Source organism: Sinohyriopsis cumingii, chromosome 8, assembly GCF_028554795.1.
Source record: "Sinohyriopsis cumingii isolate HCF-2022 chromosome 8, ASM2855479v2, whole genome shotgun sequence".
NCBI classification, from domain to species: domain Eukaryota; kingdom Metazoa; phylum Mollusca; class Bivalvia; order Unionida; family Unionidae; genus Sinohyriopsis; species Sinohyriopsis cumingii.
In genome coordinates this window covers 22183739-22327917 of record NC_142968.1, presented here as the reverse complement: position 1 = coordinate 22327917, position 144179 = coordinate 22183739, and the positions used below count along the sequence as shown (strand labels likewise).

At 36.4% G+C, this 144179-nt stretch overlaps 4 protein-coding genes and 1 long non-coding RNA gene across 9 annotated transcripts in view; 1 reads left to right on the top strand and 4 right to left on the bottom strand.

Moving 5' to 3' along the window:
- Positions 1-2495, bottom strand: part of LOC149793129 (uncharacterized) — a 3939-nt gene extending 1444 nt beyond the window's left edge. Inside the window, exons 1-2 of the long non-coding RNA XR_016422536.1 lie at positions 2141-2495; positions 1-244 (exon numbers count right to left, since the gene is read on the bottom strand). The exon at positions 1-244 is cut by the window's left edge and continues 1444 nt beyond it. This is a non-coding gene — a long non-coding RNA (uncharacterized LOC149793129). The remainder of the gene's footprint in view (positions 245-2140) is intronic.
- A 42-nt stretch (positions 2496-2537) lies between these two features.
- LOC149793128 (uncharacterized) lies at positions 2538-7823 on the bottom strand. The gene is made up of 3 exons (XM_089968954.1): positions 7690-7823; positions 3606-3743; positions 2538-2713 (listed from the first exon to the last, which is right to left on the bottom strand). The coding sequence occupies exons 1-3, from the start codon at positions 7814-7816 to the stop codon at positions 2538-2540; spliced, it is 441 nt and encodes a 146-aa protein (XP_089825080.1). The 5' UTR covers positions 7817-7823.
- Positions 7824-33009: 25186 nt separating this feature from the next.
- On the bottom strand, positions 33010-48832 carry LOC149793127 (protein mono-ADP-ribosyltransferase PARP6-like). The gene is made up of 2 exons (XM_089967046.1): positions 48283-48832; positions 33010-39810 (listed from the first exon to the last, which is right to left on the bottom strand). The coding sequence occupies exons 1-2, from the start codon at positions 48375-48377 to the stop codon at positions 37830-37832; spliced, it is 2076 nt and encodes a 691-aa protein (XP_089823172.1). The 5' UTR covers positions 48378-48832; the 3' UTR covers positions 33010-37829.
- Positions 48833-50861: 2029 nt separating this feature from the next.
- On the top strand, positions 50862-94598 carry LOC149793126 (general transcription factor IIE subunit 2-like). 3 transcript variants are annotated; one of them, XM_089967044.1, is made up of 9 exons: positions 50886-50990; positions 52489-52629; positions 57078-57249; positions 60935-61056; positions 67724-67831; positions 77482-77676; positions 80178-80274; positions 89162-89277; positions 93573-94598. In XM_089967044.1, the coding sequence occupies exons 3-9, from the start codon at positions 57108-57110 to the stop codon at positions 93684-93686; spliced, it is 894 nt and encodes a 297-aa protein (XP_089823170.1). In that variant the 5' UTR covers positions 50886-50990; positions 52489-52629; positions 57078-57107; the 3' UTR covers positions 93687-94598. The 3 variants fall into 3 exon arrangements, with proteins under 3 accessions (XP_089823168.1, XP_089823170.1, XP_089823169.1); XM_089967043.1 differs by lacking the exon at positions 52489-52629 and adding an exon at positions 54145-54212 and having other exon boundaries at positions 50889-50990; XM_089967042.1 differs by lacking the exon at positions 52489-52629 and having other exon boundaries at positions 50862-50990.
- An 11432-nt stretch (positions 94599-106030) lies between these two features.
- Positions 106031-139673, bottom strand: LOC149793125 (protein mono-ADP-ribosyltransferase PARP6-like). Of its 3 annotated transcripts, none has more exons than XM_089967040.1 (2): positions 139284-139673; positions 106031-108253 (listed from the first exon to the last, which is right to left on the bottom strand). In XM_089967040.1, exon 2 carries the CDS (start codon positions 108241-108243, stop codon positions 106294-106296), a length of 1950 nt encoding a protein of 649 aa, XP_089823166.1. In that variant the 5' UTR covers positions 108244-108253; positions 139284-139673; the 3' UTR covers positions 106031-106293. The 3 variants fall into 3 exon arrangements, with proteins under 3 accessions (XP_089823166.1, XP_089823167.1, XP_089823165.1); XM_089967041.1 differs by lacking the exon at positions 139284-139673 and adding an exon at positions 110300-110437; XM_089967039.1 differs by lacking the exon at positions 139284-139673 and adding an exon at positions 109894-110416.
- Between the last annotated feature and the right edge of the window lie 4506 nt (positions 139674-144179).

Here is a 144179-nt window from a genome sequence, read left to right as displayed (position 1 = left end):
ATTCAGGATCCTATGGATGACGTGGAAGTCTGGAAATCGCAAATCATTCAGGATCTTATAGATGACGTGGAACTCTGGTAATCCCAAATCATTCAGGATCCTATGGATGACGTGGAACTCTGGAAATCGCAAATCATTCAGAATCTTATGGATGACGTGGAACTCTGGAAATCGCAAATTATTCAGGATCCTATGGATGACGCGGAACTCTGGAAATCCCAAATCATTCAGGATCTTATGGAAGCTGCATGAAAAATATGTTTAAAATCAGTTTGTTATAAAGTTATGGTGTAAAAACCAAAGACGGACGTTCAACTAAAGGCTATAACTCTTCTAAAGAACAATTTAGAATACGGGAAATTTGTCTCTTTCAAGGCCTCATCAATATAAAGATGCGTACGAAATTTTTGTAAAGTTATGGAATGACAACTGAAGTCAGCATTTCAAAATGGCAGGGGATAGAAGTCAAATAAATGATGTCGTGGAGTACTGGAAATCGAATTCTTAACGGCCTCATCAACATAAATTCATATACCCAATTTGGTTGAAATCAAGCAAACGTTGGTAAAGTTCTGCTGCAGAAACCAGAAGTCAGCAGGACAGAAAATCAAGGGGTATAGTTTCTATAAATGATGTCATGCTCTAAATCAAAGCAATTCGTTGTGTCGTCGATATAAGGTCCCTAATTAAGTCTGGCTGAAATTCAGAAAACCTTTGTAAATATTATGGCACAAAAAACAAAAGTCAAGAAGGATAGTCAGGGGGCATATAGTAAATCATGCATAGAATTCATTTTGGGTGTCATCAAGATAAAGCTTCATACCTAAATTTGGTTAAGTCAACAGTCCTTAGGTAGCAGAGGATAGTATCGTAAATTGGCCCCGGTCAAATTTCTTGACTTAAGGATATGGTGTGACTTTTCAGCTATTATTGTTTACTAATTAAAGATATTGATATATTTGTGAACTAGGGGCTTGTGTTGTTCTTGAAATTGATATCAGGCATGTACGCCTTCCATAGTTACTCTGCAGTATGTAGATTGTGAAATGCCAATAATCGGCTAGGAAGAAGAGCTAGCCTCCTATAGCAGTAAGCACGTGGGTTCTGGGCAAGTTAAATATCTTAAAAACGCAGGTATAAACTTGGGGTTGGGGTGTATACTGCCATTGACTTCTCTAATCAAGTGGGTAATATTCTTATCCTTTGTTTGAATATAGCTATCCAAAATTATGGACCTTTCTGACATCACCTGTGTATTTTATTTTTTTTGTAATTTTTTTAAATACTAAGCCGATGAATGCGGCATTAAATTTGTGCATACATACTGTCCCCTGCCTCCTTAGGAAAGTTAAGCTGCGGAAACGGCTATACGCAATCAGGGGGACAAAATGCTGATAGAGAAGACTGGAGATCGAGCCTTTTCGGGGCCTCAACAATTACATAATATATCAATTGTGGTCAATATCAACAATTCTTGCGATGGGAAGGACAACCGGCCGGCTGTTAGATATACATGATTACTCCAAGGCCTTCGCCGGACTTAGTGGAACGGGTCTCTAATTTTGGAAATAGTTTCTACGACATTCTTTGGAAAGAATATGATCGTTCTTATCACCAAGTTAAAAGGGTGAAATGTTGCAAGATAATTTATTTTCGCAAGGCATTATGTAGCATGAGATTTTTTCTTTTCGTTATGAACACTATTTCGAGGATTGCGGAGTAAAATAATACCAAATGTGTTGTACATCTAACGGACATTCACATACATAATATCTCTGTTACGATGTGTTGCCAGACCTCGTTTATTTTTTTAAGTTCTGATGTTTATAATTTTTCATTTTATTGCAATTTATATTCAGAATCATGTTTAGATTTATTGTGAAATTGTTACAAAATGATTCAAATAATTGCATAAATATGCACATGCATTTTTTATTTGGGTAAATGAATAATGATTACTTCTTTACATTAAACAGTTACAAGTGATTCAGGTTTGTTAGTATATTTTTCGTATTTAATTTGAACCCATCCTATCATTTATCTTGCATCTAATCGAGGATTACATGGAAAACTGACTTATTGCTGTATGTATAGTCTCTTCAAATATGGCGCTAAATGAATGCATAGGCAAATAAATAACCTGTGATGTTGATGACGAGAAATCTCCGTCCCACTTTGGTGTAGCGGTCATCAACAGCTACGTCCAGGTAATACTTCTGGGACCCTTTGTCCACGAGACTATCGACCAGAATCACGCTGCTTCCTAAAGAATTTACGTTAATACGCCCTTGAGGCATAGCAGTGCGAATATTACCTCACAGAACACCAATATCAAAAGAACATCTTACCACAAAAAGACACATCCGGGAATAACCAGTTAAAATCATCATAGATTCATTCTATACATACATGAAACTGTAACGTAGTAGCGTGATCACGAGACACTTAGTTTTGTTCCAAATTTTAGTTTCACTGTATATAACGGATATCGTACACTGTCAAGAAATAATAGATGTAAGTTGTCTCATAAAACAGAGCTATTGCATTCGCGATTTTATTTGCTCTGGGACTGAAAATAGAATAAATCTGTTAAAGATCTTGATGCCTGTGATTAGAATAAATCTATTAAAGATCTTGATGCCTGTGATTAGAATAAATCTATTAAAGCTCTTGATGCCTGTGATTAGAATAAATCTATTAAAGATCTTGATACCTGTGATTAGAATAAATCTATTAAAGATCTTGATGCCTGTGATTAGAATAAATATATTAAAGCTCTTGATGCCTGTGATTAGAATAAAATCTATTAAAGATTTTGATACCTGTGATTAGAATAAATCTATTAAAGATCTTGATACCTGTGATTATAATAAATCTATTAAAGATCTTGATACCTGTGATTATTGCTATTCAATACAATTTACTACAATAAAAATGATTTTACATGATATTCATAAAGACATTCCTGCATAAAGTGTATTGATTTACAAGCTTCGTGAATTCTTTAACGTATGACGTTCAATTCAAATAATTACAAAATGTTACAAAACAGTAACGAAATTAAAGAAGTAAATTAAAAAAAAAACTACATTTTAACCAATTACAAATATTAGAAAAGCACACCGAGGGGAACATGGGTACACAAGTAAATACGTCACCAGTGGACTCGAGAAACCAATAAGGTGTACATATTTAGATGCGTAGACTAATACCTCAGTCTGGAGATCTTGAAACCAACAGTCTCACCTAAACTTCACGCGAATCTCTCTACACGTGAGAGACTCGCAAACTTTTAATCTTTATATAGCTAAATATAGAAAATTATGTTTAAGAACGTTATGGGATTCATATTTATTCATTCCATTTGACATATGAGGGTTTAAGGTTAATGTTGTTGGACGGACGAACACATTTTATCAAATAATTTTATTAAAAATGATGTATACTATCTAAAATATACAATCTGTTCGTTGATATTTGTTGCTGTATTGAACGATATTTTGATTAAATTTCATCTTGAGTTCAGTACCAACATACCCTATTTTGTTTAGATGAATTTTTCTGTGTTTATAAACATTGACCTATGTCACGGTGTGGACATGTACCTTTGGTGATATTGAATGGACATGGGTCGGAGTCATATGACATGTCAAAGATAATCGGGTCGTTCTCGTCATCTTCAGTATCGACGTGGTAGACGACTTCCGCAACAACACCCACTTTAGCAGATACTTCTGCAGTGGCTGAAATAAAGAAATGAGGATGTCGTCTTTAGGAAAAAAAATAAATGCAAGTTATTTATTTGTTCTGGATCCCACAAAGAGAATTAGGCTTTTCTGTTTTAACACTGAACAAGAAGTATGTATCTTGGAACATTTAGTACAAATCACTCTATCTTCGTTAACCGAATGATCTGTAATGACAAGGTCGGACTTAGGCCGATTTGACTGATCGGGCCCCGCGCTCACGTGGGCCTCTCGCGTTAGTAATTTTTAAAAATATTTTATAGAGTGAAGTAATTTTAAAGCGATAGAAAAAAAATTAAGTTTATTATCATATAAAGCCGTTACTGTGTGATACTATTGGGTCAGGGAATTTCCTGTGAGTTAGGATATGTTAAAGTGTTGTGGTATTGAGTTCAGGAAATAGAATGTAGGTTGCATATTACATTCTCACGCAAACTGTGTGTGCTGTTTGTGTTTTCCCAGATTGGGAGAATCAGTCCGTCACAGCCATCTAAAAATACTAAAAGAACGAGGTTAAACTTTTCATTTTCGTGTCGCAGTTCAGGTCGTTGCCAAAAAGTAAAGATAAAAGTTTTGAATTTGAATGATAAATTTATTTAGGTTTTGATAAAAATGTGGAAAAACCGATGTATAGTTTTCATGTACCCGTACTTTTCCGTACCGCACAACCCGCATCTGATCTTTCCCATTGGTGCCAGTTCACATCATGGCGGGGGCAGAGCAGCAGGTGATCAAAATGAAACACAGGCTGAGTTTAAGGTACTTTTGCGTTCCTTAAGGAAATACATGTATGTATTCCAGTATATGTATAGAAACCAACAAGACAAAGCATGGCATGCAGAGAAACAACATTTCATTTCACGCGAAGAGCGGTCTGTCACATGTATTTGCCGCAGGGACTCGTATCGTTGCTTAAAATTGACCTGTCGTACATGTACTATATAATAACTACTTATTATTTAGTACATGTATGACAGATCAATTTTATGCAACTATACGAGCTCCTGTATTATTTGCGTGTTCATCACGGCGGACTAAAAATAGCCAACAGGCCCGTCATTGATAAAACAATAAAGCAGAAAGAAGAAAATATACACATTTTTCAGGTAGGGAGAAAAAAATTTTTTTTTAATTGTTGTTTTGATCGGGATGGAAGTGAAGAGGGAACGAAATAAACCAATACACACAGTTTTGGTTTGTTTTCTTTTGTGTGTGTGTGGTTTTTTTTTTCATTGTGAGGGGAGGGAAGTGGGAAAAAAACTGTCCTTTTTTTTTCTTTTATCCTTGACCGAGCATATGGATATAGGGCGATCGATCTGGATGCCAGTCTTTCTCTTGATGGATTTTTTAAACTTTTAAGCATCTGCTAGGGAATTCAATGAAACTTCGACTTTTGTACCTTAATAAGACGATGTGTCGCCTTCTAGAAACAGGCCCATACCTAAAATGTCAAGGTCATAACTTAAGCTCAAAGGTTGCATAGGTAATATTCGTGTCCGCTCTGCAGCTTTCGAACCGATGAAGGGAAATCAACGAAACTTGTTCAAAGCATACACGTCAACAAGACGACGCGTCGCAGGCTTGAATCGGGCCGGTGTCTCAGAAGGTCAGGGTCAACTATTACATAACGGCCTATAGGCAATATTCCTGTCTACCCTAACTTTTGAACAAATGAACGGATTTCAGTGAGACTTAATACAAACATGTATGGCAACCAGACAATGTGTCGTGTACTTGACACGGTCCAGTACCGCAAACCTCAGAATCGAAGATCAAAGGTTTAAAAAAAAAAACTTTCGTATCCACTCTGTAACTTTTGATCCTGTTCATGAATAACATGGTTCCGTTAACTGGATGCATATAACAAATTAATTAATCTTAAGCGCTTTGCTTTCTTAAAAGATAAGACATTGGTTATATTTGACTGATTCCTGAAAAAAGCAAATTGGTTACCCTTATGATGAAAACCTGCGACCGTCAGGTTATATGACTACTAACATATAGACGTAACTTATTATATGTGCATAATTTATTCATAGACTTTATGAAATCCTATCCCAGTTCGTACAGCAAAGCTTCGTTAGTCACGTATTTTAATATGCAATATCCCGCTGAAAGCAGGATCGGAATAAGGCATAGGGGTTGGGAGAAGAACGCTTAAATGCAGGAGCAGTAACATTCGGCTTCAAGTCCCCCACCCCCACTATTTTTTTCGTAAAATAAACAAAACTGCCTACTTTCTTTTGTATCATAACCATTACCAGTTAAATGGACTAAAGAATGAAAATGTGTTCACTTTGTATTCTTTATTTTACTGTTCCTTTATAACTAATATTCAGACATTGAGAAACTGCAGTCCGCTTCGTTCGAAGATATTTTCTATCTCTTTATTCCTTTGACGTTGATGGAAAATACAATCATCCTAAGCTGCCATTCTTGTTTTATAACTTTCCATTTAATTTGTGAACATTTATTCCCAGTATTTACCAGACTATTTTTACTAATCTGTTATAATTTTATTGGAGAATTTTCGGCAAAACTATAGAGACCAGAATAAACCAAATGTTTGCAACAAACAGGAATGGGGCTCCATCATATTCTAGCTCGTATGTTAAAAGTATGGATTATTTGGCGAAATACCTACTCAGCAATTTCATTGATTGATTTAAAATTTCATACTGATTGTTGCCAGGGTGTCCCAAATACTGTCCACCTTTGGAGTTTCAAAGCAAACGGAAGTCCCAAATGTAAAAAAAAGCAGACAAACTGTGGGGACCATGTTGCTAAAGAAACTCTCGTTTGATTCGAAATTCCAACAAGTTGACAGTATTTGGGACCCCCTGGCGACAATCAGGTTAGAGCGTATAAATCACTGAATGAATAAGTTTTGTACACTTTTATATCCTTGATACTTGTGGTTTTAAAAGAAGCAGGGGGATGGTGCGAGAATACTACAGCCGGAACAGATCAAACTGCTCCTCAGATGTCTGCACAAGCCATTGACCAAACGGTCAGCCACGTTTTGAACGTCATAGCTGTTATTTTTGTGATTAATTTTCCACGGAAAACTCTATATATTCTCCTCGATAGATCTGCTAGCTTAAGCGTTAAATATGGATTTAACCTTTTGCACATTCTCTTGAAAGCAGAGCTTCATCAAGGAAAATTCCTTTCTGCAAGTTTCTAGCAGATTTCAACATGTGTTGGCAGTGGCTGTCTGCGAAGCGTGATGGAAGTAATCTACTGTGAGGAGAATGCAATCATATAAGAATATTACGTCGACCCATTACGAGTTCAGATTGGTAACATTAAAGGATCACACCATCAATAGACATGGCAAGATAGCTATCAACATTAAACAACAGAGACTATACAAAAAGATCGAGGAGGGGATGGTGATGGAGGAGGAGTATGTGCATGTGTGTACCCGTATATGTGCGCACGACGGCTTTATAATCCATTGAAGACTTTTTTCCCGTTGTAGTAAGAATCATCGTGATTTCTCAGTGATCGAGATTATCATTCGACATATCACAATTTTATTTTCTTCTGATAAAGTATGTTTGAACAGGACAAAATAAATGTACTAGTAAAAACTACTTTGCGGTCTGAAGAAAATAGTATCACTGTGAATATATAGTTACGTCGTGAATTTTTCTAGAAAATACGAATAGGAAATGACCACATGTCTCCTTCATTTTCAGCAAAAACTTTGGGGGCCTATGTAGTTGACAAACGGAAATAAATGATTCCAATTAGTTGGCAGTCTGCTTGATTCTTGGTAAATAAGTCATTCTAAGTTTTAAAAAATGGTATCATCTTACGATTCCATTCAAACCCTTTGTGTATAAACATTAAGTTAAAAATAGAAGTATCAGCTTAACATGTCTTACAATATCCATACTAAAAGCTAAAAGGGTGGTGTAATTAGTGTATGATGTACCTGGCAGGTTAAGAAATCTAGGTGGCGAGTTTGGTATTATACTGACAACCAGGTCTTTAGAATCCACGCTTTTCCCCTCTCCGCACTCAACAGTAACGACGTAATTTCCTTCGTCTTTGTATTTCATTGGCGCATTTGCCTTCAAGGATATTCCCCATGCTTAAAAAAATAAATGAATGCTATTTCAATATCTCTGACGAAAGCAAATTATAAAACTACATATAAATTCTCTTTCCGACAAGATTGTTCTTGTCAGTTTATCCGTGGGCAGATCGGCAAACATTAAACTCGGTTACTGACTTCGCTTTCTTTACAAGCGTTTACTAATGAACACACATTGCATAGAACATGTATAAATTGAATGCATCTATCCAATGTAATTTTTTTTTCTCCATAAAAATACAATTTACATTGTTATTAATGGAGTATTTTTGTCACTCACGTTTCCTCAAAGTTGCTGTAGTATAAAATGTATACTAACGGTTATTAATTTTTATTTCATATTTTATTTTATTTTTTGAACTATGAAAAAAAAACTACTTACGATTTGTGGCATTAATGTGCCGGGCAAGAAATGGCGTACGTTTAGGGGTTTCGGTTCCATATGTTTTACGTTGAATGCGTCTGGTCATTTTGCCAGCACTTCCAGCATGTGACTTCGTTAGTCATCCTCATGAACATTAACATCCCGTGGCAGGTTCTATATAAAGGAAACCTATCCGCATATTACTGTTTTAGAAAATGTTCAGAAATTACAGTTCAAACGTTAACTCATTCTGATTATAAAAATCTGGAAGAAGAAAGAAGAATTTAAGAAGAAGAGGATGAAAGAGGAGGAGGAGAAGAATAAAGATAAGGAAATGTACGAACTGAATTTGTGAATAAAAAGAATGCAGGAACAAACCTATGAATGTATGATTTAGTCAGTCAAGGAGCATTTCGGAAACAACACATCTCCCCCAAATCAACAATCAGACAAAGCAACAACAATAATAACAAGAACACATTAGTTCAAAAAGAAATCTCTAATAGTATCTTGTGTCCATGAAGATACCAATCAATCGAACTCACATTTGTTTTGACCGTTATTTTAAGGTTTTCGGTAGCAGAGTCACTGCAGTGGGCCTTTGCAGGAAAGGAAAGTGTGTAGTGACCTTCAAATGGGGTTTTCTTGACATGGACAGAACCTGAAACATTTAACGCATTGGTAAAGCTGGAGGAAAATAAAAAAAAATTGTTTTTTCTTCTCCGTTTTACAGACAGAGTATAAAAAAACAACCAAAAATCCCCTCCCGCAAATACAATTACATCCCTACAGCATTACACCAATGAATTTTTTATTTACGTTCTACAAGAAAGAACTTAAGTTTGCAAGTAGAACGTGTCACATCAGTATTTCACATTTTCATCTTCAAACGGTTCTGTATTGTGAAATGACCAACCCTATCTCGTAATTTTTAATTTCGCATCTACAGACTGTCATTACTTGCATTTATAAGCTACCCATTTGAGCTCATTCCAGAGGAAAACACAAAAACTTTGAGATGCTTCAAAGAATTGCCTACAAATTAGTTTCTGGTGTTGATGCGTTTATTTAAGTACCAATTCTAATGTAGTCGTTATCATATTGAAATGAAACTGAATCTAAATCAAACTGTATTTTTTGCAATTATCATCTCTTGATCAAAATGTACAAATTTGCCTTCAGGTGAATCGATCCTAAGTCTGAAGTACTCTACCTTTAGAGTTTGGATGGAAGCGACATCGATATTCGAGGATCGATTACGTGAACTCTAGGGTGTCAGAAAATGCTTATCAAAGATCTCAGTAACTCTCGTTATCTAGCCCTATCTTTTATTTACACGAGTTCTCCAGTTGGTGAAATCGACACTCACACTTCGTTTATTTGGACTTCTCCGGCACGTTAACACAGAATCATAGCGTTAAAAATTATATAATCTCGTGGCACGAATGCGCGTATTCTAGACGTGTATACGCAAACTTGAGAAAGCAAGCCGGAAGTTTCCTTAAATCACACGATTATGTACTAAAGACGAACACGCGTTCTTGAGCTCAAATATGCGATGTTGAGCCAGTAAGTTGGATAGCTGGCTTTGCTCACACTATCTCTCTATCTCGATCTAGTGTTTGAGACCTGAGCTCGCTTATTTGAGTCTCGAAAGAGTAATTCGTTTTTCTAATATGCGATCAGAAGATAAATCATGTGATAAAATTATTTTCTGAATGACTTTCTCGAGACTAGGTATTCGTGTTTCATTTATGTTTTCTCGAATAGATATGTGTTTGATTTCCATTTTGTTTTCTCCAAATAGTTTATTCATGCTTGGAATACTTGCACTTGAGTTTCGAATACTCACAATTTAGTTTTGAGAACGCGAAATGTTTTTGCGTTATGGTCCTGTTGACATGCCAGTGTGTTATATTATGCAAAATTTAAAGTTCGATTCTGGTAATGGAGATCTCAATTGTACGTAATGGAGAGCTCGATTTCACGTATTACATCGATAATATGATCGAAAAGTAGCCTCTGATTGGCACTCTCGGTTCGAGTAATCGAGCCTCGAAATCGCGAAGAATTTCCACTTCACTGAAGCGATGGCTCGTGGTAAGTGAAATAATGCAGAATGCAAGGTTATGTTACGCGCGCGTGCCAAATAGAGTACCCTGAACGGGTGGATATTTAAGACTTCGGTGATCTTTTTCGTATGTCATCTGTAAGAGAAGACTCATATTCTAGGGTGCGTTGTTTAGGTTGTGCTTTTTGAAGATTACTCATTAGAATTATTGACAATATATGAATCAGAATCATACAAGTTTTGTTGCGGCCAGCATTGATTGATTAATTTACTTTACAGGGATCATAAAGGATTTTGTGGCCATTGTCGGTTGGTTTTATCTGACTTTGGTGGAATCATAATCAATTTGCAGTGGCCAGTGTCGGTTCAGTTAAGTCCCGAGATTTAAGAAGGGAGACGGAAGTGAGAATAGCATATCAGTCGGAGTCGACAAGTCTAGTCGGTGGAGAGAGTCGAGGAGGTGGAGGAAAAGGAGTCGAGGAGAAGAAAGTGGAGAAGGAGGAGGAGTATAGAGAAGTTGAGGAGGAGAAGGATTTTGGAGAAAGTCGGGAGGAAGAGGAGCAGGAATTGGAAGAAGAGGAGAGAAGAGTACACAGATGAGTAGAATACGAGGAAGGTGAAAAGCTATCGCACACTACTAATCAGATGATGCAATAGATTATCACAGGGTCGAGCGGAAGGAGAGTACTTGGGAAATTTTAATCATTTGACTATTTAATTGTCATTAAATTGTTATTCGTTGAATTTCACCTATTTTGTATATTCAGTCATTTAACAGTCGGCATTGCTGACTGGGGGCTCGGTGCTTTACAGCTGTCTTTCACTAATTGAACTTCCAACCAAAATTGAGCCTGGGTGGGACTTCTATAACAATTTAAATAACATATTGGAAGCACCCCATCCCACACCTGCCACAGTGGCGGCATAACAAACCCCGTCACGCCACAAAGTTATCAAACGAATATAAAATAAAATATATTGGTATGTTTAAACCAACCGCACCTTGTCCACCATGACAGATAACACGAGATTCTTGCGCTGACTAATTTTCCGAAATAAGGCTTACTATAAGGATAAGTGGATATTCTACGATAGTTTCTTCAGTGTATGCCCTTGACTACGATCTGTATACGTTTCCAAGAAACGATGCCATGTCCACATATCAAGTAGGTAAACGCTATTTTCACTTATATCTACAATGATATTCAGCAATTAAGGTGTGAAATAAAATGGCTGTTTAATTTCTTTCAGTAAATGTATGGAACATATTCAAACGTTTTGGCAATCTGCTGAAAAAGCGCCTGGTATAAATTATACTCGTCTGCTCCATTGATAGACATAGCCTCGTTTTAGTGTCCCTTCCACGAAGCAGGGGTACTAATATTAGTACATGTGCTATTGTTCCCTTGTTCTTCGGCAAACGTTTGCACACACGATCCATACAAAGTCAGATAAGCGACCGTTTGTATCCCCTATGATTATGCTAAACTCCTAACCACACGAGATTCATGTCGAGGGACACCAATGTAGGGGTGAGACAGGAAAACAGTATACGGGGATATGTGTCGTATTTCATGGCACTCTGATATTTGCGAAATAAATGAAGAACGAATGAACAAGTGGTAACTTTCGACATCAAAGGGACCCTGAAATCCGTATCGTTGCATCTGTAGGCAACTTTTATTTCATAATTCGCGAGCTTCGTTATCCGCGTTGCCTTCAAACTACTTTTTTGCTTTGTATGCGTTAGCAGATAAGAAACACAGTATTACCTCTCCTCCTTCAGTGGCGGAAGTAACGTTTTCTTGAAGAAATTTTGAGATTTTTGGTGAAAGGTTTTGGTACTGATATGAAAAACATAACTGTTATTCGCAGGCGAGAAATGGTGTTCTGTTGAGCCCTTGTTGATCTCTCTCCTCGCTGAGAGAAAAGTGACTTTCGATGTTTATATTTTACCTTGATGATTCTTAGCCCAATTTTTCCCCACGATCTCATACTCTCCCGTCCCAAGGGACCGCCAGACCTGCATATACAAGTGTCATGGGTTCTTGATGTAAAACGTCCAACCAGAGATGGTCCCACAACATCTGATAAGGTAGTCCCCCTCTTGTATAGGGACAGCTTGACAGGCCCATCAAAATATATCAGAATTTCAGAAATGGAATAAGAGAACGACGAGGAGAGGATGAACATGACCATAAAAATATCATGCAGAAAGTTTGTATGCAATTGCAATAATCTGGCATTAAAAATCTTATGGATCAGCAAGCTAGACTGTAAGATGAGTAATCGTTATTTGTTCTTAGAAAGGGTTATTCCGTTGAGCTTCTTTATCAGATTGGCGATTCTACTCAAATCGCATTTGCCTAACTTCTATAAACGGGGCCGGGTGATTGGTAAAAGCGGCCCAAGGCTAATAGGAGGGAAGGTCGCTCAGCTGTTACTTCAATATGGAATAGAAGGTCTAAAGAGAGGAGGGGGAGGGCTACAAAATATGAGAACCAAATATTATAGCCTTAATAACATATGTTTAATGCTGCCCTGTATATACACCGTAACCTAGTGAACCGTTTTGCATCACTCTTGACTAAACTTAGCTATGAGAAATACTGATAATAATACAATTTTTAAAACAAAATAATTTGCATATCAAATTTTAGAATAATTTGGGCAATGCTAAAATAAATGATGCTTTTTCATTTTTGTTTTTCACGGCATCAGCAAGTTATTGTAGACAGACAACGTTTTTTTACTCTTACCATCGTTCAATCGTTCATCTTTTTTTCTTGGAGACAAAATTTTTAGTTCAGTACACCGTTCTTTCCAATATTATTGAATTGAATCTTCATCAATTATTTAATTTATTTATTTATCTGAACGACGCGTTTCACGGATAAAGTGAAATCTGTTTGCTTTTGCAATCTAAAGATTGCAACTTTCCGGTTATCCACATTATCTGGGTATTCTTCTGAAGCCTTCGTCCCTGCTTCGCCATGTTTGCTGCAATGATCTGCCCCTGAGAGAAGAATACGATGATATAAAAATTTTTTCCCTAATAATTAAAGAAAAATTCTAAGAATACAAATTTGAAAGACGTTATGTCCAGTCTAGGCTATCGTCAACAAAACGAGCGTGATTTTCTCATTATTAGGGGTTATCGCAGTCCTTTCCTTCCAATTTTTCCCAAAAATTACACTTGACCTTTAACACCAGGTTGACCAAGTTAAATCATGAAAAGAATATCAAAAGTCGAAGTGTTTGAGCAAGTAGCTGTCTCAACAGTACGTGGCATACACTTCTGCATGATTTCCATTCAATCTATTTACAATAGATTCTTTCCATTCATTATTTTACAAAGAATATTTTTGCCATTAGATAGACCAAACAGTCATATATCCACAAGATTTCAAATTGGTTTTGCCCATATTTCCTAAGAAATCATGCCTATTGCTTTGCACCATAAAAATTCCTCTTTCTTCCAAAACAAAATCTCAGATGACTGCCTGCAGAACAAAATCTCATAATACATCCGTTAGAAAAAAATCTCATATTGCTGCCTGCAGAACATAAGCTCCGGTGAAAATAATATTTCACAGCAATATAAAAAGCACAGAAATATATTTTTTGTATAGATAAAATGACATTTAAAAAAGTTAAGCATTCCTAAAGGTTTTCTTATTCTTATCACATCTTCATTTTGGAACATATTTTGTCACAAAAGCTGAAATAATTAAATTGTGGAAAATCAGGTTCGTATCAAGATAAAAATGTTTATTTGCGGTTAGAACTAGCAGATTTTGTTTATGATTGTTTTCCAATACTTAATTTGCATTGTTAATGTACAGAACCTCAACCTTTGAATGTATTTAAAAAAAATTAAACAAATAACAAACAAAAAACAAGAAACAAAGAAAAACTCTAAAACTGGTTTGCATCCTTTAAAACTTTTGTCCTTAAAAGTAGAAATATTCAGAGACAAAAGATATTATTAACAGGAGATTTTATTTTTATTTATTGTAATTTTTACCATTATTAAACCAATGAAAATTAATAATTTGGTTCAAGAGTTTTAAAAGTATAAATATAGTACCCTCAGGTTCTAATTATTCATTGCTCTTTGTCACATAAAAGATTGCAAAATATTGTTAAAGAATTTTTGAAATATGAATGTAGTGACGCGTGCTTCCGACTTATTAAGTGTGCTGCTCTTTGCAACATGAAAGTAGTTGAGTGAATTATCTATGATCAAAGAGAGAGAGAGAGAATGCACCAAAACTGCATATTTCATTAAGTTATTGTAACTGTATACATGTATCCTTGGTCAATGAGCGTGTTTTGGGATAGTCTTATTGTCTTTCCTCCAGCAAGTATCAATAAGATAAATATTTATACTGCTCTTACTCGATAATTATACAGGGTAGAAGTTTGTTGATCACTGTATTTTTATTTGGCTTGATTTTATTTAATGGTCTACACGTATCCAAGGAGTTTTGAGGCAGTCTTTTGCCGTTTTAGGGTAGTCATAGGGTCTTTCATATTGTGATGATTACCAACATGGGAAAAAAACTCTCCTGATCTTACTTGATAATTATACAATGCGGGATTTTACTGATCACTGTCTTTTTTAAGGTTTGATTGAAAATAATTTTATACATGTATTCTGGGTAAACTGTTGGATGTCTAATTCACGCATAAGCTGTAGGAAATAATCAAACATAAAATTGCTAGACAGATTTGGGGAGGCAAATAAGTGTTAAAAACATTGCCTAAACTTTTAGAACAGCTTTAGCTTCAATATTCTTCAAACGAATAGCCTATGGAAATTTTGAGAACACCCACATTATGGTCAACAAGTATTGGTTACTTGACTTGGGATTAGGTAAGGAACCGACAGTTTACCATTTTGCTGCTAAATGGTCGAATGCAGGAATAGGTAGCATATATGCCTTAGATATCTTCTGATTCGGATTTACAAGTGTGACAAGAGCTATGGTACTTATAAACATCACTTCAACTTTTGGCAAATAAAAATGATTCAGGATCTTGTGATAAGTCTTACTGACAACAAATGACCAGCTTAAGGAGTTTTATGGGCTAGACTATGAATTTCCTGTCTATATGACTTAGGAACAACAATTTGATTGCTCACTGACCACTCATCACCAGCATTTACATCAGGTGGTCTCCATCTTCTCATAATGACCCCATTTTTCACAAAGTAACAAATTGGTACTTGTGTGGATTCAATTTGTAAAACCCAATCTTGTGTCTTCTCTGACATATAGTACTTGGAGGCCTATAACTCACATTAAAATGCCTTGAATGTTTATAAAGTAACTGTTACTCTCTGCTCAGATATCTAACAACTACAGTCAGAAATTGGCCAGTGGTTTCTATTATTCTGTGAAGAAACTAACTTACTTATGAATCTCTCTCTCTCTCCTTCCATCCCTCTCTCCCCCTCCCTTCCAACCCTCCCCCCCCCCTCTCTCTCTCTCTCTGTGCTTAGTGATTAAGTCATTTAAATTATGGAATTTACCTTAAACATGGATCCAAGGCACATATATTAGGGATAACAGCCCAAATTTAAAATTTCATCTCTGGTTCATAAATATAATAGGTTTGTGAAGGTCAAAACATCAGAAGAAAAAAAGTTAGCAAACAAAATATAATCCTTTTCATGGTTTTATTTTTTTTGCTCGTAGCAAGTGCAAGCAACTTTTTGTATTGCCCGCAGGAAAATAAATCTCCGAAAAGTGAGTACATTTGTACAGTGTACATACAGATCCTGTAATGGAATGTATTTTAGGATTAATTCTTGAAACAGTCACATATATAACCTGACTGCTCTTAAGACATAATTTACAAAAAGAAATGTGTCTCGGCCAATCCAGAATTTACAGTTTTAATACCTCACAATTTGCAATTATGGGCGTATGTCCAATCCAAAAGCCAAATTGTGTGAAAAGCTTGCCTTTATTCATGTAAAAGTGAAAAACAAAAGGAATTGGCAAATTAATCTATAAGAACAATGTAACAAGACATTCAAGGTCCTTGTTTCAAGTCATTTGTCTCTTGCTTTTGTATTGGAATTGTAGATTTAAAATGAAATTGGAGATCTGAGATACTTGTCACAGACAACTAGTGACAATACTTGCTGGGTATTGCATAATCATGCATGACATAATACCATACATATATAAGAACTCTGCATAATTTGAATATGTACCTTACTTCTTGTTATATATATATATATATATATATATATATATATATATATATATATATATATATATATATAATTAAACTGTCACTGTAAACTGCAGATTAACTGTAAAAAAAAAATAATTTCATAGGGATGAGAGAATAGACTGAACCCTCTTCTCTGTAATGTACTCTCTCTCTCTCTCTCTCGTGAATAAACAAGAGAAAGTATGGCATTGAGGTGCAATTATCTGCAATTTGCTCAAACCTTACGAGGTCTTTACTGATCCAAAAAGCAGGATTTGCACTGCATTATAAAATAATAAACATACTCTAAACTGATAACATTGCGAATGAGAATACATAAACAAATTAGGACCTGAAATATTGCTTGTAAGCGGCTACCTTAACCTGCCAACATGCGACAGCGGTAAATTACACCCACAAAATGTCCAAATAAAAATGGGGTGGGAAGGGTTAGCAGAAATATAACATTGTGTTAGTACATCTAATTGTATACAATTTGATATATTTAATTTGTTTTGTGCTTCTTTCAGGCCGCCTCTCTTCCAAATGTTTATACTCTGATAAATCAGCTGACTGTAATGCGGTAATATAATTCGAATGGTTTTTTGGGTTTTTTTTAAAATAAGACGTCCCAAATATACCGTAAAGTGGTATAACCTCTTGTTGCTTGGGTCAGGGGAGTAGTCGTATTGTAAGAAATTGACGCGTCAGAGCGCCATCTGTTGTCATAAAGAGTCATTTTTTATGCTAACTTCCTTGATGCTAAATTGCAGCGTGCTTGATGCAACATTATAATCATGATTTTAGAGGTGCAATCTGTGTAACTTGTAATATAGCAAAATTATAAATATAATATTAAAACTTATAATAACTGACATAGCATTTGCCAATCGACAAACTACAGAATCAGTTCAGTAGTTGGCAAATTGCAAGATGCAATAACGCAGAAGGAAAGTAGAACTAAGCACTTGCAAGCAGCCATTTACAGCTTGCTTCAATGAAAAACATAATTCACATCAATATACATGGATATGATTATAAAAGTTGCACTTGTAAGCAACCATTTAGAATAATGCATCAAGGAAGATTAGAAAATACTAAGAATAGAAAATTAATTACTAGAATTATGAATGTAGCACTTGCAAGCAGCCATTGGCAATAATGCAGAAGGAAATTAGCACTTGCAAACTGCCACGTACAATTCGCACCAGTGAAGAATACAATTTACATGGATAGAATTATGAAAATAGCACGTGCAAGCAGCCATTTACAATAATACATCAAGGAAGAACAGTAACTGCATGCACATAATTATAGCGGTAATCCCCTCCATACAGGAAAGGCCGACAATGTTCCTCTTGTGACTTTATCTTCTTCCGCTGCCATATTGTGCTATGTAAACCAAAGTCGTTAGGGCTGTGAATAGTTTCAAATTTCCTAACATCATGGTGTGACATTTTCAGGTGCTATTGTTTACTAATTAAAGATAATGATATATTTCTGAACTAGGTGTTTCGGGCTCGTGTTGTTCCATAGCCTTTTACAGTCTCTAGACAGTGAATTACAAATAGTCTAGAAAGAAGAGATAGCCACCAATACATGTAAACATTTGGGTTCAGGGAGAGTAAAATATCTCATAAATGGCTTGGATGGCAACTATTTTGAATTGCACCAGCTTGTTTATTACGCAATGTTTTGCAAAATTATTACTTAGGAAAAGGGCACTGTGAGGGGCATTGTGTCAAAAATGACCTTCGAACATGAAAAATGCAGGTATAAATTTGGAGTTGGGGTGCATAGTCTTCTTTCACTATGAACTGCCATCGACTTCTCTGGTCAAGTGAATAAAAAAAAAGTCTGCATTGTTTTAATATAGCTATCCAAATATATGGACCTATTTAACTTCACTTGTGTATATTATTTTTATGATTTATTTTTACAAGGCCGGTGAATGCAGCATTAAATCTGTACATAAAAACTGTCCCTTGCACCTTATATAATTCTTATCGGAAGTTTGCATCGGAGGCTTCTTTATCAACTTTTAAATTGGAAAGGCAGAGGATATTCCGGTTAATTTTTACCAACTATATCCTTTTCACTTTCTCGGCATGCGTAGTTGAGAGGGAGGGGATGATAAATTGAATAGTGCAAAATAAAAGTTTTACAACACAAACACGATCTGTAAGGAAATGGACAATGACTTCCTTAAAATAATTGATCTTATCTGCTTCTTTTCATGGAATTGAATTGTATCCCAATGTACGTGCGCTATTCCAAGAGACCGCCGATCAATTCTACCGAGTTATTGCTAAACATAATCTTTGAGGGAACTACTAACTATCGGAAAAACTAGGTCATATTGATCATATACACTTTTTGTGTACACAGTCATGAAACGTGATTGGTATGCGTACATTTTAAATCATAACATGCAGAATGCACGCGTACGTAGAAGTGGCATACGTGTAGTTTTATTGTCTGAGTTTCCTTGGACCTTTCCCTTTCCGTTTTATTGATACGGACACCATGATTGTAATCAGACTGTGAGCGTGAGTTGTCTTTTTAAAGAGACGAAATAATTTTTAATACTTATGAATGAGAAGATATAAATATTCTACTTATCGATATTAGGCAGGATTCAATACAATGCCGCTTAATTTTGCTGGTCTCTGTTTGAAGAGACTACTTTATGCGGCAATAGCGTGGTTTCGGCGGATTCCATGCTTTCCGTATCGAATGCGATTTGACCTTCCACCACAACATAACGACCCATATATCTATATAAAAAAAGGCGGGAAAGGGCATATAAAACTGGGACTGCTATATTTCATGCTTCTGTGATTTGTAAAAAACAAATAATCGTTTTTCATTTGCATTTGCAAAGTTTCCTAGACACTGTTACAGTTATGGTCATGAAACTTCATGTGAGCATTCATCTTGTCACCAAGAAAATGCAAATTATGGTTGCAATGATCAACTTTTCTCGCTAATATATATATGCTAAATTATTAGACCGTGTACCAGCGAAGCAGGCGAGACGAAGAATAAAAAATCCAGTTGGTTCATTCATAGCATAAATTTTCAAATTTATATGCAGAAAAGCATTTTACGAAATAGGATAGTCGTTCGGCTGATTATTTTGTTATTAATCCAATCACCGGCAGCGTTTCCAAGAGAGATGAATGCTTGATATTATTCCATTTTGTTATGTTTTCGAACTCCACTGCGATGTTGCAAGTGCGATGCAAGTACTATCAGTCTTACAGTAAACGCAACGTCAATAGTGTTAAGTTTGGACATTGGAAACAATGCTGTTTTTGTAAAAGTGATTTGCATATACATGTCTTGTTTGTCATCCATTTTTTAATTTAATTTTTTTATATAGATCTAACATTTTTAATGCAAGTGCATCCACAATTAATGGCATATTTGGTATACAAAAGACAATAATATATATGTATTCTTTTGAACCCCATTGACTGTATTATAAACACAATGGTAAACGTCGTTTGATGTTGGTTTTCATACGGATTTCCGCTCTTCCGTCCTGTAAAGCTAATTTTAGAAATCATTCACACGATGGGAAGAACATAAAATTTACTAATCATTCTGTGAGGAAAATCCAGTCTTGGATTTCTTTATGTAGAATTTATTATTTGTCCAACTAATTTGCATGATTACCTGATAACCACTTGACATAGACACTAACTGAAATCTTCTTCGTCCCTAATTGGCGATGAACTTAATATGGGCAAATTATGAAACTAAGAACCTTTCTTCGGTATCATAGTGTGTTTCCATTGACTGGTGTGTGTAATTCTTTTCAATATTAACAGGATCCATAATTCTGAAATATGAAGATAGAAAGTAATTGTAATGATACTTCCGTTAGAAATTGTCTCCCTTTATCTTGCAAATGATGTCTACAGTAGATATAGAAGCAGGGATTCCTTCGTCCCAAAAGGTAAATAATAGAAATATTTGTTTTTAAAAAAGAGAAACCCTTAAAGTAAACATTTATCGAAAATGGGGAGGACATAGTAATGACCTGAATGACTAATGCGATAGTCCTTTAGGAATAAAATTATCGCTGTTTTACCATCCATATCACAAAATATTGAACGCACATTTAATATTTTTGTTGCCCAAATCTTACCAATGATATCGTAATAAGCTTAATGGCTATTGACAATTTTGGAATAAAAACGACGCAGAAATTTTAAAAAAAAGAACAAACATTGAAAACATTCAAGTCCTTAGAAGTAGTACCTGCTTCGTCATTAGAACGTAACCATAATGTCTTTGTACAAAAATTTATGAGAATTATTAAACATAAGAGCGAGACTTGTCTGTCTTGCAACAGCTCTTTCACTGTATAGTTAGTTAACCGTCACTTTCCTATTTTACGACAGAGCGTCGTGCAGAAAATTCGTGTGTGAAAAGAACTGATTTTTTTTGGTCCAAAAATTTTAAACCTTTAACTCCATTTCAGATACAAAATCATAGCCATTACACATTGTTAGTCTACACACACAGGGTACACTGTTTGTCAGCTGTCATTTTAATGGTTACATGCTTTTTTGTTAATTTTACTTAAAAGTACCAACCATATCATAATCGAACCCTCACCCCCAATTAAAACAAAGCAATCAGGTCCAGCTTTCATAAAACGTCACAGCTTGTTGTTAAATCTCTATTAAAATTTTGCGTGCTGATTATTTCATAAAACGTTACAGCTTGTTGTAAAATCTCTATTAAAATTTTGCGTGCTGATTATTTCAAAACAATGACAAAATTATTGTAGAAAATATATAGGTTTTAATGATATTGAGATACTGACCTTAAATGTTACTTTCTACAATTTTTACAGAGGGACATACTTTAGAGTTGAGTACGTGTAAATTTCCATGAAAGCTGGGCCTGTTCAATATGGACGATTGCTAAACTAACTCGTACATAATGTCATATATGGACTGAGTTTAGCGAAGCTGCGATATGTTAAAATGCAAGTACATAATGGAACAAAAAATAGGAAATAACGACAGAAACTCACATTGGATTAGAACAGTACTTTTTGCGTAACGTTTGTAAATGCCATAAACGCCAGTAAAAGTTAAATTTAATGTTGACATGTCCTAAGTCGCTGGTAAACGGGGCAGTATGACATTTGCTAGTGATTGTGAAGGCAACAATGCCAGGAAAGAAAAACAAATGTGACCTTTGCTGTAGTCGTGACATTTACTTTTGATCATGCAACTGTAAATGTCAAAAATGGTGACAATAACGTTTAAGCAAGTGCCACTTCAACAGTTAATGCCATATTGTTTAAGATAAACACCGTGTTACTTTGCTTTTCTTCATGCACGGAGTTTTGTCGCCATATTAATTCCTTACGGAGATAATATAATCGTTTTTTTCATGGACTATCCATCTGTCTTTGGATTTATATTTTGGAGCACTTGTCTGTGGATCCGTCAGTCTATTTTTGTTGTTGTTGTCAACCAACCTACTTATCCACCAATCCACACGTCTATCTTTCTGTATGCTTGTTTGTCTAATTATTTATCTGTCTGCAAATGAATAGCAGACGTTTTCCAGAATTTGATTAAGTATAATTATAAGCATGCAAGTAATATGATACAACCCGAAAGTCTTGTTTGAGATTAAATTCACGAAACTACTGTTTGTTTACAGAAATGGGTATACAGTTATAATAAAATTTAAATTGATGTTGATCAAGTGTCATGTTAGTCTAATATCTTAACGAATATAAGCCTAAACAATGCTGAACTGAAGGTCATCAAGTGCAATAACGCCTGATAATAAGGACAAACTCGGATGTGCTCATCATTAAGACCATTCGAGGACTCCTGAAAATGAAGGTCTTTCAAGAATTTATTCATGAAGTGTTAAAAGGTATTCAATGCAGAGGGATAATGACTACTTCGTTTTAGTTGTGATGGATTACAATTTGTTTTAAACATTTGTTCTGGGGTTACAGACTCATCTTTCAGTTTCGACTCTGACATGTATAGACGTTCGTTACATTTACTAGATATACCGCGCACACTTCACGAACTGAACGTGCCATACTGCCAACAAATGTAAATTTCTAGGAATGCCATGTCACTGGTAAATGTCCCATTGGGATCTTTACTGGTAACGTTGCATGCAATGCCACTGGTAAATGTGACTTGTGACATTGATGGGTTTTTGTGACATTTACCGGCGTTCATATCACGTAAATGTCCCATTGTGATCTTTACTTGCGACTTTGTATGCAATGCCACCGGTAAACGTCAGTTGTGACATTGACGGGTGTTTGTGACATTTACTAACTCTACATATCACTATAGATATCAGCATGATCGAATCTTGTCAGAACGGTCCGCGGGCATTAATTAAAGAAAAACAAATCAAGAGTATATTTTAAATACACAATCGAATATGAGGATCAATTAGGATTCTACGACATAGACAGTAAGCCTTTCTAGAAAGGACACAAACTACTTGCCCTCAGCTATCCCTTGTATAGATATTTCACTGCTATTTGCACCGTCCCTTATAGAGAGATTTCACAGTTTACAGAACTATTTGCACTGTCTGTTGCAGAGAGATTTTACCAATTTGCACTGTTCCTTATAAAGAGATTTCACCGTTTCCATTACAATTTGGACTGTCTGTTATGAATGGATAGTTTCCATAACTATTTGCACCTTCCCTTATAGAAGGAGCTCACTGTTTATCTATTTGCACTTACACTTCTATTTCTTTAGCCATTGATATATAAATTTAATAGTTCACTCAATAAGTACAGGAAACAAATCATAATACAAGCCAGGCAAAGACTGGTCGTAGGGACCTATGATCTCTTTATATTGTACCATTGAAACAGAAGTTGTATGTTTTGTCTGAAGTTTGTTTCTCTAAAACGATCAGAGAAACTAGCTACATATAAAACAGGCAACTTCTATTTTCTGGATCGGATGACAGTGAATTCGTTAGGGACTTGCTAATGTTTTAATGTAGAGAGAAAGAATGAAGAAAAGAAAAGCTCACTCAGTTTGTCTAGGTTTTCTATATGCAAGAACCATCTTAGGATAATCGGTAAAATAGTTCCAGCATTTTACTTTTCTTTGTTTGTAAATTGATCCAAATTTGAAGCTTCTTAGGAAACTGAATCCAGAATTACCCATCAAACATTAAAAAAATAAGAAAAATCCTCATACGCATGTATATTCCCCCATGCAGAAACATCCCCTCATTTACCACACGCCTCATTTTCGTCCAAGGTGTTACATTTTCTAATTTATATTTGTTTCTATATTTGCAGAAGTGTTTCCTCTCTCCTCCTCCCTCACCCCATTTAACAAGCAAAGCTGAATGCATTTTGTTTACGATTGACCAATTCTTAGTATCATTTTGGATGAATATAGTGAGTCAGCTTAATATTTTGTGTCGTTCTCCAGAACAAACAGGGAACTACATTCTCCAATTTTTGTTTATAAAAAATAATTACAAACTGGCACATAAGAGAACGTACGTACCGAAGCAATGCTTTTTTTTTTCCCCTTTTTGTATGACCGGACATGACCCCTTACATCTTTTATCCGACAACAATACGTTATGCTGAGGAGATTACGTTCAGCGTATAAGGAATTATTCTCCTACTTGACGAAACAAAAACAATCTTTAAATACCCGTGTTTAACAAATCAAACATATCAGATACTCATGCTACTCATCGATATCTTCGTATTAATTAATATGGTCATCTGAATTACTTAAGAAGGTCTGTAAAAATGGATATATAATTGTGTAAAACTGATACTGACAGAGCTATCATCCCATTAGCGAATATAGTTTGCTCTTACCCTGTTGTGGAAGCACTATATATTTCATTCCATTTTAATTGTTGTAGAAAAAAGCATTACCTTAGCGTAAGACTAGGAATATTCAATAGCAAACAGAATAGAGGGGTAAGTCAAGGTTTTATCCGAACTAATGTCAAGGTCATTTTTCATGCATTTAATGTGTTGACAAGATTATTGCTAATTATTTAATATATATAACTTTAATGTACATTATATATCATGTGATTCGATTTTAGCCGTGTACTTACTAAAAATTGAAGTGTTTTAACAAAATGGGGCCAGATGAGCAGAGCATAATCTATACAAACATACACATTAAATGTGTTGCCTATAGTATTTTCACGCCTTCCCGTTTGTTTGTTTGCCCCTACCGATTTTAAAAACAGAAGGCATCAACGACATCAAAATGCACAAAGCTTAGTCATTTCATTTTTTGATTTATAATTTAAAACTTGATTGTCGCCAGGGGGTCTCAAACACTGTCATCTTATTGGCATTTCGAATCAGGGCTCCCAAACACTGTCATCTTATTGTCATTTCGAATCAGGGTTCCCAAACAAGGTCATCTTATTGGCATTTCGAATCAGGGCTCCCAAACACTGTCATCTTATTGGCATTTCAAATCAGGGCTCCCAAACACTGTCATCGTATTGGCATTTCGATTCAAGGCTCCCAAACACTGTCATCGTATTGGCATTTCGAATCAAACTGGAGTTTCGTTGGCATCACAGTCGCAATATTTTCTAGGGTAAATTTCATGCAACAGATGAGATGGAGTTCACCGTCTTTGAAAATATCAGTAATTACGTAAAGTTTGGATTTGCATTTCTTTGAACACACATATGCAAGAGTTTCTGGTATTTATTTGTTTATTAGAAATATTATAACTAGACATTGTATATATTGGATGCAGACGGCACAGCTTTTACTGAAATAGACAAATCAAGGAACTTGAAATAGACAGCGAGCAGTCTGCTTGTTTATATCGGGAGCTTCCGTTTGCGTTGAAACGAAAGTAATTCGAAGTGTTATGGATCACACAAAGGCAATCAGATTAGAAATTATAAATCAGTGAATGAAATAACTCAGTTTCGTACATTCTTTTTTTTTCAAAAAAATATCCGTGATGCTTTTCGTTTTCAAAATAAGTAAATCCGGAGAAACAATCGGTAGGGTATGAGAGTACTATGGTTCACTTAATATATTGGATCTTTCCAGGTCCACATTAGCGACAACCAATTTATAAGCCAAACTAAATAAAACAATCCCGCCCCAAAAAACAACCATAAAATATGTTATCTTTGACTTTAAGCTGGAACGCTTGTTTACGATCGCGTGCCAAATTCGAGTAAATAAAACTCTAGAACAACCGGTGCGTCCTCGGCTTTTTGCTTCAAATGTATGTTGACATAGTAATTTAAAGAAAAATCAGATTGCTCCGCAAAAATAGAAATCGGAATCTCTTCGGGCTCCATCGGCTATTTCTACGATTGGATTGATTGTAATATTGATTGAGAAGATAGAATAAACATTTGTTCCACGCAGTTGCAACTATTCGGTCAATCTTTGTTTCGTAAATAGCCGAAGTGGTCTGAACACCACTTGCTGAGGTATGGAAACAACTGTGACAATATACCTGCATCCCACATATGTGATTCACAATATTGGTGAAATATGCGAGAGTTTATGGTCGCACATCCATAGCCAGTGCGTTGTTTTCTATTTCTCCCGGGTTCTCCCGTTTCCCAAGTTTTCAGTCCGCCTGAATCTACACTAGAGTCTTTGAGAGTACAAAGTGAGCAGTTGCAATTAGCGCTACGTCATAGAAAGCGTGGCCAGGGGAAGATCAGTGATCTGCATCTGGACTTCTGTCTAACTTTGTCATCCAATCATATCTGTGACAACAGATCATTTTGTGTAGCTTGTTAGTTTCTACGTCATACTGAAGGCCACAGATATTACATATGATGAGTTAAATTACATTCTTTGTTTTGCATGTACTGTTTGGTCCATGTAAGTTCAATTTTTCGCTCGTCGCAATGCTAGAGAACGTTCTAGTCTCTATCATATGCCGATAGGTTTTGCACATTTTGTGATCACGTTGGCCAGTGTTGCTAGGGTGGTCATGGCTTGTTATTTGTCTTTAGCTTCGCTCTGACTAGAATGTCTATGAGGTTTTTTGTTCTGCGGTAAGCTACTACTTGTTAGGGAGGATTAAGTTTAGCGTGTCGCAAAATTCCTCGATGTGCCCGTATTTCTGGATGATTTTACATACTTTGGGGTTGTCTGGATGGTAAGTCAGAATAAATGGTATCCCATCAATGTTTTCCTTTCCTCTATATTTTAGTAGGTCATTGCGGTTTGTGTGTTTAGCACTTTATGTTGCCCCCGTTATCAGGTCTTTGTAGTAGATTCAGTTCATATAGACCTCTTCATATCTTTTTGGGAATGTTTCATGGTCTGATCAAATTCTGCGTATCCCCAGTGCCTGGTTATATGGGATGTTCCAAATGCAGTGTTTTGGATGCAACTGGGTGGGAGAAGATATTGGTGTTTATCAGTTGGTTTTGAGTCGATGTCTTTATGGAGTTTTCAACCAGTCTGGTTGCTGTATCCAGAAGAATATGGTTTTAGTTGGAGACATCTGCTGTGAATTTTACTGAAGGATGAAACTTGTGTGCCACTGATATGAAATCATCCACAGTTTCTCGTCCATGTTGCAATTTCATTGCTAAATCATCGATGAAGCGTACCCAATGGTATGGTGTAAGCTTCACCGATGCTAAACGCTGACCCTTCAGTCTTTCCATTAACATATTAGTATACGAAATGTTACCATTTCTGGTTCCGTTGATTTGGAATTAGCTTTCCTCGCTGAATACGATGTTATCGAGTTTTAGGTCGAGCTTCAAAAGGTTTAACTAGAAAGTTAGTGGCTAGACTGTCTATAGTTCGTGTTTCCCATGCTTCATTATATGTTTGTATCCCTTCACTTGCAACAGATTAGTATATAGTTATGTGACGTCTAAGGAAACATGCTTAGTGTTGGGCTGTAATGGTTCGCATGCTTAGCTTTTTATGAGGTAACATGTCATGTCCTAAAGATAGGATGGTAATTTGTGGACATATGGTCTTACGAAATGATCCAAATATTCCGATATCATTTATGTGGAATGTCCGTTACCGGAGGTTATAGGTCTGCCTGGCTTTCGAGGAATAATCTGTAGCATTGACATGAAGCTAGAAAAACGAGCCACTGGTTCAATCCTGTAGCCAATCACTCATTGGCGGCCTGATTAAGTATTTTAATATTTGTTAAATTTACCGTCAGGACGATACCAAAGAATGGAACATCTATTATTGTAATAATCTGTTCCAACTAAAATCGTCCTTAATTTGAAAGGGGCATGAACTTTTTTTAAAATTTTATGTTTTGGCGACAGATTGTCAGTATCATTAAATCGTTGGTCTGGAGTTTTACAAGCAGAAGAGGTCAGACAATACAGTTTATCCCTATGATTGCTAAACTCTATAGTTCCATCCAATGGCTTTTATCAATAATTAACATGCAATGAAAATGTTGAAATTGAAAGGATAACATGTAAAGGACAGGCAACAAACAGCAAATTTAGACTTTATTTATGAACATGACACTAGGTCCTCCTTTCCGTAGTTGCTGGTGTTGGCTACACGAATATCGATTTACACGGGCATTAACCGCTTCTCAAATTCTAAAACAAGTTTCCACAGACAAGAAAACTCTGCTCTTAAAACGTGTACTGTACTTCAAACAAATGAACTAGAAATTTACGTTTTAGTTGCAAATATCGTGCAAAAGGTTAAATCAAATTGCAAATATCAGTCTTTTAGTGTAAATGTTGTTTTTAAAATGTTTGGTCATTAACAGATACAAGCTATGAACAAAATGTCCACATTCAGGAAAATTCTGGATACCATCGGCATGTAATAATTTTACTACTAAGCACGACAGTTAAGAGCTTTGTTGGAAATATATATTATGACTGCCAATATATTTTCACTTCTTCAATTCAGCTGGGAGTAAAGCCATTTATGATCCCTTTATGTGTGTATTCTATTCTAACCGTTGCTCTTTTAACATCCCAAGTTTCATTAGGTTTGCTTCGTGAGGCTATTACCAGTTTTAATTTGTAGCATACAATGTAGACTCTTGGTTGAAAATCTAATGGTATTTATGCAATTTCCCAAACTTTTCACACCTCGATGGTCCCCACTTCGATCGCCAGTGGTGGCATGTACGAGAGTTTATGGCAGCACGTCCTCTGCCGGTGTCCCCCTCCCCCAGTTCGTCTGTGTACCATGTTTTCAGTCCGCCTAAAACTCAATACGAGTCGTCGAGAGCATTACATACAAGCTGTGCTATCTTGATATACGATCCATGTAAAATAAATAATATTCAAAATTTAATTTAATTTAGAGGTAAGTGATCTGTTTTTAGCAAAAATGTGAGCAAATCTACCTACTGTCAACATTTTCTTGTTCTCTATTCCTTCGTCTCCTTCGATTATATTTAGTCTTGAAATTATGTTTAAAGCAATTAGGCAACGGATTTGAACATTTCACTCTTGTTGGACACATGGAAATATGCATCCGATTTCGATCATGGGTATTAGGTGGGCAGTAACTTTTTGTACGGTATATGTGATGGTGCGACGAGATCTAATTTTAGTACCAAGGGTAGCACGGCAGTCACATTGGCCTGTGATAGAACCAAACAGAGAGTAACAAGTCTTGTTACATTTACCTTTGATGCATGTGTCTGATGTTCATTCGATGCTATAATTCTTCAACTCATTAAAATATTTTCAGTTTAACATAATGTTTTTTACCATTTTATTTTCAATGATTACGGTTATTGAGGACAAACCATTTTAGCTCATGCTTAACTCAGGACTATCGTAAATGAGTGACAGGGTTTTCCTCTATCAGGATTTGTACGTGATCTCATTAACATTATACATGTAAATAATCCAAGAATATATTAATTTTTTTTATATTAATTTTTTAAAGAAATAAGAATGTATCCAACGTTTCGAGAAGCGAAGGTACATATAAATGATCGGAAGCGATGCTCCCTGTTAGCAATAGCGATTAAGTTTACCACAAACTTACGATGAAGTAAAAAAGGAAATAAAGATTCTTCATATGTCGCAGTTTCCTTATAAATCGAGAATTAATTTGGTTAAATTATTTAAATACATGTCTCTGGATAATGTTCGCTCGCTATAGGTTTAATTTGCCAAATATGTTAAACTGGCTTTTAAATAGACCAGTTTTCTGGGCGAAGTTAATTGTCATACAGACATAGTGATGGTGTTCTGTAATACCAACGTTTATATAAGTAAGCTAAATAGATTCAAAGTAGTGGATGCATAGATGTCACTAGAACATGCATATTTTTGTGCTTATACATCATGGAAACGTATACACATTTTAAATCAAAATTGAAAACTGAACTGGCCAGCAACACTTTTTCTGTATAACAGTCTCTTTAAAGGGTTTACGAGAACACACTAATAATAATAATAATAATAATAATAAAATCAGGCAATTTTGAAAAGAGTAATAAAATACCGTCTGTGGGGATTTTACAGGTAAATAAATGTTCCATAGCATATACGAGGAATAAAAAATGTGTAATCAAGAATAATTTAAAGATCGAATTCAATAAAGATTTGGCTATTAAATCACAGTAAAGATGATCTATATAAGAATTTACTCAGGTCATACAATCACAAAGATATATAGAATAAATCCGCAAATTATCTATGTAAATAGACGGCTCAACATAAACACATTACTTGTGGAACACGTTGCACGACTCTATGGTTATCCGCCGTGTGTGCAAGTCCTTGAGTAGTCACTTTCTCTTTTACGTCTTATTGGTCAGAAAAGCTGGACAGATGACAATGATGCAATCGAAAAAGTGTATGTATCAGTCTTATCAGTACAATGGAAACAGTCCCTTTCCCACAATTAGCAACTCCACAGATGATCATATATATACTTTCAAGGTGCAGAAAGGGTATAGCTGAAAAGCGTGACACTGCCTGTGGCAGATTTGGTAGATAAAAACCTGTTTATACGTATGCGTAGTACAGCTACACTATTGATACATACTTTAAACATACTAGTAATTCAAATGATTGTTTTGAATGTTTACCGGACCATATGAAAGAATAAATATACATTATGTGAGCATCATTATATTATGTTGATTAGAAAGTGAACACCTTGTTGAACGGTAGCTATTTTAAGGCCATTAATACGCAATTTATTTTTATATGTACTTCTCAAACCAAGCCAGATAAAATGGTTTTCTGATAGGCATACAAAATATTCACCTTTGTATTACAGTGCTCGTTTTGCTTTGGTTGCTCTTCAATAAAATACTTAAATGGGTTCTTCAAACAGTTTAAACAGCTGGAAAACCTCAAGAATACAACATTTGTAAAGACATTCGCTAGTCACAAAGATTTTTTGTTTATATTGCTTAGTTGTATAACTTTTTGGCTGCCTTTCTCAGCTTTATTGCAAAATACTTAACAATGAAACTCGTTTTAGGAGACTCAAGAGTGAGATTCGTTAAAACTCATTGATATGTAACATATTATCTCCCCATAAATGTACCTACTGGAGAAATAAATTCAAATCAATCAATTCCATTTCTTTATTTGTTATTTATCAATTGTGCAATTGAATTTGTGTTATCGTAATGTATGGTTAAGAAAAGTTTTCCAGTTTGTTTGCTTGGTTACTAAACTTTATCGCATCAGAGGCTTTTGGAAATGTTTAAAGCCCATACTAGTAACTTTCCCAATTTATGGTTCACAATACCTTGTTCGCATTTTATCCTAATCGAAACAGGGCAACAAATAAATGCATGGCACGAAAATGATTTAGTTATGCACCTTAAAAGATCATCATTTCCGATAATGTCTTTACACTAGCATTCTACACAAATAGCTCACCACAGCGTTATGAGGGTCTCAGCTCACCTTATAACGAAAGAACACAAAGGAATTACCGCTAATTCCGTGTTATATGGACTTAGCTTTGGTTTATAAACAAGTAACATCTGTTCTGGTTTAATGCTGCTCTATGTGTGAAGGTGATACAAGGGTGAGTTGCACTGAAATGCCTGAATGCTTGAAGCACCTTCTACTGATAGCAATAAAATATTTTTACACGCATTGCCATTCATAGTATTTTTCTGATAGAAAAATGGCTAAGACTTTCTTTTTAAAGAAACCTTAAGTATGCAACACACCCGTCACAAGAACAATTTATATATAATCGTATTGTATTCCTTTATCAAACGGATGATAGAAATCGTTATGTTTTGGTTGCCTTGTTTTTTTCCCCCAAGTTTTAGATTATATTATGTTTGAGTAAAGGGCCAAGTGGAAGCATACGGAGGAGTTTATGTATATAAAACAATATCATCATCTGTTTAAACATTTTCTTCAGGTTCTACCTAATTTTTGAACAGATAGTTGCCTTTTGCAAAAGCTAGATCAATAACTATTGTTCTTCAATTATTATTCCTGTTCTAGCCATATCTACTTTATGACGATGCAAACGGTATGAACTGCGTTATTAAGAATAACAAATTTTGATAACGCTGACAGATTTCATTCTAAACCACGATATTTTATGTGGACCCTTTTTTGTACTCAGCTTCAATTATTAAAGCATTGTTCTTTAAAGTCCAAATGTATAAGCAACATTTTGGTTGTTTATCTATAATCTAATGTAAAACTGAATAACTTAACCAAAGCCCGCAAAAGGTTAAATATAGGTTATGACGAGCCTCCTTTGTTGGAAAGACATTCTGGATTGTATCACTGTGGTGCATCAGACATTCAAGACTACTGGAATTTATCATTTTAACCATATGGAAAGATATAGGGCAAATTTGGGGACATTCAGCTTAAATGCATAAACTTTGGTATCAAGTCAAAGCCTATAACTATTTTAAACCAAAATCAGTAGAACTATTTACTGACTTTTAACAATGTCAACAACTTTCTTTGCCTTGCAAAATTAATTAACTGAGTTTTGTTTGTTTCCATGACGCTTTTAGCACATTATGAACTGTTCAGGAAATGGGAGTTAAGTGCCTTGCTTAAGGATACACTGAGGCTGTAGACCCAGACTGGCCTGGATGGGTTTTAACCTATGACCCTTATATTACAAGCAGGGTTAGTAGCACATTTCATTCAACATTTTCAAGGTTTTTTTAAAGGTTCAAAATCATGTTTTTCAAGGTGCATTATTACATTAATTTTAAAGGATACAGAAATGAAATTATGTAAACACAAGTTAATACTTACTATTACTCCATACGAGGAACATTTTTTGCAAATTTATTTACAAAGAAACCCAACAAAACAAAACATGAAGTATTAGTCGATCTAAGCATGTTACAATGCTTTTCCAGGTATTGGTTGATTTATGCATGGTTTTCTGTGTATTGGTTTATTGATGAATGTTGCAATGCTTTTCAGTGTAAGTACTGGTTCATAAGCTGAATTTCTTCCAAAAGAACTCAGCTAAATTTAGAGAATAAAACAGACATCTGCTTGGTTTTATTTAATAGTAAAAATAAAATTAAAAGATGTAAAGATACATGATTGGGAATGTTATGTCTTGTAAATGTCTAAAATCAACAAATTGTGATCTGTATCTGGCATAAGAAAACGTCTACAGAGAAACAAAAAAAATAAAATCATGCTAATATACATAAAGAAAAACTTGTAACAAACCTGTACAACATGGTAACATATACAATATGTGAAACAGTACATATATTCATAACAAGATGTTACATGAAACAGACCAGTCCATAATCTTATAGAAAATTTTACTTGAGAGTACTGGCTTTAAAACTTGTGGATTAAAACCTTACTACTAGCATATCATCATAAGTCAGTGCAGTCACTCAATCAGTCATGGAATTATCCAAGGCTGTGTACAGTGAATTTAATTTACTGCAAACAAACAATGTCAGACAAATATAATATCACAACACTGCCAGGTGACTGTCCAACAATAATTCCTTAGTTATAGTCTGTTTTTTTCCCAACTGTACCGGACTGACTCAGTTTGAAATGCATAATGACAGTGCTAAATGCAAAATCCTCTCCTCATTTGTTTTACATTAATAAGCACAATTAGCAAGCCATTTTAAAGACAAGTCATTAGCTATAGTTTGATAATTTGACTGGACAGACTGCCAGAATCTTGATACTTTGACTGGGCAGACAGCATCTTAAGACTTTGATTGGACAAACATCTCAATACTTTGACTGGACAGACAGCATTTTGATATTTTAATTGGACAGCCAACATCCTGATACTTTGACTTGACAGCCAACATTTTGATACTTTGATTTTGCAGCCAACATATTGATACTTTGATTGGATAGACAGCATCTGGATACAGTGATTGGACACACAGACATCTCAATATTCTGACTGGGCAGACAGCATCCTAAAACTTTGATTGGACAGAAAGCATCTCTTGAGACTTTGATTGGACAGACAGCATATTGATACTTTGAATGGACAGAATTTATCTTGATACATTGATTGGACAGACTGCCAGAATCTTGAAACTCTGACTGGACAGACAGCATCTTGATACTCTGACTGGACAGACAGACAGCATCATTATACTTTGATTGGACAGACAGTATACTGATACTCTGATTGGACAGACTGCCAGAATCTTGAAACTTTGACTGGACAGACAGTATCTTGATACTGTGATTGGACAACCAACATCTTGATACTCTGACTGGACAGCCAGCCAGCATCTTGAGACTCTGATTGGACAGTCAGCCAGTACTGCGATACTTTGAAGGTATTAATATATTGATAGTTTCCAATAAATCACCATTTACTGCATACTGACAGATTTCCTAAAAGCGCTTATAATTACATATCAACTGTATAAATATGCTAATAATTATTTTAAAAATATGTTACAAGTAGTAAAAGGCAAATGTACAATGACCAAGGAGTCCAAATGTATTTCAAACAACTGTCGCAATACTATTCTGTGGTTTTATCAAATTAAATCAGTATTTTCTACCATGTGAAAAACAGAATCTTATATTTGTGCCGACTCCAAAATGACATTTATGAAATTCATCAAAAATTTCAATCACTAACTTGCCAAGAGCAGAAAAAGATACTGAACATACAACATAACCATGTTGCATCATACATTCAGATCGTTACATTTATATTAATATTCACGATATTTGTGTGAAAATGTAATGCATTATGTTGAGGAAAGAAAGATCGTTATCACCACACAAAAATGGAATCTCAAAATGCCTTTTAAGCTTTTACTTTTATCACAGATTATATATATATATATATATATATATATATATATATATATATATATATATATATACATAAAATTTGCTTTCATGACTATGCAGTTCATGCTACATTTGGGAATCCATTATTTGCCTATTCTATAATTATTAATTTTTACAGATATTTTGCCAATGAACAGTTTGTAAAATGTGAAAACTATTTGTACTCTTGTCCCTCTTGAGTAAACAATGTTTGTGTGAAGAGAGTGGTCCCTTCTAATGGATGGTCCTTTCTATAAATATATAACAGACAAGGTTGGAATACAAAACTGAGAAATTGCAGTCTCTCACCAAACCCTTGATCTCCTAATGGTATTTGCATCGGAAGTGAAACTTTCAGTAATCTACACCATTTATCATTTAGATGTGGAGGGATTTTTCTTTTTTAAGCAGTTATCACATCTTTACGAGTCAGCTCCATGAGGAGTTAGGAGCCAAATAAGGTCAACATCTTTTATTTTCCACCTGCTCTGGTAGTCTTATGCTCATGAAGTCACCAGTAATTTTAGCACTGTGTAACTTTTATTGACATCTTAGCACACCAAAGCAAACTGGCCATTAGACATTTATCTAAGTATGTAATTAAATTTCAAATGAAAAAAATGTCAGTAGCTTGCATCTGAAAGAACAATTTAAGTGTCTTTGTCAATTCCACTTTCACACAAAGCAAGCAACTGAAATCTGTTTATTATGTACATAATGCTTTGACATGTGATTCATGATAATTTCTTTGGGGGGGTCATAACATGATAACCTTCATTGCCCCCCTGATAGGTTCCCTTGTGCATAGCTGTACTGAAATGGATTACTAAGGACAAAAGTTGGTTAAATTCTGGAGATGCTTGGAATTCTTTTATCAAATAAAAAAATTTGCAAAATAAAACCTTTGCTAAAAATTACATATTTATAGAAATATCTGCTGGCATCTTCGCCTTGGCAAGTATTAAGAAAGATGCCGTTTTCAAAATAGTGGTGAGCAGGGGCAAGCTTAAAAGTGACCCAATGAAAAATTACACACATCTGAACTTTTCTGACTCTTAAATTCCCACACGTCTAACTTATAGATATGTGAAAGTTCCTTGAAAAGCGGGCCATCTCCACATTCAACTGTCACTGTACATGTGATAGTCATAAAGATATTGTGGGCTAGGAGTGAAACTGCATTATCTCCAGTTACAAACATTGACTTTTATTATAAATTATCTAAGGTGCTATGTATTTGAATGGTTTTAAACGTGTTGTCTTCACTTCAAACATAACATTTTCATGTCATGGACCCACTGTAGCATCAAGCATGATGCCAATATTTTTTTGTGGTAAGAGGGTAAGGGTAAGTAATGTAGAGAACAAGTCTGAGTAATGTGATGACAAGGAAGAGTATCTAATACAACTCACTTGTCCCTGGGACAAGTGCATGAAAAGTTTTTTTTTCTGAGCCCTGATGATTGTATATTTAAAAGCTGCAAGTTAATATTTAGCCTTTGTACCCCACCATCAAAATTTCAATATATACATAAATATTTGAACACCGAATAATTAAAAGTGTACCAGTAATTGCAAATAATACAGTATGATAAAATTTGTACACCTATTATTCTCCACCCCACCAATTCCCATGTATAAATAATGAATTATGGAAAAAATAATTTCTTGTTTCTCTTGGGTACCTATAATTTACACAATTTTAGTTGGAAACAGTTCTGTGTACAAAGTTTTACAGGAGAAAAAATAACTATAATTTTCATGGATTCATGGTGTACTAATAGTTACACCATAATTTGTTTTACACATAAATCTGGCTAGCCATCTCCTCTGCAACTGAATTGTGCTTAAACTAAATGGTTTGTAATCTACCACCAATTATGCCTGACGTTACAGAATTGTAATTTAAAAGAGTTTTCAGTTGGAAACTTTTTCATTTTATTCTAACTGATATGTCTGTTTTAACTGCCTGCCCAATACCAACTACTGTATAGAAAGATAAAAGGACATACTTTAACATTAATATATTAGTAGTTACTTCATAAAATACTATTTAATTCAAGCATGAGCACAGTGATTTATGCACACATCAAGCTTCACAGTGATCAAAAATGGTCCACCAGGCATCTTTTGCCATAGATCTGTTAACATGTTTAACATTTCTTTAACAACATATATTCATAAATAAATATATTTTCATAAAATACAATCACTGACAAACTTGTCCAAAATTATTCTCAGTCAGTCCATTATTTATCTTTCATCGAGATTTGGCATGTTTTTTTTAATGTTATGATTATGCCAAGCTATAATACATGGTTTGAAAACAAAAAACAAAACAGTGAAAAAGAAATAAATTAATTAATTAACAATTCTTAAGAATAACTTTTAGTCTGTGAACATAAACACAGAATTGTCTAAGTAAGATGTGTTGTTTCAATGTTATACACACTTCTAAAAAACCAAAATTGAGCAAAAAGAAATGAAGTAAAAATTGTTGAGATGAAATATATTTGTGGAAATGAACATTAAATTTAAATTGGAAAAATCAGAACTATAAGACAAGATTAAAACAAATAAAAGTAGTTCTGGTTACTTTTTGGAAATGAACAATAAATCAGAAAAATCAAAACTATAAGACAAGATTAGGCCAAATAAAAGTGGTTCTGGTGATTTTGATATAATAAAAAATGATAGTAGTTCTGTAAAAACTCTTTTTATTCTTATTTTTGTGTTCTGGATTGATTTAAATGAAGTATAATGAAGACATAAGCCTCATTTGCATCCTGGATTTAACATAAATCATAGTTACATCCCTTGTTCATTTACTTCCTCCTGAATGTTTTTATCTTATAAATCCCCCACCAAAAATGTAGGGTCACCAGAAGAAAAAAAAGGTCAGCCAGGTAACCAGAATCGCACATTTTCATTTGTCCATATATTTTTCTGTGATGTTACGTGGGAATCATAAGAAAATGAAAAATGAAACAAAATAATACATGATCAGTTTCTGTCATGTTCACATCATGCCTTCAATGACAAAGCTCTACGTATTTCATCCAGATACTTTTTCTGCTGTGTATCAATGCCTGAATCACCAATCTGTCCATCTTCATAGACAAAAAAAAAACGTGTGCAGACATGGTCGCTCTCAGGGCAGACCCAAATACCACTATTTTTTTTCAGTTTTGGGGACAGTATCACTTCGCACAATGCTATACATGTGATATTACTGCTGGTTAGAAACCTGCTGTTCTTTGGGACTGCTTGTTGTTTGTTTATTTTATGTGAACCATAACCCATGCGGGAGTACCCAAATGAAGTTGAGGCATGTGGACTGAGGTAAATACCATTGCCATATGCAGCTCCATTGACCATGTGTTTTGTTCCTGATGCTACGATCAATCCTTTTCGTATGATGGAATGCCAGTTCTCGATACTTGATCCATGAAAGGCAAATGTGCTGCCATACTTTTCTCTTGCAGCTCTGAAAGCAACCTCTTTGGCAGGTGGGCTGTTTAACAAAAGGAACTGATGTGTTGTATGCATGAAAGAGAGTTGCCTATCGACTGGAATTTTCACTATATGTGACCGATTACTAGAAATAATCCATTGCAGCAATGGGTAAATGAGACAATCTATCTCATCTAAGGTTGTCTTCAGCACTGATGGAGCAATGGAACACATTTTCTCCATTTCTAAAAACTTGTCAAGAACTTGTCCCACTTTGTCATAATTTTTACTGTTAGGATGGAAAGACAGCTCAAATTTGTTGCATGGGTCAACTACTGTTGGGAAGGGATCAAATATAATCTCCTTACGAGCAGATTTACATGCAGCTTTTGTCATGGCAACAAGGAGATCCACCACTTCTGCACCAGTGGCAATGTCATCAGCAGCCTCGCTCATTACACCAAGTGTTTGGAAGGCAAACACACATAGTTCTCTTGAGCAGACTGCTGGTTTCAGCATTGCTCCATTTTGAAAGACATGTGGTTCATCACAAACCACACAGTACTCATTCAGTGTCAAAATTCTCTGCCTCACATAACGGAATAACTGAACTAGAAAACCATCTGTTAGTGGAGGAATTTTCTTGGCATTTCTTCCATCAAACGTGGATAGTGGCATAAGATTGAGGTCCTCTGTATATTGTGCAGCAATAGTTGGCTCTGTTGCTGAAGAAACCATACTTGTGCTACGTTTGCTGAACAGACGTTTTCTTAGCTGTTTCAAAAGTGGTGGATGGGATGACTGTCTTTTGGGCTCTGGTGGCTTTTGGGGTACAGTATCATATCCCAGCTCAGTGCAAGTCTCTGGGTTGTTTAGCAACAGGTTAGTTGCATCTGTCAAGTTTCCTCTTGTAATAATGAGAGCATTTCTGGCTATCTCCATGGAAAAGCCAATGTCCATCAATGCAGCCAGATCTTTGTCTTGAACCAACAAGTTTGTAATTTCTAATGAAGAGGCCAAATTGATGGGCACACTCTGTGACTTGCTTGTGGCAGACCATTTTATTTTCTTTAATTCCTCTCCAATTATTTTCCAGTTCTCTGACAAGAAAGACTCTAGAATTTTTCTCATCTGACTTCCTACACCAAATCTACGTTTCTTTGATGCCTGGAAAACTTCTACCTTTGGAGGTCCTGAAGCTTCAATATATCGTGACAGTGACAGATGCAGTCGAATTACAAGTGGTTCGTCTCTTTTTATTGTCCAGGCATCTGCTGTGATCTCATCCAAAAATGACACTGGAAGATACAATTCTACATCAATTTCATCGATTGCTGCAAGAAGTCTATATTGGAGCGCTGACTGCCCATAAATTAACAGCAGTTTTTCCATGTCTTCATATAGCTGTGGGTGCATAGTGCCATCTGAAATACCATGATCACAATCACTGTCGTCATCACAATAATTCATTTCCTCACCCTCTTCATCATCAGAATCAAAGTCTGATTTAGCATCTGCATAATCGGAGCTTGTGGATTCCATGCTGATTGACCTGATAAAAAAGGCAAAGAAAAATACATATAATATTTGCAAACACTGCATGAAATTACAAAGACAAAACTTAATAATCTGTGCAATATTAAACTAATTATTGACAAGTCACATTAATGACCTGGAAATGTATTGCTTCCCTTTTGAGCTGGAATCATGTATAGTTATATACTGATTCAATTTATTACATACTGTTTCCAATAATGTCAGAATGTCACATAAAAATAGGCGGTACAGTGAGATATCTGTCACCTAACAGTGGCATAATACAGTCTCAACCTATTTAATATATTTTACATCTAAAGAACTCGGGAATGGCTCAACTGTTCAAAGTCTGAAGGCTTTCCAACACAAGTTTCTAGTTTAACATCAGTTTCAATATGCCTGCAAAGTATACCATATTTATCCAATAAGCACACCCTTATTTTGTTTACCAAATGTTGGCTAATATTCAGTAATGATACCTGTATCTGATCTGAAAGCTTTTAGACAAATGTATTGGGTTGTCCTCCAGATCTTAGCACAGGCAAAATACTGCACACCAAGTGCCCTGAAGATCCTTCATACTGTTTGGAAGATATTAACTCTCAAGTGTATGACATATCTCTCATACTGTTTGGAAGATATTAACTCTCAAGTGTATGACATATCTCTCATACTGTTTGGAAGATATTAACTCTCCAAAGTATGACATATCTCTCATACTGTTTGCAAGATATTAACTTTCAAATGTATGACATATCTCTCATACTGTTTGCAAGATATTAACTCTCCAAAGTATGATAGCTCTCATACTGTTTGCAAGATACTGACTCTCAAGAGTATAACAAAGATGAATGGAATGAGCATTTGCTTTTATTTAGCTCTGCTTGTCATAGATTAGAAGAGACTACAGGATGGTGCAGCTGTTGTCCATCATCCATCCATCCATTAGCACAAGTTTATTACTTCTACTCTTCTTGGAGGATTGCCATGGAACTTCATGCACATTAATACTGTGGACTAGTTGATCCTAAAATAAAACAGTGCTGCTTGTACATCCAGTGTGGTCACCACAGTGGCCATTTGAAAATCTTGTTATCACTACTTATATGGTCTAGCACAGTGGAACCAACCTTTTTCTCTGAGCCTCATGACCCTTTTTCCACATTTTAATAAATTTTGCTACCCTCAAAAGAAGATTTCTGGCAACTCACCCCCCCCAATGTCCTTTTGACTCTGATGTTAGTTGCCAAATGGGGGTTGAGAACCACTGATCTAGCTGTTCCTAAAGAAAATAGTACCACCTGACCATCTAACATGGCTGCCACTCTGTACATCTTGGAAATATTGATATAGCTGCTCCTGAGTAGATGGTGATGATAACTTGTTTTTGCTATAATGTCTACTTGGTGTATATGAAAACAGTGCCATCTGATATCCAATATGAGCCATATTGTAAGTCTTCTTATTGAAACTTCGCTGGAACAGAAGGTTATAAGAACCAAAAGACTTCCAATGATGTCTAGCTGGTCCTAAATGAAAACAGATCACATGGGCATCCAATATGGCTGTCACGGTGGCCATCTAAAATCTTGTTACTAATCCTAAATCGATGGTCATATCAACACTAGGTTTTCACTAAAAGACGTCTTACAATATTAAGTTTGTCTTAAACAAAACTGGTTCCTGACTGATATCCAATATGGTCACCATAGTCTTATGTGTTTAGGATCAAACAAACAGTAACACAAGAAAGACTGAAAACAACAAAAGAATTAAATCCAAAAATAATCCAAGAATAAAAGTTTAGAAGTCCTAATAATAACATTTTCTAATGATTTCAAATTCGAGTTCCAAAAAAGAATCCAGGATGGAAGACGATGTCATATGCTGTAACCTGTAGTGTATTGAAGTCTATAGTTCCTTGTAGCAACCAGAAACATCACTCTGGTTTTGGAAATCCGAATAAATTTGTATAAGAGCTGTATGAGCAAAAAAAGAATTAATCCTTCTGAATCCAAATGATTTGAAATAACTCCAAAAAGACACAAAAGACACTTTCCAGTGAAACAGCCCAACTAACTGAGAATATTTCTCTAAAAGAAAGGTTATATCATATTCTAAAACGCAGTTTCGAAAATCCCCAAGTTGAGAAATCGAAAGGGGAGGGATACGTGATCATATTTATATCAAGTACACACAACATGACCATGACAAAAACCATTCATTTTACTCTAAGAAATAAAAAAAAAAATTGTTTACATCTTAAACTACGTAGTCTCATCATGACCTTGACAACAACCAATCATTTTAAAATAAAAATAGAACTTGCGTGGCTACTACTAACTTTGAATCAAGGTCAGGATCAAGGTCAACACCTTTTGTTTACTAAAACAGTCAAGGTAAAACTATTTTCTAAAAAAGTATAAGCTCCTAGCAAACAGAACTACATTATTTTGACATATAATGAAATTTTTTTAAAAAAAGATTTTAAAACTTACAAACAATTAAATCAGATTTAATTAAATTAAATAAACATAACAATAATGTCCATCTTGAAAATCTAGTTATTGTCACTCATCATAAATAAAAATAATATTACCATGGGGTTTTCCCCAGAAGACTTATGATGTTAGGCTGCTCCCAAACAAAAAAGGTGCTGCTTATATGTTCAATATTGATGGCATAGTAGCCATCATGGGAAGTCTTGTTACTGCTCCTCCACATGAATGGTTGGTTGTATCAACATATAGTTTTTATTAAATGGCTTGTAATAATTCTACTTGGTCCTGAATGAAAATGATGGTTTCAGAAATCCAATAAGACCACTGCAGTTATCTTGCTATCACTGCTTGTAAATGAATGGTCAGATCAGCATTATGTTTTCATTGAAAGACTTCTCGTTTATTTGGTCATAAAAGAAAATGATGCCTATTCTCCTAGATGGCTGGTCATATTGATAGCATGCTTTTACCAAAAGACTTCTTATGACATGTAGCTAAATGGAGATGGTGCCAATCTGATATGCCAAAACTGTCATTTAATATGTCCATGTTGACAATCTTGTTATATCAGAGAAAAGTAATGATCAAAGTTGGTTTCAGTGCTTAGAAATTAAAAGAAAGAAAAGGTTTTATCTTGAAATCCTGGAAATTCTTTCTGACCAGTAGAGCACCAGTCACTCTGAAGGACTCTTGTTTAAATGGGGATAACTCCTAAATTCTTGCACAGACAGAACCCATTCTTTTACAAAACACATTGATCATGTTACACAAGTGTGCCAAGTTTCATCAAAATACCTCAAACACTTAAAGTCGCATTGGATAGTTTCGTAAATTGGCCCGTCAAATTTCTTCACTTAAGGCTATGGTATGACTTTGAAACTTTCTCAGCTACTATTGTTTACTAATTAAAGATATGGATATATTTGTGAACTAAGTATTTCGGGCTTGTGTTATTTTTTAAAATGATGCTAGGCGTGTACACCTTCCTTAGTTATTCTGTAGTATGTAGATAGTGACATATCAATAGTCAGTTAGGAATAAGAGCTAGCCTCCCTTAGAAGTAGACATGTGAATTCAGGGCAAGTATATCTCAAAAACGGCTTGGATGACAACTATTTTCAGCTGCATCAGCCTGTTTAGTACACACTGTTTTGCAGAATTATCGTTTAGGAAAAGGACTTGTGTCTGCACTGTGAGCATTACATGGTGTCAGAAAGACCCTCTTACATGAAAAATGCAGGTATAAATTTTGGGGTTAGGGTGCATATAGTTCTGCTGCTATGAACTGCCATTGACTTCTCTGGTCAAGTGGATAATATTCTTTTGCCTTGTTTTTATATAGCTATCCAAAAATATGCACCTTTATGACCTCAGTTGTGTATTTTATTTTTTATGATTTTTTTATATCAGGCTGATGAATGTGGCATTAAATTTGTGCATTAAAACTTTCCCCTGACCCCTAAGGGATATGGGAGTCTAAATACAATTTAAAAACACGTGGAAGTACATGTAACTCTTAAAGTACTATGCTAAATGGGAAGGGGAAGTAACTAAAAGACAAAGCTGAATCTTACATGGACAAGCTATTGTCATGAAATACAAATGTATACCACACTTCATGAAGATATCACAAATGGTTCAGGAGATACTAACTGGTGGACAAATGGACACTGTAATAAATATGGAGAGAGCTCTTAAAACTGATTCCATTTCAAGACAAGAGTACCATAATATTATCATATGCAAAGCTTTCATTGGTCTGGCACCTGACCTTTCAAAATCTTAAATAGATACATGCCTCCTTTGTCTCAAACCATTGTTAAAAATGGTCAAAATAAAATTGTCTCCTTGTCTTAGGTCCAAGAGATCGACAAAATTTGGTATAGCTAAGAGACACCAAACAAAATCAATGTCAATAAAACCATTTTCCTTACTTCAGTCTCTGTGACCTTGACATTTAACTCCAAATCTGATAGGCACATTTTTTTCATCTCAAATGCACACCATCCAGATTCTGGATATGGATATGGTATGTAGCAGTTGCTTCCTTCACTATCAGTTACCATATTTGTGAATGATTATGATGAATTACTGACTGCTGCTGTATAATTTTATTATGTTACATAATACTAATTAAAACTGAATTTGATTGGTCAACTAAAATAAGCTGACTTGGCAAAAGGTTGCAACAAAGCTTTTATATTTTTCTACCTCCTTTACTTTATTTTATACAAAAGACAATCATGCTGATAATAAATGGGTCTACTTTTAATTGATATTAGCAATGTAATAGCTGCTTTCTTCAGATGAGATCAGAACAGTGCATCCTTAATTAGGTGGAAATGCTCACTGGTATAGCTTCAACGGTCTACTGACACCTTAAAGTGTCAAGAAAAGAGTGCATATCACTGTTATGATGTCTGTATGAAAACTGAATTCAGAGGTAATAATGAAACACAAATTTCACTTGAAAAGATTCGCTTAACTGGTATTTTTTTCTCAACTGACATTAACAACATTTTCATTCACTGACATTTTGTTGTGTATATTGTTCTTAACAGCATATTGATTTTTTCAAAAGAAAATTCAACAAAATAAATATCTTATTAAAAGTTTCAAAATTCATGACATTGATTCCAAATACAGTTTTCATCAATAAAACAACACTGGTATATCAATTCATTTACCATTTTTGATTTTATTCCTATTCAGCACAGGCGCCTATGTTTCTTTAGTTATCTATAAAAAGAAATGGAATTCACACATACCTCTACTTTATGAGTGGGTTTGCAAGTTATCCATGTGTGCAGCAAGATGGGAATGGTGTATTTTATCAAATTCATTTTAAAAAAAAGCAAAGTTTGATTTATTACTACTATCTGAAGAGAACTACCAAAATGTGTGTGTGTGTGTGTGTGTGTGTGTGTCAGAGAGAGAGAGAGAGAGTATATGCTGAATTGTTTTCAGAAACTGATTTATCAAGCATGTGTTTTGCATAAATGATTTTTGGACCAAACTTTCGTTGCATATTAAGTTCATGCTAGAGCAGACATACCTTTTTTGGGAAGCATCCTACCTCTAAGAGATTTTGTGCCTTTGACCCCCTCAATAGATAAAAATAATTTTTAAAAATGCAAAATTAAAATCTAAGATGTTTTTATGCAACATTTTAATGTTTATTACATCAAATGGCTTTTGCATTAAAGTTTTATTCTAGTGTTCCACTGCAACAAATTTTATACCAAATTTATTTATTCATTATTTTATGGAAAATGGAACCAAGGATTTAATTTTCAACAAATCTGAGAAAGAATATCATTTTCATAGTATTTGGGAGACAGAAAAGGTTAAAAATATACTTCAGCCCCTAAAATAAATAATCAGTCCCTAAAATGGCAAATGTGTTAGTCAAGAAAATACATTTGTCACTTTCACTGTCTCTAAAAATCATCACTGGGCAGAACAATGCTGCATATAGCAACTGGCAAGCTTGATGAACAGGGTATGATGGTTTGAAGTTGTAATTGTCATGGTAACTTTAAATACAAATCAACATTCTATACTATTACTAGTATAACTGTTACATAGCCATACAGTGTTACTAGTATAACTGTTACATAGCCATACAGTGTTACTAGTATAACTGTTACATAGCCATACAGTGTTACTAGTATAACTGTTACATAGCCATACAGTGTTACTAGTATAACTGTTACATAGCCATACAGTGTTACTAGTATAACTGTTACATAGCCATACAGTGTTACTAGTATAACTGTTACATAGCCATACAGCCTGATAAGTATTGACCTACACACACCACAGCTATCAACTATTGGTAACAGGTTAAAACCTACCCAAATCAAAAGGTACCTAAACAGAAATGTACTGGAGCCAAAACATACCCAAGCTATAACATACCCATGATTAAAGCAAGTCCCAACATGCTGAGGTTCAGACATTTACTGCTTATGTCTCGTACACTGCAACTTCTGTGTATAAGTGGATGCTACTTCTCTGCAAGTTGTGAATGGGCATGGCTAGTTTTAGATTGATTTGAAAGATCACTTTAAGAACTTTTTTTAAGAATCTGAGTGTATCAATGACATAGGAAACAAATTCCCATCATATTTTATGATATTGCTGAATCTTTCATGGATGTGATGTGATGTGATTTGGATTTTTAATGTAGCTTTAACAATTTTTAAGTCATATTGCTACGATGTCTGCAATGTGGCAGTTTATAGTGATGTCTAGCACTGGGGCATCATGCCGCAGACATGTAGCATGATGTCCCACCCAGTCACATTATTCTGATACCAGGCCGACCAGTTCTAACACTAACCTCTTAATGCTGAGTGCCAAGCGAGGCAGCTGTTAGTACCATTTTTGTAAGTCTTTGGTATGACTCGGTTGGGGATCAAACCCACGACCTCCCGCATCCGAGGCGGATGCTCTAACCACTAGGCCACTGTAGCGCTTGATCTTTCATGGAAAGGAGATCTACAAAACTAATGCTAAGTTTCTCAAATTTGTGTATAAAAAATACCTTGAATTATGTAAATGAAACCAAATCATCTGCAGAAATTGATTTTGATGAGTTGTTGTTGTATGGCTTAACGCCATATTTCAGCACAAGATAGGCTATACATGGTGGCCAGTATAAATGGTGGAGGAAGAACCTGTGAAAACACAGGAAAGATCCACTGACCCAAGAGAAGCTACTGGCAAGCTTTCTCACATACCCACATTGGCCAAATCCGAGACTTGAATCCACGCAGACAGAGGTGAGATGGCAGTGATCTGTAACGGTGAGCACTTTAGACTACTCAGCCATTCAGGGCCCCCCTACCTTCATAAGAAGAACCCTTAAAGATCAGTTACTTCAGAATAACACTGGAGACACAACCTAAAAATCATACTTTATGTTCCAGAGTTTGGAATTTAGAGATCAGCTAATTCCACCCTTTCAGCAAATGTCGGATACAAGTGTACTTTCACCCTTGCACGGTCAGTAAGAGTACTCAGTAGAGATGGTATGAGAGATGAAAGGAGAGATTAAAACTAATGCTATAATTCACCCAGAATATAAACTATAAATATATTTCACTAATGTATAAACCTAACACTAGCATCATCCTTCCAAATGAATACATTTACTTTACATATTGAGAGAGAGAGAGAGCAAAATGCATTAAATAAAGATAAAATACAGTGGCTTTTATACATTTTCATACAATAGCTTTATTTTTTTAAACCTTAGCATCCATTTGAAAAGCACAAGATTTTGCAAATTTGAAAATAGTTTAGAAATGGAATTGTACTACATTGTCCTGTTTCATAACAGGAATATATCACACTGCATTTTTGATTTACATTGAATCAAAATAAAATCCTGAAATTTTGTGGCAGAATCTCTGTTCATGTTGCAAATTTTCTGGTTGGAGCATGGTAGCTTTTGTCATTTTATACAATGTATGATAACTTGCCCAAAACACACAAAAAAAATGATAAGCATATACAAAGCAATCGTAATCAGCCTTTCTGTAATTGTAATCATGTTTCCAAATAACGTGTAAGTGCTAAATTGTAATTGGGCACCTGTAATTGACAATATGCCTGATCAGGGCTGACGTAGTCTGAGTTTCCTCTGACCCTGGCCACCCCATTTATGATATTTGGACATTTGTGTTGGGTGGAGTTACATTAATGTTACACCCCAACATAAATGTCCAAATATCAAAAATGGGGTGGCAAGGGTCAGAGGAAACTTGGACAAGGTAGACGCCTTACACTTAAGACTAAAGTTCACTGCCGCGGGTCAAATGAGTTGGATCACAGGCACTTGACTCTGGGGGAAATTAGAGTGAACAATCACCAATTAACAGTGAACTGTTGAGTGTATACAGCAGTTTCCTCCTAAATCAATTGCCTGTGAACTGGTGACACTGATACATCTATTTAAATTTATTTTTATTTAGAATTACCTGTTAGTTACTGGTTTTGGCACCTCCAGATATCCCGACCTAGCAGCATTTGAATTTTGATCCATTTCAATTGACGGGAAGCAGTCAGCATTCATAATTAAGTTCCAAAAATACTACTTTTCGTTTCAGTCCTCTTCACAACCAATCTGTGAAAACAAGCACTGGCAGAAGAGAAAATCCTTTTAAAACACATACATCTAAACACAATGCTCTGCAGTGCAAATGCAGTTTCACTAGGCTTAAATTACACTTACTTGGTTATTTAAGACGAATTAATTACAAGGAAGTATTACATGTTGTTGGGCAATGCAATGACGGGTTTACTATCAACAAATCTAAGTCTAGTCTGGTTCCCTGCTATGTAAACTCCCTGCGTTGCACTCCGTTATCAGTGAAGTTCGCACTGCGTCACCAACAAACAGAAAGTTCAAGGAATAAACTTGCCGCGGTTAGATTACTGAGATTTCTCCATAGGAAGGCATTTGTTTTTGTCATGTGACAATATGGCGTTGGCGTTCGCCTGACTTCATAGGACATAGAGATTGCAAAGCAGGGAACCAGACTACTATCAGTCGGGTCAGACCATTTACCCGAACAAATTGGAACAAGCCGGAACAAACAAAACTACAGGAAAACACAAAATAAATAAATTTTTTAAAAAATATTAAAAAAATAGATAATACAGGAACAAAGGTTAAACCACAAGTTCTATTTAAAGCTATAAATTTTTATACTTTTATTTCCATTATTTTCCATTAATTTCATTCCGACGATGGTTATTTGTTTTTGTTTTTGTTTTTATGTTTGTTATAAACATTGAACTTTGAAAGCAGGATATTTGCGTGAATCAAATTTCGGAAAGTAGCTGCTAATAGTCTGATGGTTTAAGTTGTTATATTAAGTATGTTTGCAATAGTGCAGAGAAGCTGTTATTATTGTTTATCCACACTGCTCCTTTTCTTGTGTATGAATAAAAACGCTGTTAAAATAATCTGATTTGTATTGCTCAGCATATCAAAATTTAAGACAGGTAAAACTACACAAATGAATATTTAAGAACTGCACATACAACACAGAAAGCAATCAGCTATAAAGAAAAATAAATAAAATTTACTACTCTATTATTTTGCTAAAATGAGATTTGATTACTGTAATTAAAATTTTAGAAATTTTATCACGTACAGATTCTATTTGAATACTACACATGTAAAGGGTTTGGTTGAAAGTAATATCTTTACAGATGTGAAATTTTGTTTAACAGTAATCCTTTCTTCATACTAAAAAGCAAAATGGAAAAAAAAGATATATAAGAAGATAAATGGTGATCTTGCATCTGTGCACACATCTATAGCACATTTTGTTTGTTAATGTTTCATCTGTTTGCCTTTATTTTTGAACCTTCAGAAAATGATTGTTACAATGTACACTGTACAAATCTTTGTTAAATCAGTTGTATTTAATACAACTAATCAGTTACTATTATTCTCTTGTACTTGTTAGCCCAGAGCGTTTAAATATTTTATTCTTGTATTGTTGACCTTTTACTTACACTTTTGCTATTCAGCATTATCTCACATGCATGTGTATTCATATCATCTGGATGACTCTCCCCCGATGAATAAACCGTTGTTGTCCAGACAGTGATAATCAATTTTGTTATTTTTCTGATATTTGTCATATGATATCTATCTATCTATCTATCTATCTATCTATCTATCTATCTATCTATCTATCTATCTATCTTTCTTTCTTTCTTTCTTTCTATCTATCTATGATTTTTTAAAGAGAAGAAAGAGCAGAAGGTTGGAAAAGGAGTTTCTTAATGGATAAAACAACCAATGTAACCTATTTTTTGTTGCTTTACTCTGGTCAATTATAATTCAGGTACGAGACTATTTGATCTACAAAAACTGAAATGAAATGCTCCTTTCTTGTACTATTTCTCATCAGCTCCTACGTAATGTAAAAGCATCAGCCAAAATATGTAATAAAACATACAATGAAATAACCTATTAAATATACAGTATTGTCTTGGATGCAACTATTCAATTTCCAGTACCACTCTTTTATAAATATAGATAGAAAAAGAAGAAGCAAATAATCGCAAAAATATAACAAATACTTAAAATGCTGCTTGAAATTGATCGAGAAAATTTTGATTATGTAGATGAATCTTGTGATTATTTCTTGTGATACAAAACTACAATACTTCTTTGTAATGATTGTTGCTTAAGCAGATTCATGGAAAATGTTTGTTTCAAAATATCTCAAATGGACCACTCACTTTGAATTACTGCTGCAATAATTTACCCAGTTTTATTCATAAATTAATGATCTATCAATAGTTCAGTACATAAAATTCTATTTTCCTTGAAAACAAATCTCATGGACATGTGAACAGTTTTGTTATACACATATACCGCTTTCAAATAAATCATAAAATATCACGTGAAACTTCTTTGAGAATAATTATAATTAACATTTATGTCAGAAAACAATAAAATAGTAAGTATTTTTGACATTTATCTATTTTTTCCCCGGTATTTTAGGTTTGTTCCGGTATTTTTGTTTTTTGTTCCGGAATCTTTTATTTGTTCCTGGTTGTTCCGGTAAATAGTTGAACTCGCTATTACTCTTTAAGTTGTGAATATTTTTTATTCGGTATTGTACGTTTTGATGTATTTGGTGAAACTGGAAATAGTGGAAATGTGAGTGTGTAAAATCAGTTTATTTGACTTACGTTTCTTTAGAACGATGCATTTTTGATTATGCATGGGCTTTCACGTCACTTATGTTTAAATTTACTGTACTGTATACAATTGGGATTAATAGGATCAACACCAATGTTAGTCCTACAACGTAACAACGTACGACGCCTCACATGATATTTTTGTTGTAGTGCTACATAAAATAACATGTGATGTGTCTTATATTGTAGGACTACATTATTATAATCTGAAACCTTCTGTTCGACCTATGTGTTTGCATAAAATTGATCTTCCAGAATTAGAACACATTCAACAAAACAATAGATATACAGTTATAAAAAAAGAAGTTAAGGCAATTAACTGAAGCTTTCTCATTATTTAGAGTAAATTGTCAAGAGATGGCTGCATATTACTGACTTCTCTGTAGATCTGGAGTCCAGAGAGAGCTGCACATTACTGACTAACCAGTACGTGTAGTCTAGAGACAACTGCATATTATGAACTTCTTTGTACATATAGTCTAGAGACAACTGCGTATTATGAACTTCTTTGTACATATAGAGACAACTGCGTATTACTGACTTCTTTGTATTATAGTATAGAGACATCTGCATATTGCTGACTTCTCTGTACACATAGTCTAGAGACAGCTGCATATTACTGACTTCTCTGTACATTTGGAGTCCAGAGATAGCTGTGCATTACTGACTTCTCTGTTGATTTGGAGTCCAGAGACAGCTGTGCATTACTGACTTCTCTGTTGATTTGGAGTCCAGAGATAGCTGTGCATTTCTGACTTCTCTGTACAGAAGGCCTTTCAAGACACTCCCATGGTTGCTTACTGATGAGGACATACGTTAAAGATCCTTTTGGTGGCCGTTTGAACTCAAGCCATAGTATTAGAAGCAGGAACATAAAATGTAAGGTTATATGTTGTCTAATCTGCATTAAGACCGCAGTGTTTATACTTGTGAATGGCATTGCCTATAACCATGTACAAAACAGTAAACAAATGAACATTCCCATGACAGAGAAGCAGGTACTAGCGGTTCTAGTTAAATGGAATATTTTCAAATCGCGTCTTAAGATGACAATCTAGTGGGATATGACTATTAATTTTTAAAGTATGTATGATTTTGACACTGAATCTGGCATAGAAGGGAAAAAGCTGAAGTTGATGAGAATAGATTGTAGTGTACCACCAATCAGGTTGATCTAATGCTGGTAAAGTATTACTGTATATATCTGCTTATAAGTCGAGTCAAAATGCAAATGACAATGATCCTGATGTGCCTGCAGGTAAGGGTCTATGGTGTTTGCTCTATTGATTACTCCAAACAAACTGCACAGACCCAGATCATCATTATGCACCAGCAGATCTGGGTCTGTGCAGTTTACAGCTGGACTCTTCTTATAAGTGAGTATATTTGGTAAGTTACATTATTTACCTTTGAAAAATATGTTTGTTAATGTTACCTTGATTACTAATATATTACAGTGTGACCCCATTATGACACGGCCATTGGGAGCCATAGAACCGGCTGTGTTATAGACCAAACTGTGTTATAAGCATCCATGTCAGTTGGCTGAAGAAAATGATGCATGTAATTTGTGGCAGGTGAAGGGCTAATCAAAGCAGGTGCAAAAAAGCATGCTTTATTGGCACAGTTACCATCTGAAATAAATGCATATTAAATGAGAAATACACCTGTAGTGAAAACAGATTGCATATGTAATGTTTTACTATATTCAGAGAATCATGCATTGGTACATATACTTGTATACTGTTTACATACATACATACACACACACACACACACACATATATATATATATATATATATATATATATATATATATATATATATATATATATATATATATATATATTCCCTAGGGGTACAAGACTGAGAGCAAAAATCTCCCTGGTGCAAATGAGGGTAAAGGGAATATATATATATATAATATATATATATATATATATATATATATATATATATATATATATATATATATGAGAATACTACCTATATACTACATGTATATGAAATTTCAGGAGCCATGTCACAATCATCTTATATTAGAATTTATATGCAATCTCTTCTCCAAAATGTTAATAAATTTTCTACATGTTATTTTTTGTGCTATTTTATAAGAAATCTTTCTCATTCACAAGAAAAGTACATATACTACGGTAGATGAAATTTTGGGAGCCACATGATGATCATGTTATATCTGAATTCATGTTTTAATGGAGCGTGCTATTATGGGGTCACAGGGTATTTAAAAGAAACACAGTTTTAAGTCTGTAAGTCACCATATGGTTTCTTAATCATTGTAGGTGCTACAATGCACTTCTCCAGACTATGCCTGGATGCATTCATATATCAAATTTTTTTTGCATCATGTATGTAGGAGTAGGATGACAGTATAAAAACGGTTCCTTTGGGATGTTGGACCTAAATTATTGGATGTATTCAACAAAGATATATATTGCTGAATCCTGTCATGATTAGAGGTAAAACTTGTACAAAAAATTCAATAACCACAAGTTGATTGAGGTTGACATACATATGATAACGACAGTCATTTGGTCAGTTTTTGAAAATTGGCGAGTTTTTTTTATATATTGGCCATTTTTGTGGCGTGTTTCTTATAATACTAATTAAACTGCGTCATTTCAGTTTTTGTAAACAATGTACAGGTTGAAAAGTTTTGATTAATCTATACATCAGTGCATGAGACTGCTTCTGTTAGGAATTTGTCAACAGGAGTTATGTACAGTATTAAGACATAGTTTAAGATGTGTCAATATAAACATCATTTACTTAAACATTTGTACCATCCACCATGTGGTGAAACACCTGAAATATAAGAATGAATAGTCATAATAACAAAGTCAGAAAAAGGTTAAAACAGAACCTGCCAACCATTTCACTAGCTGGACACTCTGTACCGTCCCTCAAAATGCTGTCCGCTGGGTAAAATCACAGATGGACTGACAATGAATGTGGCCATAAAAAGAAATATTGGACACTGCAGATACATGTACATGTGTTCCCATTTTAGTCATTTGTTCTGTTATAATTTTGCTTCACTGTGCCAAAACATAAATATAGTGTTGTGTGTTTGTGTCTGTATATGTTTCTTATAGCCCCCTGAGGATGATGTTGCTTTAGGTTGAAGTCTTTATATCAAACCTCTGGAAATGCTTATCCAGTGGTAATTATATTTTATCTTATTAAAACTATAATCCTGTTGGACATTTGTAAGCATCAATCTTCTTTTTCTTTTTTATGACATCTGTAAAATTCATCAACAGATTTAAGTTATACACTGCCGTACCCAAGTCAGACTATACATAATGTCATGCATAAAGTCAGGCTATCCTCCTGTTGGCTTTGTTCACACATTCAGCTAGTCATATGTTTATCAATGTTCCTCTAGGCTAGAAATCTGTGCAGTTTAAGACTAACATGTAATTTATTATTGCTATTAAAATGTATTTTTTGAGTAAGCTAATTTTATGATGTAATACTTTGTTTTCATTGTCATTCCCTCCACACTCTAATGTCCTTTCAGTCTTGGTCCAAGTCCAAGAAGAATATTCCATGGGGGCGCTCACCAGATAATATGTACTTTTGAGAGAGTGACGTATGTAAGGTGAAGTAGTTCGCATTTAAAACATGCACAGTGGAGAGAATGTTGGCATACCTCTATGCTACATTAATGTAATGTGGATGATATTTCTTTTGGATATTGTACTTTTGGAAATTTTACATGATTTAAGCACACTGCTAACTAAAATGACTGCTCCCTTGTGTTAAAAAATCAGCCTGAATTAGCCTAAAGTACACTATACATAGCAGTTATTAAAATAGGGAAAATGAATTTTGCCAGACTAGACAATACCAGCTTCTGAAAGTGCAATGAATGAATCACCAAATATATAAAATGTTAAAAAAGTTATCGGCTCTTTTTTATACAATTTACCTCTGAAGTTCACGAAGTGAAAATGACCATGTAGAGCTAGCACTTTTTTGAAACGTGCACATCTGAAGTAAGGCCAAGCTTTATACTCTATAACCCATAGTACACCCATCAATCATACACCAAAATAAAGGGAATTAAAGGTTCTTTGCATTATGCCTAAGATATACAAAGTCTTTTTTAAATAGCCAGTATAACCAGTGAGGAAAGCTGGGGAAATTCTTCTTTTTTAAAATCCTAACCCTATGCAAAATACGAAACTGTAAAGTGCCACCCTAATGATGAAAGTGGCTAATGTTTCAGACTAGGATTTCATGTTGCCAGCTATTTTACACATTTTGGCCTAATCATTACACTTTATTTTGCACCTAATTAATATGTATTACACTCACCTTTATATTGATTACGCTATTCCAGTGCATTAAAAAATAAAGCATTGAAGCAAAAAAGATGTGTTTATCATTTTTATTATCTTCTTTTTAATTCCACACATAATATAATTTGAGAATTTTCTAAAAAGAATGTTGAGTAAGAATAGCATAAGAGTTAATTTGTTCATCCTAGATCTGCATGTGCTTTCCAAATTTTCTATTTGTAGCAAATGTATATGACCCATTTCCAAGAAATCAAATTTGAAATTTTTCCTTGCAGATTCATTATATTGATAACAGTTAGTGGACCAGTCTATACTTTTAAAGAAAATGGTGCACGATGTTAAGTGAAATGGGCTTTTATAGTTTAAGTTGTGGATAAAGATTGTTGGAGTAGATTGGTATTTTTTAAACTTTAAAACACAACCAATCAGAAAAAGGACAAATCAACAGGGCTTTACAAATTTGAAAAGAATATGAGAGTCATGTAATAGAGCATTTAGATTGAGCACATCGTTATGCTCATTGCAGAATTTGTTGACTTCACGATCATTCAGTGAAAGTTAGACATGTAGACTTGGTAAAGTGAGTGGAATATAAATACTTTGTATTTTGTGTTGTGCTTTTATTCTGGTTCTAATCCACATGGATTTTGCACATTTGTGCCTAGTATTTTGCTGAAGATCCAGGTTAGTCACAAAACTAATGTACATTTTTAATACACTGTCTTTTAATTGTGGCATGTAATATATAGATTAGACTTTTTATGCTCAGATTAGTATTTTTTTAACCATATATTATCAAAAATTATGCTTATACCTGTCTCAGGGATGGCATGTATGGGACTATGCTTATTTTTGTTCTATTAATAATTTAGCAGGGTATTCACCTTGGACTTGGAACTTTTGCCAGGAAAAATCATAGCATTGTAATAATAACAGTCGAATATTACATAATTCAAATTAGTTTTATCACCAGACAAATTATTGTAGACTTGGAAATCATGAAAAATTTTGTACTGCTATATTTCTTAACATACAACAACGCTACATACCACGGTATATAGTAGTTATAGTAAGGACCAATGATTTAATTTTCTGGTACAGGGGCATTGGATTTTTTTGTGTATTTTGTAGCTCTTAAAAAGCTGGACAAATATCTTTCTCTTGATTATAGCAAAATAATTAAATATTATTCATTATATTATTGAAATAAAAATTACCTTAAAATAGGAGACAATAAAAATACATGGCTCAAATGAAGATACTTCCTCCATTTAAAGAGTCAGTACTGTAAGTTGCCATCTAAATATAATTAAAGTAGGATGATAAAGTTTACACTATGGCTGACATCACATGAAAGACATTGTGCTGACATTATCAAATTTGTTCTTGAACAATGTGATCAGCAGTTTACAAGATGACAATGATGAATCTTGATTACAATTAATTATTGGATATATTATAGTAATGATTTATTAACTTGCTGCTTAAAAATGCTTGACTAGTTGTCAGTTGGGTATTTTTTAATTGATGGGTTTTGATTGTTTTTTTTCCGTCTAATATATTGTCAAAATAAAATTTTTTTGATGTACATTATAAAAGCAATGCATATATACACAAACACTTTTTGCATAATTTATGTAAACGAGTTTATAATATTTTCAAATACAGAAGTCGACTATTTAGACTGATTTGTAAAATCTTTTTTCACCTTTTTATTTCAGATTGCTGACTAAAAATCTATTCAGGTCAAAATGGATCCAGAATTGCTGAGAGAGCGCGAGGCATTCAAGAAAAGAGCCTTAGCTCAGCCTACTGTTGAAAAGAGGAAGAAACCAAAAGATGAGAACAATGAAAAAGCTGCAAAGAAGCAGAAATTGTCTTCTAAACCCCAAAGTGAGTGGTAAAGACATCATTGAATGAATACTGGTATAATAGTGTTTGATAATGACGTATAAATTGAACAAGGTAAGCAAGCAGGGTTCTCACTGGTAGTGTTGGTAATAGGTTGAAATTTTACAATTAGTCATATTGGCATGCAAGTAACTGAATTTAATACAGTGTGTTCACTTGGCTTTGTAATTTGCTTGCATTTTATGATTCCATTTAATGCCATAATTTTCTTGCTATTTTTCATTGATTTATTTGGTTTGTTCTGGAATGTTTCTATTTATATTTAGTTCTTTTACATGGCATTAATAACATCAAAGCCACATTTTAGATCAGACTGCCTTTATTCTAGCAGACCTGCCAGCTCTTATGATTTTGCCGTAAGTCTTATGAAAATTACCCTTAATATACGAACTTACTGCATGCTAACAAAAACTACAAAAAATGATCGTTGCTGAAAAGTCTGGATAGTTGAGTCATCCATGTTTTATATGGATCTGGGTTTCATCTTAGAATTATTGAAATTAGTCAGGGAACCAGACTAACTGTACAGCAGCACCCCAGATGCTTTAAACTGCACTATTTGTTTATGCAAAGCATCTGCATAATCAAACAGTTGACTATAGAATTTTTAAAAATGGTGTCCAGAAAACGATGCATGCTAAAGGTATCACCGTACCAATTGTTTTTCCATATACCTCAATGCTAATATTTTGTGAAATAAATATACTTTCTATCCTACCTTAGCATGCATGTCACACACTGTCATAGAGAACAATGTTAGATTGTCAATTTGACAAGGACAAAACCAGGTGCTCCATTGCATTTAAGAGAGATAACTCTGCTGGAAATAGACAGTGGTAAGACTTATCTAGTCACAACAGACACATTTTCAGCCATGTGTACCACATTTTAAAAAAATCATGAAAAATACAAAATATGATCTAGATAGAAATTAACATAATCTAACATGTTGCCAAGAGGCTCAGCTTTTTTTAAAGCCTAACATAAAGTACAACTCTTACATAATGCACCAGTCACAGCTAGTGTTGATGTTTATTTCTGAATACAATGTTCCCTACACCTTAAGCTCTGCCCACCTGGAGTTGTACAATTGGTACCGTTATACCTTAAGACAAAAGGAAAAATAAGCTTCTAGAAAAGTGTTAATAATCAACACAGAAAAATAAAAAGGAGTATTTAGATTCTTGTAAATAAAAGCTAGAAAGGACACAGTTAGGTTTATTGGACATCACATACCAATTTGAGTATGTCGTAGCAGGAGATGTGACTGCCGTTGTGAAATAGAATAGAGTTTCCAAGAATTATGTCCAGCTGAGAGATAGCAACAAGCCATTGAACTGCATAGGGTTTGGAACTTGAGTTTGTGCAACTGTACTAGTGGTAAATAAAGTATGCGTACTTTACATACTTTTCAGTTGAGCATAATGTTTATCGTCAATGCATCAAACTTTTAATTATGTTTTCCAGATTAACAATAGCAGTTATTGATATTTAGCTACAACTTGCTGAAACTGGTCAATTTTACGGGGAAAAATCAACTGCCTTACTGAGACGGAATTGTTAAGGTTGGCAGGTCTGTTTATGGTGTTTATATCATTTTTTGCCATTTTCACATGTGTGACACATTTACATCTAACAGATAGTTTTGAGCTGCAGTACATAACTGTGGTTATATAATCATGAGTAGCCCATTTGAGTATTAAGCTGTTGGAGTATTAAGCCATTGGAGTATTAATCCATTGGAGTATTAAGCTGTTGGAGTATTAAGCCATTGGAGTATTAAGCCATTGGAGTATTAAGCCATTGGAGTATTAAGCCATTGGAGTATTAAGCTGTTGGAGTATTAAGCTGTTGGAGTATTAAGCCATTGGAGTATTAAGCCATTGGAGTATTAAGCCTTTAATGTAGCACTCCAGGCAGCCACATGTGAAAGTAAAGTGAATAGCTGTACTTAAAGTACGGATGATTTCTGGATTACATTTGGTGCATTTATTCACATATTAAAATGGAATTTATGTGTTCAGAAAATTCTCATTTTCCCCCAGATTATCAGAATGCTGAAGGTGGCAGAGTGGTCTAAGGTATTCACTTTTTTTACAGATCATTGCCTTCTTATCTTGCCCATGTGGGTTGGAGTCTTTGGCTCTGCCAGTATGGGTATGTGAAAAGGCTTGCCATCAGCTTCTCATGGCTCAGTAGTTCTTCCAGGGGTTTTCCCAGATTTTTCTTCTACCATTTATACTGGTTGCCATGTATAGCCTATCATGTGCTTTACTCCAGTTGTCTCTACACTTGATGACGTACTTGTGTGGATGTGCCATAAAACACAGCGCAGCCACCAAACAACCTTTCAACAGCACACAAATTTAAGTATTGACTAATATGTCATTTTCAATAAAACCACAAAAAGTGGACTAGAACAATTAGACCACTATACTTTTCACTGAATATTCCAAATCTACCCATTCCTAACTCCAGACATTGACCCATAGATCATAATATAAATCTACTCATCCCTAACACCAGACAGTGGGTCATAATACAAATCTATTCATCCCTGACACCAGACAGTGGGTCATAATACAAATCTAATCACGCCTAACACCAGACAGTGGATCATAATACAAATCTATTCATCCCTAACACTAGACAGTGGGTCATAATACATATCTACTAATCCTTAACACCAGACAGTGGGTCATAATACAAATCTGTTCATCCCTAACACCAGACTGTGGTTCATAATCCCTAACACCAGATAGTGGGTCATAATACAAATTTGTTCATCCCTAACACCAGACAGTGGGTCATAATACAAATCTACTAATCCCTAACACCAGACACTAGACAGTGGGTCATAATACAAATCTGTTCATCCCTAACACTGGACAGTGGCCCATAATACAAATCTGTTCATCCCTAACACCAGGCTGTGGGTCATAATCCCTAACACCAGACAGTGGGTCATAATACAAATCTGTTCATCCCTAACACCAGACTGTGGGTCATAATCCCCAACATCAGACAGTGGGTCATAATACAGATCTGATCATCCCTAACACCAGACTGTAGGTCATAATACAAATCTAATCATCCCTAACACCAAACAGAGGGTCATAATACAAATCTGTTAATACCTAACACCAGACAATGGGTCACAATACAAAATTAATCACATACACTGTAAGATGCATCTACCTGCTGTTGCTGCTTATAAGAGGTTTGGTCAGAAAATATTTGAAAATGTCATTGTAATTAAAAGTTCGGTGCATTCGAACTTAGGCCACCATTTTCGGACCCCAGTTGTGGGAGCAAATAATGACTCACCTCTTGCACATTGTTGCCATAGCAACAACAAAACTACACAATTTCATTAACTTCCATTTTTCAGATGTTGTAAAGGATAGAACATGGATGGGTATGACAGTATCCCTAACACTTTTTAAAAAGGCACAGGGTTAATTAATTTATAGTACATTTTCAGATATGCTGATAAAGGTATATAACTATCTATTAGAACTGCAAAGACATTGGTAAAATAAGCTGATTTTACTAACTAGTATAACCACTAATGAGTGTCATCAAATCTCAAAGCACAAAACAGGTATCCTACAATAATGCATGTTTATTGTTTGTAAGTATTTTAATGAATCCTGATACATTTCAGATTCTAATGATGGCTTGACCTCTTCCACCTCTTCAGCATCACGATCTTTTGACTATAAAACTGCACAGGGGAGTTCTCAATACAAGTTCAGCATTCTGACAAAAATTGTGAAACACCTGAAGGTTAGTATTGGCTGTATATTGAACACACACTATGAGCAAAGATAGATGTTACTTTTGCTTGATGACCACTCCAGTGGCCTAGTGGTTAGAGCGTCTGCCCAGGATGCGTGAGGTCATGGGTTTGAACCCCGGCCGAATCATACCAAAGACTTATAAAAATGGTGCTAACAGCTGCCTCGCTTGGCGCACAGCATTAAGAGGTTAGTGTTAGGACTGGTTGGCCTGGTGTCAGAATAATGTGACTGGGTGGGACATCATGCTATATAATAATAATAATAATAATAATAATAATGAGGACTTTGTATACTGCCTAATCTTTAGAATCTCTAAGCGCTTTACAACATTAGACAACACCTATAAGATAAAGAACATATATTAATAATATGATTATAAAAACAAACACCATGAATTTAGAAAACATAAAAAACATGCTGAGAATATTTAAGGGAGGAAACATTATTATGTCTTTAAGTTTGTTCTTGCAGTCGAAATAAGTGAGTTTTGAGAGCACTCTTGAATGGTATCACTGTGTCATTGTGTCTAAGTTCAGTGGGCAATTCATTTCATGTTGCTGGGCCCTGTTATGCAAAAGAACGCTGTCCATATGACTTTGTTTTCATAGTGGGAATAATGAGTATACGATTGTCAGAAGAGGAGCGTAAGTATCTTGCTGGTGTGTACACACGGGTGAGGTCAGATATGTATGTTGGACTAGAGTCCGTCAATGAAACGTAGCACAGAGAACAAATTTTGTGTTTGATTCTGGATCAAATGGATAGCCAGTATAGGGTACAGAGCAGCGGGGAGGTGTGCTCTGATCGTGGTACTCTAGGTATGATTCGAGCAGGTGTGTTTTGAAGTTTCTGGAGTAGATATTGAGATGAACCAGACAGAATTGAGTTACAATAGTCCAGTCTTGAAAGTACTAATGAACACACAAGTGTCTGCAGCATGATTGCCCAGTGCTAGACATCACTTTAAGCTGCCACACTGCAGACATCATAGCGATATGACTGAACAATTGTTAAAGCTACATTAAAAATCTAAATCACACACACACACACACTTTTGCTTGATCTGGGGTCATTTTAAAATCAAATACACTTTAATCAACAGGATGTTGACTGTATTAGAAAAAAACCTATCCAGAGAGACCCCTTATGAAACTCCAAAAGTGGAATGAAATGCAGCTGTCCTTAGAGACTCCTAGTGAAGTCCCAAAAGTGGCATCAAAGACACCAGTCCTAAGAGACCCCCCCCTAATGTAGCCTCAAAAGTGGAGTCAGAGGCATATGTCCGTAGAAACCCCTAATGAAACCCCAGAAATTGAATCAGAGGCACCAGTCCTTTGAGACCCCTAATAAAATCCCAAAAGTGGAATCAAAGTCACCAGTCCTAAGAGACCCCTAATGAAACCCAAAAATTGGAATCAAAGGCACCTGTCCTAAGAGAATCCTAATGAAACACTGAAAGTGGAATCAGAGGCACCTGTCACAAGATAACCCTACCAGTGTTTCCCTTTATGGACACAAGAAAATTGATGCACATGTTTTGTTTCCGTGAATTTTTTTTTATGCAAAGGATTTGCATAATGCAGTCAGGATTTATTTAATATCCAATGCTTAGGATGAGGGAGAGCATCATGTATACTTCGAGCAGAGATGTTATTACAGAGTAGCTTCCCCTAATCTCATGAGTTCTCACATGATTTCTGTTCAACTCAGCGAGTTCCAGATGTTTAACCTCAGTGCTTGTTGCATTGTCATTAGAAAGTGATCTCCAGATTAAAATGGCATGCACTAATAAAGTAAAAGAAGCAGAACACAAAAGAGTAACTGTGGATCCAACTTTAATAAAAAATGGAGAAAATAATTCCATTGACTGGAATATGGCACATCCATCTGGGATTACTGGTGTGACTTCTGATCACATGATTGCAAAGACTGCAAAAGTGAATAATCCTTTTGTGACAGGGTTTAAAAATTTTTAAAAATCTGCCTTTGTTCACCACAAGATTTCTGGAGAACACATTATCACCCGAGGCATTCTTTCACAACAAAGAAATCAGTAAGCTTGCAGAGACATGCATTATTTGGATTATAAAATCTGGGTATCATTGAAGATTTTGTTGGTTTTTAACTTTGCTGCAAAAAAAGAAAGATTTAAAAGTTTAAGTGTAACTTACTAAAATGAAGATGAATCATTAGCCTCTTTGATTTTTGGATGAATGTGTTCTAGGAAAAAGTACAATGAAACCGATGATAGTAGACATTTTATGACAGGAAGTAAATTAACTGCAATTTGGTTAGAAAGATTTATATGGGATTTTGCGTTGGCTTATATGTAATGTGCTGGTCTATAATATTGCCACAAAAAGATTATAAGGAGACTTAAAAGTACGACTTTAAACTAAAAGGAAAATGAACTAATAAAATTATTCTTTGAATGGGAGTGCATTTGTTTGTTAATTGCGCATGCTGGTTTATTTCTATTTTGAGAGAGAGAGAGAGAGAGAGAGAGAGAGAGAGAGAATGTAAAAGTTGCAGTATCCTATTTCAAGCTGAGAAACTACGGGTCAGGTGAAAATTTGTCAGTACATTTTTGACCCACCCAACATTTTTTATTTGACCCCCAGTTCTGACACCAAGTTTTTTTTTAACCCTCAATTTCACACCACTAGGGGATACACTGACCATACTGAAACCCCTAAAGTGGAATCAAAGGCAGACCCCTAAAGAAATCCCAAAAGTGGAATCAATTTCAACTGTCCTATGAGACCCCTAATGAAATCCCAAAAGTGGAATCATAATGCAGGTTGTCCTAAGAGACCCCTATTGAAACCCCAAAAGTGAAATCAAGGCACCAGTCCTAAGAGACCCCTAATGAAACCCCAAAAGTGGAATCAAAGACACCAGCCCTAAGAGACCCCCAATGAAACCCCAAAAGTGGAATCAAAGGCAGGTAGTCCTAAGTGAACCCTAATGAAGCACCAAAAGTGGAAACGAAGGCAGGTAGTCCTGTACCAAGGATTTTTCATTTGGACATAGGTGTTAAATACCAAGCATATTTTGTGTTCTTTTAAAGACAGGTTTGACTGAAAATTATAATTGCACATAATTTTTTTTTGGTCACGCTATGCATTAAATGTATACTTCTAAACTGAGTAGAAATTTTAAAAGTGCTTTATTTCATCATGTAAACACTAAAACCATTTATATGGAGAGGACTTTGCCTTGGTTAACTTTTTGATATAAAATTTATTATAAATTTGGCATTGATTCGATCTCATAACTGCATGCAGTTTAAATTTGGTTTATTTGTATTAATGGTGCTTTTTGTCATATTGTTGGCTATATTATGCTGAGGAAATGAAAGCTGTCTATTCCAGAGACATGCCAAGGTAGCTGACCTGGGCAGTATTGAACATGCAACCTTTGGATTAGGAGTCTGAAGCTATAATAACTGAACTACTGCAGTTTCCAAGTTTAAACTAATTCATGACCTGGCATGATAGTAGATCACTCTTTAAAATTTAAGGCCTTTCATTATAATACAGTTCCTGTTATAAGGCCTTGCATTATGACACAGTTCTTGTTATAAGGTCTTTCATCATACCACAGTTCCTGTTATAAGGCCTTTCATTATAAGACAGTTCCTGCTATAAATTGGGTCTGGTCATGGATTACATTTCATTATTTGGTACATGTAAAATTATATGTATCATGTTCTGAATTATAAGGTGGTCTGATTCAATGGCATTTGACTTTATGGCTTCCATGGATGGGGGACTGTATCATGTACTTCATTATAAGGTGGTCTGATTCGATGGCATTTGACTTTATGGCTTCCATGGATGAGGGACTGTATCATGTACTTCATTATAAGGTGGTCTAATTGAATGGCATTTGACTTTATGACTTCCATGGATGAGGGACTGTATCATGTACTTCATTATAAGGTGGTCTGATTCGATGGCATTTGACTTTATGGCTTCCATGGATGTGGGACTGTATCATGTACTTCATTATATGGTGGTCTGATTCGATGGCATTTGACTTTATGGCTTCCATGGATGAGGGACTGTATCATGTACTTCATTATAAGGTGGTCTAATTGAATGGCATTTGACTTTATGGCTTCCATGGATGAGGGACTGTATCATGTACTTCATTATAAGGTGGTCTAATTGAATGGCATTTGACTTTATGACTTCCATGGATGAGGGACTGTATCATGTACTTCATTATAAGGTGGTCTGATTCGATGGCATTTGACTTTATGGCTTCCATGGATGTGGGACTGTATCATGTACTTCATTATATGGTGGTCTGATTCAATGGCATTTGACATTATGGCTTCCATGGATGTGGGACTGTATCATGTACTTCATTATATGGTGGTCTGATTCAATGGCATTTGACTTTATGGCTTCCATGGATGTGGGACTGTATCATGTACTTCATTATATGGTGGTCTAATTGAATGGCATTTGACTTTATGGCTTCCATGGATGTGGGACTGTATCATGTACTTCATTATATGGTGGTCTGATTCGATGGCATTTGACTTTATGGCTTCCATGGATGTGGACTGTATCATGTACTTCATTATAAGGTGGTCTAATTGAATGGCATTTGACTTTATGACTTCCATGGATGGGGGACTGTATCATGTACTTCATTATAAGGTGGTCTAATTGAATGGCATTTGACTTTATGGCTTCCATGGATGGGGGACTGTATCATGTACTTCATTATAAGGTGGTCTAATTGAATGGCATTTGACTTTATGACTTCCATGGATGAGGGACTGTATCATGTGCTTCATTTTAAGGTGGTCTGATTCGATGGCATTTGACTTTATGGCTTCCATGGATGTGGGACTGTATCATGTACTTCATTATATGGTGGTCTGATTCAATGGCATTTGACATTATGGCTTCCATGGATGTGGGACTGTATCATGTACTTCATTATATGGTGGTCTGATTCAATGGCATTTGACTTTATGGCTTCCATGGATGTGGGACTGTATCATGTACTTCATTATATGGTGGTCTAATTGAATGGCATTTGACTTTATGGCTTCCATGGATGTGGGACTGTATCATGTACTTCATTATATGGTGGTCTGATTCGATGGCATTTGACTTTATGGCTTCCATGGATGTGGACTGTATCATGTACTTCATTATAAGGTGGTCTAATTGAATGGCATTTGACTTTATGACTTCCATGGATGGGGGACTGTATCATGTACTTCATTATAAGGTGGTCTAATTGAATGGCATTTGACTTTATGGCTTCCATGGATGGGGGACTGTATCATGTACTTCATTATATGGTGGTCTGATTGAATGGCATTTGACTTTATGCTTCCATGGATGTGGGACTGTATCATGTACTTCATTATATGGTGGTCTAATTCAATGGCATTTGACTTTATGGCTTCCATGGATGGGGGACTGTATCATGTACTTCATTATAAGGTGGTCAAATTGAATGGCATTTGACTTTATGACTTCCATGGATGGGGGACTGTATCATGTACTTCATTATAAGGTGGTCTAATTGAATGGCATTTGACTTTATGACTTCCATGGATGGGGGACTGTATCATGTACTTCATTATAAGGTGGTCTAATTGAATGGCATTTGACTTTATGGCTTCCATGGATGTGGGACTGTATCATGTACTTCATTATAAGGTGGTCTAATTGAATGGCATTTGACTTTATGGCTTCCATGGATGTGGACTGTATCATGTACTTCATTATAAGGTGGTCTAATTGAATGGCATTTGACTTTATGGCTTCCATGGATGAGGGACTGTATCATGTACTTCATTATAAGGTGGTCTAATTGAATGGCATTTGACTTTATGGCTTCCATGGATGAGGGACTGTATCATGTACTTCATTATAAGGTGGTCTGATTCGATGGCATTTGACTTTATGGCTTCCATGGATGAGGGACTGTATCATGTACTTCATTATAAGGCGATCTCATTATAAGGTAGTTGACATTATGCCTTCCATGAACAACATTATTAGGATGGAGGGCTTTTTGGAAAATCTTAGTTGTAAGTGCAGGTAAAATGAGCATGAATTAGAACTCAACATTGAGTTTCTCCATGTATGTTTGAGAGCTCATATGTAAAAGTTATAAAATATAAGGCATGTCTTATTATCCCCATGCTTTGGCATCAAGGATATTTTGATGCCTTCATCTGTTCCTTCACCAGTCTGTTTGTCCATATGCAACTCTATCTCCTTCAAAACTCCTGAGTGGATTTTCATCCACAAAACATTGTAGTTATGTATGCTGCTAATATGAAACTCAACTGCAAGAAGTATATCGTTTTGTTATCCCCCAGCCCCGGTCCCTAGGTAGTGGCAAAGGTCAAAGAAACTGGCTTTGAAATTACTGCTGTTTTAAAAAATATATTTTGACAGACTTTAAAATTATACATGCATTCATTTTAAGAGGACAGAAATTTTATGTGATAGAGTTACAACCTCTTGGGTGCATCCCAAAGTGGCAGGCTGTGGGTTGAATAATATGTGTGGAGGGTTTAAGTTACAATCCTTGGGGGCACTCTGTGTGTGTATGTTTAGTTACAGCCCTGAGGGCACAGCCTTTTAAACATTTTCTTTTGTTACCTTCAGACCAAGCATCAAGAGGGAGACAGCTATGGTTTAGAGATTGATGAGATTTTGGATGAAACCAATATGCTTGATATCGGCAGCAAAAACAAACACTGGCTATTAACAGAGGTATTCCAAATCTAGCTTTCATAATGTATTCCATAGATCAATGATATAATGTATTCCATAGATCAATGATATAATGTATTCCATAGATCAATGATATAATGTATTCCATAGATCAATGATATAACGTATTCCATAGATCAATGATATAACGTATTCCATAGATCAATGATATAACGTATTTCATAGATCAATGATATAACATATTCCATAGATCAGTGATATAATGTATTCCATAGATCAATGATATAATGTATTCCATAGATCAATGATATGTTACACTGTGCATTGCACAGCACTTTTGTCTTGCTTGTGATTGGCGAGATACAGGTGTCGCATTTCTAGATGTGATGAGATTGGTGGTAGCAAGATTTCAGATGCTGGCCAAGTTTTGTTGAAGTTTCGTAATAACTACATTCAATTGAAACATTGATAAATATCACTACATGTCAAAAGTTTGTATTTTAATTGACTTACTGTAACAGTTATGTTTACACTCGTGTTTATATTCATAAATAGTAGAGGTGTGAGGTATTAGTGGTTTATCATGGCATTTTTTCTGGTGGTGCTTACTATAGTACTGTACCACTATTTTGTTGGTTTCTCTTAGGAAGGAATATACATAAATGCCTGAATAATCTTCTTACAAATTTAATGATATTAACTGAACATTTCAAATTTTCTTGACAAAATAATGCAGAAAGTTACTGCCATTTTTACCATATATGTTGTTACACCATAATTGATTTGTACAGTAATTTTTCTGTGCATTGTATGTTCTGGAACATATCTTTGTTTTTGAGTCGTACATTTTGGGACACATTTTCAATGATAATATCGATGCTTAGCTGGTAAAATGATTAAAAAGGGTATCAGTTGTAGGATTTAAAAATGAAATTGTTCAAAACTTGCATTTCCAAAAATGCACTCAAACTTAAATTTTCTTTAAAATAATGAATGAAAAACTGGTCAATGTTTTTAACACCTTTCTTCTGAACTACAAAATTTTGAAGAGCAAAATTTTGTAAATGTGCGTGTAATATTGGAAACCATAGATGTTTGCAGTATGGACAGATTACTTTAAATTTAAATATTTTTATGTTTTCATGCCACTATTCCCTTAAAGAAACATATATAAACTATATTATGCACTGTTCATCTGTTTAATTACAGTGTATTAATTACACAATACTAGTATTTAAATTTATGGATTTTAATAGTTCAGAATATTATGCATTGCTTGTAGCAGAGTGAAGTGTTCATCAATATTGTTTACCCTCGTATGTTTACTTGTAAGTATATTGCTTCCATTTTTAGATAAAATTCAAGTAACTCTTATTTGTTTCGGAATTGGGTTCCATTACAATGTAATTGGTATAATTGAGTAATGAATTACAATTACACTGTATTTGTAATTGTAATTGAACATCACCGATGTAATGTAACTGTGATTGTATTTGTAATTGAAGACCTTGATTTTGTGGAAACAGTAATTCTATTTGTAATTTAAAAAAATAATTGTAATTGAAAAGTCTTAACTTGAGTAATTGAAATTGTAATTGTTTTTGACATTATAATTGTAATTAATGAAAGTAATTGAACCCAAGTCTGATTTATATTATATTTGTGTTTTGTTAAACACAGTGTTTGATACAATAAAAATTCTGATTTGATTTATATTCACCTTCTTTCGTAATATTTCCTTAGTTAGCTTTTAGTGCAAAGTCCTACCTTGTAACGGCAGTACTTGTTTTCCCAACCCTTTATTTGAACCATGAATTTGATGCTCGCTCAGAACCACTCCGGTGGACTAGTGGTTAGAGCATCTGGAGATTGTGGGTTTGATCCCCGGCCGAGTCATACCAAAGACTTAAAAGAATGGTACTAACAGCTACCTCACTTGGTGCTCAGCATTAAGAGGTTAGTGTTAGGACTAGTCGGTCTGGTGTCAGGATAATGTGACTGGGTGGGACATCATGCTACATGTCTGTGGCATGATGCCTCAGAGCTAGACATCACTATAAACTGCCACAGTGCAGACATCTTAGTGATATGACTGAAAAATTATTAAAGCTATGTTAAACATCCAAATCACACACACTGATACTTGCTCAGTACCAAGTAGTCCAGTATCCAGTTTATTTGAATTTCCTGTGATGATACCGCTACATATATATAAGTATTATGTAAAGTCCATGACTGCCTAAAATTTTGGGTTCACTTACTTTGGTAATTTTGCCTTAAATATATATTCTGCCTAAACTAAACAGTAACTTTCAATTTCTTTTAAAAATTCAGTTTCAACCATTCTCATTCGATTTTCTCTCAAATCTCAGCTATATGTTTTATTACTATTACATGCTGAGCCTTGTATTGTACTCTATTATACTGTTAGGAGTGGTGTGCACAGATTGTGTGCCAATGATGCTATTGATGTGGGACACTGCATTCCATTTATCACTTTTTTGCATTGTTTGGCTGAGAGTTATCAGCAGGGCTTTGAAACAATGATCAAAGCTGTGACTGCAGATTGTAGATAAAAAGAGTCATCCATAAGTAGCATATCCTGTTGTTCCCTGCTTACTTACTTACTTTGGAATTAGACCTGGTTGATAAAAATGGCAAATATAAATCAAATCTGAATTGTATTGCATCAAACACAGTGTTCAGCAAAACATAAAGTATAATACAAATAAGAGTTGTTCAGACTTACATGAAAATGGAAGCAATATACTTACTAGTAAAGACACGATGTTAAACAGCATTGATGGATGCTTCACTCAGTGGCAAGTAATATTTAATTTTGTAGTTTAAATTTTTAAAATCCAAATAAACGTATATACCAGTATTGTTTAATGAATACAGTAATAAAACAGATAAACACAGTGTGAAGCATCCTTCAAGGTTGTTTACCCTCTTGTGTATACTAGAAAGTATACTGCTTCCGTTTTCATGAGCTATGGTTGAGAACTGTCAGTTTTATGCCTCTTGTATTACTTAGGTTAAACAACATTAATGGATGCATCACTCTGCAAAAGGAATATTTGATGTAATATTTTAAATTATTAAAATCCAAATATGTAGATACTAGTATCGAGTGATGAATACTTTAATAAAACATATCAATGCAGGGTGATGCTCTCTATCAATGTTGATTGCTCTTGTTTATTTTCTATTAAATACATTGTTACTATTTTCATGACCACTCCATTGGACTTGTAGTTAGATCATCCACCTTGAATGTGGGAGGTCATGGGTTTGAACCCCGGCTGAGTCATACCAAAGACTTATGAAAAATGGTACCAGCAACTTCCTCACTTGACACTCAGCATTAAGAGATTATTGTTAGGACTGTCATCCTGGTGTCAGGATAATGTGACTGCGTGGGACATGATCCCACATATCTGCGACATGATATTTCAGTGCTTGACATCACAATAAACTTCCATGTTGCAGACATTATAGCAATATGACTGAAATATTGTTAAAGCTATGTTAAAATTCCAAATCCAATTCACATACATACACTCCATTTTCATGCAAGTCTGAACAACTCTTATTTGCATTATCTTTTTGTTTTGCATAACTGTGCAATACAAAATCTGATTCAGTTTGTATTTGCCTTTTCCTTATATCATAACTGTGCAATACAAAATCTGATTCAGTTTGTATTTGCTTTTTCCTTATATCATAACTGTGCAATACAAAATCTGATTCAGTTTGTATTTGCCTTTTCCTTATATCATAAGTGTGCAATACAAAATCTGATTCATTTTGTATTTGCCTTTTTCCTTATATCGGATCTAAATCCTAAGTAATATTTTCTTAGTTATCTACCTGTGCGAACCTGTTAACTTGCAATGGTAGCACTTTTTCCCCAACCCTTGATTAAGCCATGAATTTGATACTTGTTCAGTACTATGTAGTCCTGTGTTCAGTTTATTTGACTTTCCTGTGATCATGCAGCACAATTGAAACCCATTCAGTTGCAGCATATATTTTAATACATTTCATGGAATGTATGCTGCAAGTGTTAACTTCCAGAGCCCCAACTGTTACATTATTTCAATCTATTTTTGAAATTTCTATGAGTACCGGTAAAAAGAAACCAATGTTGGCTTCCCTGGGTTGGTCTACTTTATATATAAAAAATTGCCATACTTCAACAAATCCAGGGGCCCCGAGTGGCCGAGTGGTCTAAAGCGCTTTCCGTTACGGATCACTGCCATCTCACCTCTGTCTGCATGGGTTCGAGTCTCGGATTCGGCCAATGTGGATATGTGAGAAAGCTTGCCAGTAGCTTCTCGAGGGTCGGTGGTTCTTTCCGGGGATTTCCCGGGTTCTTCCTCCACCATTAATACTGGCCGCCATGTATAGCCTATCGTGTGCTGAAAAATGGCGTTAAACCCTACAACAACAACAACATCAACAAATCCAAGGTATGATTCCTGGGTTTACACTATGGTCCAGCACGATCAGTTTTTATAGTACTTATGATGTTATTGTATCGTTGAGCACTATTAACAATTTTTATACTACTTATGATAGTACACTGTGGTCTAGTACAGTCCCGTTTTTTGTAGTATGGTACTACTTTGTACTACTTATGGTAGTATGCTGTTGTCTAGCACTGGCAGTTTATGCTGCTTATGAAAGTCCGGTATTGTCCACCAGTATCACTTTTTATTCTACTTATGATAGTATACTCTAATCCAACACTGTCAGTTTTTATACTGCTTATGGTAGCACACTGTGGTCCAGCACTGTCAAATTTTTTGCTACTTATGTAAATCTTGTATTGTCCAGCTCTATGAAATTTGATACTACTTCTGATAGTGTACTATAGTCCAAATCTGTCAGTTTTTATACTATTTTTGATAGAACTGTATCATCCAGCATTATCAATATTTTTACTACCTATGATAGTACACTGTAGTCCAGCACTGTCAGGTTGTATACTGTTTATAGCAGTACACATTGGTTCAGCTCTGTAAGTGTTTATATTACCTATGACAGTACACTAGTACTAGTGATCCAGTGCTGTCCGTTTTTACAGGACTTGCAGTAGTACTGTCTGATCCAGCACTCTCAATTTTCGTACCACTCTTGGTTGTATACTGTGATCCAGCACTGTCATTTCTTTTTAGTTATGAAAGTCATGTATTCTCCAGCACTATCATTTTTTATACTACTTATTATAGTATACAGTGATCCAGAAATGTTAGTGTTTATACTATTATTGATAGTACCCTGTTGTCCAGCACTGTCTGTTTTTATACTAATTCTGATAATACACTGTGGTCCAGCACTGTCAGATTTTGTACTACTTATAGTAGTACACTATGGTCCAGAACTGTAAGTTTTTATACTATTATCATAATACACTGTGGTTCAGCACTGTCAGTTTTTATACTACTTGCGATGATGCTGGACCACTTTCAGTGGACTTTCAGATTTTTTAATACTTATAGTGGTACACTATGGTTGAGAACTGTTAAGTTTTTGTACTACTTTTCATAGTACACTGGTCCAGCACTGTCAATTTATATACTGCTTACAATGGTACTGGATCACTCAGTTTTTATGCTATTTATGATTGCACTCTATTTTCCAGCATGTTAGAGTTTATACTGCTTATGATAGTACCTCATGGTAAAGTAATTTCCATTTATATACTGTTGTATCACAATTTTTATTATGGGTCATAATTTTCACAGTTTTCTAAAAGAGAAAGAAAAATTTTGGTTGTACAGAACTGTTTGGTTTTCTCTGTCATTTTTCAAATATTTGTAGATCTTTAACTTCATGGCTTGGCCTATACAAATGAAGAATACAAAAGAACAAAACTATGCTGACAACAGAAATGGTCACTTCAATGGTTAAAATGATACCAACACCTGTATAGGCACAAATCAACAACTTGTCAAGATCAGTGACTTACATTCAACATCAAAGGGAGCTGTCACAGCCAACATCATGAAGTTGACTGGTTATTAAAGTGCTCGGTATGTGTATGATCCCTTCCTTAAAACACTATCCAAAAAGTTGCATCATCAATTACTTTCTGATGACCATAGCATTAAAACTGGCTTAAGAGTGGTAAAATTCAACTTCTATCCCTGTCAGTTCAGATGTCATCATTCCATGTGAACCAAATGTAACCAACTGACCATTGCTCAGTGCATTGAGGAAGCATTGTCAGCATTTGATTAGTTCTGAGTCCATCAAAGTGAGACAATGCTAATTAAATTGAAAAACGATGGACCCACTCCTTTGTTTGAGCCTCCATATGTTGTTGTTTTGTTATATGGTTTAATGCCATTTTTCAGTACAAGATAGGCTATACATGGCGGCCAGTATAAATGGTAGAGGAAGAACTCAGGAAAACCCTGGAAAGAACCACCAACCCACGAGAAGTTACTGGCTAGCTTTCTCACATACCCACATTGGCAGAGCCCAAGACTTGAACCCATGCAGATAGAGGTGAGATGGTAGTGATCAGTAACAGTGAGTGCTTTAGACCACTTGGCCACCCAGAGCCCCAATCTCCATATGTATGAACCAAATTCACCCACTAGACTTTTCTTAAAACTTCATCAAAATCAAGCTCATTCATACTTAATGGATAATAATGGCTAGCACAACAGTGTGAGAAAGATCAGACCTATTTTACCATGGCTTTGAGAATGCTGGACTTAATTCAACAAATTTCAGAATTATTTACCTGAAAAATATTTGTGTGTACGAGCAGATTTGATTGACACAATGTTAATTCAGTGGTTTTGCCCAAAAATCAATGAAGTGGGAACATCAATACCCTGCAGTAATTAGTGTATATACCTAGTGTTAATTAGTACTTGTGCTATTTGTAATTGTAAGTATTTGTCTGGTATTTTACAGTCATGGTCTTCATTGGGATTATGCAGGTAATGATTCAATGAGACATGCTTTAATGAAGATTTCAATTTTTTTTTAACAAGTTTTTCTTGAATGAAGAATCAATTTAAATAAGTATTAAATTTAATTTTCATATACTGATATCATTTATTTTTCTTTCATGCATTTTTAGTATTATAGTGCATTTGAATGTCTTAGGCTTTATTTTCCTTGTGTCACAAAATATCAGTGTAAGGTAGGGGGTGGAAATTGCTGCTACCAGATGCTGTGCAGTTATGTGTGCATTGAAACAATATGATAACATTTGAATTTTAATAATTTATTACCAGATTAGAGAAGTGATGTTGATTTATCAAACAGCTTTGATGGTCAAAGGGAAGGAAAAACAGATGAGGGGTGGGCTTCTTTATCATATGTGGCTAATTAAAAGCAATGAAACTGTTGAATTGTGAATAGCAAAAGATTCATCTGCTCCTACAGTCTATGTATATCATTGTTGAATTGTGAATTGCAAAAGGTTTTTCTACACCAAGAGTCTATGTATATCATTGTTGAATTGTGAATTGCAAAAGATTCATCTACACCAAGAGTCTATGTATATCATTGTTGAATTGTGAATAGCAAAACATTCATCTGCTCCTAGAGTCTATGTATTCATTGTTGAATTGTGAATAGCAAACGATTCATCTGCTACTATAGTCTATGTATATCATTGTTCAATTGTGAATAGCAAAAGATTCATCAGCACCTAGAGTCTATGTATATCATTGTTGAATTGTGAATAGCAAACGATTCATCTGCTACTATAGTCTGTGTATATCATTGTTGGATTGTGAATAGCAAAAGATTCATCTGCACCTAGAGTCTATGTATATCATTGTTGAATTGTGAATAGCAAACGATTCATCTGCTACTATAGTCTATGTATATCATTGTTCAATTGTGAATAGCAAAAGATTCATCAGCACCAAGAGTCTGTGTATATCATTGTTGAATTGTGAATAGCAAAACATTCATCTGCTCCTAGAGTCTATGTATTCATTGTTGAATTGTGAATAGCAAACGATTCATCTGCTACTATAGTCTATGTATATCATTGTTGAATTGTGAATAGCAAAAGATTCATCAGCACCTAGAGTCTATGTATATCATTGTTGAATTGTGAATAGCAAACGATTCATCTGCTACTATAGTCTGTGTATATCATTGTTGGATTGTGAATAGCAAAAGATTCATCTGCACCTAGAGTCTATGTATATCATTGTTGAATTGTGAATAGCATAAGATTCATCTGCTCCTAGAGTTTATGTATATCATTGTTGAATTGTGAATAGCATAAGATTCATCTGCTCCCAGAGTCTATGTATATCAGTGTTGAATTGTGTATATCAAAAGTCTGATCTCCACCTAGAGTCTATGTGTATCATTGTTGAATTGTGAATAGCAAAAGATTCATCTGCTCCTAGAGTTTATGTATATCATTGTTGAATTGTGAATAGCAAAAGATTCATCTGCTCCCAGAGTCTATGTATATCAGTGTTTACTTGTGTATATCAAAAGTCTGATCTCCACCTCGAGTCTATGTGTATCATTGTTGAATTGTGAATTGCAAAAGATTCATCTGCTCCTAGAGTCTGTGTATATCATTGTTGAATTGTGAATAGCAAAAGATTCATCTGCTCCTAGAGTTTATGTATATCATTGTTGAATTGTGAATAGCAAAAGATTCATCTGCTCCTAGAGTCTATGTATATCATTGTTGAATTGTGAATAGCAAAAGATTCATCTGCTCCTAGAGTCTATGTATATCATTGTTGAATTGTGAATAGCAAAAGATTCATCTGCTCCTAGAGTCTATGTATATCATTGTTGAATTGTAAATAGCAAAAGATTCATCTGCTCCTAGAGTCTATGTATATCATTGTTGAATTGTGAATAGCAAAAGATTCATCTGCTCCTAGAGTTTATGTATATCATTGTTGAATTGTAAATAGCAAAAGATTCATCTGCTCCTAGAGTCTGTGTATATCGTTGTTGAATTGTGAATAGCAAAAGATTCATCTGCTCCTAGAGTCTATGTATATCATTGTTGAATTGTGAATAGCAAAAGATTCATCTGCTCCTAGAGTCTATGTATATCATTGTTGAATTGTGAATAGCAAAAGATTCATCTGCTCCTAGAGTCTATGTATATCATTGTTGAATTGTGAATAGCAAAAGATTCATCTGCTCCTAGAGTTTATGTATATCATTGTTGAATTGTGAATAGCAAAAGATTCATCTGCTCCTAGAGTCTATGTATATCATTGTTGAATTGTGAATAGCAAAAGATTCATCTGCTCCTAGAGTCTATGTATATCATTGTTGAATTGTGAATAGCAAAAGATTCATCTGCTCCTAGAGTCTATGTATATCATTGTTGAATTGTGAATAGCAAAAGATTCATCTGCACCTAGAGTCTATGTATATCATTATTCAGTAGTATGTTATCAATATTGGTGGATTTTTGTGTCAGTGTACTTAAAAGTTGATATTTGGATGGTAATAATATCATCATTATCTATACTGGCATTTTTTGCCATAATATCTGTATAGAATCCTAATATTTTCCCAATATTTGTAAAAATGTGTGACCAAAGAACCACCTATAATTTGACAGATATGCCTGAGAAGCATGCAATCTACATTTTGAGGTCGTTGCATTTTTGCTGTTGTATGTATCACACAGATGGCTATACAGAGTTATTTATTTCCAGGCCCTTGTCAACAATCCCAAGGTCAGGGTCATAGAGGATAATGGAATGAAAAAATATGCCTTCCTGCCAAAGTACAAGATCCGAGACAAGAAAGGATTGCTCAGTCTTCTAAGGAACCAGGATCTTCATGGATATGGTGGAATTCTTATGGATGACATTGAAGAGTCCCTCCCCAACATGGTCAAAGTTCTTAAGGTACATTCAAATGCAAATGAGTACATGTGTTGTCTGATTTTTAAATAAAAATGTATACATTGAAGTCCACAGGAAACTGTACAAAACACAGGTACTTCTGAGACAATCTTGGTTCCCTTGGCAACATAGTAGATTGAGAGACTGATATTTTATGCAGTTTTCATGAAAAATATTTTGCCAAAGGTTGATTAGAAACTGGGATTACAGTTGCTTTGGAGGACTTTTATTGTCACAAATATACTATACTGCCAACATTTAAAGAATAACAACAGTGCCAGGTATTTAATGTGTTATGCCTGTTTTGGTCTAGTTACAAGGATGTTGATTTCTTGGGTTATGTTAATTATGATAGACAATTCTGCAATACAAGCATTTGAAGATATTGTTTGTGAATTGAACAATTGCCAGAAAAACAACCAATTTTTCAGCTATTGGAAGTGATGAGGATGACAATAACTTAATGCCAGCTGATGTACTTGGATCCAGCATGTTTGATGATAGCCTAGTGGGCATTGGAATCTACATTCAAGTTCAGAGAGACATACCTAATATTCTTTATGCATTTACATGTCTCTGAAAAATCTCAGATTATAAAAACCAAACAAATGACTAACGATTGTGTTTAGTTTTTACATATACATGTATGTTGATACTTTCACCAGATGGCAAAACTTGTTTACTACGTGCATGCTTAACACCAATCATCATGTACATTTTGAAAAATAAACGATCAATTTAGATATAACATTTCTAAATTACATTGCTCTTAAATTCCCAGTCCCTTATGATATGTGTGTGTGTGTGTGTGTGTGTATATATGATCTCATGCTGTGGTATTGCTTTGACAATCATGAGTTTAAAACCAAGTATTTTCACTTAGTCTGTCCATCTTTTTTCCCACATTCAGCTAATTCCCAGTGAGCACTGGAATGTAGAAATGCACTCTATTGCATGTCATAAATATGAATAATGGAGGCAGGAGTCATGGTGGCACAGTGATCAGCATGCTGTTCTTGTGACAGAAAGAGTCTGGATTCAAAACTTACATTCAGATTGGTCTCTGTTTGCTATGGTACTGAAAAACCTTCTTGATTGCTGTGATTCGAAGTGCCAGACCAAACCCACATTTATCTACCCGTCTTTTCACCTCAGTAAATTCAAATGGAGATGCTTCTAGAGAATTTTGCTGTATTTACAGCTGACAGTGGCACAGCATGATGATTCTCGCTTGCCATTTATATTTCCTAATTTTTTACCTGACTTGGGAAATTTCCAAATTGATGCAGATCAACTAAGATATAACAAGCAGTTTGATTGATTTGCAGCGAGGTTCCCTCAACTAGATCATGCCTACATGATCAGCATAGCCACAATAAGTATTAGTCAATGTAAATAGAAAGATACCATGGATCAAACCTGCTCAGTTTTACAGATTTATTTACTTGGCACTTGGCTGCAGTATAGTTGTATTTCTCTCCAACATTGAACTGATGTTTGGTCACAGATCTGAGTTTAACCTGATTTTGTAGAGTCTAGATTATGCAATATAACAATATTTTTAACTTACTTTATCAATTTATTATCCATTTTTCATATGGAGAGATAATAATAATAATCATAATAACAGTAATAAAAATAATGATAATTTGCTGCTAATAAAATGGAATAAATCAATACAGATTTCTGCAGATTAATACATGTATATTTCTGTTTGGTGATACCAATCTGAGACCACTTTTGATCAGCTGTGGACCCATCTTGTACACACATTTCTGTGTTTCAAATGATTCTACAGTATATTCAGATCAGCTGATAGGTTAATGCCTGTGATAACAGAAATATATTTCACTGTGTATCATGTGTCTTCATTAATTGCCCCCTTAACAGCAACCATTTCCCACTTAAAAATTACAGGCAATGGCCTTCCATAATGTGGTTTTTCTTCCATAGATTTGTGAACATCTTTTAAACAATAAAATCACCTCAGAATTATAGGATATGACTGAGAAGTACATATGTAAACTTTCTCCAAGGTGGCATTGGTACCAGTTGGATAGTACTCTATGATTGCAGGATTTTACAGTGTGCTTTTTGCTCAGTAGCAGAATTGCTTTCCTTCTTGAGCATTTTTATGTCACTATCACTATGTTAGATCACACACATGTCCAGTAATTAAACTCCCTTTCTTATGTAAAAGCCATATTATTTTCAGTATGTACTACATCCAGTAATTAAATTCTCTTTCGTATGTAACAGCCACTTTGTTTTCTGGATTGAAGCCCATCAGTTTATCATCACTATTGGTTTGGTGAAATTGTCACTCTTACAAAAAAAAACACTTAGTTGGACACACTTGTCTAACACAACTAGACCTTTGGGAACACCTATAGCAGTATGGCTGCATTAGCAACAGAAAAAGAGAGTGATCTCATGAGCTTGAATGTGCTTAAAGTACACTGCCCTCCCTTAAACAACACTGAAATGTCATCTTTTTCTTTCAGCAATTAGACAAACAGATCACATATGTAACACGGCCATCAGACAAGAAGAAGGTTCTTTTCTACAATGATAGATACTGTCAGTTCGTAGTAGATGAAGGTAGGTAGGTATATGATGGAATAAAATATTGCACCTACATGTTGTTTACATAAATCTAATATTGTTTTTTTGTGTCTAATGCTGTGTCTGCATACTGTCTACATGTGTCAAAAGCTGTGTGATCTTGTTGTGTACACATGTCTATGCTGTGTTTGCATGTCAAATACTGTGTAATTATGTTGTGGACACATGTCTGTAATGTGTCTGTGTGTCGAATACTGTGTGATCTTGTTGTGTACACATGTCTATAATGTGTCTGTGTGTCGAATACTGTGTGATCTTGTTGTGTACACATGTTTATAATGTGCCTGTTAAAGTACTCTTTTGCAGATGAACCTTCTGGCCCAGTGGTACCCCTTTTCCAGCTGACTTGATTAACAAAAATGATCTTGAATGAAATAGTGTCTTTACTTTGTCAGTGGTGCAACAAATGTTGGGTCATGGCAGGAAGAATGAGGAAAATCCCCAACAGGAACTTATCACCTACACAGACACCAGTGCTTATGCTTGGGGACCCCATTTGTTAGCCATCTTCACCATGGTCATGGGCAAATGGGGACCAGAAGATTTATCTAATCACATCAGCCTTTTAGAAATGAAGGCCATAATAAACATGTTTTTTTTTCTGGAATGATTAATTATATGGAAAGGCAGTTATCATTATGATGGACAAATCATTGTTTTGGCCTGACTCCTCAAACTTGGAAGGGTTGGACAAAATCACGAGATCTATGAGTTTTGGCATGGGACTTTCTGTGATGGTGCAGACAGATGAATGTGATGGTCCAATATTCTGTCTTATTCATTGTTAAGAATGGTCCAAACCCTTGACACAAAATGGTCCTTCCATCTGTTGATCTTTCAGTGGATCTGTGCAGATTGGGAATGTCCAGTGATCTGTATGTGTCAAGGTGGAATGACAGACTGTCCAACTTCATCTCTGCAGTCTCAGACCCAACACTCTGGGCCATGATGTATGTTCAGTAAGTTGAGAGGGGTTTGGGGGCTATGCTCCCTACTGTTCTGATACCGAAAAACCGAAAATATTTCAGAAAATGAGGTGTCAAAAATACATATTGATTCTGAGAGTCTCTCTAAGGCTTAATGTGGGATACATCTTGAGGATGAATGATCTGCTTCGCCTGGCAGTAGACGTTCTCAGGAAATTGCTTCCCCTCCCCCTCCCACCCAACACCTAGCCTGTATGCAATGGCTGCACATGTTTCATCTTTGCCCAGATAGGCTACTTCTTCATGTCTGACTACTGTCAGTAGAACCCATGCAGAGGAAGAGTGTATGCCTTGGACATGGAGAATGTATGCCTTGGTCATGGAGAATGTATGCCTTGGTCATGGAGAGTGTATGCCTTAGTCATGGAGAATGTATGCCTTGGACATGAAGAGTGTATGCCTAGGTCATAGAGAATGTATGCCTTAGTCATGGAGAATGTATGCCTTAGTCATGGAGAATGTATGCCTTGGATATGGGGAGTGTATGCCTTGGTCATGGAGAATGTATGCCTTGGTCATGGAGAGTGTATGCCTTGGACATGGAGAATGTATGCCTTGGTCATGGAGAATGTATGCCTTGGACATGGAGAGTGTATGCCTTGGTCATGGAGAATGTATTCCTTGGTCATGGAGAGTGTATGCCTTAGTCATGGAGAATGTATGCCTTGGACATGGAGAGTGTATGCCTTGGTCATGCTGAGAGTGTATGCCTTGGTCATGGAGAGTGTATGCCTTAGTCATGGAGAATGTATGCCTTGGACATGAAGAGTGTATGCCTAGGTCATAGAGAATGTATGCCTTAGTCATGGAGAATGTATGCCTTAGTCATGGAGAATGTATGCCTTGGATATGGGGAGTGTATGCCTTGGTCATGGAGAATGTATGCCTTGGTCATGGAGAGTGTATGCCTTGGACATGGAGAATGTATGCCTTAGTCATGGAGAATGTATGCCTTGGACATGGAGAATGTATGCCTAGGTCATAGAGAATGTATGCCTAGGTCATAGAGAATATATGCCTTGGTCATGGAGAATGTATGCCTTGGTCATGGAGAATGTATGCCTTGGACATGGAGAGTGTATGCCTTGGTCATGGAGAGTGTATGCCTTAGACATGGAGAATGTATGCCTTGGACATGGAGAGTGTATGCCTTAGTCATGGAGAATGTATGCCTTGGACATGGAGAATGTATGCCTAGGTCATAGAGAATGTATGCCTTGGTCATGGAGAATGTATGCCTTGGACATGGAGAGTGTATGCCTTAGTCATGGAGAGTGTATGCCTTGGTCATGGAGAGTGTATGCCTTGGTCATGGAGAATGTATGCCTTGGTCATGGAGAATATATGCTTTGGTCATGGAGAGTGTATGCCTAGGTCATAGAGAATGTATGCCTAGGTCATGCCTTGGTCATGGAGAGTGTATGCCTTGGTCATGGAGAGTGTATGCCTAGGTCATAGAGAATGTATGCCTTAGTCATGGAGAATGTATGCCTTGGTCATGGAGAGTGTATGCCTTAGTCATGGAGAATGTATGCCTTGGACATGGAGAGTGTATGCCTAGGTCATAGAGAATGTATGCCTTAGTCATGGAGAATGTATGCCTTGGACATGGAGAGTGTATGCCTTGGTCATGGAGAGTGTATGCCTTGGTCATGCAGAGTGTATGCCTAGGTCATGGAGAATGTATGCCTTAGTCATGGAGAGTGTATGCCTTGGTCATGGAGAGTGTATGCCTTGGACATGGAGAATGTATGCCTTGGACATGGAGAGTGTATGCCTTAGTCATGGAGAATGTATGCCTTGGACATGGAGAATGTATGCCTAGGTCATAGAGAATGTATGCCTAGGTCATAGAGAATGTATGCCTTGGTCATGGAGAATGTATGCCTTGGACATGGAGAGTGTATGCCTTAGTCATGGAGAGTGTATGCCTTGGTCATGGAGAGTGTATGCCTTGGTCATGGAGAATGTATGCCTTGGTCATGGAGAATATATGCCTTGGTCATGGAGAGTGTATGCCTAGGTCATAGAGAATGTATGCCTAGGTCATAGAGAATGTATGCCTTGGTCATGGAGAGTGTATGCCTTGGTCATGGAGAGTGTATGCCTAGGTCATAGAGAATGTATGCCTTAGTCATGGAGAATGTATGCCTTGACCATGGAGAGTGTATGCTTTAGTCATGGAGAATGTATGCCTTGGACATGGAGAATGTATATCTTGGTCATGGAGAGTGTATGCCTTGGTCATGGAGAATGTATGCCTTGGTCATGGAGAGTGTATGCCTTGGTCATGGAGAGTGTATGCCTAGGTCATAGAGAATGTATGCCTTGGTCATGGAGAGTGTAAGCCTTGGTCATGGAGAGTGTATGCCTAGGTCATAGAGAATGTATGCCTTAGTCATGGAGAATGTATGCCTTGGACATGGAGAGTGTATGCCTTGGTCATGGAGAGTGTATGCCTTGGTCATGGAGAGTGTATGCCTAGGTCATGGAGAATGTATGCCTTAGTCATGGAGAATGTATGCCTTGGTCATGGAGAGTGTATGCCTTGGTCATGGAGAGTGTATGCCTAGGTCATAGAGAATGTATACCTTAGTCATGGAGAATGTATGCCTTGGTCATGGAGAGTGTATGCCTTGGTCATGGAGAGTGTATGCCTTAGTCATGGAGAATGTATGCCTTGGTCATGGAGAGTGTATGCCTTGGTCATGGAGAGTGTATGCCTAGGTCATAGAGAATGTATGCCTAGGTCATGGAGAATGTATGCCTTGGTCATGGAGAGTGTATGCCTTGGTCAAGGAGAGTGTATGCCTTTGTCATGGAGAATGTATGCCTTGGTCATGGAGAATGTATGCATGACCACACCGGTGGCCTAATGGTTAGTTTGTCTGCCTTAGATGTGGTAGTCGTGGTTTGATCCCTGGCCGAGTCATACCAAAGACTTAACTGACCCGATATGCACATTAACTGGGACCGCTCTGGTTGCCTAGTGGTTAGAGCGTCTGCCTCGGATGTGGGAGGTCGTGGGTTCGATCCCCAGCCGAATCATACCAAACACTTGCAAAAATGTTACTAACAGCTGCATCACTTGGTGCTCAGCATTAAGAGGTTAGTGTTTGGACTGGTTGGCCTGGTGTCAAGATAATGTGACTGGTTGGGACATTGTGCTACATGTATGCAACATGATCCCCCAGTGCTAGACATCACTGTAAACTGCTACACTGCAGACATAGCAATATGACTGAAAAATTGGTAAAGGTATGTTAAAAATCCAAATCTCACACACACACACACACACACACACACACACATGCAACATTGACAACATTATCCTTTTGAGTGCCTCAGTCATGCAGTTGGCTAATTCCATATACTCAGGCTTTTGAAGGAGATAAAGTTTGTATGTTTTGCTATCATAGGCTACCATTCCATGATTTGAGACATATTCAGGAATCATGGTAGAGCTGCTGTTGGTGATCTTGAGGATTTATCAGATCTGTTAGCCAATTGTGACTTGAATAGGCCAAAATCTCTGACCCTGTATCCTAAATATAATCTGTCATGAGTATTAATGTGGCTCCTTTCAGATCAGTTCAAAACCTATTGCCAGAGTGTTGTTACAGCTGCTGTTATACAAAGTATGTTTTCTGATAGCTGTACCATGCAGGATAAGCACGTTGCGTGCTCTTTAAGTGGACACAAACTATTGTTAATTCAGATCAGATAGTTCCGTGTTCCTTAAGACACAACCATGTTTTGCAGCAAAGAACAGGTTCCCATCAGTGGCAGTCAGAAGGTGGTCATCCATTCCCTCTTCATCAAAAAGTCTAGAGAGGCATCAATGCATAGTGTTGTTATGATCATCGATTATAATCAAAATCAGTTGTTTGAGTAAGAGGATCAGTTGTGAAACTCCATAATCGATTGTGCAAAAGTGGAGATGAAGCATTCAGCACAGATTAGTTCCTTCCCCTTCTTATGTTTAGGAAGAAAACCAAAGATTCCAAATGACTGTAGGAAAAAATGTAATATTTTTGGGGGGTTAATATATACATGTCATTAATAGAAATTCCTCTTGGACATTTATTAACATTTTGAACTCTTGAGCAAAGATAATGTATAATAAACAAAAAAATAAAATGTACCCTTACTAACTGATTATAATCAGTTATCAGCTGGTTAAGTGGAACTGATCATCAGTTATAAAATTCTGACTGATTCTCATCTCTAGCAATGCAGGTCCTGGTCTGTGTACTCAAACACTACTTGAAGTGGACAGACAAGTTCCATGGTGCCCAACAATATCTCTTTCTTCTGGTGAAAGCCAGTTTGGCTCATAATATGGCCTGTGTCTATTGTATTATGATTTGTCAAAAGTTTCTACTCTTCCAGTGAATCTTCATGTAACAGTAACTAATGGATATGGAAAGAAATAATCATGCTTGCAAAAGATAGCATCTCAAATTTTGGAGAGAGAATAGGATGCCAACAAGTTTGGATAAAGGTTTGAAAAATGTGTGGAAATGGGAATGGCTCAAGCAGGAAATTGACAGAAATGTAGTTGGTCAGTTCATAAGATAACTGAACACCAGAGGACTGGCATTTTGTGATCTTTGCAAGAAATATTTGAATTAAGATAATCATGGTTGCTAGGGTTAGGAGCAGCAGCTAGCTACAATGTCGTAGCCTCAATGTGTTAATAGTAGGGGTACTAATATTAGTACTAGAGTTGGAGCCAGAACATCCCAAAGAAGCTGCATATAAAGAAATTGAATATCAGAAGCCACAAATTACAGCTAATACAAGGATGTGTTTGAAAGGGAAAAGAAACCTTGTTGAGAAAAAAAGAAAAGACTGAACACTGAGCAAGAAACGTCACTGGTGACATAAAGGAAAGCAAAATAAATATTCATAAAGGCTGCAAAAAGCAAGACTGGCATATCAGTATCAACTGGTTGTGTGGGGGTGAGACAAGTGAATTTATGTGATTATTTGTAGATACAGTTGATGTATTTTGGTGTTTTACAGATTTCTTCTGAAAAGAGAAAAAGTGTAATATAATATTGCTGCAAAACTTGACAGATTATTGTGACTGAATTATTGTGTGAACACTGACATGCACATGAAATAACTTCAGCACTAATATTATTGGAGAACAATTTGATGTGACAATGAATATTGTGAAATTCTTAGAGTTGAAAATTTTGGTAAGTTTGTTAATTTTTCAAATGAATATTTTGTTATATGCTATAATAATAATATGATCCACCAGGAGCAGTTTTGTATGGTTGTAAAATGCATATTTTGTTGGGTGGCTTTTGGCCCTCTGGACCCCCATATCAGGGACACGGCCACTCAATACCCCAAAACTCCCCTTCAGCTTTTTCCAGTTTTTCATGGAGGACCAAAATCGTGTCTGATGATCTGAGGTAAGTTTGATTATGAGTGATATTTATGCAAATTAATGAGATATTCTGGTATGTGAACACTAAAAACCATATTTCTGAACAGATTTTGATTAGACTTGATATGTAAGTTTGTATCATCGTGATTTCATACAAGTTCAGTATACCTCTCCACAAGCTAACAAGCACGACAACTATCATTTGAGAGGTATCAGGTCCACTTGGGCCTCTCCTGTTTGAACTATTTGGACCATCATCTTACATGGTAAAGCAAAAACTACTTAAGGTTGACCAACGAAATTTGGTTAGCTTATTTGTATTTATATGTTGATGACCTGATTAGATTTTACAGGTCATTATACCACATTGAAATTTTGTTAAATTCATTTCTGAAAATTTTTACCACATTGAAATTGTTTAAAATACATTTTTGAAAATTTCTTGAAAAGCTTTTGGTCTCATTTGATGAGAACCTTATTTGCATGATTTAGACAAAGCCGCTTGAGGTGGCTAGTGAAATTCAGTAAGCTTACTATTCTATTTGTTTATGTAGAGAACATAATTAGATTTTCAGGTCATTCTGATGCCCTTGGTGTTGTTGGTCATCATTTTGGTCTTTTCTGCACTGATTTCCATGCCATAGGCAGCAGATGTTTTGTTGAGGCTCTCTACTAAGCTAGCTAATTCTTGCTCATTTCCTGCTAGTCCATCAATGTCATCAGCAAAACGTAAGTTGGTGACTGTTCTGCCTCCAATGCTGACTGTCTCTTCATGCTTTTCAAGTGCGTCTGCATGATTCTCTCCAGAAAGATGTTGAATGTGAGAGAGAGAGCAGACAGTCTTGTCTGACTCTGACTGTCGTTCTGAACCAGTCCCCTATGCTGCCGTTGAAGTATACTGCACTGGTGGCCTTGTCGTAGAGGTGCTCTGTTACTGTGATGAGGTTGGCGTTGATGTTGTACAGTCTCATGGTGGCCCACAAGGCTGCATGCCCTACCCTGTCAAATGCCTTCTTGAAATCCACAAAGACGTGGTACAGATCTTGCTGGTGTTGGAGGTACTTCTCCCACAATATCCTGAGGTGGAAGATCTGCTATGTTGTGCTCTGCCCTGCTTTAAAACCTGCCTGCTCCTCGGCAATGGTCATTTCAGCCTGTGGCTTTAGACTGTTTTGCAGTATCCTCAACATGACTTTGCTTGGATGGCTTATAAGATTGACTGTACGGTGGTTTTGACACTGTTGCAAGTTGCCTTTCTTGGAGACAGTGATGATCAGTGATTGGGTCCATGGCGATGGCCATACTCCTGTTTGCCAGATCTTGTTGCAAATGTTTGTGAGAGCACTAATCATTGCTTCTCCCTCAGCTTGGATCAGCTCTGCTGGGATGTTGTCCACTCCTGCTGACTTCCTCTTTGTCAGCGATCTCACTGTGGCTTTTTCTTATTCACGTAGGATAAGGTGGTTGTCATTGTTAGTTGCAGGAGGGATGTTCAATGAAGGATCGAATCCTGAGGTACTCTCTAGGATTGCACAGACAACAGCAGCGCTGACAAAACTGAAGCCCATCTGGAACGACAAGAATATTGCACTAAGTTCAAAGGTCAGACTGATGCACTCACTGCTGATCTCCATATTTCTCTATGCCTGCTAATCATGGACCATAACAGCTGACTTAGAGAAAAGGATACAGGCCACAGAGATGAGATGTTTCCAAAAGATCCTTGGTGTCATGTACAAAGACCGTGTCACCAGTGAAGAAATATGGCAAAGGATAAGACAAGCCATTGGGCCTCATGAAGACATCCTGATCACAGTGAAAAATTGTAAACTGCAGTGGTATGGGCATGTCTCATGATCATCAGGACTTGCCAAGACAATCCTGCAAGGCACTGAACAAGGAAGAAGAAAAAGAGAAGCAGGCAAAAAATATATATATTCATTTAGTGTCAAAATTACAAGACAAAAGAAAAACAGGAAGAAAATAAAACTACAGTGAAACAGAACAAATACTTAAATATACAATACTACAAACGAGACAAAAATAATACACAACCCGCATGCAGGTTTTTCAATATATAGCAACACAATAATAAAAAATGACAGCTTACCAGACATGAAGACCCTAAACATCCAGATACCACAATTCTCGCAAATTGCATTCATCATAATAGGTTTAGACACAATGAAAAAGGTGTCGTTAGTCCAGAGATGACATAGTGAGCACCTAGGGCATTTATTAAGTGTATGGCACTTGACATTATCGTCTCCTTCATGTGCTTCGTGCACTGATTGATCACTCACTCACTCACGTGCTTACTCGTGACAAACACGCACATGGGTCACATATATAAAGCAATTTCTTACTTGTTTCTTAAATGTTTCAGTTTTAGGGACTTTATTAACGACATTGCAGCAGTAGAAGCATGTGTGTTTTACAAATAGTTAATTTTGTTAAATATATTTTATACCAGAGTTTCAGAAACAATGGCGAGCAGTGTCAGTGGAAGGGCAGGATGAAAGGAAAATAGAGGAATACTTGGAAAAGCAAGGAATCAAATCCATGCAGGACATTGGCATACGCAAACTTGTACGTCATAACCAAATGATATCATATGTTTCATTCTAATGTAATTGTATCAGGTCTGCATCATCATCATCATCAACATCATCATCATCATCGGCATTATCAGTATCTTCTATGATTGTCTGCATAGGGTTTTAGTGCCACTGGTCATAGACCAAAAGAGTCTGTAAGATGGTCTGTTGTCCCTCCATCCATTAGTTTGTTAGTACCACCCCTCCTAAACTATTTGGAGGATTGACATCTTTGCATTTGTCCCATAATATAGTTTCTCCTAAAAAACAAACAGTGCTGCTGGTACATTCAGTACCTGTAGTTTGAAAATCTTGTTATCACTACACCTCTTAAAGGGAAACTCATATTGATGAGAGGTTTTCATATCTGCTTTGGGGTTTTCATGAGAAAACATATTTTGATATTGTTTAGCCTAGGTAAATATGTTGCTGATATGACCTCCAAAATGGCAACCATGGTAGTCATCTTGAAAACCTTGTCACAGTTACTCCTCCTGAATGGAAAATTATATTGTGAAGGGATTCTACTATAAGACTTCTTATGTGTAGTTGGTCCTAAATGAAAGTGGTTCTGATCAGTGAACACCATAGCAGCTATATTGAAAATCTCGTAATTGCTACTCCTTTCTAAACAAACATAAACAACATCGACATGGTGTTTTCACCAGAAGACTTCTGAATGATGTAGATATTAAATGGAAGTGGAGGAAATCCTCTACTCAGATATTCAATATGACAACACTACAGTAATCTTGAAAATCTTTTTATTGCTACTTCTCCTGAATGGATGGTATTTTCATCACAGGGTTCTTAAAAAAAACCCAACTTCTTTTGATATCTGGCTGGTCCTAAATATCAGTGGTACTGATTTAATATCTAGTATGGCTGCCATTGTAGCCAGTTTGAAAATCATGTTATTGTTACTCTTTCTGAATGGAAAGATATATCAGCATGGGGTTTTCAACAGAAGACTTCTTTTGATGACAGAATGAATAAAAATTGTTTGGATCTGACATCCAATATGGCCACCATGCCATCCATCTCAAAAATCTTAATAATACTTTTCCTGAATGGAGAGGCATATCATTAAGGGATTGTACCAGAAGATTCTTTAATGATATCTAGTTGGTTCTAAATTAAAATGGTGCTGATCTTCAAATATGGCTGCCATGGTGGCCAGTTTGAAAATCTTGTTGTTGCTACTCCTGCTAGTTGAATGGTCCTATTGACTTGGCATATTTGCTTAAGGATGTTGACTTGATCCTAATTGAAATTGATGGACATCTGACATAAAAATAGCCAGCATGGTAACCATCTTAAAAACCTTGTTATTAGCTACTCCTCCTGAATAGAGATGGTCATGTTCATGTAGGGTTTTGCTTGTTAATAGCTACTTCTCCTGAATAGAGATGGTCATGTTCATGTAGGGTTTTGCTTGTTAACAGCTATTTCTCCTGAATAGAGATGGTCATGTTCATGTAGGGTTTTGCTTGTTAATAGCTACTTCTCCTGAATAGAGATGGTCATGTTCATGTAGGGTTTTGCTCGTTAATAGCTACTTCTCCTGAATAGAGATGGTCATGTTCATGTAGGGTTTTGCTTGTTAACAGCTATTTCTCCTGAATAGAGATGGTCATGTTCATGTAGGGTTTTGCTTGTTAATAGCTACTTTTCCTGAATAGAGATGGTCATGTTCATGTAGGGTTTTGCTTGTTAACAGCTATTTCTCCTGAATAGAGATGGTCATGTTCATGTAGGGTTTTGCTCGTTAATAGCTACTTCTCCTGAATAGAGATGGTCATGTTCATGTAGGGTTTTGCTCGTTAATAGCTACTTCTCCTGAATAGAGATGGTCATGTTCATGTAGGGTTTTGCTTGTTAATAGCTACTTCTCCTGAATAGAGATGGTCATGTTCATGTAGGGTTTTGCTTGTTAACAGCTATTTTTCCTGAATAGAGATGGTCATGTTCATGTAGGGTTTTGCTCGTTAATAGCTACTTCTCCTGAACAGAGATGGTCATGTTCATGTAGGGTTTTGCTTGTTAACAGCTATTTTTCCTGAATAGAGATGGTCATGTTCATGTAGGGTTTTGCTTGTTAATAGCTACTTCTCCTGAACAGAGATGGTCATATTCATGTAGGGTTTTGCTCGTTAACAGCTATTTTTCCTGAATAGAGATGGTCATGTTCATGTAGGGTTTTGCTTGTTAATAGCTACTTCTCCTGAATAGAGATGGTCATATTCATGTAGGGTTTTGCTTGTTAATAGCTATTTCTCCTGAATAGAGATGGTCATGTTCATGTAGGGTTTTGCTCGTTAATAGCTACTTCTCCTGAATAGAGATGGTCATGTTCATGTAGGGTTTTGCTCGTTAATAGCTATTTCTCCTAAATAGAGATTGTCATGTTCATGTAGGGTTTTGCTCATTAATAGCTATTTCTCCTAAATAGAGATGGTCATGTTCATGTAGGGTTTTGCTCGTTAATAGCTACTTCTCCTGAATAGAGATGGTCATGTTCATGTAGGGTTTTGCTCGTTAATAGCTACTTCTCCTGAATAGAGATGGTCATGTTCATGTAGGGTTTTGCTCGTTAATAGCTACTTCTCCTAAATAGAGATGGTCATGTTCATGTAGGGTTTTGCTCGTTAATAGCTACTTCTCCTAAATAGAGATGGTCATGTTCATGTAGGGTTTTGCTCGTTAATAGCTACTTCTCCTAAATAGAGATGGTCATGTTCATGTAGGGTTTTGCTCCTTAATAGCTATTTCTCCTAAATAGAGATGGTCATGTTCATGTAGGGTTTTGCTCGTTAATAGCTACTTCTCCTGAATAGAGATGGTCATGTTCATGTAGGGTTTTGCTCGTTAATAGCTACTTCTCCTGAATAGAGATGGTCATGTTCATGTAGGGTTTTGCTCGTTAATAGCTACTTCTCCTAAATAGAGATGGTCATGTTCATGTAGGGTTTTGCTCGTTAATAGCTACTTCTCCTAAATAGAGATGGTCATGTTCATGTAGGGTTTTGCTCGTTAATAGCTACTTCTCCTAAATAGAGATGGTCATGTTCATGTAGGGTTTTGCTCGTTAATAGCTACTTCTCCTAAATAGAGATGGTGATGTTCATGTAGGGTTTTGCTCATTAATAGCTATTTCTCCTAAATAGAGATGGTCATGTTCATGTAGGGTTTTGCTCATTAATAGCTACTTCTCCTAAATAGAGATGGTCATGTTCATGTAGGGTTTTGCCATAAGACTTTTTAATGATATCTAGTTGGTTCTAAACGAAACTGGTGCCAATTTTAGATTCAGTATGGCTGCCACAGTGGCTAATTTGAAAATCTTGGTATTACTAAATAATATCAAACCTGGTCTAAAAGCTCAGCAGATAAAAACAAAATATGTGGTCTTATCTTAAATTCCTAGAAATTCTTGTTAGTCAGTATCAACACGGATTAGAGCTCTTATCTTTAGGAGTAATCCTGGAAAAGTATGTTGTAGTGGGTGGGAGGATAAAAATATCTGAAGCGACATGTTGAAATATGGCTGCCATAGAGGCTAATTTAAAAATGGTTGTTACTACTAAAATGTTTTCAACATTCATTTGTTGAGAAAAAAAACAGAAATGGATTTATCTCGAATTCCTGGAAATTCTTTGCAGCTAGTAGAGCTTCAGTCCATATGAGGGACTTGTATCCCTAAATTTAATATGGCTTTGGGTCTTTGTTCTGGAGAAATCTTCCAAACTTATCCTAAGATGGTTGGTGAGTGGATCAAAAAGTCTGGAGCAACTTATTTAAATAGGGATTTCTACATGATTGAAAATAACTTTGTTATTGGGAATGGATCATATTGGTCCCACAAAAATGCTATAGGAAATATTGTTTTGTCTTTATCTTTAAGTGCCAGTCGTCTTTTGACTGTATCTGTAACATAGCTATATTTATTCATGTTGAGTCTTAACATTGTTCTGGTTATAAAATGTTTCACATTGATTTTGATAAAGGCTTTTTGTGTAAATGAATTTTCATTGATAAAAGTTTTTAAAGATTAAAACTGAAAATGTTTTGATAACTTTCAAGATTTTGAGTTCTAAGACGAGACACTCTTCTGAAGTTTGCATGGAAACAAATCCCAACTTGTATGTGTCATATATCTCTGTTGAACAGGTCTTTAAAGGGGGAAAAATGTCTACTTTCAGGTTGATGGTACCTTTTTATTCCAAAATCGTATGCTCTAGATCTGTCTTGTACAGTCTTTGAAGAAATAAAAATGTCTGCTTTCAGGTGCATGTGCAGAAGAGGAAAAAGGGAAACAAGAACAAAAACTTCAAGAAACTCAACGAGCATTTGGATGGAGTTCTGGAGGACTATTCAGAGATAGCTAACAAGCGGACATGATTAATTTGGATATGGGACAAGCTGGTCAACGATATCCAGATATGTCAGCCATTCCAGATTTTGCTGCATTACTACCATTTTTCTTTAAACTCAGCATTCTGAACCAGTTTCATGAAATTCTGGATGATAAAATTGTTATGGGATGAAATTTAAACAGGACTTGTTATGTGAACACTGTTAGGGACATAGTACTTTGGTTATTATTTTTGGCTGAACAAGGAAATCAAGGTTCTGGATTAAGAAGAATGCATACATCATCTATTGTTATTTGACATTAATTGTTACAGCTGTGTACAGATACATGGAGGTTGTATTAAAGTTCAGTGCTTTTAATAAATATATTCATTTCAGATGAAGAAATTGTTTGGATCTGACATCAATATGGCTACCATGCCAGCCATCTTAAATCCCTATAAATACTGTCCTGAATGGAGAGGCATATCAATTAGGGATTTTTACCAATTTTTTACATTCATTTCAGATGTGCTGCCTAGATTCTAAAAGCATGATGATAGAATTCCTAGAAAAAATGTGATCGTGGCTCGTTGTTTTTAAATATTGCTGATTCTGCAGCTAATTACTGAAAAGGATTGTTATTGTTACAAGAAAGGATACTTTACAAGCTTTCATTGTTGAAGATCTTCCAGGTTTTGCAGCAGAATTAAAAACTTTAAACAGGAAGAATATATGGTGTAGAACCTGTGAATGCAAGATAATATTATTTGGCAGAAGTTGCAGGTGCTTATGGGAAACTAGCAAGGTCTGTGTTGCCATAGGGATGATGTCCCATCTAGTCCAATTTTCAAATTCTGTGTGTATGTGTGAGAAAGTGTGTGGTGGACCAGAAATATGAGCAAGTTCGTAAATAATCATATGCTTACTGATATATTTAATAAATGCCATGTTTGTTTTTTTTGGTGTTTTTTTATTCTGTCCTGCAGAGTGCTTACATTTAAATTGTGGTATACAATATACAAAACCCATTACCAAAAGAATTAGTTGTACTTGAGAAAAATATTAGAACATCAGTTTGCCTCTGCATACCCACAGAAGAATGGGTCCGAGTGTTTGTCTTGTTTACCTTAGCATGAAGCAACAGAATGTGGATGTTGTACCATTCCACAGGGTTATTAGTATATTTCTTTCAAAATTGTCAAGATTTTTCAAGGTTTAAAATTAGGTTTTTCAAGGTTTATTCTTATATTAATATCATACTTTATATTGTTCTACGTCTAGCCACCAGGGTTAGAATCATTAGCCAGATTTTTAGAAGTGTACAAATGATTCAGATTTAACTGTGGCTACATCTGGGCATTGTACAACTGGAAGTTCAAAATGTATGACTGCGCAGTGGCCAGTTATGGAAATTTCCTTTCCTCCACAAACATAGAGATCCTTTTGTTTCCCCTTTTCTTTTTTATTAAAATCTGTAAAAAGAAAACTATTTAATAATTCCTTTCAGTTTCAAGAAAATCAAGGCATTTCAAGGTACTCATTTTGAATTTTCAAGGTATTTTCAAGGCCTTGAGGGACAAATTAATTTTTCAAGGCTTTTCAAGGTTTTCATGGTCACCTATGGACCCTGAGTCCATCATGGATTAACCCATTAGATAGCGAGTACATGAACAGTAAGTACTGTTATACACCAAACTTGTGCATAATAATAATCTTTGTAGTCACTAGTAGGACATGATTGATGGGAGATTATTGACCAATGGGTCTCAGTGACCTTGACCTTTGACCAAGGTATGCAGTATTGAACTAAACTTATTAAACTTACATTGACCCTTGACCTTTAGACCCCAAAATATATTGGTTTCATTGTTATCCAAAGTACAAACCATCCACACACTTTGGTCAAGGAACTTATTTCAGAACAAACAGCCCACTTTTTTATAGGTCACAATACTCTCGTCTTTTGACCCCAAATTAAGAGGCCTCTTTCCTAATGTAAGTGCAATTCCTCCACAATTTTTTTATCAAGTTATGTGCTCCAGAACTAATCTTATTATGCAAAAGAACAAAACATGTTTCTTCTTTTAGTGACAGTGCTATTGATCTTGGACCTTTTGGTTGCAAAATTGCTAAGCATCTTTCTTACCAAGTGTTGGTCATCCATAAAGTATGTTGAAGGTACATGATCAAGAACTGATATATTTGGCTGCAGAAAACATTTTTTCATTTATATTGACCTTGGCCTTTGACTATTTGATCAAAATCAATAGGCTACTTCCTTACTACAGGTGTGGTGGCCCTGAGTGGCTAAGTGGTCTAAAACATTCACTATTATGGATCACTGCCATCTCACCTCTGTGTGTTTTTGAGTCTTGGGCTCGGCTAATGTGGGTCCATGAGAAAGCTTCCCAGCAGCTTCTCATGGGTCAATGGTTCTTCCCAGGCTTTTCCAGGGTTCTTCCTCCACCATCTATACTGGCCACCATGTATAGCCTATCTTGTGCTGAAAAATGGCATTGAACTCTATAACAACTACAACTTACTACAAGTGCAAGCAGTCTACAAGCTTATATTAGGTCTGTGATACAGAACTAAAGTCATTGTGTGCAAACCATTTTTCTTTCTTCATTGCAGGCTTGTGGATGTATATGTCCATTGTACAATTCTGCATGTCATATGATGTGACTAGTAAAGTCAACCCTGTTGTCCTGGTGTGTGTCCCATGATGAGTTGTTAGAGGTGGCTAGTAAAGTCAACCCTGTTGTCCTGGTGTGTGTCTCATGATGAGGTGTTAGAGGTGGCTAGTAAAGTCAACCCTGTTGTCCTGGTGTGTGTCTCATGATGGGGTGTTAGAGGTGACTAGTAAAATCAACCCATTTGTCCTGGTGTGTGTCCCATGATGAAGTGTTAGAGGTGACTAGTAAAATCAACCCATTTGTCCTGGTGTGTGTCCCATGATGAGGTGTTAGAGGTGGCTAGTAAAGTCAACTCTGTTGGCCTGGTATGTGTCTTATGACTAGGTGTAAGAGGTGACTAGTAAAAGCAACCCATTTGTCCTGATGTATGTCCCTTGATGAGGTGTTAGAGGTGACTAGTAAAAGCAACCCATTAGTCCTGGTGTGTGTCCCATGATGAGTTGTTAGAGATGACTAGTGAAGGCAATCCATTTGTCCTGGTGTGTGTCCAATGATGCAGTGTAAGAGGTGACTAGTAAAGGCAACCCATTTGTTCTGGTGTGTGTCCCATGATGAGGTGTTAGAGTTGACTAGTGAAGGCAACCCATTTGTCCTGGTGTGTGTCCCATGATGAGGTGTTAGAGATGACTAGTGAAGGCAACCCTTTTGCCCTGGTGTGCATGCCATAATGAAGTGTAAAGTGTGGCTAGTAAACTGAACCCTGTTGCCTGGTATGTGTCCCAATGTGTCCCATGATGAGGTGTAAGAGGTGACTAGTGAAGGCAACCCATTTGGTCTGGTGCATGTCCCATGATGAGGTTTTAGAGGTGACTAGTAAAGGCAGCCCATTTGTCCTGGTGTGTGTCCCATGATGAGGTGTTAGAGGTAACTAGTGAAGGCAACCCATTTGTCCTGGTGTGTGTCCCATGATAAGGTGTTAGAGGGGACTGGTAAAGTCAACCCATTTGTCCTGGTGTGTGTCCCATGATGAGGTGTAAGAGGTGACTAGTAAAGTCAACCCATTTGTCCTGGTGTGTGTCCCATGATGAGGTGTTAGAGGTGACTAGTGAAGGCAACCCATTAGTCCTTGTGTGTGTCCCCTGATGAGGTGTTAGAGGGGACTAGTAAAGGCAACCCATTTATCCTGGTGTGTGTCCCATGATGTGTTAGAGGTGACTAGTAAAGTCAACCCATTTGTCCTGGTGTGTGTCCGATGATGAGGTGTTAGAGTTGACTAGTGAAGACAACCCATTTGTCCTGGTGTGTGTCCCATGATGAGGTGTTAGAGGTGACTAGTAAAGTCAACCCTGTTGGCCTGGTGTGTGTCCCATGATGAGGTGTTAGAGATGACTAGTGAAGGCAACCCATTTGTCATGGTGTGTGTCCCATGATGAGGTGTTAGAGATGACTAGTGAAGGCAACCCATTTGTCATGGTGTGTGTCCCATGATGAGGTGTTAGAGGTGACTAGTAAAGTCAACCCTGTTGGCCTGGTGTGTGTCCCATGATGAGGTGTTAGAGATGACTAGTGAAGGCAACCCTTTTGCCCTGGTGTGTGTGCCATGATGAAGTATAAAAGGTGGCTAGTGAACTTGAAATTGAACAAAATTTCATTGAATGTAAATCTTGTTATGACATTTCAAGTATCTATGCTCATACAATTAGCATTAATTGTTTTGCTTGTGTAGTTTTGAAATAAATATGGTTGCAAATATATCAAAGTAAGGACTTGATTTCATCATATAAGGGGTGTAGCTCAATAATTACAGGAGGGGAACCTTTATGAAAAGAATGTCTGATATTACTCGCCTGACTTTAGCAGTTGAACAGCTCACTAAGCATGGTTATTGAAAGTCAGAGAAATTAACACCTCAATTAAACGCCTTGAAAGCCATTCATATTTCACCTAGGTCTTTGAAAGTCATTGAATTTTAGAGATTTTACTTAAAAACAAAATGATGGAAAATTTCATTTTCAAGTCATTTATTTTACATTGTGGGGTGAATGGGAGTGCAGTTTGATTTTCCCTCCTAATGTTGGCAATTCCATGATTATCATATTCCGCAGGAAGTAATTGGATACCATTATATGCGCCTTTCACATGATGTCATTAATGCATGCACACTCTTTCACTTCACTTCGTTTAAATTGTACAGTTGTCCCTGGTAAAATTGTACAGTGGTCCCTGGTAAAATTGTACAGTGGTTCCTGGTAAAATTGTACAATGGTCCCTGGTAAAACCATTATGTCATTTGCATCAAGGAAGGTTTACAAATGTACGTTTTTAAAATATGATCTACCTAGAAAACCCAATATGTCTGAATCCCAGTGCAGTTCATTATTAGACAAATATTTTGTTCAGCAAATACTGGCTAACGATAGTGATGATGGCATGATGCACCTCAAGTTGGGTTCACACGATGATATCTTGCATGGAATTATTGGTTTTTATGTAAAGCAATACCTCAGATCTTGCATATATGGCCTTATTATAGTTTTAGCTTGCATTTTAAGTGAATAAAGGCACAATGAAATGTATAAATTGCATTTGGCCAAATACATGATGCATGCATTTTTACCCTTTCTTAAGATATTTTTGAGAAATTTAGCTGATGTGCCTTGCCTGAAATCGAGTTTTCAGTTAGGTAGATCAGGCATGTAATCAGAACCAGTAGAAGGATTGTCAACAAGATGGAAGCAGCACATACAGTTCATGGTGTCATTCTGAAGGCTTGAAAATGTTACATTGCAAATGTATGTCAACTTTTTGACAAAAGTTTGCACACCATATAACATATTCATAACTTTTCAAACACTAGATATGTAATTTTAAATGGACTGTTGACCAGCTTAAGTGGTATAAACACCAGGACTGTTCATTTGGCGATTGTTATTGTCAACATTTGGGCTTATAAACACACATTAACTCTTTCACATTCTTCAGGAGTGTTGTTAAGTATTGTCTCAAATTTTAATTTACTGCTCAGTTTTCAGCTTCAACAATGCATGCAATTGAAATGAACAAAAGCAAGCTGAATTTGTTTTCTTTGATTTGCCTGAATTATGTTTTCATTTTAGAGTAAATCAGTGTAAGGTGAATTCTAATGTACAATCAGATATGATTTACCACCAGGTTATCTAGGAAAAAACATGGGAATACACTGTACATGTTTTCGTTGTCTTTTTATTCACTTGAAGAAAAGTACAGTGGCATTATTAGAATAATTATTCAGTCTAAGGTACAATAAAATGCTTTTCCTTGTTTGACATGTTTGCAAATTCTCCTTTCTTGACAAGAAAACTGCTGATCTCCAAATCCCAAATTTTTTGACTACATGCTATCTTTAGATTTTAATTTTTAATAAGTTCCTGTGCATAATATCTCAGGGTATATGGGTGAGAAAAATGATATAAATATGTAATTATGAGACCCTGATAAATCCAAAATAGTTCATAGTTCTCCTGAAAAAGGCAAATTTCTAAATACTTGTGTATGTTGAGCAATGCTACATCAGCTCTGTAAGGGTTCAATTAAATTTAATAAGTAGGAATCTAAAACTGAAATTAAGAAGTAAAGATATTTATTTTGATAAAAATACCTCTGAAAAAGCAGACCATGGCAATAATGGACTTGAAATCCTAATAAAGCATTATGGAACTGATAGTAAGTTGGGCATGGTAGTCAGTAAAGCTCTGAGTCAAGTCTCAGAGTGAAATGTTTGTCTTTAACAGAGCTTATGTTAGTGAAAAATATAATTTTGGAGCAGAAGTATCCAAAAGACAATACCTGTGAGCTGTGGAAAATTGCATATAGCAGTCATAAAGAACAGTTTCTACACTTGTTTCAGCTGGCTAAACTAGCCATGTAAATGTCCTTTCAGGCAACAGAGGTGAAAGGGCATCAGCACAGAACAATATTCATACACGGGTAAGGAATAGATTAAGCTCAGAAGAAATCAACAGATTAATTCTTATACAACCAGAGGTGACAGCTTTTAAAGATTTTGATTTCAGTAGGACTCTGACAAAGTGGAGTTGGAAGAAAGATAAATATTGAAGTGTTGGGTAGATATTGAACTGAACTATGGCATTTCCCTCTCTCCCTCTGCCTGTTTGTTCTACTCCCTACTTGTTTTGCTACAATGTCTGCAGTGTGACAGTTTACAGTGACGTCTAGCACTGGGGCATCATGTCCCACCCAGTTACATTATCCTGACACAAGGTTGACCAGTCCTAACACTAACCTCTTAATGCTGAGTGCCTAGTGAGGCTGCTGCTAGTACCATGTTTATAAGTATTTGGTATAACTCTGCTGGTGTTCAAATGCATGACCTGCATCCAAGGTGGACACTCTAATTACTAGGCCACCGTAGTGGTCCAGTTCATTTGTTGAGGGTAACTGTCACAATTTACAATGTATAGCCATTGATGCAGACACTTTGCTAATGAGTAAGTATATGTATTCTTACTTTCAAATGGAATGGTCAGAAAGGGTGTTCAGAGTAAGTTAGGGTTTCTATCATGGATGAACCTATGTGATCATACTACAAAATTTTATGCTTAACCCATGTTAGTAAAGCTTTAAATGTAGGTCACAGTGACCTTTTCATTTTAAGAGTGTAGTAGTGCCAAAAACTCACATGATCATGTGCTGAATGCAAACACCAAAGCTAGTAAAAGGTAAAATATAAGTCATGATGAGCTACTTTTGTTGTAAGGACATGGAAGTTACAGTCAGCATATCTTCACCAATTTCACAAGTTTTTCATAAACAGTGCAATGAACATCAAACAACACAATTAACTAAATTTAGTAAAATGTGGGCCTTAATGACCTACTACTAAAAAGAGGGAGTAGTGCTCATAAAGATGCATCAAGATGCTTCATAAGTTTCAGGATTCCAGAGAGAATAGTAATCAAGATGCTTCATAAGTTTCAGGATTCCAGAGAGAATAGTAATCAAGATGCTTCATAAGTTTCAGGATTTCAGAGAGAATAGTAATCAAGATGCTTCATAAGTTTCAGGATTCCAGAGAGAATAGTAATCAAGATGCTTCATAAGTTTCAGGATTCCAGAGAGAATAGTAATCAAGATGCTTCATAAGTTTCAGGATTCCAGAGAGAATAGTAATCAAGATGCTTCATAAGTTTCAGGATTCCAGAGAGAATAGTAATCAAGATGCTTCATAAGTTTCAGGATTCCAGAGAGAATAGTAATCAAGATGCTTCCTCACGTTTCATGATTCCAGATAGAATAGTAAGCAAGATGCTTCCTCACATTTCATGATTCCAGAGAGAATAGTAATCAAGATGCTTCCTCACGTTTCATGATTCCAGATAGAATAATAAGCAAGATGCTTCCTCATGTTTCATGATTCCAGATAGAATAGTAAGCAAGATGCTTCCTCACATTTCATGATTCCAGAGAGAATAGTAATCAAGATGCTTCCTCACGTTTCATGATTCCAGATAGAATAGTAAGCAAGATGCTTCCTCAAGTTTCATGATTCCAGAGAGAATAGGAAGCAAGATGCTTCCTCAAGTTTTAGGATTCTAGAGAGAATAGTAAGCAAGATGCTTCCTCAGGTTTCATGATTCCAGATAGAATAATAAGCAAGATGCTTCCTCAAGTTTCATGATTCCAGATATAATGGTAAGCAAGATGCCTCTTCAAGTTTCATGATTCCAGATAGAATACTAAGCAACATGTCTCCTCAAGTTTCATGATTCCAGATAGAATGGTAAGCAAGATGCTTCCTCAAGTTTCACAATTCCAGATAGAATACTAAGCAAGATGCTTCCTCAAGTTTCATGATTCCAGATAGAATGGTAAGCAAGATGCCTCTTCAAGTTTCATGATTCCAGATAGAATACTAAGCAAGAAGATGCATACAATCAGCTCACTGAGATGCATCCCTTCATCAAATTGTATAATTCCAGGTATAAACAGATTAACCTCTACCACCTGAAAATGCCCAATGTGGTCATGAGCTAAATGTAAAAACTTAAAATAAGCCAGTAAAATGTGAAATGTAAGCCACAATGATCTGGTTTCATTATAAGGGTGTGGTACTAGTAGGGATGGATACAATTGCCTTGTTTGATGGTTCTGGCATGAACTGTGCTTGAGGGTGATTCTATGTCAGTGAAGCATGAGATATGGGTCACAATTACCTACTTTTGTGACAAGGATATAGTACTCATCAAAATGCATCCCCTCACGAATTTTCACAAATCTTGGTATAATAATACAGGTATGCATATATTAAAAACACTTGTTTATGAGTCAAGTACAAAACCTTAACATAAGCCAGTAAAATGTGGATTGTAGCCCAGGTCACCATGACCCTGTAAAGGTGATGTATCTTAAATTGCGATGAATATAATCATTTAGTCTGATGATTCTACCATGAACAGATCATAAGCAATAAACTCAAAACAGAATGTAACCAAAGTCAGAGAAGCATGAAATACAAGTCACAGTGATGAACCTTAAGGAGTAGTACTCATCAAGATGCACCCTTCATAATGAATTTAGCTATGACAGCATGTATACTATATATATATACAATGTAAAAAACAATCTATAAACTTAACCTAACATGTGAAATGTATGTTATGGTGATTTTCCTTTGTGAAGGTTTGGTACTATTAGTGATGCAGGCCCCAGGTGGTTGAGTGTGATTACCTTTACCAATCACTGCCATCTCACCTCTGTCCATGTGGATTTGATTCTTGGGCTCCAGTGTGGGTATGTGTAAAAGCTTGCCAGTAACTTTGTATGGTTGGTGGTTCTTACCAGGATTTTCGCGATTCTTCCTCCACCAGTTATACTGTGCTTGCTGTCATGTGTAGCCTATCTTGTGCTGAGAAATGGTGTTAAACTCGAAAAAAACAGATGCAATGATGTGAACAGATCTTGATTAAAAAACTAAAACTTTAACACTGCACTGGGATAATTTGATATAAGCCAGTAAAATTTAAATCATGGCGACCATTTTGGGTATGGATGTACATGTAGTACTAAAAAGTATGCATAGTGATGAAAACATCAAAGAGTGAACCAAGTTCATTGAAATGTGAAAATATAGGTCGCAGTGCCGTATCTTTAGGATAAGTGTTTAGTATTCCTCTAGATGCATTTCACCAAGTTTCATGATTCCAGGTCTAACAGTATTTATGCAGCATGCAAGGTCTAACAGAATTTATACAGTATGCAAGGTCTAACAGTATTTATACAGTATGCAAGGTCTAACAGAATTTATACAGTATGCAAGGTCTAACAGTATTTATACAGTATGCAAGGTCTAACAGTATTTATGCAGCATGCAAGGTCTAACAGAATTTATACAGTATGCAAGGTCTAACAGTATTTATGCAGCATGCAAGGTCTAACAGAATTTATACAGTATGCAAGGTCTAACAGTATTTATACAGTATGCAACCAAACCAAACATTATTTGATAGGTGTTTATTTTTTTAATGCAATAGTTTTATTGATCCAAGGGATCAAAAGTGAAGTCAGAGCATCTAATCCAACAGTAAAACAGAGGGTGCTGCATTTAAATTTTGCATGTGCCTGAGTCAGTCAATCAGAAAATGAAAAAAACATGACCAAACTGTAACCTTGGCTAACAGCTAAATAACGGTAGCTCCATGCTAGCACAAAATTCAAGATATGGTTGAAATATGCATGTTGCAATGCTTTTCATTGTAAGTATTTGTTTATCTAAGTATGGTGGAATGCTTTTTATGAAGTATTTGTTGATCTATGCACGATTCAGTGCTTTTCAATAAAAGTATTGGTTCATAAACTGTGTCTTGCAAATAAAATTAGATAATTGGGAGTAAAAATAGGTAACAAAAATTATGGATTTATTAGACAAAGAAATCTAAAAGTTAAAAAAAGTTAAAAGATGTTAAAATACATTGTGGTGTGTGCTATAACTACTAAGTGTCTAACATCCATAGTGTGTCACCTGTGTCTGGCATAAGATAATTTATAAACCAAGTCAAAAGTAAAATCATACTTACATAGGTAAGTTTGTAACAAACCTGTACAGCATGATTACACATACAATATATGTAAGAGTGCAGATAATCAAAACAAAATGCAGACTGAAATAGACTGGTCCAAAATCTGGTATAATTTTTACATTACTGTATTGGCTTTAAAACTTGAGGATTAAATCCCTACAACTAGCATCATATGCAATATGCTCATTAACTCATTCAGTCATGCAATTGTTCAAGTTTGTGTATAGTGAATGTCAGTTTACTGCAAACAAGCAATCTCAGACACAATCATAATATCACAACACTGCCAGGTGACTGACAGTAATTCCTATGGCTTAAAAGAGTTATATCCTGTTTACAAATTTATCTGTGACTGACTCCTGATATGTAAAGGAGTACACTTTAAACTGACAAATTTAGAATGACAGTACTAAACAGAAAAAGCTTCTTGTCACTTAACATTAAAAACTGAAATTAAAGCGAATCATTTTAAAGATAAGCCATTGTTATAGCTATTGTTTATACTGGACTAAATTAAGCTTAGAGTAAATGCATCTCTCTCAACAGTCAGCATCTCGATACTTTGATTGGACAGTCAGCCAACATCTCAATAAGCTGACTGGACAGCCAACCAGCATCTTGATACTTTGACTGGACAGCCAGCCAGCATCTTGATGCTTTGATTAGACAGTCAGCCAACATCTCAATACACTGATTGGACAGCCAACCAGCATCTTGATACTTTGATTGGATAACCAGCCAGCATCTTGATACTTTGATTGGACAGCCAGCCAGCATCTTGATACTTTGACTGGACAGCCAGCCAGCATCTTGATACTTTGACTGGACAGCCAGCCAACATCTTGATACTTTGATTGGATAGCCAACCAGCATCTTGATACTTTGACCCGACAGACAGCCAGCATCTTGATATTTTGACCCGACAGCCAGCCAGCATCTTGATGCTTTGATTGGACAGCCAGCCAGCATCTTGATACTTTGACTGGACAGCCAGCCAGCATCTTGATGCTTTGATTGGACAGCCAGCCAGCATCTTGATACTTTGACTTGACAGCCAGCCAGCATCTTGATGTTTTGATTGGACAGCCAGCCAGCATCTTGATACTTTGATAATTCTATCTAATATTGGTAAGCAGAATCTGTATCTTGTCATAGAAATTAACACACACTTTTGTAAGCCGACAAGTGGGCTGATTGTCCAGTATGTATGAAGTGTCAACAATTGCATGCAGCACTGCACAGTCACCTGATCACCAAATCTCATGGCATCCATCTTTGATCACGACTTGTATGTCTGTTGACAGATCAAATGATTATTTGACCCCCAATGTCAAGACACTTGTACGCTGCAACATTTGGATCACCTCAATATTTGGATCACATCACAATGTAATGTAAGAAATGGAATTCAGTTTCAACACACTATAAATTTGGTACATTGGCTTATTTGAGAGATTTTAACTGTTATGAAAAAGAATCTAATTATTCTAGTTGTTGATATTTAAGGCACCGTACTGAGGCAAAAATCACATACCGTATATACTTGTTTATATGGTGAGTCAAAATAAAAGCAATACAGATCATGATCTGCCGTAGTATAAGCACATACAGATCAGGGTCTATGCTTGTTTTACTTATAAGCGAGTATATATGGTAAATCAAAATCTGAATCACAAGACTAGGTTAATCATTTATTCTGTTGCAGGTGCAATGAAAAAGTTAATAAATACTGTGTCACAACTATATGAGGGATATCATATTATTTGAGAATCCTCAGGAAAGAGCAAAATTAAACAACAGAATACATTATAATTTTGTCTAACATCTAAATCTTAGGCTGTCCTGTTATGGACAGTTTATCATCGAGTACCAGAACCATTACATTCGCTTGAACAGTTTATCATAGAGTACCAGAACCGTTACATTTGCTTGAACAGTTTATCATAGAGTACCAGAACCATTACATTCGCTTGAAGCTTTCTGTGACAAAGCTCTTTGTATTTCATCCAGACAACTTTTCTCCTGTGTATTAATGTCTAAATGACCAATCTGTCCATCTTCATAGATGCAAAAGAAACGTGTGCAGACATGGTCGCTCTCAGGGCAGACCCAAATACCGCTATTTTTTTTCAGTTTTGGGGACAGTATCACTTCGCACAATGCTATACATGTGATATTACTGCTGGTTAGAAACCTGCTGTTCTTTGGGACTGCTTGTTGTTTGTTTATTTTATGTGAACCATAACCCATGCGAGAGTACCCAAATGAAGTTGAGGCATGTGGACTGAGGTAAATACCATTGCCATATGTAGCTCCATTGACCATGAGTTTTGTTCCTGATGCTACGATCAATCCTTTTCGTATGATGGAATGCCAGTTCTCGATACTTGACCCATGAAAGGCAAATGTGCTGCCATACTTTTCTCTTGCAGCTCTGAAAGCAGCTTCTTTGGCAGGTGAGCTGTTTAACAAGAGGAACTGATGTGTAGTATGCATGAATGAGAGTTGCTTATTGACTGGAATTTTCACTATATGTGACAGATTACTAGAAATAATCCACTGCAATAATGGGTAAATGAGAAAATCTATTTCATCTAAGGTTGTCTTCAGATCTGATTGAGGAACTGAACACATTTTCTCCATTTCTAAAAACTTGTCAAGAACATGTTCCACTTTGTCATAGTTTTTATTGTTAGGATGGAAAGACAGCTCAAATTTGTTGCACGGGTCAACTACTGTTGGGAAGGGATCAAATATAATCTCTTTACGAGCCGATTTACATGCAGCTTTTGTCATGGCAACAAGGAGATCCACCACTTCTGCACCAGTAGCAATGTCATCAGCAGCCTCGCTCATTACACCAAGTGTTTGGAAGGCAAACACACATAGTTCTCTTGAGCAGACTGCTGGTTTCAGCATTGCTCCATTTTGAAAGACATGTGGTTCATCACAAACCACACAGTACTCATTCAGTGTCAAAATTCTCTGCCTCACATAACAGAAGAACTGAACTAGAAAACCATCGGTTAGTGGAGGCACTTTCTTGGGACTGCTTCCATTAAAAGTGGAGAGTGGCATCAGATATGTGTCATCTGAATATTGTCCAGCAATGCTTGCCTCCGCTGCTGAAGTAACCATGCTTGTGCTAACTTTGCTGAACAGACTTTTTCTCAAATGTTTAAGATCTGGTGGGTGGGATGACTCAGCTGGCTTTTCAAATGCAGTATAATACTCCAGATCAATTTCTGGGTTGTTAAGCAACAGGTTGGCTGCATCTGTCACATTTCCTCTTGTAATAATGAGAGCATTTCTGGCTATCTCCTTGGAAAAGCCAATGTCCATCAATGCAGTGAGATTTTTGTCTTGAACCAACAAACTTGTTATTTCTAATGAAGAGGCCAACTTGATGGGCACACTCCGTGTTCTGCTTGTGGCTGACTGTTTTGTTCTCTTCAATTCCTCTCCAATAATTTTCCAATTCTCTGACAAGAAAGACTCCAGAATTTTTCTCATCTGACTTCCTACTCCAAACTTAAGTTTTTTTGATGTCTGAAAAACTTCTACCTTTGGAGGCCTTGAAGCTTTTACATAATCTGATAGTGACAGATGCAGACAAATTACAAGCGGTTCATCTTTTTTAACTCTCCAGGCATCTGCGGTTTCCTTATCTAAAAATGACAATGGAAGATGAAATTCTATGTCAATTTCTCTAATTGCAGGAACAAGTCTATACTGGAATGCTGACTGCCCGTAAATTAACAGCAGTCTCTCCATGTCATCATATAGTTGTGGGTTGATGGTGCAGTCTGAGTCACTCTCATCATAAAAATAATTCAATTCCTCCTCCTCCACCTTATTGTCAGAATCATATCCTGCATCTGCAGATTCCATTATGATTGGCCTGAAAAAAAGAGCCAATAATAAAAACATATTTTTGCAAAATACTGAATTAAATTATAACGAAAAAAGTTACAATCTGTTAAATAATAAATTTCCTAGTGGCAGTTGACATTCATGACCTTGAAATCTGATGTATTTTTTTTATTCCTTTTGAGTTGGAATATTATGAATTCATACTGATTCAATTTATTATATAATGTTTGCATTAATGTCAGAGGGTCAAATAAAAATACGTGCCCCATATACGTGACAGTAGCATAAGTGTCACCTAGCAATGTAAAATCTGAGTGCTGTTCTTAAACTTTGTTTACTAATAAAACATGGTGAAATTTGTTTTTACAAGACAATATGCTTTAATTGAGTCACAACTAGCATGTGGCACGATGCATTCTTCAACCTGTTTCATAAATTTTACATCTCAAGAACTCCAGCATGATTCACTTCAAGGACTGAAGGCAAGGATGCTATCTTTCTTACACAAGTTTCTAGTTCAACATCAGTTTCAATACACCCATAAAGCATGCTGTATTTGTCCAATGATAACCCCACACTAATTTTGTTTGCAAAATGCTGGCAAATGTTCATTTATGATACATTTATTAGATATATCAAAGCTTTTAGGCAAACTTAATCGGTTGTCCCCCAGATCTTAGCCTAGGCAAAATGCTGCACACAAAGTTTCCTGATAATCTCTAAAACACAGTTTCCTGATAATCTCTAAAACACAAAGTTTCCTGATAATCTCTAAAACAGTTTGAAAGATAATTAAATCAAAAGTATAACAGAGAGGATGGAAACAAGTTTGTTAAAGGGGGGATAACTCTTAAAATCCTGACCAGACAGAGACCATTCTTTTGCAAGACAAATTATCTGATCATGTTACTTGAGCTTGTATTGTTTCATGAAGACACTGCAAATCCTTATGGGATATGAGAGTATAAATGCAATTTATTAAGAAGTAACTCTAAACCTACTATGCTGACAAAAGCTTAGTCTTAAATAGATATCTCGGGGTTGATAAAAAATTATTTTTTATCCACTTATCCAGGACTAGTGGTCTCAGAAAATTCACTTGGCCCTCCTATCTTTTCATTTGTCTCAAAATTTAAATAACTTGCCTAGATTTCATGAGATTATGCAATTTAATCTAAAGATAGAACATCAAAAATTATGTGCAAGACATTAATTTTGCTTCCTCAGAGGTTTAATATTTCAGTTTACGACTTTAAGGTTATCTTATACACACACTTTCTTGCTTGGATACACTGGCATTGGTACTTACATCTGAAAGAATGGAAATAAATTTACTGGAATTCAGACTTTCCCTAAATTAACAAGATTTAATCGTAAAGGACAGAATAAAGTCTCATGCCCAGTCTATTCCTGTAATTAACAGCAAGTTCGATACCGTTTTTTGTTTTTTCTCCTGGTGTGCACACGGTACTTCTCATTAAAAAAAATTGTTTTCTGTAGTGGAATAGTGAATAGGATTTGATATAGAGTTCTCACTTGTGTTTTGCGCTAGATATGACCGTCACCAAAAACCGGTGTAATGTGTATGTAGGTGTGTTCCGGAAAGATTGGCATTCAGCAATATTGCACACTGAAACGAACTGGTGACATGAAACCCGCAAAAATTACCTCAGATTACTCATATATGACTCGTACTGGTGGACCCTGTCTGTCTTACTATATGAATGAGGCAGAGTTAGTAGCTTCCGAACAGATCGTTCCACAAACTGACCCCCGAGCTCCTAATCCCGTCCATGAAGGTACTTGGCCATAATCAATCGCTTGTTTTACACCAGATTTATTTTTTATAATCATCATGCCATAGTTGACTTTTCTGGGTTACACCAAACTGAAGTTACAGGCTCCATTACGTAAGAATTGTGCATAGTTTACCTGCCGAGAGAAAGATACGCCTACCTAGTTGTACAACTTTCGGTATTTACACAGGCATGGAGATAACAGTGTATGCCACTCTACGAAACATTCCTTCATTAATCTGAGAATAGTAGTAGATACAAAGGTAAGTTCTATATACCATTTACTCAAATCAACTTTTTTGGAATCCTGTTATATGAAAGAACTGCACGTGCGTTTACACAACATCCACTCTATTTTAAATCCGAAAGTAGAAAATTTTCCTACTTCCTGAGCGCTTTTGTGGCACACGTAACGCGTGAGCGTAAAATGATTGGCCCAAAAGTTACTAGATAACATCAAAATGACTGCAATACATACCATTTCGGTTAGAAAAAGTAAATAATGAATCCACAAAATTTAAGTTATTTAGTTGCTAATAATAGAAATACTTTTTTAGCGAATCATTATATGTCAATTTATTGTATTAATAAGGAAGTTAAAAAGACAAAATAGCCCCCCCCCCCCTCCACCGCGTATAATAAATTCGAAATCAATTGACTTCATCTTACACAAAAAAGGCACGGCTTATCACTCAGATTATATTCAAATACTCTCAAATGTACTAAAATACACTCAAATATACCATGAAACATATGTACCAATGTATATGTAAATTTTTTAATCGTTTACCGATGAATATGAAGACCTTTATAAGCCTCCACTTTGTTACAAAATGTGGACGTGACTTACCTACACTATTATCGACCATGAGTACGTGACATGTCTAATTACCAATTCAAATAGACTGGATACGCTTTATGTCCGTAAATGGTTGTTGTTGTTGTTTTTGTGGGGGTTTAACGCCATTTTTCAGCACACGATAGGCTATGCATGGCGACCAGTATTAATGGTGGAGGAAGAACCCGGGAAAACCCCGGGAAGAACCACCGACCCACGAGAAGCTACTGGCAAGCTTTCTCACATACCCACATTGACCGAATCCTAGACTCGAACCCACGCAGACAGAGATGAGATGGCAGTGATCCGTAACGGAGAGCACTTTAGACCACTCGGCCACTCGGGGCCCCCGTAAATGGTTGTTGTTGTTGTGGGGTTTAACGCGAGTTTTCAGCACACGATAGGCTATGCATGGCGGCCAGTATTAATGGTGGAGGAAGAACTCGGGAAAACCCCAGGAGAAACCACCAACCCACGAGAAGCTACTGGCAAGCTTTCTCACATACCCACATTGGCCGTCCGTAAATGATATACGCAAGATTAAAATGGAAGGATACAATTGTTTCATGTACCTTTATTTCTTTTCTTTCTTTTTTTTTTTTTTGAAACATAAAAGAGTAATAAAGAATATAATGGAGAATTTATAATTATTATTGAAAGTCATGGAATCTTTAATTAAGAGGTACGTTATCGACATCTTACTTACATTCTGACTGGTTTTCTTTTTTGATCAATTGATGTTATAACATCATAAAACTAACAAAGACATCAAACCAATAAAAACTGGACTGAAGCATGGTCTTAGATCTGAAACATGTATTGAAACAAACTTACCTGACAATATTCAGACATCTGTTCATTATATAATTAATGACATATATGTATGTAGTTCATTAGAAAAAGAATTAGTTGTATGGATGAATACAAGAACTGTTTTGCAATGATTAGAAACATGTTCTCATTGAAGCCTTCATTTTTTTAAGACTCATTACACTGATACTTTTATATATTTGTAATAATTAGTGTAATAATTAGTCTAATAATTGGTGTAAAATATTTTCAGCGAAAACCTAATTTCTTTTTTGTAACTCGTTACACCGAATAGTGTAAATTTTGTACTTCAGACAATTTTGATTGGGAAATTCTGATTTTCTTTGTCTTTACGTTTATCCAGTGAACGAGGTTTGCATATTTAATTGGTTAATTATTCACTGTATTGAGACATAAAAAGTGATGTATTATAATTTGTAACAAATCTAGTTTACAGAAAAAAATCTCCGACTTTCGCCAAAATTGTTTTTTTTTTACTTTATCATGAATTTATAGCAAAATGGGCACATAAGATTATTTTTTCACCTTGTAAGTTAAGAAACTATTTTTATTTGATGAAAAATCCATTCAAAATGTTAAATAAATTAAACAATAAATTATCGTAGATTTCAAAAATTGAAAATTTTTATTGTTGGGCAAGTAGAGTAGCGACCAGCCGCAGAATTAAAAAAACATGTCCGATCTTGTCACTGTGCGAAAAGGTACTATGTCAATTCGAAGCGAAAGCGGTAAGAAAATAAGTATAGCCAATGAAATCGTTTATGATGAGTGATGCATTGTTTTTTTTTTTAAAGGTAGAGTGGCAAAATAATGCCAACGCAAGAGCGCTGTTACCATTACAGTACAGACAGATTGGAGTGTAAACGTACAAACCCTTTGTTGCGTATTGTACCATTTCTTCTTGTCACATCAAATATTAAACGGCCACAGGACTGGTTCGCGTTTTGAAACTGACAAAGATTTTTAATCTTACTCAAACATTTTGACAAGCACACTCACGTTGTCGAGTAGCGTAGTTTTCTGGAGTACGCACGTGTCCCAGCGACACAGTGCCGTCTCTAGCTCTCTTGAAGACACCAACTGTCTATTTTATTTTACTTGCAACTATTTTCTTTCGTGGTAGGGTTTGAATCGAAGGGTCGTCGTTGGGTTCCTATATGCTTGGCTTTCACTTGCCTTGTGAAATATACCAATTCATTGTCACAACAAGAGGTAGAGAGGGTATATATGGAAAAAATGAACTTAGTTAAATCATTTCTGAATCAGCAATCGAGATGAAATGATCGCACGACTTCAGTGAGAGAGAAGAAGAACGTAAGAGGCAGCGAAGTGACGTATCGCCTCACACACGAAAAGAAGTGTTCGCTCAAATAGAAGACATGAGCGAACCTGAACCAACACCTTCCACGTCTGCGACCAGACAGAGAGAGTCTACTCCAAACCAAAGTTCACCAGTCAACCCTAAAAAGTACTATCACATTCGAGAGACGGAAAAGCGCTCCTCTAGAAAATTTAGAACCACGGCTTACACCTACACGGTGAAGTTTAAAGATTTCAAGTCCGACGTATCGTTGGAGAAAGCAGAAGGGTTCATCACCGAGATGTGGGATTCTTTGCTCACCACACTCAAGCGACAATGTCAACCCAAAGAAGACGATCGCTTGACACTATCCATACAACACGGCAGCTTGAAATCCCCTGTTTGGATCGAGTTTAGCAGACCCGCAGAACTGACCCCTTCCAAAGTCATGGACAAGATACAACAGGTGCAACAATCCAATGACAAGTTTGACATCACCGATGGTAAAGCCACAATGAAAATGGCTCACGTCTCTCTTCCTCAAGGGACAGGACGCAAAAAGGTATTATTGGTGAACGACCTTCGCAGCACCAAAAAGAGTCTCGTCCAAATTAATAACCCTCAAGACCAGATGTGCTTAGCCCGAGCCATCGTGGTGGGACGAACCTATGCCAACAAGAACGACACGGCATAATGGAAAAGAGCCTGGAAAACTATTCAACAATCGGACCGATCCAAACAACGAAACGAAGCAGAACTCCTGTTGCAACAAGCTGGCCTGTCCAAAGACACACCCTGTGGCATTCCTGAAATGCAAAAATTGCAAGATGTCCTAGCTCCACGCTACACCTTGAACGTGCACCCTCAAGAAGTGCGTTGGCCTCTGTTGTTTCGAGGCCAAGATTTTAAGGATGGAAAATACATTCACCTTTATCATCACGATGAACATTTCGATACCATTACCAGCATCACTGGATTCTTGGGATATGTTTATTATTGTGAGAAATGTGACTATGGCTATAAAAAACGAGAACAACACAAACATTGTGGATCGAAATGCTCAGGATGTTTGGCCTCTCAACCCTGTCTGGACGAAGGACAAGAACGAGTGCATTGTCCAGCTTGTCAGCGCACGTTTGTCAGTCCTACCTGTTACCAACAACATTTGAAAACACAAGGTTCACAGAAGAAATGCGCTTGTCAGCTGCTGAGATTGCGCCCCGCGTGTGGACAAGGCATACGTAACAATAGTGCCAAGGCACACGTACCTTCAGGAAAGAAAAAATGTCACATTTGTCACCACATCGTGGACTTGGAACATCAATGTTACATGCAAAAATACCAACCCCAACAAGAGGAAGATGACGGTCACAAGAAGAAGAAGAAAGGCAATTTCATCTTTTTCGATTTCGAATGCATGCAAGAGACTGGCATTCACATTCCTAATTTCTGCGTGGCTCATCGAGCGTGCGAGAAGTGTATTCAAGAACCTATCTTCAGTTATTGCCCTCACTGCAGCAAAATTCCCGGAGGGCGTGAAAAAATCTTTCGAGGAACAAAGACGCCAGACGATTTTGCCAAATGGGTCTTAGACCCCATCGACAAGACATGGAGCAAAGAGGACATCGAACGTTACCGAGATTGTCATCGCCATGCCACAGTGATGGCTCACAATTTCTCCGGGTACGATGGACAGTTTCTTTTGAGGTACTATACGGAACATGGCACCGAACGTCCTAAAGTCACTTTGAACGGAGCCAAAATGATTTTCGTGCAAGTGGGACAAGTGCAGTTTAAAGATTCGATGAGTTACTTAGCCATGCCTTTGAGTCGAATGCCTAAAACGTTTGGAATGACAGAAATGGCTAAAGGTTATTTTCCTCACTTTTTCAATACGGAAGCCAATCAACACGCCGTTCTACCCCATTTGCCTGAGGCTCACTATTACGACCCCGACAACATGCGTACCGAACAACGAGAAGATTTCTACGCTTGGTACCAGGCTCATGCCTCCGACCCCTTCGACTTTCAGGAAGAAATGTTAAAGTATTGTCGTTCCGACGTGGACATTTTACGACGTTGCTGTGGAAAATTTCGAGAACTGTTCATGGAACACGGAGGGGTCGAAGCTTGCACCATTGCCAAAGCGTGTTCCTTAGTGTACCGCCAACGAGTCATGCCTCAAAAGACCGTGGCTGTCATCAGTCCTCAAACGACCAACTATGTCAAACGTCAATACTCGGTCAAAGCCCTACGCTGGTTACATTACTTGTGCGACAAGGAAGACAAATGGATTCAGCATGCCGGCAACGGAGGAGGCGAAAAGACCATCGGAACGTATTCGATCGATGGCTGCGACTTAAAAAACCCCAAGATCATGTACGAGTTTAACGGTTGCTTATTTCACGGATGTCCCGTCTGCTACCCTGATCGTGACACTAAAAATCAGTTTTTACAACGGACCATGGAAGACCTGTACCAGGACACTTGTCAGCGACGCTTGAAATTAGAACAGCAAGGATACCAAGTGGTGGAAATGTGGGAACACGAATACGATCACCGTTTGAAAATCGATCCCGAGTTTAAACGCCTCGTGGAAAGTTACCAGTTCATGGACCCGCTGAACCCGAGGGATAGTTTGTACGGAGGAAGGACAATGCCACCTGTTTGCTGTACCAAGCCGACGAAGAGAAAGGAGAAGAAATCAAATACTTGGATGTGTGTTCGCTGTATCCTTACGTGTGCAAATATTGTCACTTTCCTACAGGGCACCCGCGATTGCTGACGGAACACATCGACCTGGTCAACATTCGACAATATGAAGGCTTGATCAAGTCCAAAGTTTTGCCTCCGACGAACCTATACCATCCCGTCTTACCTCACCATTGTCAAGGCAAACTGATGTTTCCCTTGTGCCGTACTTGTGCCGAAACGTGCAACCAAGATCAGCCTTGTCAGCACACCCAGGAAGAACGGGCCTTGACGGGAACCTGGGTCAGCGTAGAATTGTTCAAACCTATGGACATGGGATACCAACTGTTAGACGTGTACGAAATTTGCCACTTTCCCAAGACAGAACAATACCACAAGGGTGACCCCGCTCAGAAAGGCATTTTCGCAGACTACGTGGATGCCTTTTTGAAACTGAAGCAAGAAGCCAGCGGCTGTCCTTCCTGGTGTCACACTCCCGAAGACCAAATAAAATTCAAAGACAAATACCGGGAACAAGAAGGCATCACTTTAGACCACATCGAGAAAAACGAAGGCAGGCGATCGTTTGCCAAAGTGATGTTAAATTGCTTGTGGGGAAAAATGGCACAACGACCGTGTTTACCCCAGACGGAATATTTGACAGAACCTTCCCGCTACTTCCAGATGATTCACGACAAAACCAAATTCATCAAACACGTGGACGTCGTTCGCGAGGATTTGATCTTGGTCAATTACAAAGAAGATCTGGACTTTGTACAAGCCGACGCATTTGGAAATGTCATCATTGCGGCTTACGTGACAGCTCATGCTCGCTTAGAATTGTACGAAGCTTTAGAACTGTTAGGGGATCGCGTCCTGTACTTTGACACGGACAGTTGCATCTACATCGATCGAACGGGTCAGCAACACCCTAACATCGAAGGAGACCGTTTAGGAGCCTGGACAGATGAACATCCTGACGACAAGATTCTAAGTTTCGCGAGTGGCGGTCCTAAAAATTACGGCTACGAATACCGGGACCCACAAGGAGAAGTGCACACAGAGTGTAAAGTGAAAGGATTGACTCTGAATTATCGTACCAGTCGTGTGGTCAGCTTTGGCGTATTGAAAGAAGCCTTGCAGTCTGGAGAGGATGAAAACGTTAAAGTAACCACCTACCAGCCGAACAAGATTGTACGTTTACCCACTCATCACATCGTCAGTCGACCCTTGGGAAAAGTCTATTAAATCGTGTACCAGAAGCGAGAGCGACTTCCCAACCACTTTACTTTGCCGTACGGTCACATCAATATTGGTCAGCATATAAAAAAGGACAACGTCCAAGACCGAACAGTTCATTGTCACTACTAAGACCAATCGAGAAAAAATGAATCCCTTCAAACAGCAAGTATAGAGCGTAAGACTCAAGTCCAACGAGAAACTCGGGTGTGATTCTTTGCCTCACTATCACATCACCAATGCAGTAACACATCTTAGCTATTTATGTACTAACGCCATGACAAACTACGTGCAACCAGTGAAACTTTTGGACCACAAAACTTTACCTTATGGACATACTGATATCACCCAGTATAAAAAGGGACGACTTCCAAGAACGACACTTCATTGCGAGGACAAGCAACGAGAAAGATGAATCACTCTACGCAGATGAAAAAAGAGAAGGAACAAACATCACTGACCTCTTTCACTACCATACCGTCACAGCAAAGTGCGTCCAAGAAGGGAAAGGATTCAGTAGACCTACAGGAGTATTTTAGCATCCAAATGACTCAGACAGCGACCTCAAGAATATTTAGAACGACAACTTACACCTACAAGGTGAAATTTAGAGACTTCGCGTCTGACATTTCAGCCGAGGTAGTAGCAGGTTTCATTACGGATCTACTTGACTCATTGTTAAAGGAACTCAAATGTCATTGCCAAGTCAAAGATCGAGGTCGTTTGAGCCTATCTATGTATCACGGCAGTTTGAACTCACCTGTATGTCTCGGATTTAGCACACCTGCAGAAATAACTTCTTCCAAACTTTTGAGGGCTATTGAAGACGTGCAGTCGATGAGAGGAAAATTTGACATCACCGAAGGAAAAGTAACCATTCATATGGTATACGTTGTACCTCCATTGGAAGAAGACGATGACTGCACTTAATCTGCTTACTGATAAGTGTACCTAGCACGATGGATATAACAGCCGATTTACGAATGAAACGGATTAAATGATGGGAAACACCTACGCTGGGACACAAGTGCTAGCTGACCAGATTTTTAACAACGTGTGAGACGAATAGAGAGAGAAACATGAACTTTGTCCTATTTGATTGCATGTTACTTGCTTTGTGTTAGCTTTTTCTTATAAATGAACATTAAATGTAAACAGGTTTACTAGAGCCAAGAACTAAATAACTAGTAAATAGGTTTGTTTGATGTAGAAATGCTTATGTATTAAATGGATAGTGCTTAGACCAAAGCACAGGCCAGAGAGCCCATGTATATACTTGAATAAATGTTTTGAACCCATACAATAGACTTTTCTTTTTTGAGCCTCTATTCTCTCTGTGAGGTTTTCTTTAGAACATTTCTGTCGTCTTTTCTGTGTGTTTAAATGTGTATTTGTATGTTTGTCCCTATCTACCCTTTGTCCTTACAAATACATTAAAATTCCTATAAAATGTTTTGACCCTATAAACCTCATGACGTCACCCAATGTTCAATTCCCATTGACATCCAGGTGACATTCCCATGTTAAATTCCCACTGACGTCAAAGTGCAAAGTGACATTCCCATGTTAAAGTCCCATTGATGCCAAAGTGTAAACCCCTATTTTAACGCTAAAGTCCATTGACGCTAAGGTGACCCCATATACTACTAACTTGATTCTTGAAAATGACGCAAGTAGTGACAAAGATGATGTAATAAACCTTAGAGTTTGTTCTTTTAGTGGATGCGCTAAAGCACATCGATTTCCATAATGCATCGAGAGACAACAAAACGGGTACAAAACACGAATCATCAACAAAAAAGGAAGGAAATAGTCAAAAATATTAAAACAACGTGGCCGATGTGCACTGCATGGACTAAGTACCATCCTTTCATTCAAGAAATTGTGCACTGCATGGATAAAGAACCATCCTTTCATTCAAGAAAGTGTGCACTGCATGGACTAAGAACCATCCTTTCATTCAAGAAATTGTGCACTGCATGGACTAAGAACCATCCTTTCATTCAAGAATGTGTGCACTGCATGGACTAAGAACCATCCTTTCATTCAAGAAATTGTGCACTGCATGGACTAAGAACCATCCTTTCATTCAAGAAAGTGTGCACTGCATGGACTAAGTGCCATCCTTTCATTCAAGAAATTGTGCACTGCATGGACTAAGTGCCATCCTTTCATTCAAGAAATTGTGCACTGCATGGACTAAGTACCATCCTCTCATTCAAGAAATTGTGCACTGCATGGACTAAGAACCATCCTTTCATTCAAGAAAGTGTGCACTGCATGGACTAAGTACCATCCTTTCATTCAAGAAATTGTGCACTGCATGGACTAAGTGCCATCCTTTCATTCAAGAAATTGTGCACTGCATGGACTAAGTACCATCCTTTCATTCAAGAAATTGTGCACTGCATGGACTAAGAACCATCCTTTCATTCAAGAAAGTGTGCACTGCATGGACTAAGTACCATCCTTTCATTCAAGAAATTGTGCACTGCATGGACTAAGTGCCATCCTTTCATTCAAGAAATTGTGCACTGCATGGACTAAGTACCATCCTTTCATTCAAGAAATTGTGCACTGCATGGACTAAGAACCATCCTTTCATTCAAGAAAGTGTGCACTGCATGGACTAAGTACCATCCTTTCATTCAAGAAATTGTGCACTGCATGGACTAAGTGCCATCCTTTCATTCAAGAAATTGTGCACTGCATGGACTAAGAACCATCCTTTCATTCAAGAAATTGTGCACTGCATGGACTAAGTACCATCCTTTATTTCTTATACCAAGAAGCAAATGATGGAACGCAATATTTTAAAATATCAAAATCTGGATTGTTATGAATCAAGAGAACAGTTAACATAGTCCAATATTATAATACAAATTTTGTATATAAATATCTAAGACTAATCGGAAAGGACACATGTGACAGCCCTCTATTTTTAGGCTTATGGTTTTTGCATCGCGATGCATCATACATGACTTACAGAAGAAATGTTTCACTATATTTCTGTTAAATTGGAATCTTATGTAATACATGCCATAGGCTTTGGAATATCTATACTCATGGAAGTTGACAAAGAGGAAGAAAAATCATTTTCTAAAGCCATTGGACATTCTTTCAGGGATCAACCATAGTGCTTTGCAGCAAACATTGACACGACAGTTGAAACCTTTACATTACACATCATGTTACCATTGATCGAACTTCGAGAAACTTCATAATGGAAAGTATATTTTGGTGACCATAGCTAGTTAATGCCAACGATACTGTTGAATTTGAGGTATTTTTACTGAAATGAATTCACTTACAAACAATTAAAAGTTTATAAATTACTTCACCAGAACCTACAAATCATGTATGGTCCAGAACGTTTTTAGAGCAAGGCAGAAGAAACTCGATGAAAAGTTATGAAAAAATAACAATACAGAATCAATAAATAAGGCAACGAAACTTGGTCTGGGTTGTAAACCACAAAGTACCCCAGAGCTGATAGGAAAATTGTTGGATGTCGTTAACCTGCATGATGCCAAAAGGGCACTATGACTCTAGAAACTTGAGACTTTAATAATTATTATGTGCTAGTGTAGTTGTGGAGATCAAAACCTCCAGAACAAAAAAGGAGTTAGTTTAGGAATTTCCTAAAAGACAATAAATACAAAACACAACCAGAGAAAATATTTTCAGCAGACGGGAACTTTTTGTTGCCAAATGAAGCAAGCAAAGAGGAAAAAATCATTAAGAACCCCGTGCAATGAAAACGCGGCCTAAATGAAAGAGCAAGAACAAAGATAAATTGACTTCCGAATATTGTATAACTGATATGCACGGTGAAGAAATTCCAAAGAAAATTTGTTTTAGTAAGGAATTATGACCTTAAATAATAATAATAATAATAATAGATTTCTGTTTTGATCTTTATCTAGAAAGAATAATTATAAATGCATGAGGACATACCAGCTACATATACTCTGGTACTATCCCAACTTTCAACCGTAATTACTCTTAGAGAGACTTGATACGCTAAAGTAGCAGTTGATGAACACACACACACACACACACACACACACACATATATATATATATATATATATATATATATATATATATATATATATATATATATATATATATATATATATATATATATATATATAACGCAAATGCCAATGTGTAATGAAATGGATTTTGATAAATGTATAGAACATATTAATCATTAACAAGTAGAAAAATACAAAAATAAATAAATAAATGCTGAAATCAGTTCACACGGATTCCACATGAGGTTTAAAGCAGATTCCGTTTGACGACTACGCCCATCGTCACACGATCAGTAAAACAGTGACAGCAACAGATTCCTATTTGTATATTTTTAAATATTTTAACTAAATATAACTTTTTTATGACACCAATATCACAATATAAATATACTTGTAATATTCAAAATATTGTATCTGAGTGTATTTGATGATATTTGAATGTATTTAAGTAGATTTCAGTGTATTTTAGTAGAAAGATACATTTACCAGACAAATGTATAATTCCTTCATGGAACAGCATTCCTAAGGTTTATTTCGAGTGAGTCCTAAGCAGTAACGTACTTTTGCATCGACTACTGTTCTAAAATTAATGAATGAATATGTCGTCCAGTCGCATACACTATATCTCTATGTATGTAAAGCAAGTTATATGCGAGCACATCTTTGTCTCGGCAGGAAAAATTCGCTCAATTCTCACGTTTCGTAACTTCATTTTGGAGCATTTCAGGAAAGACAACTATGGCTTATGAATAGAAAATTATATCAGAAGTTGTTGTTGTTGTAGGGTTTAACGCCATTTTTCAGCACACGATAGGCTATACATGGCGGCCAGTATTAATGGTGGAGGAAGAACCGGGGAAAACCCCGGAAAGAACCACCGACCCACGAGAAGCTACTGGCAAGCTTTCTCACATATCCACATTAGCCGAATCCGAGACTCGAATCCACGCAGACAGAGGTGAGATGGCAGTGATCCGTAACGAAGAGCACTTTAGACCACTCGGCCACTCGGGGCCCCTATATCAGAAGTAAAGAAGCTATAGGCTATTTCCCAGTGCCTACTTTTAAGTGATTTGAGCAAAGCAAGAAATTCTTCAAGTCACAGATCAAAACTTGTCAGCTCTTAATTAGATTCTAATGGAAGAGCCCATAGATATAGACGGTATGCGGACAACTTTCAAGTTTGAATAGAGGATGACACATTTAAGATGACTGCACTAAAAACAATTGAAAGATAGAACTGAAACACAAATTTTTCTTAACAAGACTTATTTAATTGGTATTTATTTCTTACAGTGTTGCCGCCAGTAAGTATTACCAACATTTTCATTCATTTATATTTCAGTGTGTATCGTTATTCACAGTGTACTGAGTTTTTAAAAAAGAAAATTTAACAGAAGATCAGAGTTCTTATCAAAAGTTGCAAATATGATGATGTTGATTCCAAATTTCTTAGCGTTAGCCAACGTTTTTTTAAACAATAAAATGAGCAGTATATTAAGTATTCATTTACCAATTTTTAACAATTTTACTTAGGTTCAGCAAATAGGAGCCCTTTTTTGTTTTTTTGGTGTTTTCTATAAGGATATAATTTGAGTCTCAGCTGCTGCTACTTTGTAAGTGGGTCAGTGAGTTGTCTGGATGCATCAAAGAAAAGGAATGGTTGTTGTACAAGTAAAATTAATGAAGTGGTTGTTGTACTAGTAAAATAATGAAAAATGAGTAAAGTTAGATTTACCACTATTGTATGAGTATGCCTAACAAGCTCTGTGTGTGTGTGTGTGTGAGCGTGCGAGATAGAGAAAGAGATAGAGAGAGGAGTTAGACAGACAGACAGAGACAGAGAGAGCACTGTTATCTTTTTCAGAAACTAATTCTCAAGCATGTGTTAGACATGAATGAGTTGCATTTTATATTCCAATTTTGGAGGTAACTTTACATGAAGCTGTACGTTCCTAAGTGATATGTGAATTCTGATCCCCCACAATCCACAAAATTAAGTTTTTATAAGTCTGCTAATTTAAAATCTAACATAAAAAGCTTGCAGTAATTCTTTATATTAATGTATTTCTTTGTTTTAACAAATCTTTACGTGGTACTTAGCAGGATGTATATATAAATCTTTCATTTAGTCAGAAGTCATTCACAGACATGTTTACGATTTGTCAAAATTCATTGTATTCAAAATCATTTTCAAAGAATAATTTTTAAAGTCATTCTACCGCCCTCCCCGCCCAAAGATTTCCACAAATTTTCAAGGAGTGTTTTATTTTCTTAAAGAAATCAAACTGTTTCCATTGTTTGTTATTTATCACTGCAAAAATGGGTACATAAATAGAATAAAAAGAACCCCAACAAAACACAAAAGTTAAAAAAAATTAAAATTAAAAAAAAAAATGCGCCACTACAACAAAGGGACACTACTCTATCAGATAACTATATTTGTTTCTTGATTATTTTATGGAAAATATGCATGAAACAAATACTCTGTTGTTGGTGTTGTTGTTGTTGTGGGGTTTAACGCCATTTTTCAGCACACAATAGGCTATACATGGCGGCCAGTATTAATGAAAATATGCTGTATTTTAAAAGTTAAATTTGATAAAATTTTATATCTTTTGTATTTCTGCACATAAATTCAGTGAGTTTGGGGAAATTTCAAGGACTTTTCAAGGACAAAAACAACTTTCAAAATTCAACGAGCTTTCAAGGAAATCCCGCAAATTGAAGGAGTATCCAATGTTGTACAAATCAAGTTTATCTTCATGAAGATTTTGTGCAGAGCTTTCGTCAGTTATAGAAACCTATTTTTAATTGTACCATGTAGCCATTGTTGTGTTGATGTGTTGTTATAAGTTCAAATATAAATATCTAAAAACTGCAAATCTAATTTTCAAAATGTCAGAGGGGCAACTTCTCCTCTGTGTCAAAATCATGAAGAAATCAATGCTGGTTACACCTGCACAAGATATAGCAGAGGACAACACTGGGACCAAATATTTATTTGGGTATGGCGGTTGGAGATTTTATTTTGAACGAGTATATTTAGTTTTCTTTTGCCTCAACATACTTTTTTTAAAAAAAAGCAATATAATGAATTGTCTCAAAATCTGAGTAAGAGTAGTTTTTCGAAGCTATTTGTGGGTCAAAAATGTTTATGAAAAAGTCCCCCACCAACCCACCAGTCAAGATTGAAAGAGCAAGTGTCGCGGGACCTTCAGTATCTTTAGATATAAATCAACATGATGTAATCCGGTGATATCACCACTGCATCGGTCTAATAATGTACGTGGTCCGCCTAGATTGTTATCGACCTACAACATTACCCACCCCAGCCTAACTGATAGCGGCTTATCTTTTTTTCATTAAGAATTACCTGTTAGATGCTAGTTTTTGTTCCTCCAGATATCCCGACGAAGCCCTGCCGGCATTTGAATTTTTATCCATTTCAGCCGAAGGAGATAAGTTAGCATCCATATTCACTTTAAACTTTGGTTATTGGACAATGCCCTGTCGGATTTACTACCAAGCAACAAATGATAAATAAGGGCACGATCCAGCTTAGCAAGCTTTGGCAAAACATGTCCGAACACAGGGTAGCTACATGTTCCAATTGCCAGAACCCATATGACTGATCAGCCAAGCGTAGCGATGCAGCTTGATCAGTGGAAATAAATGAACCGTAAACACCATTTAAATACAAGAATTTAATTTTTAAATATTTTATTTCATCCAACCTGTAAAACAAACATTATAGCAAGCAATACCCCGCCGACATTAGAAAGATTCACGTATTTGATCATGCGTTAATTGTTTTATGTCCTCTCCGTTATAATGGGCTGAGATGTACTGAGTGGCAAATTGACCCAACCAATAAGTATATCTTTGGTTACGGTATGCTGTTCAGTGCCTTGGAAATTATGTATAAACATTTGTATATGCACCGTTAAATAGACTTTAGAAAGTAAATAATTATTTCTATGTGATTAAACTCTGAATCCAAACTTACGTGAAGCAGATACATTAGCCACAAAATATCTCTCAGAATATCGAATATCTGAACTAGTAGGATGGTAATAGAGATTTGGGACCTTTGTAGTTACATGCTTTCAACTCGTCACGACGTTGTCCTCACATCACACGCGGTTGTATACAAGCTCCCACTCGAACCCGCCAAGCAAAGTTACAAAAAGGAGCCAATATTAGGAAAGTATTACGATTTTAGGTTTTAAATTAAGTGACTGAACGAAGTGAATCAAACAATATACGTAAAATCAAGTTCTTAATTTGGCTAAATCACAAAGTGAAAATTTAAGAAACACTTTTATGAATTGTGAATTAAATCCAAAAGCATGGAAAGTTTCGAATCAATTCCAGTAGTCTTGAATGTCCTGATGTGCCACAATGATGCCAATCTGACTGTCCTTGAATGATTTCTCAATAATCCCCAAAAGATGTGTTAATCCAATCAATGAATACCTTAATAATTCCAATGAATAATTTCAGTAATTTGTCTTGTCAAATAGGCACAAAATCATATCTTCGGCTCGTTTTAGAGGGCTATTAGTGAAACTGAAGCCACACAAGTAGCATCTTGATTTGTTGTCAAAAGTGGGATCCTTATGAAAAAATAGGACTACTTGAGGAAACTGGCGGTGATGACTGGTCGTTTCGCAGAAGTATTGACAATAAATTCTTAGTCTATCCCTTGAAACTCCATTGGCTGGTAATTAATGAGTAAATAAGGCTTATCAAAAGATCTTGAATCTAGATTCATTTTTATTGGCCAAGAAATAAAAGCGATGATTATAAATACCGTATGTCTTATCACGTTTGTCAAATGGTAGGAAAACCCAATCAGATTATACATAAAGTTTATTCGCAACCTATTCCTGCATTCATTTGGCGAACCATTTTCAGAATAATGGTACACTGTGTAGGTTCCTTGCCTAAGACCAAGTCAGGCAATCAATACTTGTTGACCATAATATATGCGTTCACATGAGTTGCCAATGTCACTCCTTTGAGAACTATTAAAACAAAAACCACAGCAAAATCTTTGACTATATATATATATATATATATATATATATATATATATATATATATATATATATATATATATATATATATATATATATATATCTATTTCGCGAAAATGTCATACAGATTTTCCAAGAGATGGTGCATTATTAATCTAACATCGTGAAATAACATTGGATTATTATATCAAGATTCCTACACGGGGCAGGCTGAACGAAATAAGACAGGCTGTTGGCAGTGAACAAGATCGTCTCTGCCCCGTTGCAGCTGTTAGCCACTGAGGCTGGTACAGAAACACAACGACGGCAAGTCCCCGAATTCGAGTTGCATAAAAGTCTTGGCGATGTTCAAGATTATTGGGAAATTATCCGAATCGAATACGAGGCAGGTAAAGACTCGGTGAAATATCACTTAAAGATGCATCCTGGCATTATATTAAAATTCTAGCTCGTAGGCATCTCCCCGGTTACGATTGGGATTGGTCTATACGCGCATCTGATTCAATGGTAACAATGATAATGTGTTCCAAATCGCAACCCCATAGAGTCATACTGAATCTAAATCGTAAATCGTACAGACAATGAAACCATTAATAACGAAATCTACAATGTGATAGCAAATAATATCAAAATGTTAGAAAAATCACCAGTTTAGAATTATGATGGATCTTGGACAGATGCAAGGAACTTAAGCTGCATAATTCCCCATCTACATCTTTTCCTTGGGTCAAATTGTATCGCAACACAAATGAATGTTCAGCGGCGAAAAGTGATGAATATAAAAGAAACAAGGACAATCAATGTTTTGGAATGGGAGCTCTTGTCCGCGTTGCCTCCCGCGAGCAATAATAAAGACCAACATCGAATATACAAACAATATCTGGTCGAACGTTAGTGTGTTAATATAGAATTCCCTGTACTGGTTATTTAACACTCAAAGAGGTTAACACTAGCATTGCTGTTAACGTGTACGCTAGCAACAACGGATTTTGTTCGCTTGAAATATCTCTACATGTACAAAGCAAGCTGATCCAGACTGATTTGTTGTTGTTGAGCAATATGGACGGCCCAATGTTGACTGATGAAATGTTTGCTATCACTTTCATATCAGTGGTGGATCCAGGACCGGCCTTAGAGCAAGGCGTCTGCCTTTAGCCCCGTGCCTTCGGACCCCGCGCTCAAATTGGCAAAAGAAAATAAAAAGGTAGGCATACTATAGTATCTACAATGGCCGGATCCCGCTGCCAGCGTGGCGCCTTGGGCTTCGCAAACTGTTAAACAGAGCTTGGGTGGATGCAGAGTAGCCACACACAGTGCATGCTCCTACAGTTGTGAATTTACCGAAGGATAACAAGAATTTAGGTTGTGCCGCACAATCTACGCGGGTATAGTGACCACATAATAATGCAATGTGTCGCAGCTGTTTCGAATGTACCAGTAAGTGTCATTCCCCAAAACATCTAAATGTACATGATTTATGGCTGCAGTTCATTGACTCTCTGCAGGTTCTGAATTCCAGTCTCGATAAGCTAGTCACTAACTATGGGATGGGATCCAACTATCGATTTAAAATCACCAATCGATATGCTACCGCTAACCCCGACAAGATGAAGTTGATAAATAGAGAAGGAGTTTTCCAGCACTCAAAATATAAAAATTCGAAAGACGATCATGGCCTGTATTTGCACACAGAAGTACTTTTACTCGCAGATGTATTTGAAGCATTTCGAGACACTGCTATGTGGCTGTATAAGTTAGACACCACTCATTACTCTTCGTCACAGAGAATGGCTTGGGAGACATTATTGTATAAAACCTAGACTGAGTTGGAGTTGTTGACAGACATCGACAACCATCTGGATGTTGAAAGAAGAATCCGCGGTGTATCGATGTCACGTCGCCGATATGAACAATCTGTTAGTGGACGAACAGTAGCATCATCTGGACGCCAAGAACCTATATCCATCGGCGATGATGAAGACATTGCATGTTGGTAGATTTCAATGAATTGATCCTGAAACCGTAAACATACACGAATACAAAAGCGACAGCATCAAAGCTATTTTTTTTGGAGGTTGATCTCAAGTACCCGGACAACCTTCATAGTAGCCAGAATAATTATCCACTGGCCACAGACGATCCGTCGATGCAACGCATTTGGATGTCACCGTATTAGTGTGGGACTGTGAACGAATCAAATCTGCGCACAAAATTATCTGTGTTGTTCAAATACAAAACCTGACGCCGTAGTTACGGCTGGGGATGTGCGTGCTGTGAATGCACCTGGTGTTACGGTTTCTTCAAGGAACTTGGATAGCGCCTTAAATAACAGCGAATAAAGATCTACGCACGGTCTTCGACCACGTCCGTTATAGTGAAGAAGAGAAAGTTGGAAAGCTCATTGCGGACCCAGCATTCTAGTCCAAGAAACTCTTCTATGGTGGACTATTAGCCTCCCCGTAGCAAAAAATCTAAACTAAAGCTGATAAAGCAAATCTACATTGACCCGTCTGTGCTAGATATGTCGAATATCTTGGTGCACGAGTTTAATTAAGACGCTATGAATCCCAAACGATGTCTACCCAGAAATTGTTAAGGTATCGCTCGCTGACAGATTTGACATCAGCGAGTATATGAAAGATCGTCCATTGTTTAGTAAACGATGGGATGCGTGTGCCGCGAGTTCGACAAAAGAGTTGGTAAATTCAAGGAATATTGCTCATGAAAGCTGAGCAAAGACTCCATAAAATGAACTCGATTATGGCTGGACCCAACGAAAGCTTTAAAATGGCAAAAGGACTTCCCTGGAGTGTGGTCGCAAAAGATCTTAGGCATAACATGCATATGGAATGTTAGCTCGAATGGCGCGATTTCACACACTCGGTCAATCTTTTTCGGTCAAAGGGACATAGCATAAGCCTGCATCATTGCACCAGGATGACTTTACCCCCGTTTGACAGCAAATTTATGGATGTTCTCAGTTGGAGAAATTAGCTCGCGAAGGGGCAAGTACAGATCCCAAAATAAACCGTTGTGGTTGTTCATGTATCTCCGGGAATTACTTGCAGGTCTTCTCGCAAGAATTCTCCGTTCGGAGACCTTAGCTCACTCGCTGAAAGAGCTAAATGGTAACGTGTAGTTAGCCAAGGGAGGTCAACCCAATTAGAAATTGTAAATACAATGAATGATCATGTCGGGTCAGTAGCACGCCATTTTTCGCATTCTAACTCCCTCTGTGCACTTGTATGTATGAGAATGTATGAGCCTAATAAACTTCGTTGGTGGTCATGACATCAAATTATCTACGGGAAATCTTTCTTGGCGGTGGTAAGTGAATCTGACAATATCCATGTGAAGTAAGCCACTCATCCTGCGTGCAACTCGAATGATTTTCCGCGTACGCAAACTTTTCAACGCTGCTTCACCCTTCGAAAACCCACACGGACATTAATATATCGCGGCTAGTGTCATGATTATTATGTCGATTCTTTCCTTCCAATGAAAGGAGTCTTTAGATCCACCAATCTTCACCTTACTTCTTTTTTTGTTGTTGATCTGGAGATCCTTTTTTCGGCACCTGGTCTCACGATTACATTCAAGTCATGGATGAGACGTAATCAGCAAGTTGACGCGCACGGATATCACTTAATGGATGGTGCGCGAGATCAATTCAGTAACATGGATCATCGACGCGTTTTACAGGTTCTTCTCCAGACTTTTGGTCGATTGTTAAAATTCCCGGTCCTGTACCAGACCAGCAGTAATTGTATCTAGGTCCTGTAACCAGGCAGAGATGATTTTTAGCAGGGTATATACTCCGTGGTATTCCGAACAGAACGCAAATGCAGAAAGAACATCATTGTCGCCAAACTTTGCTAGATCCGCCTTTGTATAAACGGTCAGCGGTTCCTTCAAATGTGAAAATTTGTGTTCCACACCGATCACAGATTCCCGTGATTGCAGCTCTATCATTATGTGTTTAAACTCGCGATGGATTTGCATCACGAGTTTTCATGCATCATCGCACATAATATGATGACATGACTGTGTTATATAAACGTGATATTCCACGTGAAATCTCGAGAAAGGAAATACATCGTCATTAGCGTAGCTAAGAAGGCAATGCCCAAACCACCCAATCATGATGACATGCTTCCAAATTTCTAAGCTCATTTACGGCGTAGATTATTGGTTCAGTCTGATATGTTAAAACCCAACTGCTGTTGAATAAAATCATGAGATGGTTAACCTATGATCGCCTTTACGTGATTTCCCCATCAGCCGACGATCAACCATGATTTGATGTGTTCAAAGATTTTACAAAAATGTTTTAAAGACATAGTTATCCTCCACCATTGATCATTTTTGCACAACAGATGAAACTCCGGCCACTGACGACCTTGACAAAACCATTGATAATCTTATCGTGTATGACGATGTAATGCTTGAACATCACGACAATCCCGCGAGAATATTTTTCTAAGGCTGAAACAAATCGCAAAGGTGATTCATGTGACACAACAATAAGCACATGTGCCTAAAGTGATATCGGCCAAATGCAACATCCTATTGACATTTGGTGGTACGGACTTAAAAAAATGTCAGGACCTGGATTTCAGCTGAACATTTATAGGATGTGTTTCAAAATATGTAAGATATATCAGAGGGCATAGACCAAATGCTTGTACCGTTAATCAAATTCAAAAGATATTGCGGCATAGACGCGTGAACCGTGGACAATGTTAATGGTATATATTATATAACGATGGCAAAAGTTAAAGATATACCATATACCCATTATTTATCCAAACATTCATAAGATCTGTTAAAGGGACTTTGGATATATAATTCGTTTTGTTTGTCAATAATTTAATTACTAGGTTCCAAAGTCTTCATTCTGCCGATATGGATTTATAACATACTCCAACCAGGAAAGCTTTTGCATTTGAATCATTGATCTAATGTATATTGCTTTAAGTTCCTCAAACAAATGTTATTTTTTCCTTTTAACTCATATACAGTACTTAACAGAGCAAGAACATTGCCACCCCCACCCTCTGAGACCCTATATGGTCTTGTAACTCGGTTATGATGTGAAATCTAAGTGTGATTTCCAAGATAAACACGAAAGATGCATGGAAGAATACATTATTATTAAAGGCCTTTCACCTACATTTAGCAGACAAATTCAGTTCAAAATATTTTTTTTCATACTTTCTTTATACATCGGTATAAAACATACCCCTATTTATCATTATAACGATCATAACACATTTGCTTGTGAAAGATTATCCACTGTGTGTGATACTTTCGGAAGAGAATATCACACTTAACACTTTCGTACAAAATTTAATCTTAATTGGCGGCAAAAGAGCTTATAGATAATGTTGGCATACAATGTCACAGACCACTTAACCACGATGACAGCATTATTGTCTGTTGTTATTAAATTATTCTCCGGAGGAAAAAAGTACCATTTAAGCACATTGCTAAACATGTTGGCTAATTCCATCAAATTTCTGTATTTGCATTTTTTCTGTGATCAGTTTAAATTGATTTCATTTTTAAGGAGCAATTTTCCTACTGTGTATTTTGATGATGGCCATTTTAGAAGTAAAATGGATGCTTTGGAGGTAATAGTAAACACTTCTTTATACGATTTTTGATCGGATTGATTTTGAAAATCTTCTAAAATAAAATGTTAATGATGATAGTAATAAGAATCAGAAGTTGATAGAAAACAACAATTTGATGCAAGTCTGAAGTATCGGAATTGCAAGGTTTGGTAACAGTTGTCTCAGCAGAGTTGGAGAAGATATCACAAAGATATTGTATACCGCTATTATACGCTGACTTTGTACTGTAGGCTGTGCAAAGCATAGTGGGAAAATGTGCTTGTTTTCCTTGAGGTTAAGACCGATAAATATGTTATAAATCTATGGTCTTAAACTAAGTAACGAAAATAAACTAAACAAAAAAGTTCAGAAAAGTTAACTAATAACTCATTTCTATAACTTACAAAGTTGAAATTTAACGGGAACGTACAGTATTTTGAATTGAAGCCAAACTAATATTGAATGTTCTATCACAAGTCAAAATGTATAATGTTAAGAATGATTTTTAATATTGAAGGTAATGTATCAATAGTCTTGATATGTTTGATGAACCAACAGTCTGGATGTATCAAAATGGTATAATCCAGCGTATCTTTAGATGAATTCTCAATAATCCTCAGTGTTTTTGGTAACAAGTAAATGAGCACTTTGTAATAGCAATGAATAAGTTAAATAAATTATTCCTCTCAAATTATATATGAAATTAACAGTAACTGTTTCGACAGACTGAGCTTAAAACGGAAATGAACAGTTTGTTTTTGTTTTCCATAACATTATGTAAAAACCCAAGACACAATAAAATTACCCGGATCCAGAACATTCTAAGAACTTGAAGAAAATAAAATCAGTAAACAACGTATTTATAACTTACCAACATAAAAAACATCAGGTACAAATAAAAAGTCTATCCTTAATAATAGACAGAGGTCGTGCACACAACAGAAATTTAATGTATCAAATAATGCGCGCTGTGAGAGCATAGACAAACGTGCCACTAGTATTAATATTTCAAGACTTTGCCAAAGTTTAAAAAGTTAACAAGTCCATGACAGTTTTTATTTTCTCTTAATTTCGAAATCAAAACACGGCTCAGTTAATAATTATATGTAAAAGCCGTTTACTTTAATTCAAAACATAATTATTTAAAGAAAAGCAATAAAAAGATACAGTGACGTTTGTCAGATGATCATTCGTTTGTATTTACCAAATGTAGTTTTGAGGCCTTCCTTTACAATAATTTTAAGCCAAATTAATATGTGAATATTTAAGAAAAGATAGGTATCAATAATCTTTACTCCTATCAGTAAATATTAAATGTATCACAAGAAAACATTTAATTTTACAAGACAAAAAAGCATCAGGTATATGATTCCAGGGAGAACAAGTAACCAGTTTAAAGGATAATTTAATCGTTTTTTGTGTGTAAAACCTGTGTGCAGCTATCGGTTGTGACGTTGGCTCTGATGAAGATGGTGGTTTTCTCGTGGTGAGGATCAAAGCTAGGGTCCAACAGGTTTGAATGGTTTTCACGTGGTGAGGATCAAAGCTAGAGTCCAACAGGATTGAATGGTTCTCTCGTGGAGAGGATCAAAGCTAGGGTCCAACAGGTTTGAATGGTTTTCTCGTGGTGAGGATCAAAGCTAGAGCGCAACAGGTTTGAATGGTTTTCTTGTGGTAAGGATCAAAGCTAGGGTCCAACAGGTTTGAATGGTTTTCACGTGGTGAGGATCAAAGCTAGGGTCCAACAGGTTTGAATGGTTTTCTCGTGGTGAGGATCAAAGCTAGGGTCCAACAGGTTTGAATGGTTTTCTCGTGGTGAGGATCAAAGCTAGGGTCCAACAGGTTTGAATGGTTTTCTCGTGGTGAGGATCAAACCTAGGGTCCAACAGGTTTGAATGGTTTTCTCGTGGTGAGGATCAAAGCTAGGGTCCAACAGGTTTGAATGGCTTTCTCGTGGAGAGGATCAAAGCTAGGGTCCAACAGGTTTGAATGGTTTTCACGTGGTGAGGATCAAAGCTAGAGTCCAACAGGATTGAATGGTTCTCTCGTGGAGAGGATCAAAGCTAGGGTCCAACAGGTTTGAATGGTTTTCTCGTGGTGAGGATCAAAGCTAGAGCGCAACAGGTTTGAATGGTTTTCTTGTGGTAAGGATCAAAGCTAGGGTCCAACAGGTTTGAATGGTTTTCACGTGGTGAGGATCAAAGCTAGGGTCCAACAGGTTTGAATGGTTTTCTCGTGGTGAGGATCAAAGCTAGGGTCCAACAGGTTTGAATGGTTTTCTCGTGGTGAGGATCAAAGCTAGGGTCCAACAGGTTTGAATGGTTTTCTCGTGGTGAGGATCAAACCTAGGGTCCAACAGGTTTGAATGGTTTTCTCGTGGTGAGGATCAAAGCTAGGGTCCAACAGGTTTGAATGGCTTTCTCGTGGAGAGGATCAAAGCTAGGGTCCAACAGGTTTGAATGGCTTTCTCATGGAGAGGACCAAAGCTAGGGTCCAACAGGTTTGAATGGTTTTCTCGTGGTGAGGACCTAAGCGTCCGTGCGAACAGGTTTTCGACAAACAAGATGGCTCTTGAGGGATCCTATGGCAGACTGGGAGGGGCAGTTCATGCGTGGTGGCTTATTGATCAACCGACAGAGAGGGATTGAAGATAATTTGTGATCATCAACTGGATGGCATCAATTATTACGTTCCGTTTTTGTAATTTTTGTAATTTAACACTATCACTGTTTGATTGAAAATCAAAAATATATTCAGTAGCACTATTTGAATAAAGAGGTCCTGCTTGTAGATGAAATATTATTCGTAGTTGTACAAATTCAATACTTGAAATAATCTTAAGTTATTCATAGTTGTATTAATTCATTTCTAAACATTGATCTTCCACGGTGATAGATCCAGACATCAATTGTTTATTTATAATTTCTGTTAATTAATTCTTATTCATTACTTTTTTAAGTTACATGGCATAATTCGTTCAGGTTAGGAAAGGAATACGTTTCCTCGTTATTAGTTGTTTAACTCAATCGGCATCATTTTGCTAAATCCATTGTTAGATTATTTTGCACGAGTTTGGTGCCGGATTTAATCTCTTTTCAATAATTTTATAATAAACATCTCATTCACTAACTTGCTTTAGCGTCTTTGTTATATTCTGATCCGAAACCGGATCATATTATTATTATTATTATTATTATTATTATTATTATTATTATTATTATTATTATTGTTACTATTATTATTATTATTATTATTATTATTATATGCAGTGCTTGCTCAGCCATTTAACAGCGTCATCATCAGCCTGTAGTCCACCGGGTAAATGTGTCAGTGGACAGTTGTTCACAAGGTGTGACATGGTCTGCAGAGCTCCACAGCTACAGGAAGAGTCAGTGGTCTGGCCCCATTGGACAGGATTGACTGCACAATGACCCTGTCTTGTCCGGAAGCGGTTCAGCGTGGTCCACAGATGACGTGGAAAGTTGAAGGCAGGAGGGTAGACAGATGGCTCAGCTACGAGTGAGTGGTCTACAATATCTGTTAAAGACCACTCGGCACTTCATGCCGAAATAGGTGTCATATCCCCCGGCAACGAATCTAACCAGACTGGGCATCTCGAAGTCAAACGCAGTGCTGGATGTGAGACGATCTCCATTTACAGTGGAAGTTTATCACTGGCATAGACCATAGCCAACATATTTGTGATTGCTTACTGGCGACACAGATGTCGAGGAGGAATGTTGTTGAGTATCGATAGCCATGGTAAAGGAGTCGGATGTAGTGTTCCAGAGATTATGCACATTGTTGTGTTGAGCTGGACATCAATTAACTTGGTGTGAGATGATCGAGCCCAGACAGAAGCGCAGTACTCGGCTGCTGAATATGAGAGGACTAGTGCTGATATCTTGAATGTTTGAACACTAGCGTTCCAGGTTGAGCCAGCCAGTTGGCGGAGTTGGTTGTTTCGAATGCTAAGTTTGCTGAAGTATTCTTCAGGTGGTTGTAGAATGTCAGTGATTTATCGAGAGTCACAACAAGGTACGTAGGTGTCGGGTGATGTTTTATTTGCTGCACACTGAGAAGGATGCAACGTTCACGGTTCGCATTTGCATTATTAAAGTGGAAGACGCTGAAAACTGTCTTTGTTGTGCTTGGCTGTAGTCACTATTTGATGAAGATGTCAGTCATATCCTCAAGGTCCTTGTTCAGTACCCCCTCAAGCTCAGCAAATGCTGTCTCATTAGTGTCCCTTTTGACTATTGCTAGATTTCACGAGCAACATAATATCATTCATGCTTCAGCTGCGCAATCAAGACTACTGCCTTACAAAAGGAATTCATTGGGAAACCCACCTGTCTGGAGGAAACGTGTCTCTACATCAATCTTGGAAATGAGCGAGTATCGTCAAGGCCTTTCATTTCTGGAGAGACAGTAACCATTGGAAGGCAATCTTAATAATGTTAGTTATCTCGGTGGTTGTGACACACCTCCTCAAACACGACCGTTCCAAATCACCTCACCTTTGTCTCCAAGCATGACAGTTCCGACCTTGATGTACAAGTCTCGACATCGGCATCAAGATCAGATATACTCCGCGCAGATGTATTGTCTTGGCCGACTCTCTGTCCAGGAAGGGCAGATGTTCCATACAGAATGTCTCACCATCCGGCGCTCTTGCATCGGATATGCGCACTATGTGGTTGTCCGATGATTGATCTTATTTCGACCTGGTGGAATCTCAATCTCCTTATCTTCAACTCTCTAGTTCCGGAAACCTAGGCATGAGCCGAGGATACCATTTCTATCAGTTGGAAAATGTTGGGTTAATTTACCTACCTATCCCCCAACCTTCGCACTTCTGCCGAATCCACACAAATACATAATACTATAGAAGTTGAGGGGCCGAAATGCAAAATGATTCTGACCGCCCCTCTCAACTCACTGAAGTCCGAGATCAGCGATCTTCGCAACTTAGCCATATTTCTACTCAGGGAGATCCCAGTGAAACCAAATCTTTTCAAATATCCCGACCCAAGTCTTCCATCCAAACCCGGACTGACCCAATATTTCAATTTGAGACATTATTGAGGCCTTTCGGATGGCACATGCAGTCCATTATCTCGAGTTTTAGACACAAGATTAGCCTCGCAGAGATACAGTCTGAATCTGACTGGACCAGTGTTGGTCACACAGAGACTACCAGACCCATCTGACATCAGCAATAGCTTGGGTAGTCCATCCTCAGTAGCTTTTGCTGATTTCATCTGGAAAATCTTTGGTATCATGTTTAATTGCTTTTCTCCTTGAAGACGCAAACGATAGCTTCCTCGGTTGTGCTGATCTAAAACTGGGAGACTGTGTTATATTTCATATTATGAATCCAGCACTACTCCCTGAAGGTTACTCAAAGTACAGGTTGAATGCTCAACATTCCCTCCTCCTTTTACGTTTTCTTCTAACGTTGATGTGATCGGGGAACTTATTTGACGGATAAAGTTTTCAGTAGATTTTGCTTCTTCGAGAATTCTTAACTGATCATATTTAATTTCATACCCTCATATTCTCCTTTTCACGATGTTCTGCTGAACTTAAAACTAGTGCCAGGTCGTGAAAGCGAGTGAAGCTAATGGGCAAACGTTAGTGCTCTTTGTCGATATATGACAGTACAGGAAAGAAGAATTTTCGTCTTGTTCGAAGGGCTGGATTATAGAGGGAGTGGGATCATGTTCCTAAAGTTAATGTTATCGGGTAGGTATTCCAAGAGAAACATAATTTACTGAACAATGTGCTTTCTTTTCTCTCATCCGGGTACAGGCCTCACGGCTTTCGTGGTTTCATGTTAAGAATGCCGTTTATTACCATATGAGGAATACAGTCTTTTTTGATAGGGTGAACGTGGTAGAGGTAAGACTCTCAATATTGCATAAACCTGTTACATAATGTGATGAGAAAGATATTGTAATAAATTTGGAGTATGAGCATTTCGGTATAGCGCCCCGTTTTAAGGAAATCTTCGATTTTTGTGATTACTTGTCTGATTATTGGAATTCGGTGCAATATAAATATTCCTTTGCCCGAAATAATTATTCAGTTACTAGGAGGAAACGTCATGGAGTAAAGTGTTAGTGAATTTCCATGATACCATGGTTCACTAGTAGTGAATTCAGGTCAAAACCGAATGAGTGTCCCTGGAATAATAAAGTCCCTACTAAAATCTAGTGGTGTATATTGGTGGCGTGACTGCATTAGCAGTATTTACGGTAGGAAACCGGTAAATTACACAATGGAACCAATGAAAAGGGACTCGGCAGATACCGTTTATGTTGCCATTGTAGCAAATTTAATGCATTTGTACTGGCGAAATGTGCATGGAAACCATAGTTTTACTTGTCGTTGGTGGCGTAGTTAAAATAGTTCCTTGTGTTAAGGGTTAGTTGTATAGTTTCTACTGTGTGAACTGCTGGCGGTACGGAAACCTACGAAGAGAAACCATGCAGATGAGGGGTTGGTAGATATTATGCAGGTTGTGAGATCTGTGGTCTTGCATTGAGTAGAGTAAAAAATTATTTATAGAACGGACACGTCGGGCTTTCTAATTTACAACTGAAGTTGTATGGAAGTCTTTGGAAATTTGGGGTAAACTTACGACTCCTTGCGGGAATCGCGCCAGGGCTGGACACCGCTCGGTCATGCAAATACCCCTGGCTTGTAACAATATAAAAGGGATAAGCAAATCTGTTTGTAAATTATGTTTCTCTGAGAATGTTTACCCGATGACATTACTATTAACCCCTAAAAAACACACCTGTCCGCATATGTGAACATCGTTGTTGAAACTCAAAAGCTAAACTACGTACACAACCATGGCCACCTAGCAATAGTCAGGGGAGGTAATAGGTAAGAGATTTTTTCTTCCAATTCTCGATAAACATAATTAACTCTAACTTTTGCTATTGCACAGGACTATGAACCTGGCTTGACTTTTGTGCTGGAAGAGCGTTGCTGGTAGTTTTGCTATGGCACGTGCATGTATTAAAAACAACAATTCTTTAGCGTACCGTATATTCTAATAGATCGAGACTAACTGCGAACTGCACTGACCCAGATATGATGGCGCATAATGCACAGGTGTATCTGGGTCTATGTAACTTGTTAGGAGTAATCAGTAGAACATACATCATAGTCCTTGATCTGCTCACACATAACTCAATAGTAGATCACGATCTGTGTTGTTGGCACTTGGACTCGACTTATAAGCAAGTACATACTGTATCTCAATACAATAAATAAAACGTCTGAATCTATTGAATCCTTAGGGGCCCCGAGTGGCCGAGTGGTCTAAAGCGCTCTCCGTTACGGATCACTGCCATCTCACCTCTGTCCGCGTCGGTTCGAGTCTCGGATTCAGCCAATGTGGGTATGTGAGAAAGCTTGCCAGTAGCTTCTCATGGGCCGGTGGTTCTTTCCGGGGTTTTCTCAGGTTCTTCCTCCACCATTAATACTGGCAGCCATGTATAGCCTATCTTGTGCTGAAAAATGGCGTTAAACCCTACAACAACAACAACAACAACAACAACAATCCTTAATGTTTATGGACACGAAAGAATTATAGACCCACATATACGGTGATATGATGCAGTGAATCTATGCTATTTATTCTACTTACGGTTTCAAGAGAGCGACATAGACATAGATATGCCTGCAGATTTAGGCCATCTATATTCACATGATGGTGCTTTTGCAAACACGGTTAGACACGTTTATCCCCAGTAGAATTGTCTAAATTATACCGTGCACACTGCTTTTTATGCCCTCAGTAGCAGCAATGATCATGTTGTTTTACTGCTGCCATCCATACGCCTGTTCATGAAAAACTAATTGTATAAGATAGCACAAAAACTATTCAGAGCCACGAAATCGTAGATACAGTGGATTGCCTGATACGACTGTCAGACCAGCAGAACAATTTGTTAGCTTTTAGTTCACCAGGCGAAAGGCCAATGTATGTTGCCTATTGTGAACTGTACGTTCGCCCATCAACACTTGTTTGTGAACACTATAGAGGTTTCATGTCTGATCAGACTTTGATCATACTTAGTGTGTAAGCATACATGTACGTCATCAAGTGCTTGGATGAGTTTTTGATTGTGAGCGATATCGATGGATATTAATGCATCTGATTACTTGAGTTGTGAACAGTCTAGTGGTCATACTTCTTATCAGATTTTGAAACGACATGGTTTGTAAGTTTATATTGTCAGGAGATGGGTTGAGTTTGATTGTGAGTGGCATGTGCACATATTTATGAGATGATATTGTATCAGACTGTTTGTGATCGTGAACAGACTAGAGGCCATATTTATAACCACTTTGTAAGCAGGCATTCCTATATAGAAGACCTGATTGGATCGTTAAAGGATTTTCTGTTTATTTTCTAAAGTTGTCAAATTTTAGGGACTTTAACCATGTTGTTCTGTAGAGCAGTCTATTAACAACATTGCAGCAATATAGACACGCATGTTTTGCAAACATCCAATTTCTAGTTATTTTTGTTTTATAATGTGTATTATACAAGACTTTCAGAAGCAGTAACGAGCAGTATCGTTGGAAGGGTAGGATGAAAGGATATAGCGGTAAATAGAGGAATGCTTGGAGAAATAAGGAATCAAATCCATGCAGAACATTGCCATATATAACTGTATTAATTATGCATCCAATGGTCGTTTTAGTCCGAAATAAAAACAGTGCATTTGATACATCTAATATGGCCACAGTGGTCACTTGACAATTTTATTTTCACTACCTCCTTAACGAACAATCGTATTTTCACTGGGTTTATATATATATATATATATATATATATATATATATATATATATATATATATATATATATATATATATATATATATATATATATATATATTGGGGTTTTCGCCAGAGGACTCCTATGATAAGTTGGAACTAATTGAAAATGGTGCCGATCTGACTTCCAATATGGCGATCATGACAACCATTTCTGAAATCTTGTAATTGCTACTCCTCATAAATGGAGAGTCATATTGCCAATTGATCTTACCAAACGACTTCCTATGTCTAGTTGATCGTAAATGAAAATGGTGCCTTTATGACCTAAAATATGGCCACTATATCTGCCATCTTGGAACTCTTGTCATGAGATTTCTATAGAAAGAATTGTTTTGATATCTAGTTGATCTGAAATGAAAATGGTGCTGATCTGACATCTAGCACGGGTGTCATGGCAACCAGCATGAAAGTCTTGCATCAGTGGGCACTACAATGATACCCTTGTATGCCAAAATCCAAATTTTATGCTATGTATCTGTGTTGTACATTTGTTGTAAGGCGGAAACATGTCTGCTTTCAGGTGTACGATAAGAAGAGTAAAAAGGGAATCAAGCACAAAAACTTCAAGAAACCCAGCGGAGTTCTGGGGAACTATTACAATATTCCTAAGAGACAGACGTGATGGAATAATCTGGTTGTAGGACAAGCTGATCAACAGTACCCAGAGATGCCAGTCATTCCAGATTTTGCAGTGTTACTACCATTTTCTTTTAATTCTGCATTCTGAAACATTTGGATGAAATTCTGTAAAATATAATCTTATGGGATAAAATAAAAAAAGTCTTTGTTATTTTTACAAATACGGCCACTTGACAAATGTTTAATGTCGAGGATGATTCAGATTTTGCAGCTGAATGAAAAAGGCAATAATATCTGGTTAAGAACCAGTGATTGCAAAGTAATACTGTTTGGTAAATGTACGGATACTAAATTTAAATGTTGATTTGTTCTTATTGGAAGCTAGCAAAATGTGTATTGTCCTGGCATTCATGTCCCATCTAGTCCATTTCTCATTTGCTTGGTTGTTTTATTCTGTCCTACTAAATGGTAACTCTAAAGGGTTCTCCGTTACGGATCACTGCCATCTCACCTTTGTCTGCGTAGGTTCGAGTCTCGGATTCGGCCAATGTGGGTATGTGAGAAAGCTTGCCACTAGCTTCTCGAGGGTCCGTGGTTGTTTCTTGGGATTTCCTGGGTTCTTCCTCCACAATTAATACTGGCCGCCATGTATAGCCTATCTTGTGCTGAAAAATGGCGTTAAACCCTACAACAACAACAGCTAAATGCTCACAAATAAGTTCAGGTATGCAAGACACAAACCATTACAGAAGATTTAGTCATTCTTAAAATATTCCCCCCAACCACACAGCAAAAAGAAGCAGAAAACAAAGGAGGATATAACGGCCAGCCTGTGTATAGTTATAGTTAAATAGTTATAGTTAACAGTTTGTCCTGCTTACCTTAACATGAAGCAATAGAATAAAATACTTCCATCTGACCATAACATGCAATTTTGAACGAAACGTACTGAGCAAAAATCATTTGTTCTTAGCAAACTTACAATGACTTTGCCCTTTGACCGTTAGATATATAAATCTATTGACTTCTATTTACCCAAACTGGAATCATCCACGAACTTTGGTCAGGGATCGTTCTCTAGAACAAATGTTATCACGAGTGGCCAATTTTCTGTCGATCACAATGTTCATAGTCTTTGAACTTTTGCCCCCATAATCAAATGACCTCATGTTTTCGTTACCTTAGGTGCAAACCTTCCACAAACTTAGGTAAAGTTAGAGTTCTAGAACTAAGATTATATTACAGCAAAGATTTGTTTAGTCACAGTTTACAGTACCATTGATTTGTGAACCTTTTTATTTGAAAATCAATATACTTCATTACTTCCGAGTGTAGACTGGCCAGCAAGTATCTTGTTGTGATATGGTTAAGAATTTAAAATTATGCGCAACAGATATTTTACATTTTTCCATTATAATGATATTGGCCTTTGACCCTTGGACCCATATCAATAGGATATTCCTTGCAGGGCAAGCACTCTACAAAGTTTAGATCAGGTCTGTGATGCAAAACTATAGTTATTATGTTGGTGCTATTTTTCTTGCTCCATGTGTAGAGGGAAGGTGATACAGATATAACTTCGAGGAAGCTATTAACAAAACAAGACTCTTCAACAGTGGAACCCTCCTGAAATAAAAAACCAAGAAAAACAATAAACGCATTCCATCGTGGTTATTTTCTACCCCGACACACCCACATTACAAAAAAGAATTCGGGAGGATTTGCACCAGATTGAATCGTCCGAACTCAAAAGGGTATATTTCAAAACGTCGCTAAGATCAGTAGCACTCAATATGTTGACAAAACTGCTGATTTTAGAAAGCGAATGAATAACCACAAAAGTCACATTCACGACGACATCAACGCGAAACTTGCATCAACTACAACTCAACTGAACATTCAGCCAAGTCCGATATAGAACGCACAAGTATGGAATGATACTGGATACAACAGTTAAAAACTCACGGGGAGTTCGGCCTAAAGAAAAAAATCTAACCTTCCTGCTGAAGTCTTATCAAAACTATAACCAGCCATCAGTTTATCATACTTACGCATTTTCTCTCTCTCTCTTTCTCTCTCTACATACATACATACATAGATACATATATACATACATACATATACAACACTTTGCTAACGAATTAGCAGAAGCGCTTTGGACTGATTCTTCACGAGTCCTTGTCAAAGGATAAATTATACAAAACAATGACAGACAAAATGAGGAGAAATAGTGCCATTAGTTTTGTAAATTTGTGTAATTGTATCCCGGAGAATTCATTGTTTCTGTAATGACCATAATAATAGTAACACCAACAAAAACCACAAAAAAGCAACAAAACAAAACAAACAAACAGCAAAACAAACAATTAATAATAGGTATGCTAGTAAGTAATGAGCAATATAACGAATTATTTAATTGAAAAGTACAGTGTCGGCTGTAAACAGATGAGAGTTTTATTTGCACGTGGGTGCCCTTGTAGATTATATTTGGTTTACGCCGCATGTTTTCAGTGTTCAAAGGAATCTTATCAAATTGTATTCTTTTCTTTCCTGTTTTCGGAAATCTAGTTCCGGATGTGAGCTATTGCAATTCGTCGTTGTTATGGGTTTAACGCCAGTTTTCACCACATGACGACCTGTATATGTGGTACAGGGAGAATCAGGGACATGCCGGGAAAAACCACATAATTGCAGTGAGTATTATATTAATGAAAGTATGGCAAAGGGAAGAGAAATGTTTAACAAAATGGACTTCTGCCCAGCCTCTTTGTCATTTAATCAGATTTATGGAGATAATGTTTTAACATAATCATGTATTTAAATGATTTTAAACTTGCTATCTTCTCTTCCACTTAAAATTGTCACGATTTTGATCCATTTTAGTATTATCCTTGAATGCAGTACATGTGACCTTTAAGCAGGAGCGCCCGTATAGTTATTTTCGGAGGGGGGTGGGGTGAGAGTAAACATGTAGTCACCACCCCTCCCCCCCCCGCCCTTATCTTTGTTCGCCAATGCCTTTCAATAAGAAGGTAAGTATCATAGAGAAAAAGTGTAATAATGAAGAGAATGACGCCTGGGACGAATAAAGTAAATGTTGCATTTCACCAGACCCA

Excerpts from the sequence above, each read along its gene's own strand:
- LOC149793128 (XM_089968954.1), bottom strand. The coding sequence starts at position 7,816 with ATGAAATACAAAGACGAAGGAAATTACGTCGTTACTGTTGAGTGCGGA. Across the intron at positions 3,744-7,689 it reads TAGATTTCTTAACCTGCCAG|CCACTGCAGAAGTATCTGCT; the intron begins GTACATCATACA and ends TCTTTATTTCAG. Across the intron at positions 2,714-3,605 it reads TCCATTCAATATCACCAAAG|GTATCAAGATCTTTAATAGA; the intron begins GTACATGTCCAC and ends TTCTAATCACAG.
- LOC149793127 (XM_089967046.1), bottom strand. The coding sequence starts at position 48,377 with ATGAATGCTGACTGCTTCCCGTCAATTGAAATGGATCAAAATTCAAAT. Across the intron at positions 39,811-48,282 it reads CCAAAACCAGTAACTAACAG|GTCAATCAGCATGGAATCCA; the intron begins GTAATTCTAAAT and ends CTTTTTTATCAG.
- LOC149793126 (XM_089967042.1), top strand. The coding sequence starts at position 57,108 with ATGGATCCAGAATTGCTGAGAGAGCGCGAGGCATTCAAGAAAAGAGCC. Across the intron at positions 57,250-60,934 it reads ATTGTCTTCTAAACCCCAAA|ATTCTAATGATGGCTTGACC; the intron begins GTGAGTGGTAAA and ends GATACATTTCAG. Across the intron at positions 80,275-89,161 it reads TCAGTTCGTAGTAGATGAAG|AGTTTCAGAAACAATGGCGA; the intron begins GTAGGTAGGTAT and ends ATTTTATACCAG.